Raw genomic sequence first — 144,179 nt, 5'->3', positions numbered from 1 at the left:
CCATGGTGATGAGCCAGAGGTCTCTGTCGCTGCACCCTGCGCTGCCCGCAGTAGCCAGCAGCACTGCTCTGCCTTTTGTAGGGCTCCCACCTACATGTCTGCAATCCAGCAGATTTCTTCTCCCAGTCTTAGAAAAATATACACATCATTATTTCAGTTATTGATTTTTTTCTATTTGGTAATGACATGTTTAAGTTTTAAATCCTCTGTGCTTCTCACTGTCTAAATAAGCTGCTCCTGTCTCCCCCTCTCTGCAGGCTTTAGGGACACAGTCAATACCTATAAACTCTAAAGATGTGAAGGGAGGTTTCATCTCATTAAAGTGTTCCGTGAGTGGAGATTTCTTTATTCCTTCTTGTGATTTGTGTTCACAATTTCTGACCTTTCCTATGCGTGTTGTCTCACTCATACATTGTGTGCCCCTAGGGAATGTACTCAAGTGTGTCACGGATTTTTGCTTTATGTTGTACACCTTCCTTCTCCCCCGTCAGAGTATTCTCATCTGTTTATAGATTGTGCAATAGCTCAATGAGTAAAATCATTCTTCTAGAAGATCAGGTTCTGGGAAAATTACTTATATTGCTTTCAGATATTGCTTCTCTACCAGATTCTTCACTTCACTTACGTCAATAATGCAATTTTTTACTCTTTAATGCTACAATTCCTCAGTAAAAACCAATTATCTTTAGGAATATCATAGCTGTCAGGGTTTTTTTTTCCCACTATGCTTATCATACCTGAGGTTCTGACTGTGTTATGTTGCTAAGGTTTCTGGAAACTGGGTTATGACTCAATCTCTTTCTCCCTCTTAGAGCACCTCCAAAAGGCTTGAAGTGAGTCACAAAATTAAAAAATACAAGTGAAGGAAGAGTTACTCAGCTTTCTACCCCTACACAGAGTCCACATACTTAAATGTCCAGGATTGTGGGAATGTGATGACAATAATTTCCCAGGGTATCCCATTGCTTTGCAAACCAGCAGTGTTGGCTTCAGAAGTCTCCCATGGATCCCCTGCTTCTAAATATTCAAGTTGGTAGAACAGCCTCCCTCAGTTCATGAATGCAGCCCCAGCATAACAAATTACACTTGAACAGCTTGAGAGCTGTAGGTGGCTAAAGAGTCCCCAAATACCACCCACAATCTAAGCAGCCAGCAGTTTCCAAATTTGTTGTAAATCCTTGAAGCTAGTAACTACAAACATTCCTCTTTATCTAAAGAAATTGGGCTGCTGCCTCATCCTAGAAATGTGGGGAGAGCTAGTCAGAGGAAGGGCGTGTGGTTGAGGGAGCCTCACAAACACAAATGGGGCCAGAGGAAGTTGTACTCAAAGAAATGTAACTCTAAACTATTCTCCATTCTCTGTGTTGCTAAAATTTCATTTTACAGAGAGAAGTGTCTGATTAGGATTCTGATCCTTACCAGAAATTTGATGAAGCCACCAACAGCTTTACTAAAATCCTAATCTTTGAGTGGCAGTGCACACTCTCGCATAAAAATGCTCCTTCTATCAATATCCAGTTTGAATATATGCATAATGGGCTCTACATGACTTGGGAATGATCAAGATCTTGGAACAAAAATCAAGAAATGCCTTTAAGCAAGGTGCCATGGGAATGACAATGTTGTGTGTATTTATGAAAATTTTCCATCGGGAAGAGTAGTCAAACATCAAGCAATCCTAGTCTGCTTTTCCATAGGATTTGCACAGCACAAGAGTATGCATGAAAACACATAACATCTAGATGAAACAGAAAAGGGATTTCCAACCCTTTGATTGGTATCAATCCATAAAGGGATTGCTCTACCCCTTTGGGGGCAGAACTGATGGATATGGTCTGAGCAGAACTGATCAGCCAGTGCTTGAACCCTTGGCTGAAAAGGCTCATGTTTTGTTTTTTTGGTAATCATTCCAGAGAAACAATGGATCCAGTGAGCTGAAAAAGTTATTACTTTTCAGCTCATTCAATCCAGTTCAGCTCACTCAGGTGACATTAAATAAAGAGATGTCTCCGTTAAATAAGTGCACTTTAAAACATTTATGTGTTGTATCAATCAGAGAATCAAAATGACGAAGTTGATGGAAAACTGCTGATTAATTGTGAAAGTCAGTGCTGATGCAGAAAAGAGAAGAAAGGGATAAACTCCCAGCCTTCCATGGGGAAGTGACTCCCTGGATGAGCCTCTGAATCCATGGGATTCATAGGGTCACCATTTTGTTCAGCAAGAGCATTTGGGTCCATTGCCTTCCCTGCTTTCCAGTGCTCAGGAAGTGATTTTTCTGTGCAAATAAGGGAGCAGAGATAAATCCAAAACCTTTCCCAAGATACTCCCTGCATATTAAACACTTAGGCATATTAAGCTGTCTCTGTGCTTGTTTCTGGGATGGTTTCTGGGATGGACCAGCTACAAAACCTGGGTTCAGAATCAAAGGTTTGTTGCCATTAAATTTATCCAGGAGACATTGGTTCAAAATTCTTGTTGAAATTTCTGAATACAACAAAATAAACTGTCTCTAATGCCAGAATAGCCTCCTAACTAATATGAATTTGGTATGAATTCCTTTAAAAAAGCTGAGTGCCACAGAAATAGTAACCATGTCTAATTGTGCCAACACTATGTGTAGCTCAATTGTATGTTACAGCTAGGAAGTCATATCAGATTTGCTTTAATGGATTTTCCAGAAAGCATTTTCTCAAACTGGTGCACAACTTAACAACCAGAGCTTGTGTAATTCTTCTCTTGGCTGTTTTACAATATCATTTTTTGGTCTTCTAAACATGAGACTCCAACTAAAGTAACAGAGCAAGCAATGTTGGCAATAGAAGCAGGTAATGTGAAATTCATACCTCACACCTGCTTTTCTATGCCACTTTGTCTGTGCCAAAATGCTACTCTCTTGTTGGAAGCTAAGCAAATATCAGATGCCTTTCATTTCCCAGACGTGTGTGCCACATGCCACAATGTGCTCCAAGGCTTATTTGCATTTGAAGAAGAAAGAATCAGTCTTTTGTGTGCTTGTATTGCAGTCATTTCAGTTGTAAGGGTATCTTTTTTTCTGGCAGGTATAGATTGCTTAATTGGTCCTGTCTGTCCAAGTCTCTGCTTTTTTTCTACACTCTCATCCTGTTTGTAAGAGTTGGGCTACCCTGATTTCTGTTCCTCCTCTCCTAAGCATGAGAGGGTGAGGCAGTGATGAGAAAATGTAAGTTGAAAGGACCCCACAGTCTGTTTCTTTGCAATATTTCTTTCTTCTTCTACTGTGTGCTGGCTGTTTTGCTTTGGGGAACACTGGCCTGCACAACTCCAGAAAGTCTTCTATGACTTAAACTACTGCCAGTGCTGTGTGTTATAAGGATGCAGGACTTCCCTGCTGCCTCTTAGCTTCCCTGTTTCTTACAGACACAGGCAGCCTGGAATCATCCTTGACTAACTGTTGTCTTTGGATTTCTTTGGTGAAAAATGAATGATGGCAGGAGAAAACTCGCTGATCACAGTGACATCTCTCTCTCTGCCTTCATTTATATGAATGGGTTCATTTTTCTTCCTGCTGAACTCATACAGAGTTTCAAAAGGATCCAAGTGAATAAAAACCTGATAGATTTGTGCACTCCTGGACAGGACTCAGCTGTCTTTCCATGTGTGCTTAATGTTATTTAAGAGAGTAGGTGCATCCTGCCTGTTCTCCTGCTGCCCACCTTGTGGGAAGGTCCAGCTTTTCTCCTAAACCCAATGCCATATCTGCTAGCCCATGCAAATGACTTGGATATCCCAAAGTACTTCCAAAGAATGTCTTAAAAAGTGCATTTATATCCTAGCAAGTATTTTTATTTAATTAATTGGATGTGGGAACAAGTTTGGACTGATATCACAAAAGTCATGGCTCTCTTCAGTAAGGTTTTCAAGATTCTGGTATTAGGAAACCAATCAGAATTCGGTCTCATTAAACATCTATCTGCCAAGATCTGCAAAACAGGAAATGAAAGAATATTTTCCTTTTTTTAAATGTATTTTTCACTTTTTTCTTTGGAGTGTGGGGCTTTTTTTGTGAGTAGTGATTAGCATACTCAATAAAAAAGAATAATAATAATAAAGGATAATAAAAGGATAGAATATGTTTTAATGTCATTTTCTGTAGTCAGAAGATAATTGATAGTTTGCTTTAAAAATCTTTTATATGGGAAAAAGAAAGATCAGCATTAAGTAATTTTAATTGAGGAATGCAACTAGATTTGGTGGATTTTCTGGCAATATGATTTACTTTCTCCTGCTCCAACCTAAGGAGCAGAACAAAAGTAAACAAATGGCATCAGCCCATGAGTCAGATTTTAGTCAAGTCATGATTTGGTTGACAAATCATCCTAACAGTATTGCCAGTATTTAACTGCTGGGTGATGTCAGAATGGCTGAACTTGCTGTCCAATTACCTCAGTTTGCCATTTGCCTACTGTGCCTCCCCAGATAGACATAAAATCTATTAATTCCTTCTTGCCTGCCAGGGTGAATTTCATATTCTGGTACGATAAAGTAAGATCTCTCCAGCTCCAACAGGAGCCCATCTTTAACCTGTTTTGGTTTTTTCTCCATGAGCTGGCCCAGTTGGCCATTGTGGCCATTGCTATGCAAAGTAACTCCCTAAGGTACGAGTTGTGTGAAGCTCTGGAGCAGCGTGGGCTTCACCTGCAAGACAACTCCCAGCCAAAGGCTCTCTTGGGACATGCCCAGAGAGTTACTGCAGGGCCTTACTGTGCCAGGTATGGTTTGTCCTGCTGACTGATATTGAATATTATTGAATATTAAATGAATATTTCAATACAAGCCAGTTTAAGATTTTTCAGAGGCAAACTTCAACCGCATGATGTTTCATTATAATGTGGCGTCAAAAAGCAAAGTTGGGAGATACAAAACAACTACACATGGGCGTTCGAAAAGGAGCAGTCAAAATACAGATTCAACAGAAAGAATAATGGTATTTAACTACCCCATCATAAGAAACACACTTCAGACTCCTTTGACTTTTCCAGATCTGGCAACAAAACAGATTCAATGACATGGGAGCAGTGAATAGGCTTTAAGGGCACAGAGAGAAGAGACACATCTTTCCTCATTGGACTACTTCCAAAAAGATCTCAGTGTTGTTGGTTGCCACCATGAGAATTTATCTTGGGGCAAAGGTGCAGAAATGTCCTGATGTGCCTGGCAAGTGCTGCCCTGCCCTGGGATAGCAGTCCTTAACCAGAGTGAGGCAGCTCCTGTCCTAAAATGTGTCCACATTCACAGCTTCACAGTTCACAGCCTTCTTCATTCAGCTCTTATCCAGCAGGTTTTTGTTGTTGTTATAACAAAGGGCTTTTGTACTCTTTGGACTTAGCTAAACAATCAGATAATTTGATGAAGCACGGTAGGTGGAAACAACATGGGATTTTTTCCACTGCACAGTGCTTAATACTAATATTTGATAATAATAATAATAATAATATCTGATAATAATATCTGATAATTTTTCTTTCTTCCTTTAATTTCCTCTAATGAATGTTCCTTAGATAATTAGACTCCCAGGCTACTTAAATGTGGATCACTCCAGTGGCTACTTCAGCCATTTGGAAGAAGCACACAGCAGCTTCACACATAGAAGGAAATAGTACCAGCTTTGCTATCCCCCAGGAAACAAACACAGATGTTCTCCACTTGAAACTAGAGCAATTTATCATTTCCTGCACACTACAAGACTGCTAGGTAAGAAAAGGTAAAGGTGGAACACTGAAACAAAAAGGTAAAAGTGGAACACTGAAATAGATCTGGAGGACCTCAGATGATACAAAACAGAAATTTGTGCTGCAAGGCACACACAGAACAGGAGTAGTGTTTATTTGTTCCATGTCAGCATTTAAAACCAGAATGACAGTGGCAGTGTACTGGTACTGTCTGGAGGGGGAAGTTTCTGTAGACAAAGGTAAAAATTCATGGTTTAAATCTTTCCAGCTCCCACAAGAAACAGTTCAAAAGATTGATCCATGTTTGGATGGAGCACATCTAAAGAAACTCATGTGACTAGCTGAATGTAATTGGCTATTTTCTGTTCATGGATTGTTCACATTTCCTTAAATTTATGTGACAAGTTCTTTAGAGGTGGATTGTTGAAATTTGAGTGATAAGATTTTGTTATAATTGATCAGATTTTTCCCAAGGTATTCTCCAGCTGGGTGATGTAGCTCTGAATGCAATACTTCAATTACATAGATGCTTGTGAAACAACAGTTTTGAAATACACTCTCCAAATTTCTCTGCAGGCAGGTAGAAAAGTGTGGGGCTCTTTTCAAGTTTCACAGGAAGGAGCCATAAAAATGAGCTCAAAATTATAAACTACTTAAAACAGGATTAGGAAAAAGTAAGAATAGGTTTATCAGGGACTGTTAAATACAGCAGCTCTTCTCCCTTAACCCTTGACTCCTGGAATGAACAAGTGCACAAGAGGGATCCCTCACTATTTGTGGCTTTCTTGTATTTCATAAACTCATAGAATACCATGTTATGATATGTCCATGGAAAGGACCTCAAGGATCATCTTATCCAGCCTTTCTTGGCAAAAGCATGGTCTAGCCAAGATGGTCCTGCTGGATCTTAAAAGTGTCCAGTGTTGAGGAATCCACAGCTTCCCCATGGAGATTATGCCAATGGCTGATTGCTCTCATTGGGAAAAAAATTATTTCCTGTCAAAAGCTCTCTAGTAGTAACTTGTACCCATCACACCTCATCTTTTGCATGTGACTCATTGTAAAAGAATGGAGTCTCTATCTTTTTTGTAACCACCTTTTAATTACTGGATGATAGTGATAAGGTGTCCCCTATGTGGTCTTTTCTCAAGGCTGAGCAAACCCAATTCTGATTTTCCTCATATGACAGACTTCCCAATCCTTTGCCTGGTGTGGCTGCCTGGCCACAGCTGAATTTGGAACTCGCTGGAATCACAGCAGGGATGTACTGGGAAGAACTCACCTGGGATCTGGATATTAACAAAGCATTAATGGGCATTTAGTGCATAAATTCAAGATGATTTTGTTGCTCCTCTGTGCAGCCACACCAGTCTGTTGTGCATATGAAATACGTTCTTTGTGATTTACAGTCATGACAGCTACAGCAAAATCTGCACTTATTTTTTCCCTCTAGTTACCTATATGCATTTTGATGAGAGGTTTCTAGTGAGGTGCTTACTGCTGGAGAAAAGCTGTGTCCTTCTCTGAGATGCAGCAAAACTTTCCCTGGCCTGAGCTGTGAAAATCAGGTCTCACACTGACCCTTGAAGGGCCTGGGTTCAGAGCTAGATCTTTGCTTGGTGTGTTCCATCCATCTGCCTCAGCCACTCAGTCACAGGCGGATCTTTGGTATTAAGCACAACTAAGCAAACAGTTCTTTGAGCAGCAGAGCTAAAGGTATTAACTTCTTCATGTCTAAGAAGATATAAAAGTAGCTACCCAAATATTTTCTGCACTTGAGGCAGATATAACATTTCTTTGTGTGGGCTCTCTAAATTACTAATACAGTTACACTCTCCATGGTCAAGGCATTCCTGTAGTAAGGCTAGGAGCAGCTTGTACCTCCCGTCCTGCTGCTTATCTTCATTAAACTTATATGGATTTAAATAATTATCTGTACCATGTGCTTCCAACTGGGCACTGCATTCAATATAAAAAGATGGGGGATTACAGGCAGACAGGCCCCCCATGAAGAGGAACATCAGAACCTCATTTCTAAGTGAAAGTGAGTTTAAAATGTCACATAAGAGCTATGTTTTGACTGTTATATGTAAGCATCAGAACTGCCCCAAAAATTCAGGATCTTGCTATTTTGATGTTAACATGAGATAGCACAAATCTCTGTGCCTGCAGAACCTTTTCCTTCCTTATCTGCTTTAAACAACTGTGATTAAGTGTGTGGTAATTTATCTCTGAATAAAGATGAAAAGTTGAAGTCAACTCCTTTTAACTGGAATGTTTTTAAGTGTACAGCAACTAGCACATGCTACAGCTCTAACTGGTGCTTGAGTTGCAGTCAGGAAAATACTCTTTGATTGAAATTTAGATTCTTAAGTATTTGATGTCAACTAGGACTTGAAAATGCAGCTCAATGAGCCATTACAGACCTGCTAATTAGGCTCCTGGTTACTCCAGAGAACCCTCTGGAGGGTTAAAAATTAACTGACAGCATAATATGAGTAAAATAAAGCTATTGCTAGAAAAGAAAAAAAAAAAGGAAATGTGATTTATTTATACACATAATTGAAACATATTTTTGTATGATTTTAGCTTCAACTGATCATTTGCAATCTACATATGGAGTGAGATAAGTAATTTACATAGTCATCTGTTGTATGGAGCATTGTGTGGCATAGGTCCACACATTAATAAAAAGACTACCACAGAGAGTCAGGAACTCCTCTGCTTTTCCTTATATATCCTTACAGTGTCTCAATGGCCTCTCTTACAGCAATTAAAAATATCCAGTGTCACAAATATTTTTAACATCAGCAGTAAGAAGAGACTTCATTTATTGGAATGAATATATTTCACATTCACAAAGGTCAGGCTCCACTAGAATCACTGGGATGTATCCTGTATCCCAGGATGCAGACCAATACTCTGCTGTACTGAGGCAGGTCATTCAACCCCTGTCCTCCCAAACACCCTGAGTAAATTATGCTTTGTACAACAAAAGCCCTCTCACAAGGAAAAGCCATTGGGATCACACAATAGGCCCTTGACAAGAGTTCCTTCTATGGTTTTTCAAAGTCAGGCACAACCCAGCTGTTACCATCTGCTGGGAGGGGTTTTTGGCAGGAGACACCTTACAAACACCAGTCAAACACAGCTCCTCAGTGTTGGAGACATCTTTTATGAAAAATCCTTTCCTTAGGATTTTCCTTCTGAGAAGCTGGAGGCCTCAGGAACAAAATGTAAACAATGGTTACCTGCTGCTGTGGAATGCAACAGGTGCATCTGTGACTGGCTCATGTTGGTTGTTTGTAATCAATGGCCAATCACAGCCCAGCTGGCTCGGACTCTCTGTCCGAGATAGAAGCTTTTGCTATTCATTCTTTCCTATTCTATTCTTAGCTAGCCTTGTGATTAAATCCTTTCTTCTATTCTTTTAGTATAGTTTTAATGTAATATATATCATGAAATAATAAATCAAGCCTTCTGAAACATGGAATCAGATCCTTGTCTCTTCCCTCATCCTGAAAACCCCTGTGAATGCCGTCACAACTCAACAAAATGGAGCAGCCTCGTTCTCTGAGGCTGAATCCCTCTGGAGCTGTGGGGTCTCACTGGCCTGGGCACAGGTGCTGGTGCTGCTTGCTGCCCACAGTTATGGACTGAATCCATAAAAGTGAAATAGTAATTTTTCATGGGTAATTAAGAAAAGCTCTTTCAAATTTTAAACACAGATAATGTCATCATTGCAAAAGCAACACCTTTTTTGGGACACATAATTTCCTCTAAGCCACTTTAATAATCATTATGTTTTATTAAATTTCTAACCCTAGTACTAACTGTTTGCATTGATTTAAAGAATAAATTACAGATTGAAATTTTTTTCCATCATGATTTCATCCCAGTCTCATTAAAATACTGGAAACTGTCAAGCTACCAGCATGAAAAATAGTTAATCTCAGTCTAAAAATAAGCAGTTTAATTTATTTGCATAAATATAAATTGACACCTTTAATCCCACAGAGAAAAGTCTGTATTCCCAATACCAGATCCTGTCATTTAGGACTGAATTAATGTTGAAGTATGGAGATCGTCTTAATGTATGATTTATTTTAATGCTTTCGCTGAAATTATAAAACTATAATTTCTCTTCTACTTCTCTTTCTACTAACATTTCTCTTCAATGGATTTAAGATTTTTTTCCTTTCCAGCTGCACATAAATGCTACACAAAGACTTAAAAATGTTAATGCATCACCTCTGGAGTAGTCTTCAAAAGAACAAATGATTGCTTAACTGGCACTCTAGGAATTTGCCTTGGAAACACCCAGATAACCCCATGTAAAATTCAAGAGAAGAGGAACAGATAGCTGTAAAAGTAAACAATGGCATAGTCCAAAATGAAAAGTTCACCACAGATTGATAGTTTACGCCCCCATAACTTGAATTGCTTTGGATTTGTTTGTTTTAAATGACAGCATTTAAGACACCAAGTTTTGAGGCTTTTTGGGGTATAACACCAGTTGTAAACTCTGTAACTGAAATCTTGATTTAAATTCTTCGTCATTTATATACATGTAACTCCTTTTTGCATGACAAGTGTACACACTGCTTTGATACTTGTATTTGTTCCAGCTCAATAAACCCAGCTGTTCTGTACCTTTGCTGTCTTCCCCTCGTTGTTCAGTGGTTAGCAAAACCATTCTTCCCAGGCCCAAAGTGAAAAGCAGAGAAAGCATTAGCTACAACCAGCCAGAAAAACACTATTACCACTTTTATTGATTTTCCATGCTTAAGTGTAAATCTATCAGGGAAATGCACTCATTGCACAGAAGCAGAGCTAGTTTTACTCAGGAATGCTAAGCTGTGCACAGAGATGTGCTGGCACACTTAACAGCATTGCAATGATGCATTCTGGCCAAAATGACAATGAAGAAGTTCTCCTAGACAAAGTGAGAAATTCTGGTCATATGCCAGCTTATATCCATTACTGACTGTACCACTGTACTGTCCATGCAGTGAAAGACAAGTCTGATTCTTGTGACAAGTCTGAACTTGTGAGTACAAGTTCCCACATGTACTAATGCAATCCTGTTTTTTCTCCCAAAGGATAGCTTCTTACCTAAGTTTAGGTAGGCAGAAAAGAATCAGACTCATCCCATCCATATGAGCAGTTATGTTCCCCCTCTGCTTTAATGAAAACTCATAAACCCAAGTGGTGTTACTGTGGCATTCCAAGGCTGCCCTTGGTGTCCTAGGGCAAAGCATGCCACATGGGCTGTGGTCAAATTGATGCTTATGTATCCTACAAGGAATTCTTATCAGTTCATGTTCCTTAAAACTGTCACTGCTCCCATGTCCCATTGAGAAATAGGTCTTTTTTCCTGTGGTCAGTGATTTAATTTTATATATATATATATATGTATGTATGTATATATATATGTATGTATGTATGTATATATGTATGTGTATATGTATATATATATATATATATATATATATATATATATATATATATATACACACATATATATATATAAATGTGTGACTAAGTAGGCACCTTGTTCCCCCCTCCCTGTGGTGGAAATAGCCTGTTGGACAGGAGGCATTTGTGCACATACATGATGTAAGGAATTCTGCAAAGTGTCCTTCACTCCCCACAAAAAAAGCCCTTTCCTTAGAGCCCTTGCACCTGAATGCACAGGTGTGGTAGGCCTAGAAAGGTGGCAAAGCAGAGAGATGCTGTATTGGAAAATAGACCTAAAATCTTGTGAAAGCATTTTGACTGAAGCTTCCCTGTCCACATTGGGTTATTTGTAGCGTTACCACGGGCTTTTGTTTGGCTTTTACCCACACTGCACTATACCATCTGTCCACAAACATAGACCTTGTTCCAGGCTGCTATCTCAGGCTGCCTGCAAGCTAAGACATCAGGGATAATTTCCCTAACAGAAGGTTGCCAAAGGCTACATCCAGCATGGGCCCCACAGCCATATTTGATGGCTGCTGCGGCCTACCTGCACTTCTAGCTGAGGATGAGACTGGCAGCAGTCTTAAAGCTCAGGCAGGTGAGGAAGTAGGATTGGATCCCAGGCTTTTGGACCATTTGGGTAAAATTTCAGAACAAAGCAGAGAAGGCAGGAACATTATCAGCACTGGAGTCACAGCTGATGCCAAGTTGATGCTGCCTGGAGAAATATTCCATGTAATCCCATGACCAGTGAGTGAAATTATTTCGGTAGCTTCTGTTTGCTATGGGATGGTTTTTATATCAAGGTCAAGGGAAGAAGTGATGTCTTCCTCTGCCATCACTAGCAAGAGTAATCACAGATGGAGAGCTATTATCCAAGCCTGCAGCTAGGGATTTTTTTTCTACTGTAGAAAACAGTAAGAAAATTTCTAATAGTCATTTTTCTACTGGTCTTTAATTTGATTAAAGGCACTGGCAAATGCTTGGGCCTCTTCCTATTCTGCCCACTGCAACAGTGAGGGGAAGAGCAGAAATAATGGTGACATGTAACCCCATCACTGGAGAGTGATGCACAGGGCTGGGATCCTCTCCACAGGCACCATCACAGGCATGTTGCTGGCATTTGCAAACTTTGCTTGCTGTCTATGTATTTCTTAACAAAGTTGTTTCATTCTTTTTAAATGTCTTTTACTTGCTTTAATGAAGACCACAGTTCCACACTCTGCAGATAAGTACATAAGGAAACACAAGAAACAGGCGGGCTCACCCACACTTTTAATAGATTTCAAAATTGCATAAAGCAGTTGCCAGTTGGCACGGATGTGACACAGTAATGCAGCATCACATTTCCTTACCCTGTCTCACTGTGCACTGCCTCTTGCCACACAGAGCTGCAGGTACACAAAGCCCTTTCAATGCCTACCTCTTCTGGACTGCTCCCAGTGATGACAGATGAGCTCTTCAGTTGCCTGTGCCAGGCCTGCAAACTGATGGTGCTCACAGCCTGTGCCAATGAAAGCTCTTTGCATTGCCCTTGTAAATATTGTGCCATTTACCTCCCACCCCACTACTCTGAAGAGCACCAGGCTTCCTGGCACCTCAGCTGGGTTACAGGTAGTGTCCATTTCGCTTTCATTTTGCCTGAAACTGGTTCTGCATCCATCAAGCAGCAGATCAGTGCACAGCTGAGCCATCTCCTGCCAGGTGCTCTCATAGCAGGGAATGGCCTCATCAGCCAGACTAGTAGAGGATACACTGACCACGCCCCCCTCCCCCCCATATATAATCAGGTACTCATATTTTTAAAGGCAAAAAGATGTTTTCATATTCAAATAGATCTGGGCCACATAGTACCATGCACACATCCAAGGTATCCCACAGTAGTATTCACAAAGTCTGTGCCTATAATAATAACTCAGATGTGCCTAGGAATGCTCCCAGGTGCAGGGGCCAGCTGGCACTGAGTGGCTTACATCCATGCTAATAAATTGCCTCATCCTCCCAGGCAGGGCTGCTGCAAGCAAACCACCCACACTGCTCTGACCATGCTCAGGCATTGCTCAGAGGTGTCACTGCCATGGCCAGGGACAGCTCTAAGGTTTACCAGAAAACATACTGGGAGCTGTGGGCATGCTGGGCATGCTTGGAACTGCTCACGCAGGAGCAGCTGATTTTGCCCATCTGGCCAAATAAGCATTTTCAGTGGCTTATTTGATTTGTCCACAGAGTCTATGTAGCACTGTGGTATTTGCTGGGTCCCCAGGACAAAGGAGGAATTGAGAATCTGACTCCAAGTTCTTAGAAGGCTAATTTATTATTTTATTATATTATATTGTATTGTATTGATTATATTATATTACTAAAGAATAGAGAAAGGATCCTTACAGAAGGCTTAACAAGGCACTAATGAAAAACCTGTAACCTCTTCCAGAGTCCCGACACAGCCGGATGGTGATGGGTAATTAAGTCAAAACAATTCAGATGTTGGATTAATAATCTCCAAACCACATTCCAAAGCAGCAAAACACAGGAGAAGCGGATCAGATAATTATAATTTTCATTTCTCTCTGAGGCTTCTCAGCTTCCCAGAAGAAGAAATCTTGGTGAAGGGATTTTTCAGAAAATATGACAGTGATGTAGCACAGCTGCTGTCCATATAGGAATGTTTGTAAATGCCATCACCAGCACCTGGTGAGGGGCACAGAGGGACTGTCCTCTCCTCAGGCTGGCTCTCACTGCAGGGCTGATAGGAACACCAAACATTCTGCAGCCACAACACTTTAGTAATCATCTCACAAGCTCCCACCACTACTCCCACTAATCAACTGTTCACTGGCTGCCATCAGAGGGACCTGATGCTGGCTTGTAATAAAGTCATTGCCTGCAGATCCCAATTGCAATCTGCCTGGAGCTGCATTTTGTGTGGTTCCATGAATTAGTGCTCTCTGTGCACAAGCTCTTCGGTCAGTTCTTGTGGAGTAAATGGAGGCACTGCAAAACATTAAATCAAGGAGAGGTTAGTAGTGAGAAATTCCTTAGGCTTCAGATCCATCTACTTTAATATTTCCATTAGTGATTTCAGCACAATAAATATGAGCAGTGTTGATGAGAATTCTCAAAGTCCTGAACACGTGTGGTGACATGAAAAGAGAGGAGGTTTGATATCGTATTGGAGAGATAACTTCAGTACTACAGTATTAGAGACAGGATGAATGTCAATAAAATGAAAGATCATACATTTGAGAGTAACATAGATCAAGGCCCTTACTGTTGCCATCCAGAGAGGAAGGCATGTGATTACAGATTGAAGAATGAACCACCACGAGAGGCAATCATGAGAAAAACATGTGGTTGCAGGACATGCCTGCAGCAACAGGGTGTTCCAAAGAGTCTGCTGGGCTGGTCACTGGCTGGGAGAGCAGTTTGTAGTGGCAGGAGGGGCAGGGCAAGGGGCTGTCTCTCCTGTGAGAGAAGGCTGGTGACTCTTAACTTGGCCATCCTAATGATAGGAGAGAGTAGGAGATGTAGCACACTTGTTGTTGTCCAAAACTGTACAATGGAGGTGAACCTTTTTCCTCTGGAAAAGGGACAGTCAGTGCAAGCCAATGTTTGCATGCTTGACATAAATATAGGTAGGCTGGGATTTAAAAGGTGCTCCTCTTCTCTAAACCAGTCTGCTGTGGAGTAGCTATTCAAGTAGAGCAAGGATGACATAAAGGAAGAGGGTTTTATGCAGTGTTCCTTGAGTTCAAAAGAACAGCACGACATACTCACCTGTGAGGGCAGAGAACAGGGCTGGCAATCCACATTCCCACTGCAATCCTTTTGTCCTACAACAGAGAAGCAGCAGTCTGTGCTTAAGTGTTCACTTGTTCCTGTGACCTGGGGAATGCAGAGGGCACCCAGAGAGGCTGCAGCTGGCGTCAGCAGTCTCCATGCATCCTCCTGAATGGCCTCTGTGTCATGGCATGCCCTACCTTCTGCTGCCCTCCAAGCATCTTTGCCAAGTTTCATATCCTTCATTTGCATCCATGTTTGCATAATTGAGAAGTTTTTCAGTTTACTGCTGCATATGATTAAATTCATTGGTGGAAAATGAGGAGAGCTCCCAGCTGGAGTTAGTTTGCCATGTCAGAAGGCTGAGATGTAACAGAGAAACTGCCCTGTGGGAGTAGGGACACCAGAATAGGACCCCCAAAATCTGACATGCCTGCCCTGCATTACAGCAGCAGTTTGGACCTGAGGGCTGGTTATGGTTGGGAATAGGGACTCCAGTAGGCAGTTTGGCTAATTTGGTTTCAGTGGGAGGGAAGATCCTACATGATAGCTGAAAGGAGACTCTGCTGGCAGTCAGGCTCACGCCAACATCATGTGGAATCACTACAAGCAAAGCAAGTGGGAAAAACACCTGCCCCAGTGGTCATCTCTCCCCATCAGAAAGGACCAAGTGTGTCTGAAGGCATAATTGAAAAACCATCAGCAAAGCCCTGAGGGTCATCAGTATGAAGATTTATTAATTGATACAAATTGGTTTTTAGGGAGTGACTCATTTGTCATGGCTTACACAGTGCCTTGGAGAAAAAACTCCTTAAAGACAGAATGAAACCATTTGCCATAGCTGTGGAGGAGTGTCTGGAACAAGCTGCACATTTGCTTTCTGGCTCTGGTTGATGCCTGCCAGAGCAAGGCTTTGCTGGTACCAGAATGGATGTGAAGTGAGTAAGCACCACAGCTGGTGACTGATGCCAGTTCTGGCAGGGAGGGATGCACAGAGTCCTAACAGCAGAATCAGGGGTGCATTGAGTGAAACCCCCTTTGCTGACACTGACAGCACCACAGACCCTTCTGGAGGACAGCACCCGCAGTGGTCCTGCAAGGAAAGGGAGGGAATGGCTCTGCCTGGAGCAGAGATCCCAGCTGGCCAGGCAGGGTTGCACTGCTGGGGCTCTGTTCCCTTGTGTCCAGCGAGGACAGTGGCACATGGCCAGTAATGGTGACAGGCTCAGTGCTGCCCATGGGCCACCAGAGATGTCTGTGCTGAGATGGCTGGGGCAAGGTGGGAAGTGACACCAGCTAGGGGGCTGAGCACAGGCTCACCTCAGCTCGGGAGTGAGGGTAGCATTTATGTGCTAAGTAAGAAGTGACAGACAGAAACTACTTCAAAAAATCATTCATTGCAATCCAGATGAAAACATGAAGGTTTTTAAGCTGTGAATTGAGCAGGCAGCCAGCCTTAGCCATAGGTGTCTGTTTCACAAGGGAGAAAGTACTACTGCAGCACCTAATTAATCCTGAGCTTCACTCTGAGAGGGAAGCCTGGAACTGAGGACAGCAAATTTTTTTTCATGCGCTCCTGCTTCAGCTTCCAGGTCTGACAATCAGATGTGCATCCTGGAGAACTCTACTAACCAGCAAGCTTTTATCATTTCAGTAACACACCTGACATTTTTTGCAGGTAACTCTTTCAGGTCTGTAACCCAGCTGCTTCACTAGCTTTTCTCTGAGAGGTGAAGCCTGTCTCAGATGGTGGTGGCTCTAGTCAGTCACTGCTTTCTGCAGAAGGCAGGCAATTTGACTTTGAAGACTGCTCCAAACACACAAAAAACGTTGAACTGGAAGTTTTAAAATTTCTGTTGGTGATACACTGGATGGAGGCAGATAGTAATGTAAATTTTGTTACTGATTAAGGCAGGTATTCACATGAGAGTCTGATCTGTTATCACCAGGTTGTCCCCATGATGAACTTGCACACATTTGTTATTAAACTGGAACATGCTGCTGCCCCTTTTAAAATGCAAAGATAGTTTCCAGAACAGCTCTCAATGCCTGTGAGAGATTGTGTCGCCATGATATTTTCTGAAAAATCCCTTTGCCAGGATTTTTCTCCTGAGAGGCTGAGAAGCCTCAGAGGAAAAGAAAAACATTAATCATCTGCTGCTGTGGAATGCAACAGGTGCATCTTTGATTGGTCCATGTGGTTGTTTTGAATTAATGGCCAATTACAGTTTGGCTGTCTTGGACTCTCTGGTCAGTCACAAGATTTTATTATCATTCCATTCCTTTCTTTTCAAGCCTTCTCATGAAATCCTTTCTTCTATTCTTTTAGTATAGTTTTAATATATAATTTTCTTTTAATACAATATATATCATAAAATAAAAAATCAGCCTTCTGAAACATGGAGTCAAGATTCTCATCTCTTCCCTGGTCCTGTTCCCTCCCCTGTGAACACCACCACAGGCTTTCTCTTTTCCAGCAGTATCAGCTGGGCCTGAAGAAGGAGGCTGGGGAAAAGCACAATGACTGAGGGTATGGGCTCCCAGAGTAATCCCTCCATGGTCAGGCTGGGGTGAGTAGTTCCCTCTTCTCCCTCTCAGTCTTAGAGATCCCCACCACCCCCTCAGCAGTGTCACCACAGGTGCCAGTGGGCCAGATGGACAGATGGACCAGGGAAACGATCAGCATTAAAATGTACCCTTTTCCCAGTGAGACCATTTCTGCCACGCCAGCTCAGAGTGTCCTAGCTGAGAGCATGACCAAGGCTGCCTTTACATCAGTGCACCTTCACAGGTGCCTGCCCTGCTGTCCCCCCAGCTGTGCCACCCTCCTCTGGCCCAGCCCTGCACCCTCAGCCCTTCTCTCCCTTCTCTGGCAGCAGGGGAGCCACAGTGGGCTCTGGGCTGAGCCAGCCCTGCTGCCACCAATGGAGAGGAGCAGGCAAGGTCCATCCCTACTCTCCATTCCTACAAAGAGGGATGGGAAGTCCTGAAGAGACCAGGAGTTACATGAAGGTTATGCTGATATTTGGTTTAGACCCCTCAAGTGAGCCAAATATTGCAGTTTTATGGCAGTTTAAGGTAAAAGGTGGGAGGGAAAAGATTTTATTTTCCCCTTGCTCACTGCCACTCCTGTGCTGTGGGTACCCACAGATCTGACAGGGGAAAATGGCTCTTTGGAGGTGGGAATTATGCAGAATATGTGTGACTGTGCAATAAATTACAGCTTCCTATCATACATCAGTTCTGGATAACATACAGCCCAGTGAAATGTTTCTCAGATTTCTACTTTGCTAATTTTAGGAAATCAGAGATAACATATCAGTGCTCAATATATTCACTCGATCTTGTGTGGGTGAGGTCAAGCTACCATTGCTGATCAGGAGCAATTACTACTGCAAAGGGAGAACCCTTTTCCACCTACAGAGCTGTGTGTTCTTGTAAGCTAAGATCAAGATCTGAACTTAAATTGAACTACCAGTGAGAAACGTGTTAATATAAATCAGTCCTCATAAGCCAAATACAAATTGTAACAGCAATCATTAAAGCAACACAGAGTACAAAAATATTACAGCTATGAAACTGCATGTTGTAATTACTGGTGTTATCTCAGTGCTTTATATTCAAAGTTCTCTGTTCTGAATACTATTAATGAATATTGATTTGGAGAACAGAAGAAGAACTTCTCAATATTGAAAATGGTTTAGCTGTATTTAAACTGAGACAGTTCCTTTTTTTTTCCTGCCTTGGCTGTATCTTTCAACCCCCATCTAACAGCAGCTGTGATTTATTTTTAGCTTCTTTTTTTGCATATTTAAAAGGGTGTTTCTGTATGGTGTGAAGCATAAGCTAGTGCAACAATTAGCTGGCAAAGAGACTGAGCTTTACAATTGCGAGTAAGTCAGAAAATAATTTTTGCTGTGAATCAAAGACATCTACACAAAGTGAACAGTATGCCTCGACTGTACACATACACTTCAGATCTCTTCATTCCATGGGCCCAGTGGAGTATACAAACTGAATTCAAAGGAGGACATCTAGCAGCAAGTTTAAATGCCTATAACACAAAAAATATTGGCTGTGTTCTAGAGCTGTCTTTTAATTCATAATATATAAATAAAATATTGCAGAAATCAGCAATAACCTTTCAGAAGTACTACTCTGTACATCTAATGGAACTTGATCCTAAGGCTCCATTTGCATCTAAACACAATGATCCATGCAGAAAATATCTGGCTTTTACTTATAAATTGCAATGAACATTTCTTTTTCTACTCAGAATGGTTGTCTTTAAAGAAAAGGAAGCTCTGTCTTCCAAGAGATGATGAACAACTGATTTCTTATTGTTTGGATAAGGTGCAGTGATCCTGTCAGTCAAGACAAGTTACACATGAGGGGTTGTAAGTCTGTGACTATATAAATGGCTTTGCCCTGCCATCTTCAACTAGGGAAGCAGCCTCCAGAAAATAAATTATGTGGGTACAGAGTAAACTCTTTTTACACTGCATCTTAATTAAGAATTAATTAACAAGTCCTCATAAAGAAATAATTAATTTCTGGATCTTATTTGCTTTTTTGTTGTATAATTCTAAACAAATGTCTAGAGTTTCAGCCCTAAAAGACAAAAAAAGCCTTTACAAGCAGGGAGCATTTTTATCTCTTATTGGTGTGCGTTAGAATTTTAAGAATATAAATCAGTGTTTGGGTTGGTTTTTTTTCCATAGATATAAAACCCCTCAGACTTCTCTGTCTGGTATTTCTCTTTCAGGCAGTTAGTTTCTGACTTCAGTGGCCTCATCAGCAGGGATGGGGAGGAAGGGCTTTGCTTCCCTATTCTGTTTTGCTTATTTATGGTGGTTTATTGGTTTAACCCGGCAGGCAGCCAGACCCCTCCCAGCTGCTCCCTCACTCCCCACCAGTGAGATGGGAGAGAGAAAAGGAAATAAAGGTAAAAGTCATGAGTTGAGATAAACAGTTTAATAGGACAGAAAAGTAAGGGAAAATAGTAACAATGATAAACGAATATAGAAAAGAAATTATGCATAATGCAATTGCTCACCACCCACTGAAACAATGCCCAGTGAGTCCCCAAGCAGGCCACCTCCAGCTGGCTCCCTCCAGTTTTATCACTCAGCAAGATGCCATATGGTGTGGAATGTCCTTCTGGCCAGCTGGGGTCATGTGTCCCAGCTCCTATTGCCCCCAGTCTCCTTGCTGTCAGGGCAGAATGAGAAGCTGTAAAGACCTTGACTTAGGGTAAGCACTGCTCAGCAGCAGCCCAAACATCACTGCGCTATCAACATTACTCTCATCCTAAATCCAAAACACAGCACTCTATCAGATGCTCAGAAGAAAATTAACTCTATCCCAGCCTAAACCAGGATAACCAGCACTTTAAAGGAGTTGAGCTTCAAGGCAGACCAAGATTATTTTAGATCATCCTCAACCCTTTCCAAACAGGACACCTTTTTACACAGCCAATTAATAAAACAGCAGTGGAGCCTGCAGAGACTCAGCCAGACCCAGAAACCTGCCTTCCACTCAAGCTCCCTGAGCCCTCAGCTATCACTTCTGCTTGGCCCCTCTCCAGGCTGGATGAGATGCACCCAGCAGGGACACACACCCTGCCAGAGCTCTGCACTGCTGTGTGGCTCAGACAGGGACAAAACAGCCAGCTGTCTTCAGTGTGTAAAAATGAGGAACCTTTTGGGGAAACACCTCAGAAAATACTGGGTGTTAAGCAATGAATTGCCTAGCATCATAGTAAATCCCTGGCATGTGGGATAGACTCAAACTCCTTCACTGTTTGCAGCCACTCCTCTTTTGCTGTCCTGAGTATGTCTGCATTGCAGTCACTGTTCACAGAAACACTGCCAGACTGGGTTAAGCTCACTCAACTCCTGCTAACTCCTGCTGCAGCAGCAAAAACCTCTGTTACAAATCCTGCTTCAGCAGATTTCTGCATGGCTTTGTGTGTTAAAGTATCCACAGTGCAATTAGTCAAAACTTTTAAGAGTGAAGGTCCATAATCCATCAGCTGGGCTGAAAGCCCAGGAATTCAGATGATCAGTCCTTAGATGCCGGTATTTTATTTGGGCATTGAATTAAAAGACCCAACCAAACCAAACACAAAAACTAAAACAACACCAGTACAATTTCATGAATTTCTGTCTTTGAAAAGGTAGCAATTATCTTTGGTAATTTCATTCCCATGGTACACACTGCCTTTCTGCTTATCTCTGCTGAAATGCGTTTTTCTAAACAAAACAAAGCTATTTTATACCTCATACTCAACAGTTTTCAATTTTGATCTTCAAGGCTAAAGGTGAATTTGCACACAGTGCTCTCCAAGTCTCTATCTCTGTCATTACAACTCCGTTTATCCCGGGCTCTTCTGGGACCTGTTCCCTATTTTACTCCCTGTAGTGCTTCTCTGACAGTGGCAGGAATGAGAGAAACTCAGGAGAAAGATTTGGGATTTTTCTACCCCAAATCCAGGGCAAGTTTTGATTAAGTTTAGACAATCCAGGGCCAAAGTTTCTGTACTCCAGCTGCAACGTTGAAGACCTCCCTTACTGCAGTGGGAGGACCCCTACACCCTTGTCAGATTTCTGCAGAGGATCAGGTTCCTACCTACTGCTTTGCATCTCTGGCAGATTTATTGCAGGCTGAAATTCCTCCCCTCACAGCACAGCACTGTGCTGCAGGTGTGCCACAGGACAGGCAGCACAACCTCCATCTCTGGCACATCATGTCCTGCCTTGTATGCATTAAACTTTAACGCATTTGCTGCCTTCCTGACATCAGCCCAAGGCACAAGTGTGTTGATCCTGCAAGCGTGAACCTTCAAGGTTCCAGAAGTAGAGACCTGCTCTGCATTCAGATTTCAGTTTGAATATTTCACCCTGCCTTTCTCACTCTGCATATTCTTGAGAGATGTCTTTTTATGGAGCAGGCACTGCACATAACAATCAAAAAAAGGACACTGCTTTCTTCATCTTTTTGTGAACACATGCAGCACTCGGGGCCAGGTGAGGACACAGAGGAGGAGGCTGCTGCTACATTGCATGAGACAGGGGCTGGCAGGGGACATGCCACCTTGTGAGTGGGGCCAAGTCAAGGGCACGTGCATCTTCATACAAGTGCATCCCAGTGGTACATGCACCTTGGCACATCAGCTACTTCAGCCATTCATGTCACCAAATAACAACAGCCTGGTGGATTGAAAACTTGTCTTTGTGCATATCTGGTAGCAGCTTGTGTTACATGATGTAACTCACCACTTTTGCTCCTTGATCAGACAGCTGAGCAGAGGAACCTATAGCTGTGTTGAGGAAAAGGGGAGCCATATTCTGCTCTGCTCCCCACCAACATCTCCCATGTAGTATCTGTGGCACTGGTACTGACCTGCTGTTTTTTGTACTGATGGGCTTGCTAAGGAAATGAAATCTCTGCACTGTTGAGAAAGTTTTCCTCATTCATTCCTGGGTGATTAATTGTTTACATGGTCATCAAATTGCCCTCTGAGTGTGTGACAGGAAAATAAGTCCTGATGATAAAGTACACTGTCAAAACTGTCCCCATGTAGTGTTAATTACTTTGGGTGTTAGAGCAGACAATTATTCCACATAGATTTTACTGTGGATCAAGACATACATATAAAACTAATTGATTCAAAATGGAATACACTGCTTTTGTTAAGGAGTGTGCTTTTATCATTAAAGGAGGGAATAGAGCTGAAGTAATTTATTGATGACAGCTGGAATATTGTATTTAATAGAAATGTGTAGAGCATGCTAGATATGGAAAATTAGAAAAATATTTTGATCATCTCTTTGCATCTAGGTAGTGGCTCTGTCAGGAGATATTCTTTCATCCTTGCAGTCACTTAATATGCAAAAACTGAATTAATGTCCTGTTATACAATTTCATCTGTGGGAGAACCATGCCTATGCTAATATAATAAGAAAAGCATACACTTCATCATTTCTATCCATTACTTAGTCTGGAAAGGTAAAAATGGCACTAGTTCTCTGTGTACTATGCCACCCACAAAAAAGAATTCCTAGCACAGAGATGCCAAAACCCCCCACCCTTGTCAGAACAGACATAACATCTTACCAACACTAGGGCACAGCTTCTCCTCATTGGGGTTGGGCTGGAGCCAAGACACTTCTTTGTTGGCTTTTTTTCATCTTTCAGCCTCGAAAAGAAGGCTGAAATACTTTGAAGGTAGTGTCTCCCAAATCAGCTTTGAAGGTAGTGTGTCCCAAACATCTCTCTAGACTCAAGACATGAACTTCTGATGTCATTATATAATCATATCATAAACTATGTAAAAATACAGCTTCTTCACCTGATATGGACACAGGATCTCCAGCCCAGCTGCTTTGCTGTACAAACCATTCTTACTGACTGATAGCACAGCCTCTAGCACATGGACAAGTCAGCAGCAAAACACTGAAATCTGCTGTGCTTGCATGTCTGAGAAGAGAAACAGAAATTTAGAAGAAATAACCCTTATCTTCAGAGTGAGAAAAACCACAAGCACCATGATCCACCCTCACCCCATCTGCAACCAAGCCTGCAGAAACCTCCAGCACAGGCTGCTTCTGCTCCCTCACTGGAGGCGTTTGCTGATGGTTTTACCCCTCTGTGGCCCTGCTGTGAGAGCCACACCGAAAGCATCAAAGGAAGGAAGACAGAAGTGACACTGCTTGAGTAAGGATTCTAGAAAGAGAGACCAGAAAATAGTGCTACAGTTAAATTTCACTGAAGGCTTCTCAGGATGAGGTAACCTACAAGGATTAGCCCAGAAAACACAGTGCTAAATGCATTTAGCTGTCAATCATTTACACTTACATGATGAAATTATTGGTATATTCCTCCTCATTGACCTGTGTTTTGATTATTATTACTTTGAATTCTTTTGCACCTAAATTTGTAAGAGCAAGTCAGAATGTTAGGCCTTTCTTATACAGTTTAGGATATTATCTGCCTATAACCAGAGACATTCAGTTCCCTTGCTGTCTACCCTCAAATTTAAAGTCTGCAAAAACTGCAGCCAGCGTAACTGCATTTTGAATTACACAGCTGTGTAATTCAACTACACAACATGTAAGCAAAAGGCACCTCTAAAATAGTTGAGTACATTTTAAAAATGTGTGCATCTTCCCTCAAGCTTTTCCTATTCCTCTCAAAAGTCCAACCTGCCAGAGCCATAGGAGAAATAAGGCTTAATGGATTAAGTAGAACCATCTTGATTTTTACTAGCTGAGTAGCCAAACTGGCAGCAGTGATGCTGAACTGCTCCCAGACAACTGCACGGGTTTCCTAAAGGTGTTGTGGGTGTCCCACCCCTGGAAGTGTTCAAGACTTGGCTGGACAAAGCTCTGAGCAACCTGGTCTAGTGAAAGGTGTCCTTGTCCAAATCAGGGGGGTTGGAACTTGATGATCTTAAATCCTTTCCAACCCAAACCATTTTACTATTCTATGCTATGCATTTTACTATCTGCTGCCAGAAGACAATCGTGGTGTTTGGTGTGGCAGTACAGCTTCCCTGTCCTGAATGCAAGGTTGCAGCAGTCCCTTAGAGTAAATGCAGGGTAGATGAGGTTTAGCAAAGATGATTTACCAGTGCTGCTGTGTAGAGCCTTACATTTGCAGACAGTGATCTGATGAAACTCTTAAAAAACAGGAAGATATGTGGTGTGGTGTAAAAGACTTTTTAAAACACACAGACAAGATAAAGATCACCTCAATCCCCTTCCTGGCAACAAAGTTAAACTCTAGGTGTTGATGGTCACCCCAGTGTTTGCTAATTGGGAAGAATTGTGGAGAACATCTCATGTGTGAAACATGTTTTGTCACTGAATTGCTGATCTTTGCTAATACACAGGGTTTCCTGCTTGATAACTGGAATTAGATGGATAAAAAACCAACAATGATAATGTTTACACACATTTATACACATGTTCAGGCTTCATAAGACTCCTGTATTATAACCTAAAGCCACTGATGCTTCATAACTGGTTGGATGCTTCTCCTGTGTGCTGCATCCACCAGCTGATGTTGTCCCTATTCAAACAAATCCTTCCCAAAACACAAAAACCCCCATTGTCTGATGCTATTCATTCTGGTTACCATTCCCAGTCAACCAGACAGGTGTCAATCAAACTAATGCCTCTCAACATAAAGCAAATCTGTCTAGGGTTGCAGGGTTTGAGCCAATTTAATTTAATTTATTAGAGTTGAAAGGAACCTTTGCCTCTGTGACAATGGGTAAGACAGTTTGTAATCATTCTCATTTAATTGATGAATGTAAATTTGGCACTTGACAATTAACCAGACACATTAAGACACTAGGGATGAAATCCCAAGAGGATTTCACAAGCATCAACATGCTCTAAGGTTTACTTTCCTATAGCAAATTCATCTGCAGCCTTTCTGTGTTGGCAGAGCTGGAGCCACTCAGCTGTGTCTCACAGAAACTGACAGCCTCCACTCAGAGAAAAAACCCTGCTGTGAAGGAGAAGGACCCAAGTCTCATCTCTGCTTCCAGTGTGTGACTGTGCTGAAAATGTACAGCCTGATGGCAATTCTGTAACCCCACACAGGCTTTTTGCAGTTGATGTACCTATGCACAAGTGAGGAACTTACAAGTATGCATCAGCCACAAAAAGCCCACAATAAATTAATTATCTTACACAGGGCTGGTTTGAAGGAGCAATATTCCTCACTGGAAACACTTTTCTGTCCCACATATTTTCTAGTGCTGAAAGTTAGCTTGTTTTTATAGTTTGTCCTTTATGGTTGCCTGATTTACCAACCCACTTTGATTAGCTTTTCAGTGTTAATTAATACACATTTGCAACCCTTCTAATCACATATTGCTCAAGGGTGGGTATTCTAAAGTCACAGATTAAGCCCAGGGTGCATCATTGCAGGCTTCAGCATAACTCTCTAGTAGTTTACTCTTTGCCATGGGAGCACAGTGCTGAACTGACTCTGCTGACTGAATGTGAGATTTTTTTTAAGGAAGGAAATCTAATCCTGATTTAAAGATTTAATGTGAGAGAGAAGCTAACCACATCCTGTCATAAGGTGTTTCACTGGTCAAGATCTACATTTTATTTTTAGCTTGAACTTACCCAGCTCCAGCTTCCACCCATAAAGCCATTGTTAGAACTTTGTTTTCTGAACAGTGTTATTTATAGCCTGTGACAGATCACTTCAGCTATCTCCTCATTTACAAGCTAATTAGATTTTTTATAGATATTTCTAGCTCCCTCACCCAAAGAAAAGCCCTGGAGGACAGCTGTGGTCCTCTCACTCATGCCTCTACCTCTCAGTGTCATCTGATCTGCACAGAAGCTGCTGCTCACCAGTGCAGCCCCCTCCTTATGGGGACAAAACCTTCAGGGCCACCAGACCGTCACAGCCCTGAGCACAGCCTGCTCTGCTGATCGTCCCAGCAGCACCAGAAGGGCTCTCTCACCTTTTCCCACCACCCTCCTGAGGTGCAGCCTTTGGATGTTATTTGAGCAGGGGGTTGGTTACTGCTATGTTTCTCCTGTCGTCCCCTGCTCCTTGCAGCCTGCTGTTAGTCCTCTGAAGCCACACATCCCACCAGGAGCTTGTGTTTACCCACCACCTGAGAGGCCACCCAAATCCTTTGTATAATCCCTCATCTCCCCATCAGTCCCCACCTGAGGCAACCTATAGTTACTTGGATATTTCTGGTTTTAAGTTATTGACACATAATTTGCCTTTTTTTCATCATGTTAGTCCAAGGGTTTATAGTTCAATGGGAACTGTTCTGGACGGGACTCCATGGAGTATATGTGAGTTTAGTGTGCTTACCCCTCTCTGTTCTCTGGTGTCAGTTCAACCTAAAAAGGCTTTAACATTGTATTTAAAGTGTTTACATGTTCCATTATGTAATGTTTGCATTCATTCTGACATACTTCAGATCTGCTCTCCCTCCTTCCCTCCTTTTCCCTTCCCATTTCCCTGCCTGCAGCCTACGCTTTCTGTCTGCCAGCTATAAAGAGATTTCAGAATTTTAAAAATAGCTATTTAAAAGCAACAAACCAAGGCTGAAATGAAATACAGCAGGCAAGAACTGCTCGAGGGAAACTCACTAAGTCAGAATACACCAGGGCTTTCCTGCAGGGTTTTAATGGTGACTTTGTGTAGCTGCTTAGACCTAAATCTACAAATTTAGCTGAACCATCACCATGAGAGGTTTGTCTTTATCTAAATAAAGCTAATTGCAGGTTTACTTTGGGAAGAGGAATTCCAGATATAAATTAATTTAAACAATGTTTTATTCTTCTTATTTATTACATATTCTTCTCACCATGAAATTTTATTTTCCCCTCATGAGAGTTTATGGGCTAAATCTGGATTTAGATGCCTCTGTTTGAACAAACGAGCTCAAGAGATTTGGCCCTGTGGTATTTAATGAAAAAGAAAATGTCATGAGGCCCTCCCCTTTGGAAATAACCAGTTGAGTAAAGATTAATCAAGATATATTCATGTCCACACTGTCTCCTGCAGAGAGTTTAGGAGGTATATTCATCATATACATCAGGATTAACTCAGTTTCTGCTGTGGCATTGCAATTCTCTTGAAACTGTATAGCTACTGACCTACTTTTCAGGTGGTTTGGTGGAAGTCACTACAAATCCTTCTCGCATTTCAGCACCAGCAGTCTATAATGTTTTACAGGGATAGAGCATCTTCTGAAATGGCAAAAACTGAGTCACAAAATAGAAATTGAATTCTCAATGCTGGGAAAAACAAGGATAGTTTTCATAACAAGCACACACAAGGAATGAGCTGACATGGAAATGCCCTACAGGAATTTCTCTCAAAGGGCAGTCTCTAAAATCCCAGATATGCTATAATCTTTGATGACCTTCTGCTGCTCTTCCTCTTTTTGCAACAAAGTTACTGGATGATTTCTTTCTTTCTTTCTTTCTTTCTTTCTTTCTTTCTTTCTTTCTTTCTTTCTTTCTTTCTTTCTTTCTTTCTTTCTTTCTTTCTTTCTTTCTTTCTTTCTTTCTTTCTTTCTTTCTTTCTTTCTTTCTTTCAGCAGCTCTACTAAACTCAGGCTTATGTGTATATAATATTACACCAGGTGAGTGTTGGACACCACAGTCTATCTCAGTTGAATATATGAATTCTTGAGGTTGAAATAACACCAGCTTTCTCCATAGCCCTTGCTCCCAGCTAAGGCAGCTTCTCAGGAAGGCAGTGTTGGAACATTTACCAGCCCAGGGGGGAGGTGGTAAAAGCCCAGGACAGACCCCTTTTGGCACCTTCCAGCCCTGTTTTCCCCTCAGGCTGTGCCCATGGTCAATGGATGCTGTCAAACAAGGTGGTGCAGGGCACCAGGGCTGGGGACACAAGCTGCTCACTCTGAAACGAAGACAAAGCAATACCCGACTCTGATCCAGCAGACACAGACATGTGAATTTATACAAAGCAAATCCTTAATCACTCTCTTAAACACAAGAAAGACTTCTCATAATTTAAACCCAACCAGATTATCATCTTAAGCTCTTTAAGGATTTGCTTCTGATTTCATAAAATCAGCCTCAAGAGGAAAGTGGAACAACATTTTCTGTACCTGCATTGGGAAGTCCTGAAGGATGTTATTTTACAGCAGAATCTTGGGCAGACACTGTAACTGCTCTATCACCACCTCTGTAACGGCAAAATGATCTCCTGCATTGCTTTAGTCCTTTGAGGACTTGGTGATTAGAGAGCTGTTTCTGCTCCCCTGCACTGGCTGTACAAGGGCTGCCCCAGAAAAGAGGACATGAACAAAACACCCAGGCAGCTCAAAGCCCACATTGATTTGTCTTGGCCAGAAATTACATTAACATCTCTGTGGTTTGGTTATACAGGGCAGCCAGTGGGGAAGGGAGGAAAAGGATCTAGTGAAGAAGAAAAGACACAACTCAGCAATTCAGCTGTTACACTGCAGCTTGACAGATACATAAAGAATTTGTTTCTTCATCATCTCTTAAGATCTGGTCACCAGTTTGAGGAATTGAGGACAATAAAACAGTCGCATTTTTAAAAATTATTATTTTGCCTCATTGATATAAATTCTGTGCTAAGTCAAAAAGTGGTGGCACCAGCACAGCACTGAATAAGGGAGCAGAGTTGTTTCAGCACTGCTGAGGCTTGCTGCACCTAGAGGGAAAGCCTCTGTTGCTGTGTCCCCATTGCTGTGCATAGGACCACTGGCTATGTGGAAGAAGGAAAATTTTGTCTCCCTCTGCCCCTCTTCCATTGTTTCCAGGCCATGTCCACACTATTGCTGCATGGAAATTCATCTGCTGGTATAGGAGAGGTGCTAAGCAGGAAAGACAGAAGGGAACAACCACTGTATATGGCAACTGGATTCCAGGGTTATAGGAGTTTCTCTGTGTTTTTCTTGTTACTCTACCTTGTAGTTAGAGATAGGGAAATCAGATTTTACTGTAGTTGAAACACCCAGACAACAGCCCACAAAAAGTGTCCCAGAGGGTACCCCATGGAGCAGTAAGGTAGCAAAGGCAGGAGCAGGCTATGCAGCCTGAAAGAAAACAGTGTCGGAAGATGTCAAAAAAGGGGTTGCACATCAGGATTGTTCCAGCCAACACAGGACAACAGATCCCCCTCTAACAGGTCCCTTGGAAGTGAGATAATATTAACCAAGAAAATAACTTGGCTTACTGTTTTTTATTTACCTTGTTACAAAAATAAGAATTACAGAAATAAGAAAAAAAACCCACAAAAAAATTTTACTAAAATAAGAAAAAAAAAAAAAAACACCAAAAAGAGGGTAGCAGACATTTTTGAGAGTGAATGTTGCATACTGATATAGGGTAGTATCTGACAGTAGAGACACTTCAGAAAACTGAGGATTAAACATCTTTCCTAACATTAACACTGTACTAAATCAAAAGCTTTACTCCTCCTCCTGTTTAGGTTTAGCTATATTACTGACCAGCTAGCCTTCAAGACAGAAAGACCCTTTTATCAAAAAGGAAATCATTCCAGAGTTTGCCTGAGGCATATGTCCTTCCACAAGATTTAGGAAGGTGGAAAAAGAAAGTAGGAAAAGAAATCATCTAACTTATTTTAAAATAAGATATATATTGCATTTTTGTATTTCAAATTATTACTTGTTTCAATTTTATTCTGTCTATGTAATGGATTTTGTTTGGTTGTCATTTTAAATACATCCTTGTCTTGGAGCACCTGAGGTATGCATTTAGTCCAAAATTAATTTCTCTAGTTTTAATTAATTATGGTTCCTGTATTAAAAATTAACTTCAAGGTTATTTTTTAAAATCTCTTTTTCTTATTTATAGGACATCAACAGAAACAGGAGATATACATACCTGTAAAAATCACGCTTGCTGTTCAAAAAATTTGTTGATATTTTTCAGGTCTTCCAGGTTCTACTTCTGATTGCTTGACAATTCAATGTCATTTGAGAAGTCCGAAAACAAAACAAAACAAAACAAAACAAAACAAAACAAAACAAAACAAAACAAAAAAAACCCCAAAAAAACCCAAAAATGAAAAAAAAAAAAAAAAATCCCACAAACTATTGCAGACTTCAAAAGTAGAAAGGCAGCATGGAGCTGGAGTCCATGGTATCCCAGTTGTGGAGCAAGCCTGGCTGAGCCCAGTTCTCTGGGGCTGCAGCTGCTCTCCATGAGCTGCTGGCCCTGTGGCCACTGCCCCTCCTGCCGCCCTTTGGATGGTGCTGCACAAGCCATGGAACAAACCCCAGCCCTGGAGTTCAGCTGCCTGGAACTCAGAACCTCCAATCTGACCTCCAGCTTCCTGGAAAGAGAGGTGGGAGAGGCCAACTGCTTCGGGCTGCAATCCTTCAAGCCTCTTCCTAAAGGCAGTCAGCTGTGGAAAGAAGTCACGGTGGTGAAACTTGTCATTCAAAGGGAGCATTTGCCTGGACTCCTTTCACTAACCCCTCTTCCCCCCAGGACCTGAGCCCTCACTTGCCCAGACCTTGAACCACACAGACAGACCCTGCCCTTTCCTATTTGGGGTGGGAAGGGGTTGCATTTCTCCTAATTTCTGGTCTCAGAGCAGGGCAGCATTCTCCTTGAGAAATGTAAATCTCTTCATGCACCACCACAGCTCTTGCTCTGGACTGAGACCTCAGCACTCCTTCCTGCTCTCCACATTTTTCTGGTGTCTTTGTGAGTAATAATTAATCATTCTTAGCCTAAAGACAAGTGTTCTAGCCTTTGAGAGAATCAACCTTTTACCTCAGTATGTGAGAGAGTGGCACTGGCATTGATTTGTCTTTCAACAATGTCTCAAGCTTGGTTTTGGGTTTTTTTTTTTTGACAAAAGGCTACATTAGAGCATTAATGATCACAATTTGTTCAGGTTTGTTACACTTAGCAGGTGGGCTATTAATTGAAATGAGTATTAGTGAATTTGAAAAATCTTTTTTTCTACTCAGTTTTGATTTGCTTCCAAATACCTGCCCTGTGGTCAGACCACATATTTGTAATGGGCTCCTCTGTGGTAATAAATTTCTTGACAGGGTTTTTTGTATGTTTTTAAAGATCACTTCAGCCTCTATACAGCAGCATTTCTGTTCATATTTAGCAATAGGAAATCAGTCCTTCATTTCCCAAGGCCAGCAGAATGTCCTGAACTTTGCTGCAGCAAACTAAAATTTATAGGTACATATACAAAGAGTGGGAACTCAGACAAACGAAATATTTTGATTCAAGCATGATGCTTGTGACTGTCATTAGAAACCAGTTTGCCATCCTAGTAATTACATTCAGATGGGTTTGGGTCAAACTCACTTTACTGTATTGTTTCTTTTGGAAAATGAGCTCTATGAGCCTACAAATTTCTGCCTAGCAGTTTAAATATATTGATGGAGGATTATATTACAGCAGCCTTAAAGATTTTATTTAAGGTAGTTATGAAAAAAATGAAATAATTTGTAACTGTGAATATAGATTGCAATTATTTTTAACACTAGCAACCAATTTTCTGACTGAATAATTTTTATGTATATTTCTAATACTTGTGGAGAAAAAAAAAAGCATGATTTTGATGTATTTTTCTGAACCAAAATATTTTCTCAGCCTGGTACAGTCATTAGTTTTAATTTCTTATTTTCGTTCTCTTTCCCAGCCATCATCTACAATCAGTACTACAGATGAATCATTAGTACCACTTCTCCAGTTTCCTAGTGGAAGTCTGATAGATCAAAGCCCATTCAAGGATGCAAATTTTTCCCTTTGTCTCATCCAGGCCATTCCTGAAGCTAAGAAGAGGTAAAATATTAAGAACAGCCATATTTTTCAGCAACAAATCAAGATACAAAGAACAACTAAATACTCCTGAATAGCAATTCTGCAGCAGTGTCAGCTAAAATGCTGCCATGGACACCTGCTCACTCCCTCTAAAAACACATTTCTGGATTGTGTCACCAGAATTAATGAGCCTAAAACATCTAATGTCTCATGACAATAGGATTCCTGGGTGGAAAGCCGTGTGTGGAAAAGTGCTGGGCAGACGTACAGCAGCCCTTGCTCTGCTGCCCTGCAGCTGTGCTGCTGAGCAGTAACCACAGCCAAGCCAAGGCACTCCAAGGCTGGCAAGGTGAGGGAAGCCACAGCTGGCTCCCAGGCTGGGAGGAGCATCATTTGCTGAGGCTGAACGTGGGTCCAGGTGCTGCTCAGCAGACTCAGCAACTTCTCTCCTTCCTCCTTGCTGGAAATCATGGAAGTGAGCTACCCCCAGGAGTGGCATCACCAGGAATGGCTTTGTCCATTTGTCACCGTCATATTTTCTGAAAAATCCCTTCACCAGGATTTCTTCTCCTGGGAAGTTGAGAAGCCTCAGAGAAAAATGAAAACAATAATTATCTGATCTGCTTCTCCTGTGTTTTGCTGCTTTGGAATGTGGTTTGGACATTGTTTACCAACTGGCCATTGTTTCATTGGTTTCATGTGAATTGTTTTGACTTAATGACCAATCACGCTCCAGCTGTGTTGGGACTCTGGAAGGAGTCATGAGTTTTTCATTGTTATCTTGTAGCTTTTGGTAAGTAGCCTTTCTCTATTCTTTAGTATAGTTTAGAATAGCATTCTTTAATTTAATATAGTAACATAAAATAATAAATTAGCCCTCTAAGAACATGGAGTCAGATTCATCTTTCCTCCCTGAAAATACCACATCCATTTGATACATTTCTCTCCTTTGGAGGAAGCCTTGGCCCAGCACTTGAGGCAGAAGAAAGTTTCCTTGCCCCCAAGGCCTCAGCACTAACCAGGCAGCAGCACTAACAATGCTTGGATCACTCAGTCAAATCAACCACACCAGGAGCCACTGCTTTGACAGAACTATTTTACACACCTCAACCATAATGTGATTTGTCATTGCTTTCAGAGATGTGGTGTGCAGCCATCCAGGCTTTCACAGGGATTTTTGGCCTGTAAGAAAGTTCTTTTAGATTATTTACTCTCTCCCCTTGGCTGTGGCAGCTTCTCCCTGATGTGCCCCTTGAATGGAAGCAATGCCTTCCCACAAGCCCCCATGCCTTCCTTCACATCCCCTTCTTGTCCCTAATGGCTTGATTTCCAGAGGTGAAGCTATCCTCAGGCCCTTTTGCTCCCTGAAGAAGTAGGACTGCCCAGGCCTCTTGAAAACCAGGCCAACAATGCAGAGAAGAGTAATTGCAGTCTTTGTGGGTAGCTCCAGGCCATGTCATAATACACTCTGTTAAGTGAGGACAAAGCCCATGCTGGAGGGATGAGCAGTTAGAAGTGATGCAGGCCTGGCACAAGGAAGGAAACACATCAGTCTATTTGAACTGTTTTACCAGTGTGTGGTGAGAGGGAGCTCAGCAAGGATGAACATCTTGCCTGTCTTAAGGCAGGTAGGGCATGCTTCATCCCAGGAACTGGCAGAGATGAGGGATACTGAAAATGCTGATTTAAACCAAGGTACTGGTCTGCATTAGGCACTCATATGAAATTTACACTTGTGTGGTTTGAAGTTGCATTCTCTTTATAATGAGTTTTGCTTATACTATGTACAAATGATAATTAGGCGACGTACCTCAATATATCTTCAAAAGGTACTTGTTTCCTCAAAGTGCAGAAGCCTGCAGGCTGAGAACTGATTTTTGTCCAATTTTATTTACTAAAACTTCTTTAATGAGTATTTATACCTGAATAAGAGATGTGGAACTAGGATCATGTTTATATAAAATAGGAGTGAATTTAGGGATTGCAGCAAACTGCAGCACTTCCAGCTCCTGCAGAGTTTGTGTATTTCTGGTTTAACACGTGTAAATTGACCTCTCAACTGCATCTGTGAGCACCTAAGCATATCCAGTGGCTTGGTCTTGCCATAAGGGGGAAGTCTTGTTCCTTCTTTTCCTTCTCCTCTAACTCAAACTTCTTCCCAGCCAAAGAGCCTGCCCCCTCATCTGTGGTGGCTCTGGAGTTTATTTGACTTGCCTGTGAGCTGATACAACTCAATGACACAGCAGAAAACCAGGCAGCTGTTTCATTCAGAATCACATTTTGTTTGGTTAGTGACCAACTCTGGTGACTGAAGGGTTTCATTCATTCACAGGTAGCAGGGCTGACAAAAGAGCGATGATGGGATTGCATGTCTGGAACAGGGCCTCCTCACTCTGGTGGAGGGGAACTGCTGGCTTAGGGATTGCCATCCTAGGAAGATGAAACCTAAGGTGTCCAGCTTGAGTACCAAACTCCATTTTAGGCATCTGAAAATGCAGTTTAGTTGTTTTACTTTGCTTTGCACAAGCACAGCTGAGGCCAGTCCTGTGCCCCTGGAGCGGAACATCTCCAGCAGCTTCTCCAAGCCCTGCTACCCCCCTGCCTGCCCCTGACACTCTTCCCATGCTGGCTGGCAGAAATTTGTGCACCTTTCCTGGAAACTGGTGCAGCTGAAAAGGCACTTGTGTGGCCAGCTCACTTGCAAAGAGCTGTGACAGTGCAATGCAGGGCAGAGCAAGGGACAGGGATGGGCTGTTCCAGGCTCAGACAGAGCAGAGCCTGTACACGTCCAGCTGCTCCTGACTGCTGCTCTCACAGAATGCTGCAAGTCAAAGGCTGTGACCCCTAGCAGGACATGCTGTGCTTCAGCTGTGCCTGTGTTTGCCTTCTGCCCTAACTACCACCACCAACAGGCCCTTGGACAAGAGGTTAAATGGGGTGCTTGGGATTTCCTCATTCTTGACTGGGAGAAAAAAGACAGTGGGAATGCCTGAAATGGAGGGTGGGTTGCTGCTGTGTGTGTACATTACTTGTATGTTACTTACTTCTGCTATAACCGTGACATTACAAAATGTAAAGTGCAATGTAGGCTCCCAAGGTTCCAGCTGTCCTTTCTCTTCCAGTCAGGTACAACATTTTGTTGCACTACTTTGCTGCATTTTGGGTCATGCTAAGCTGTAAGCTCCTTGTGGCAGAGAGGGTGTCACTGGTGTGAGGCACAATGCCTCAGATAATGGAGCTCTAGCAGCAGTGGGGGCCTCGGGGAGTGCCTGTCACAGAAATGACAGGAAGGAAGAGTTTCACTCTTGTTGAGTGCAGAATTAGTCATGTCTGAGACTGCTTGATTTTTGCCAGCCTTTTTGAAGGATTTCATCTTTGCCTGTTGCCTATGCAGCTCCTACCCCTCGATCTCCACCAGCTACCCATCACCTTTAGACCCCCCTCCTACTCCTCTGTTTTGATCCCATGCCTGATCCTTCCCTTTTGTCAAGAGATCACAAGCTCCTGTCCCTCATTCTCTGCATCTCTTCTTTCTGACCTCCCTGACCTTCCTGACCAGCCTGCCTGCTGACTAGGGCTGCAAATAAAGGTTAGGTAACGAGCAAACTCCACTTCCCGAGATTTAAAAGAGAAACATCCAATATTGTCTTCTTCTAAATGCAGAGGCAGATAAATTAAACCAAAAGGTATTTGGAGCTGGAGTGCAAAGGGGAGATGAGTGGTGGGAGAAGAGGCCAGCAAAAGCCACCCCTCTCCTTTGGAACTGTCTTTGCCTCTGTTTCTATTTTAGCAGGAGTACAGGTTAAGGTGAGTCCAGATTGCTTTGGTAATACCCTTTCATACCACATGTAGTGACTCTTGCTCAAAAGCAAGTATATGGACTTGATTAAGCTTATGATTGTTGAAAGGTTTTTTCCAACTAATTAAATTCAAATAAACTTACTATCTGGAGGAACCAGAAATGTCTACAGCAGGGTTAAAGAGATGGAGAGCTCCTCTGGGTTTCAGTGTACTGCCATGCTTTGTGCATCCCTTGTACAAGACTCAATGAAAATTGTATTTTGCTGATGACATCAAACTGTGCCAAAAGATACAGCTGAAGGGGAGTAGCTGCTAGAACATTAGTTTCCAGTCTTTTTGGACCTACAGCCTACTGCTGGCCTCCAAAATTTCCTACAAATCACAATTTCACAACTCATACTTTAAACTGAAAACACTACAGAGGCACCAAATGGCAATGACAGCCTACCACTCTCTATAGGACATCAACAAGGCTTGAGTAGAGCAGGAGAATCACTGGTCAAGAATGAAGGAATGCAGAGATGGAACAAAAGTGCTGATTCAAAACTCCACATGTGCAAATCTTCACTGACTACAAAACCAGTTGGAGGTGAAAGAGTCTCTGGGGTAGTTGGGTTCATTGCAGACTCACCATGTGGGATGTGGATACAGATGTCAGGGGTTTCACAAAGTCTTCTTTAGTCTAACTAAATGATTTGGTGGGAACTTTTGGCAAGAACTGCAGGTAAAAGAAACCAGAGAAAACAAAGTCTGAGAAAAACATCATTAGGTCAGCTACAGTGCCAGTATAGTGGCATGTCAAGAATGGAGAAGAAAGGCAACACCAGACTGGTAAAATGGCAACCATCAGCTGGATATTACAGGAACTGGCAGGTTACATGCTAGAATAATATGCATTTCGTGGCAGGGGCCACGTGGACACACTGGGATGGACTGGACTCTGCTAGTCATGGACTATGTCACCCAGTGCAGACAGAAGTTGTTGAATAAAGAGCTCAAAGAACGTTTAAAAATATTAAAAAAAAAAAGTTAACAAATCAACAGAGGAACCCAACAGCTGGCAATCATGAAAGGTGGGATGAGGAAAGGATCAGCTCTGAGGATTCATTGGATAGATACACATGGAGATAATACATTGAGCTGTAATCTTGCCAAAGATTAGGTGAAAATGAAAATGCTGGTGGTACTGCTGTTTTTGGATTTCAAAAAAAACCCCAAGCAACCAACTAAGCAACAAACCAGCACTTTCCTGGAAAGGCAAATCCTTGCTTGGAAAATACCAAGAGCAGATTTAGACTCAAACCTTGAAGGCATCTGACAGCACTGCTACTGCAGAATGGCATATGGGGTTTAAACTTATTCTCAGGAAGAAAGAGCTCACTGGGTGTTATGTCACTCCTTACATATGGGTGGAAACTCGTAGTAATTGTGCAATTTCCCTAAAAAAAATCCCCAGAGATCTTAGTTCAGTATTTTGCTTCTGCAGCCTTTCCTGCCTTTGCTGTTACAGCGCTTTTCACTTGCAGTCCTTGCGCTGCCCTACATCATGTAAAATATGATTATTTCTTTTGCTTAAAGACCTTGGTACAACACTAAAAAGCCACCAGTAACTACGCCGAGGTTCCTTTTGCCAAAATACTTGTCTTCTTTAGTCATGCTCACTTAACCAGGAAAAAAAACCCAAAAAACCAAAAAAACAAAAAAAAAAAAAAAAAAAAAAAAACCAAAACAAAAAAAACCCAAGACCAGGATGCTTCAATTCCTCCTTTTTTCCTCCTTTCCAGGCCGGCCACCGGAGCATCCTCCAGCCGCGCAGCCCCCGTGCAGCAATCGGGGCGGCGGCCGCAGCATCCTCCGCCGCAGCGCCGGCCAGGCCGCAGCTGCTCCCCGCTGCTCGGGGCGGCCAAGGCCCCCGGGGCCGGGCACTGCCGCAAGGTGGGCAGCGAGCGAGGTGCTGCGGCGGGAACCGTGCAACGCAGCCTCCGCAGGGCCGTGCCGTGCCGTGCCGAGCCGTGCCCGTGCCGTGCCGTGCCCGAGCCGAGCCGTGCCGTGCCCGTGCCGAGCCGTGCCCGAGCCGTGCCGCGCTCGCTGCCGGCCCGCGGCGCCGCCGCCGCCTCCCTGGCTCCGCCGCCGGGCGCGGGGACATGCGCAGTGCCCGCGCCGCGCTCCGCGGCCGCGCTCCGGCCCCTCCGCCGCCTCCCCCGACCCTCCCGCCGGGCGGAGGAGGGGGAGGGAGAGAGGGGGAGGAGGAGGAGGAGGCGGGTAGGGAGAGAAAAGGAGAGGAGAGAAGAAGAGACGAGAGACGCGCCGCAACTTGCTGCCTCTCCTCCCTCGGCTCCGTGGCCGCGCCGCTGCGGGCTGCGCTCCGCGGGAGGCGGCATCATCCAGGGACGCTCCGCTCCGCGGGGCCCGCGCCTCCCGGTGAGTTGGGGGCGGTGCGCGAAGTTGCCGTGTCCGTGTCCGTGTTTTGGGGTGCTGGTGCAGTCGCTGCGGGGCCGCTGCGGGGCTGTCCCTGCGCTCCGCGCTGCGGGCGCTGCGCACGGGCGGAGCTGCGGGCGGTGCGGGCGGCAGGAGCGGACACAGGTGCGGGGCACGGCCCCGGCCCCGGCCCCGGCCGGGTCAGCTGTGCGAATCTCCGCGGCGCGGGGTTACCGCGCCTCCCCGCTCCTGCCAGCCAGCCCCGTAACCCTATTTCCATTGCAATCCTATTAGGCAGTGGCAGGCTCTGGTTTGTGTCGCTGTGGCATCTGCTCTGGGCTCGGAAAGTCTCGTGGAGGACTGGGGCGAGCGGGGCTGCTCCTCCGACAGAGCTGCGAGCGCAGATTGTCCCTAACGCCGAGTGCTGCGCGGGGCTTGCGGCTCGCAGGGCTCCGGAGAGGGAAAACAGAAACTGACCCACGGGCACAGCAGAAAGTTGTGCAGCTTGAGATGCTACGGACGCTAATGGGGCAATTAGCTAGATAAACAAACGTAGTGATTTATAGGTGTCTGAACTATAGCACTTTGAAGATAGAGCTCTTTAACCTTTCATTCTCATCTATCCTTCAGAGATTTGGTTATAAGGAGAGTAACGTATCGTGTGTGGTGCTGAATGCACGAATTGATTACATTTGTGAAAGGAACGGCCTTTGAAATAATACTAAGCCATTAAGCAATAAATGCAGAAAAGGAGTGAGACAGAGGAAGAGCAAAGAAAAAATCTTGGCAGAAAATATTTCCCCCCGTCCTAGCAGCCTAGGAAGCCTTGCAGCTGTGCTTGATTAACTGTTATCCAGAGTTCTTATTTTATGAAATTAAACTTCAAAAAAACAAGCGCGCTGTGTGAAACCAGAGGCAAATCCTCCTTAGTCCTCTCAAAGTCTGTCTGTGTTGCAGATAAATGATGATTGGAGCAGCATCTGTTAAGAGAATTTGTAGAAGCAAACACTGCTAAAGAAAGATACCCAGTAGGTAAATGGAAGTACTTTGTTGTTGTGTTTGTTTCTCTTAGGTGATACAGAACAAGACATTTCAAATTCCACGGGGTTTTATTTTACATTTTTAAAAATTTTTCAGGTGCACAACTTCGTTATTGCAAAAGTGCCTCTCCTAATTGGAAAAGTGATTTATTCAGGTCTTAGTTTATTTAACAAAGGCCAAATTCTGCAGCCTGTGGGGCATCTCCTGTAAGGGGGTGAGTGTCTTTTGCACTCATTGAAAAAGAAAATAGGACAGAATGTGTGACACCATGCAGGCCTGAAGTACTAGAGCAATTTTATACTTAACCAGCGTTTCAACACAGATTTTTATTAACATAAAATCAATATTCAGGTCAGCAATTAGGATCTGCAACTTCCAAATGAGAACCGGACCTGGAGGCAACACATTGCTCAAATGAGTAAAAGTTGTGGGACATGACAGTCATCAAACTCCCCCATCTTTTGTTTGGTTCCTTTTATGAGATGTCATTTAATGAGGAAAAGAAACAGGTAATCCATTGTGTTTTAAGGCACAGTGCTCCTCATAGGCCTCATTGCCAGGCATTTGGAAGTGCATGTGGCTTTAGATCATGTATTGTGTACAAATTACTACTACCAGATAACTTTAGTTCTGAATTTATTCTACTATTACAGTTCTATTGATCAGAAAGTGGCAACTGGATTCCAAGTCCTAAACAAGGATGATCTGAGAGTTAATTTATATTTTAGGGAGCACTGAGGAGTCCACAAGAAAAGCCATTAAGTTTTTCTTGTTGGATGTGCAGTGGCATTTAGTTTAAGGAACTTTCTTTCTTGGGGCACTGACATTGACACACAAAGGAGTTAAATGAGTTTATCAGCTCATTGATGCCCATGGTGGAGTGCTGCAAAGTTCAATGGCTGGAACAGGATAGTTATTTTACTTCCAGTAAGGATGGAGATGGGGATAGAGAACTGAGGAGCTTTTTCAAAGTAGTTCCAAACTCATGGAGTTTGTAACTGTAAAATATAATGCAAGAATAAGATTAATAGACCAAGAGGACTCAAAATCGTGTGACAATTAAAACAATAAATCATTCAAATAACACTACCCATACCTCTACAGCAATGCTTCTGCTTCCAGGTGTTGAGAATGGGGCAGGTTTCAGGCAGAGGATGCAAGGGTAGCTCAGCCCTGGAGCAGCAGCGGGGAGGGCAGGTGTCCCAGAGTGTGGTGGTTGTGCTGGGGCTGGGAGGGAGCCCAGGCAGGGTGAAGGGGAGCAGAGGGCTGCCCCTCACCCTTATCCCCTGGTTGCTAAACTGAGATGGGGAGTGGCCCCTCCCATCATTTAGGGTTTGCTGAAGGTATGGCCCTGCATGGAGCCAGCAGGGAGAGGTGCTGGATGAGGCTCAGGTTGCACAGCCTGTGGCTTGCAGGCACGCTGCCCTGGCTGCTTGCTGCCCATCCAGCATCCCAGGGATGCCATCAGTACTGCTACTGCCTTATACTGTCTATAATAATGTCAAAAAAGTTCTGGTGAGGGGAGAAGCTCAAGTTTCTTCCAGGGGAAAATGGTCCATTTGTAAATGTTCATATGATAAGATACTGCTTGCATGGAGTGAAACATGGAAAGGCAAGCAGTGTACACTCATTTGTGCAATACTACAAGAAGTAAACTCCAAATTTTGAAATCACTATGCAGTCATGTGGGCCCATGGAGGACCTGTGAAAGCTGCAACACAGATGAGGAAGCTGAATCCTGATTTGGCTGCCAATTTACTGCAGGTAGTTGAGATGTCCTTGTTGCTGCTCCCCCATCTCCATCCTGGCACTCTTCATGCACTGAATTGCTGTGCTGTGCCAGAGGTTCTCCATCAGTCACTCCTCCCCCTGGTCCCTCACCTCACAAAATCCCCATGTGCCATGCCAGCAGTGGTGCCCTGCCTGTGAACTGGGGTGAATGGCAGCCTGCAGGTGTTCAGTGACTCCTTCAAGGCCCCAAACTGCAAACCCCTCTGCAGTTTCATTCTGCTTCTCTTCTGTGGTGAAGCAGGTTTTTTGGCAACACTGCTCCCTCAGTTACCTGGGCAGGGGTGGGCAGGCTGCAGGTGGTGGGACCTCCACAGCTTGCTCTGAGAAGGTGCACCCAGCACAGCTGTGAGGTGGATGACGAGTGACAGGAGGTGTGCCTGTGCTTCATGGATGTAATATAACCCATTTTTAATTAAAGCAGGCACAGCAGATTATTAGGGTAGATAAATACTGCCTTGTTACAGCCCTCTTGGGTCGTATGTAAGCAGTATTCGTTTAGAAAGGATGAATGAATAGTCAGTGTGAAGGATAAAGATCAGCATTGTTAATCACTCTGGAAGTCTTCCGTGGGAAAGTGTAAACTCATGAGGAAAGATAGTGCCCAAAAATGTCATTTAAATATTTAAATAAATTGAGGATAAAGTTTTGATAATAAAGGAATGCAAGAACCAAGTTATGTTTGGGTTCCTGTCCAAGATAATGGGACTTGTACAGTTGGCCTCAGTCATTGATAGGCTGTGCTTCTGCTTCATACTTTGCTAGCAGTAATGAAGAGCTCATCTTCAATGCCACCTGGGGGGGAACAAAACTCCTAATTTTTCTTGTCAAAGCACAGAGAAAAACTTCAGAAACTTGGGGGGGCTATGTTTGCTTAAGATCTTGAGCTTCAAGAGAGGTTAATGCTTCCCTCGTGGTGTTTGTGCCAGGTGCCTTTATGGGGGCTTGAGTCAGGGGCACTGAGCATCCAGCTGCAGCTTGTTGCTGTTGATACATCTGCAGGGTGGGAAGAATGAATCCAGGTGGGAAAGAGTGGGTTTCCACCTCCATTTATAAGCAGAAATTGTGCATCTACCGTTCCTTGATTTTGTAATTCTCACTAAAGTTTCTTTTGCCCTTTCATACCTCTCAGAACGCCTTACAACTGTTGGGAAAAAAAAAAATCTGTGTGCTTTCATGTAAATGCAATGAGGATGAGCCTTTGAAAATATATCTAGCTGATGTTGATGAATAAACAAACGTGGCCAGGGTAAATCTTTTCATCTAACTTCAAGAGCCACGCTGTAATGAAGTAAATATAGATGTACTTAATGGGCTTCTTTCATCCAAATATATAGCAAAACCTTTAAAGTAATGCAAACGAATCTAAAATGGATTTCTAAGTGGCTTTTTATTTTTTATTTTCTCAATATTGGAGCAGTTTAGTCTGGCTAGGCCAGGAGGGGAGCTTGCCCCTGGGGCTGTGCAGATATTGAGGTGAGTGCTGGCCTGAAGGGGAGAGGGCAGTGGGAATGTGAGAGACCCAGCTCTTCTCCTGGGGTGCTGTGCAGTAAAGGCAGGAAGTGCTCATTCCATGTGGAGTTTCAAATGTATTTACATGATGAGGGTCTCCCCAGACATTTCCCTTTGAAGGGCAGCTTTCAGACATGGCTCCAAGAGGCAGGGACCCTGCAGGGCCTGCTGTCTGCTGCCCCTTGGCTGTGCTCATTCCAGGCAGCACCAAGAGCTCCCCAAGCTCAGGATGACTGGCTGCCTTCCCCTGGGGCCACCTGGGCATGGCAGGCCACTGCTTGGCCAGGCACAAACCTGGCTCTGGGGCTGCTCTGCAGGACACGTCCTGGAGTGCCCAGGTGGGGTCCTGGCTCAGAGCACCTGAGCTGGGAGTGAAAGGTGGCCTTGGGGCCATCAGGACACTGCCACAAACAGTCATTGAAGTAGGACAGAGGAACCACTGGTGGTGGTGACTTTGGCAGCATCCTGTTGGCTGGAAGCTGTGGGAAGCTGGAGCTCAAAGCGTGGTTCTGCAGATCTGGGCATTCACTGCCTGCCAGTGGATTGGGTTTCATTTCAAGTCTTGCAGGATGACTGTTTCCAATGATAGCATTTGTAAACAGATTACTGACTTTTTGTGAAGAGCATTTCCTGCACATACAACTGTTCGGTTTCACTGCCCTTGCTTGTAAAGAGTGTGTAATGTTTGCCTTTCCCATATCACAGGACGAGTTTTCAGATCTTCTCTTTAAAAAGCACAGTTGTAAAACAGTTTTATTTTAGAAGGAAGTCTTTGTTTTATAAAAGATTAAACCCAGCTCGGAGAAGAAGGCCTTTACTTAATGAGAAAAAGGTCTTACCTTTTCTTAATAAGAAAACTTCAGATCCATTTAGTCCCATTGTTGAGTAAAATCCCATTCACAGCTGGGCAATATTAGAATTTGAGTATTAGACTATTTAGACAACTGCTTCAGCATAATTACAGAAATTCTTCAGGATGAGATTTTTCTTTGCTGAGATCTTGATGGATGGGAAATATTATAGAGAATAGTTTCTATGAGTCTTAGAGGACTTTTGTGAAAGATATTTAAATCTAGAAGACCACTGTACTTTGAAAAACATAAGGGTGATGTACTGATGTCGGACTGAACTCACTGTTTGACACCTCGGATAATCAGTCCAGTCCAGTTTAGCTCGCATCTCGTGTTGGGCTGTGTGTACAGAAGTGAAATGTATTAAAAACTGCTCAGCTTCGGATGTGTTCATCTGGGGATTTGCTCATAAATAATTGATAACCCTCTGAAACAAAATCTCTTCATTACCCCGAGGACTGCTCACCTCTTCCCTCCCGCGCTCATTGTTCTTGCAGGCGGGGAAGGAGGAGGCGCTGCTTTAATGAAGTTGCACGTCAGCCTCTGCTGCTCCTGCCAAAGGTCATCCAGCTGAACAGTGGCAGTGAAATGCTTGACAAAGATAAACATTTTATGGAGATAGGTGGCATTCCAGTGTTTTAGAGGAGCCACTAAGCTGCTGTATTTTAAGACTTCTTTGCATCCTAGCATAGTAGCAGCGTGTACGTTGAATTACTGACTCAATGAAATGTTTGCATCTCGTGTGCGACAGGACATCAAAGTAAGGACATCAGTTATAGCTGTAATATTTGGGCTTGATCTTCCATGATTTTACTGCTAAGGCGTAAGTAAGTATCCTTGCTCAGACTGTTTGCTGCAAATGGGACAAGGCTTGGTGAGCAGTGCTTTCTCATTGGAGCCAGAGTGAGTTCCTGTTTACCAGACATTGATGTGTAGTGATGAATTTCCTTTTCTGCAAAAAGAGAACCATTCTGTGTCCACTGACCTAAAGCCTGAGTTGATCTAACAAAATCTTGTTTTAATGGAAAAAGTGTCTTTAATGTAAGTTCAGTTCATCTTTTTGATGACTTGATTGCTTCAGAGTTATTAGCCAGATTCTGTAAGTCCTTAAAAGTGCTAATACTTGCTTGCATTTAATAGCCCTAACTATTACTAATGTACAGGAAATGATCGAATCACATCATTAAGAGAGAGCCCTGACAAATCTTAAAGCCATTTTCATGTGAGGTTTCAGATGTTACCCTTTTTAATTGAAAGGTGAATGCTGTAAAGGCTTTGTCAGACTGCTGTTTCTAGATGACAGCACTTTCTGTGGACTAACTGAAAGACCTAGGGTGCTGATCCCAGCTTTCAGCTTCAGGATTCATAGCTCAACTCTTCCTTTTTTACTTGGCAGAAGCATCTGTGGTGGTGTCTGGATTTATGTCTTCCAAAGAAATATTGGATCAATCAAAGAAAATGAAAATGATTTTCTGAAATGGTAATCACATTCTAGCTGGTACTGGAAAGAACAGAGCCTTTGCTCCTTCTCTAAACCACGAGATTAAGCTTGCTTATAAAGGATTAACAGAGCTCTCTTCTGTTAATTCGTAGTGGTGTAGTCGAAGTGCTCGATTCTACATCAGTGGAAAATCCATTATCAATCAATGGGAGTTTTGCAGCTGAAGCCAAAAGGATTAGAGGCTCATGGTTCAGAAGTGACTGAGGGAGAGAAAGCCCTGGATATGCTTGTTGCCACACAGCTGTGAGCCACTGCTGGGGTGTGCCCACGAAAAATGGCAAAGGAAGTGTTCAGCTGCCTCAGGTGGGCTCTCTCCAGATGTGAAGGGGCTGGTGCCATGGGGCAGGGCTGCAGAGGGAGCTTACCTAGGGTGGTGCCAATATTGGGCTGTTCCTCATGTCCAAGCAAGGTGGTTTCCAATGGAAAAGGCAGAGAAGGGTAACCTGAAGCTTGCCCCTAGGGCTTGTGCTGTGGCTGGGGGAGAGTTAATGAGGATGTCAGTGAGAGCATGAGTTAAGAGCATGGAAAAGGGGTTCAGCTTTGGGCATAAGGGGTGCAGAGGAGCACTGCTGCCTACACCACGCTCTGACACCTGCACTGCTCAGGCTGCCACCCAGGCACTGTGGTTTAGGAGACTGGGGTGTGAGGGAGAGACAGGAAGACATAGCTGAAGAGGTTGTAAAGAACTTGCTGCTGATGGTGTTGTGGGTGATTTCCCAACAAACTGCACTGTCTCCAGAAGTTTGTTCCTTCAATGAATAACAGCTACTTTTCCTTCTAGCAGAGTGCATAGACCAACATTCAGACTGTCAGAGCCTGCAAACTAGAATGCCTGTGGTTGCAGACTTACTTTAGTTTGGAATATTCACCAAGCACATTCCAAAATATAGTTTCGCTTTCTTTTGAAATGCTGTCAGAGAGGTTAGCCTAAAGATAGCTCTGATCCCGAAACTAGATGTGTGGAATAGCACAGTCTCCATGACCTCTACTGCAACATTTGGTAGTTACTTTTCCACAAATGGAAGCTAATGCTTCAAAAAAAAAAAAAAAGCTATTCAGAGTAAAAATTTCAGAGTAAAAATTACAGAGTAAAAAATTAGTTTTTACAACAACTTGGTAAATGTACGTGTATTGTTTTGATCTGTTATAATGGGCAAGGTTGTGTCACTTAGTTTGGCAATTACAGAGATTAAATTAGTTTTCCTTTACTCTTTTTAAATGCAAAATAATTGAACACACGCCATGGAAGGTTGGGGCTCACATGTTTGTAGCTTCATCATTTATTAATCTAACACATTAAATGAGAGGCTTTATAGATTTGCTTGCCTAAGGAAAAAGAAGAAGAAAATTCAGAAAGGCCAAAGTGGATGTGTCTGTATTCTGCCTCACACTTTGATGTGCTGTCAAATATTGCTTGATTTTTAGTACACTTGGTAAGAAAGGACACTGCTTTGCCACCAGAAAGGTAAATTGTGACCTCATGTTTAAATAGTCTGAGTAAGCTCATATTTGTGTAGGCAAAGTCACTTGTGCAGTTCCCTTCACACTTTACATATAGGAATGTAATGTTGTAATCAGACCAGCAAAATAAATTTCAAATGAGAACCTTGTAAAAAGGTGTATTTTGAAACTATCTTGGCCATCTTAATTGACTCCCCTAGTTACAGGAGGGGCTGTCCCTTCCCGCGGCTCAGCCTTTTCAGGAGATGGTGTTGGCAGCAGTGCAATAACAGCTCTGTGGGGGCAGATGTGCTCTTCTTTCTTACCTTCATGTAGCTGGAGGGGATTTGAAAATTGGTTATTTCTCTCTGTCTCTGCAGCTCCAAGTAGCCCTGACACTGCCAGTCATGGATTAGTGAAATAAATCCCACATGTTTGTACTGAAGTGGAAAGCATAAAGAGCATTTCCTGTCTTTTCCCCCCCTTTTTAATGTGTCATTTGCTGGCTGGCACAGTGACCTCCATTTCGTGCCTTGTGAAGGGACTTGTCACAGAGATTTCTCTGTGGGTGAATTAATCACTCAGGGGAGCAGCAGCATGTGGCATCATGCATGGGGACCTGAGGTAAACAGTTACCTATGGACCACCTGTACTGAATGTGTATTCAAATATTATCTGCTAATGCACTTGGACTTTTCTAATATGATTTTCTTTCCCTTCTGTTTTATCTGTTATCTTAACTATGCCCTTGGTAATCAAAAGGGATGCAAATATCTAGTCACCTTTTGGTGTTTATAAGTATGACTGTATTTGGAAGAAAATATTCCTGGCAATTTAGTACATGAAATCTGACAGTTCATTGGGGAATGGTTTTATGCTAATGTAGAGGTACAACAGTTTGGTTTTCCAGGGTATCTTGGACAGTTTGTCAAGTCTTTTAAATTGTTCCCATCGATTATATTGAAGGAAGTGCAAGAATGAATCATCAAGAATTGAAAAAAAGAAATTAATTATATTTCATACTTTTGATTTACATTTTTATATCAATTGTATATTTTAATTTGTGTGAGTGAGTCCTGAAGCTCTTACTCACTTGTGACTGCATATTTAATGTTGCTTGACAAGTCCATTTCATTCCTAGAAATCTAATACACAAGGAATTGATTAGCATTAACAGTCAGGTGAATGATAGGGGAGGTGGTGATATCTGGGTCTGGTGTGGGGTTATGATGATTTAATGGATGCTGCTTTCCAGGTGATCCTGTTATTGTTCTCCTCAGCAGGTTTGGCTAAAACCACCCCCGAAGAAGAGCTGGGGAAGGTAAACCAGAAGCAAAGGATTGGTTTCCCACCAAAACAGGAAGCCATTATTATGAGGCATAAATAGCTATATTATTTACTTGGCAAAGCAGGCAGGCAGCAAATAACTCAGCATTTCTGTGTTTCATGTTTACTCAGCACTCAGGCACAGCATGTACAAGAACATGATTTCTGGTTCTCAACAGGCACATCAAATCTGGTCTGGAGAAAGAAGCCCAGGCTGTGAAATGGGTGATGGAACTTCCAAATTCCTGTAGGGATGGCCCCAGGAGCTGGTCGTAGCTACCCTGGGACATCAAAGCCCTGGAGGTTTGGACCCCAGGTTGGCAGTCTGGGAAGCTGGAAACCCTTGGTTGATTTTTGTCATTTTTTGCTTCTCCCAGCTGTGGGAATTACTGAAATATTAGTTCTTGGACAGTGGTGAAATTAGCATAAGTTGTTAGTTTTAATCAGCAGTGAACGTTTTATTCAAGAAACACAGTAAACAAGAAAACTTGTTTTCCTTTGGTTTTCTGAGCTAGGCAGAAATTATACATTGCAGTGGTGTGATTCCCTGAGAAGCAGAATTTCCAAGTCTTGGCAGTTTCCATGTTCCAGCCAGCATGATACGTGCCTTACTCCACTGAGCCATTGTATTTCCTATGTTAAGTATTAGCTTGTATAATTAATACACTGGTGCTTAAAAACAGTCAACCACTTTAAACACCAAAGGCTTTCCTTCTTTAGATTCTAGAGAAATTAGAGAAAAACCCCAACCAACCAACCAATGAAAAAAACAAAATCCAAACCCCCAAAACCAACCAAAAAAGTGCACACAGAGAACCCTTGGGAATTTCTGGGCTTTAGCTATCTGTCCACAGGCAAGAGGAAATTGATTTTATGAAGTATAATGCTAATGTTTTAGTGTTCATCATTTAATAAAAATTATGCTCCCTGCGGTTCATCAGCAGCTGGCACTTAAAAAGACTGAATTCAGAAAAAATAAGTGTGAAGATTGCTGTGGGTAAATGCTCAGGACAAGAGCTGTGAGATTGATACCTTTTCAGCAGCTGGCTACCTGGTTTTATTTACACTACAATAACTGTGGTGTGTGTCTGCACCAGCCTGACTGCATGCAGAGGGGAGCAAGCTCTTACAAAAAAAAAAAAAAAGTCAGTTGTATAGTAAAGAGTGAGGTTTTGGTGTCAGGGAGAAGAGCAATGCTGCTTTCTCTTCTTTCCTGTATCTGGTGTTTCAGTTTAGCACAAGAAAAGTGCTGGGGCTGAAACTTAAACTTGTATTTTCTCACCCCCCTGCTTGATCTTCTCCAAAGGATTGTTGTCCCTCAGCTCTGGGAGTGATGGTGTTTGGTACAGGAAAGGGTTAACTTCCAGAAGCACAGCCTGGCAATTCAGTGCCCCTGGAGCTGTGAATGAGGAGATGCTGATACAGTGCAGGCTGTAGGGTGGGCCCTGCTGGGGCACACCAGGACCGAGGATCACAGGCCCTGACCAGAGCCGGCCTTCCTGCCGTGGCTGGGCCCTGCTGAGCAGTGCTGCCTCCAGGGCATGGTGCCTTCTGCTCTGCTGCACACAGAGGAGCTTGGACTTATCCCACATCCACAGCTGAGCTCCTGAGTGGTGGTGCTGGGAGCAGGGGAGGAGCACCCCCCAGGCTCCGATATGTGCAGGGGGATGACTGTTCAGAAGGCAGAAAAGCTGCAGGCTTCTGGTGGATACCAAGTAGAACGTGAGCCAGCATTTGAGCCCTTGTGGCAAAGATAAAGTGTGTCCTGGGCTGCATTAGACAAAATCTTGACAGCTAGTGGAGGGAGGTGATCCTTCCCCTCTTCTAGGCACTTGTGAGGCCACACCAGTTCTGAGATCCCCAGTACCAAAGAGAAATGCACATATTGGTGGGAGTCCCACAAAGGACCATGAAGATGATTAAGTGGCTGGAGATCTCTCATATGAGAAGAGGCTGAGGGAACTGGGACTGTTCAGCCTGGAGAAGAGAAGGATCAGGGGAGAATGTTGTCATTTTGTAGAAATACCTGAAGGGTGGACACTAACAGGACAGAGCCAGGCTGTTTTCAGTGATGCCCAGTGACAAGACAGGGGCAATGGGTAAAACCAGAAACACAGGAGGCTCCTTCTATAAATGCTTTTTCTGACTGTGCAGGTGGCTGAGTACTGGCACAGGTTTTACTGGGAGGCTGTGGAGTCTGCGTCCTTGGAGGTATTCAAGACCCACCTGGACATAGTCCTGGGCAACCAGCTCTGGGAGGCCCTGGTTGAGCAGGGATGTTGGATCAAGTTACCTCCAAAGGTCCCTTCCCGCATCACTGTGATTCTGTGGCAGCACCAACTGCACTCTTTAGCAGCTGGGCTGGGTGGGTGGTAGGGACTACCTCCATACCTCCTTTGAAGGCACAGGTTTTTTAAGAGAGCCTATTCTAAAATAACAGTTCTCTTGTTTGTTTTTTAAAAATTTGAAAAAGGTCCTCCACTCTCACTGAAAAAAGGATAGCGAAACACTTCTCAGTTTGCTCCCACTTCTTCGTCTTTCGTTTTTAAAATATAAAATCTTTTCCATGTTCCCTGGATTGTAAAGCAGAGGAGCAGTATCTGCTGTCTCCTGTTCCTGCAGGATGCGTGCAAAACTTATCACTGTTTTGAATATGCAGGTGAAAAATAAGGGAAATCTCATTCTTTGCAGACACTTGAGCCTGTAAATGTTGGACAAATAATGCTTATTGTGCAAACTCCTTGTCTTGCTTTTTTGAAGTATGTCCTTTCCTTTAAAGCCTATTGCTTACTGTTTCCAAGCAATTTGTAGCTGGCATCATGTCCTCTGTGCCTCCACAGCATAGCAGATGAGATGCTGAGGTTAGCTGTCATTAATAGGCCCTTAGCAGTGTCCTACCCAGGACTCAAGGCAGGAGACTTGTATCAACGCAAGCCTTCTGTAAACCACAATGGTTGGGTGTGCCACTGCTTGTTCCCTCCTCCCGGTGAGTTGACACCCCTGGAAATGAACCCACCAAATGTGCTGCTTTTGATGCACAGGGGAGGAGTGGAGCTCTTATCAGTGACCTCAGCCTCCTCTCCTGGCCTTGCAAACTGATTTTATATTAATTACAGGCATAGCTTTAATCTTTGTTAACAGGATAGCAACTGTGGTGTTACCCTTGGACTGTTGATGTTCAAATTGTCTTTATCTCCTGATTCTGAAAAACTGGGACTGAAGTATTTTGCATATAAATTTATTTTGTATTCATGGTTTTTTAAATTTGCTGAGAGGCTGATCTTAGACATACACGTGCTGCCTTCTCAGTGTAAATATTATTGCCCTAATGCAATCCTTGGAGACTGTGGTGGCCTTTCCAGCTCAGGAATAGTTTTTTGAGGCAAAAGAGGAGCAGTCTTATAAGTTGTGTGGTTCTCCCAAAGGAGAAGGAGTCTTACTATTTTAGGATAGTATGAAATCCCAGCCTTTACATAGGTCTTCCTCAATTAAAGGCATTCTCAAGAGCTTATGTACTGTTTAGGATTTGAATATACTTGCAATAGCAAAGACTTCAAAAGAGAAACAGCTCCACGAGTGACAGAGTGGCTGAGATCTCAGTGAGCTGCAAATGGGTGACAACTTCTTTTTACATCTGAACCTAGGAAGTGGATGTAAACTTAGGTAGGAACAAGTTTAGCCAAGAGAAATATCCCTTCCTCCAGAAAGGAAATTTTGTTCTTTGGCTTTGGTACCTAAGTGTGTCATATAGTAAGAAAAATGCTTGGGAGGATTGGAGTTCATACAGTATTTTAGTTGATTTAAAAATACTTAGGAATGTTCAGAAACAGACTTTTTTGTTAACCACAAGGTTGCAAATGTTGACAGGCATAGGTGTATATGAGCAATAGCTACTGAGTAGATTTCCATGATAACTGAAAATGTGGATTTCATGTCACTTTTTAATTTGCATTTTATGCCCTGTGGTGGCTTTGGGGGGATTATATATATGAACCCATGGTGCAGAGAGATAACTGCATCGATGAAGTAACACTTGGTGCTACATTTGCTCTTTATTATACAAGTACATTTGTTTTTAGTTTTGGTCATGTAAAGATGCTGCAGTCCTAAAGCTGAGAAGAAATATTTTGGTATTTGTGTCTTTTAATTGAAACCAATTGATGCAAGTAAGACATGCTAATATCTGTAGCTAGTAAGAAAATAAATTGGTTTATTTTTCATTGTATGTTTTATTTGCCTTATGTGGCTGCACGTGACTCAAGCAGTGAACTCAAGAATAACACTGCTGTTGAATTTAGGCAAACCTCTAATACAAAGAAAATGCACTTCAAGACTTTGAAGAGTTTCAGAAAATTTCTGAATTAGTGTGTAAAAATGTATCTTTTAACCTCAAGGGCTTTTTATACACTGAAGTACTTGTCCCAGGCACAAGTAACAGCAGATCAGTTGAAAACAGGAGAAAGTCAGAAGAGAGAAAATCAGTATCCTCAGGCTCAGCATGGGAAGCTGCTTAAACACATTGTAAAAGTCACTTAAGGCATGTGTGTGTAAGCAAGCAGAAGCAGTGGTCTGCTGAAAGCACAAATGTTAGGAGTTACTCAGACTACAGAAATATCCTCGAGCAGATGGGTATCTGCCCCTAATGATTCCAACAAAAAAACCCCAGCCAGACTGTGTTGAATTGGATGCAAACTGAGCATGAAGATCTGAAAAAGACTTTGAAAAGTAAAGAGTTTGCAACATAAAAGAAAACGATGAACTGTGTATATATCTATGAAAAGGCTGATACCGGTAAGAGCACTGGAAGGCAAGCAGGGTCACCGGGCAGGACATCAGAAAAAATAACTCAGTTGAATTGGTCATTGCAGGAGAATTTGGGCAGGTGTTGTGTTGAGTAACAAAGATGAGAAGGTGTCAAACTGCTGAGGTCTCACCACAGAAGTGCTGAAGAAAGCTGGAGAACTGAAAATTGAATACAGAGGTGTGACCATGTGTTGTACAGAGCAAGGCCAATGCTCTGCAGAGGCATCACTGCTGACAGAAAACACAGCACACATGTGGATGCTGCAGCTGTGATTTGTGAATATGAGGAATGGATTGCATTTTCAAAACCCTGAAATATTTGATTAGGTGGTGATTTTGAGCAGGCTGGCAGTGGCAGTCCTGGGATGCCGTGGATAACCAGGTGGACAATTCTTTTCCTCAGCCCACTCATGCTCCCTCCTTTTGACTTCTGATGCTTCCCTTCCAGGCAGGTGAGCACAACAGCCCTGCTGCCTTCAGTTCTTGTTGTCTTGCCTGCAAGCCCCTGACTAACTCCACACTCCAAGTCCATCCTCCCCCAAACCTAGCTCATTCTTGGTAAGATATTCATCTTCAGTCTCGCTGTGATTTGTGGAAGTGCAGAAAAATAATGTGAAAAATAGGTGCTTGGCCTTCTGGATATTTCATGAGAAGGCTGTATTATTTGTAAATAATTTATGACTTTGAAGCCACACACTTTTTCCCAGGTTATATGTCTTGTATAACTGAACTGTGTGATTTACCTTAAATTGCCTATCTGCCATGCATCCTGAATCTCTGTAGAGTGCTGTTTCTCCTCTCCTGTACAGCCTTCACCCGTGGATGAGAGATTTGCATAAAGTGATTTCTTCATGTAAATGTGATCAGGCTGCAGCTCCAGCATCTTCTTGTGATGGATGTACCAATCCCCTTGAATTGGGTCAGTGTCTATCTTAGTAATTGAATCTATTTGTTTGTTGATGTAGTTTTGGGAATTGCATGTACTGACACACTTTTGCTGCAGCCTTCAAAGCCTTTCCTGATCATGAGGCTTCTTTGCAAAAAACAAGAAGCAAGGCTTGGGATGGGGGTTGGTCATGCTGCAGCTCAGGCAGGGGCTGGCACAAGAGCTGGGGTGCTCCCTGGGGACACCCTGGTTATCTGTGCTGGTTCTGAGCCAGGAAGCTGCCCCCCCCCGCCCTGCCCTGTGGGGACAGCCTGCCCAGGGCTGGGACAAGCAGTGTGATTGGAATGGTGCATAAGCCACAGAGATAAAGAGCTCTGCTGCTTTAGTTGGTGTCATTCAGGCTGTGACATGGGCCTGCTGCAGCCTCTGAGGTGCCAGACTGTGTCAAGCCTCTGCCTGAGAATAAAACTACCAAAGCATCTCACAGATTGTTCCTGCAGTCCTCTGCTCCCCGTGCACACTGTCCCCCCATTTGTTTGGTGTTTTCTACCCCTAATCACTGGTTTTGGCTGACTCTCTTCATTCATGGCCTCACGGTCTTGTTTCCCTTGCCTCACTTTCCTTGCTTTGATTCCTTTCTGTTCTTCCAGCTCCTTCTGTCCCAATCTTGTCCCAGCTTCTGTATTCTTTCTGGCACCCCTCTTTCCCCTCTGCCTGCACCATGAATAACTGAGAAAATGAGACACAGCACTTCCCAATTACTTTGTATATGTATGCATATGTATGGCCTCACCCACTGCCTTGTCTCTCATCCTTCTGCCCTTTTCTACAGCAGTCTCTTGAGGATGGGATTATCTGTGAGTGTGTATTTAGCATATTTTCACTGCCACAGTGTGCACAGCATTGAGTAATGGTATACATGCTTTGGACACCTAGAGCTGTTCTGTAGTGTTCATAATGCCTGACAAGTGACCGGGTAGCCTAGCTTGTCATCACCTTCAGTAAGATGTTTTCCTGCATTCAGGTTGTCATTGCATAGTTTTATATTTTTGAAGTTGGGAGGATAAATTAATAGTCTGTATTTTTCATGCTTTATCATGATTTTTATGCTAGTGTTAATGTGTTCTGAATAATGGTTTATGGGAAGTGTCTGTTAATTTAGGTAATGGGGATAGTATTTTGATCAGGTGTGTGGTAAATGCAGAAGTTGGAGGGTATTTTTTGAAGGCTTCTCCATCTTTCTGTAATTACCAGATAGATAATAGGAACTTGCCAGATTCAACATGCTAATGATTGCCTTCCAGCTTTGAGGGAGACAGAAATTATATGCTAGCAGTGTCTGAACGAGATGCTGCTGTGGCAGTGTAATAAAACATACCATACTGTGCTCTCCTGCCATTGTGTAAACATCCATGAATATGTCCTTGGTCTTTCAATACAGAGAGTAATGAAGATGAAGCTAAATTTACTTTGGGAGTACTCAAATGGCTATTGATGGCTTAGGAATGCTGGGTTATCAATAGTAGATGAACTGCTTTGTTGTTGTCTGTCACTTTGTGGGGCAGCCTCATGAATCATGTTTAGATAAAAGGTAAATGCTCTTACTGTCCCATTTTGCTGTTTTAAATTGCTACCTCTACAGCCTTGTCCATGGATTCCCTGAAGCCAGGGAGAGCTTGCTGCATCTCTGGGCCTGAGATGCAGGGTATTTTCTTACTGGTGCCTTTTTCCACTTGCTCTGGCCTGTGCTGCCTGATTAAAGGCAAGTCTGCTAAGATCCCAGCATGTGACAGTGATCTGCTGTGCTGGCTGTTCCACTGGCAGCTCAGCACTGCTCTGTGCTGGGCCTTCAGGAGCACAGGAAAGAAAACTGTGTGTGGGCACTATTCTTAAATATATCACATACCCTTGGTGCCTTGCAGCTGGGTCTAGACTGATGGGGAAGGGAGCACATTGGGTGTTTTGCCACCAGCGGCTCTATTAGTTGCCTCTTGCTGTATCTGACTTTTAAAGGAATGATTTGCAGCACATGAATCCCTCTGGGATGAAGAGAGTTCTATCCAGTATTTTCTTCTAAGTTTCAGTCAGTAGGGTGGATTATTACAGAAGAACATTGAGACCTTTAGTCTTTCATATTTATTACCATTGAATTGGGAGTGTGTAAGCAAAGGAGCAGTCTGTGGTAGCAGATAACCTTTGGGCAAAGGAAAAAATAACAGTAAATAGTATAAGAGGCAGCAACAGCATTTCTAAATCTGCAGGAAACAATCTAATCCTCAGTTAATATAAAGCATGTCTAAAATCACTGGCTTTTTTGAAGTTGGTGTCTTTGTTTCAGAAGTAAGCTGTGCAGCCCCAGGTGGTGGGAATTTACTGGGATGTTGCTACAGAAAGGTTTCTGGAGATACAGGACAGGAACCTTGCCTGTTTGCTCAGGAGCTGTGAACCAGATCACATGATGGTGTGTGGAGCTGATGTGTACTCTGCAGGAAAGGGAGGAAATTCTGGGAGAAAGCTTTTGTAAGCTTATCCTGATTTATTCTGAAAACCCCATCAGTTAGATACTGCTGTTAATGGTGTGTTATACTGGTCAGTGTTAGGAGCAAGGGGCAAGGCTCTTCCAATAAAGAAATAAATGTCACCATCATTTTTTCCAGGGCTCTACACATCAGTTCTGTGTATTAAAATGGACAAAGACTACAGCACAAGGGGGTGGTTGTGTGCCTACCAGTTGTAATAATTAAGGGCACACTTAGACCCGTGGGCCAGTACCAGATCTGGGTGTACAGTGAGTATGACCCACCAGAGTGAAACTGAGGAAGTGTCCCAGCACTCCTTGTCTCCCCATCCATTGCATCGTGGTTTCTGCAGGAATAGTGCCTGGATGAGGGGTTCCAAGGGAGCCCCCTACACCCCTGATCTGTAGTGACAACAGCACCTCAGTATTTCTGGCAAGTTTGGGGCATTTGTTTACTTAGGTGGGTGTTTTTCTCCTTCCATCACAAGCACTAAAAAGATCCTGCCACCCATCTCATGCAGTTTGCCAGCTGTGTCCCTGTCTTGTCTAGCAGAAGCTAAGGGCCATTTTTTTCCCCAGCCCTGTGGTAGTCCTTGGAAAGCATTAGCTATGCTGGAGGCACTTCAAGGCTGAGCTGTAGCTGGCTCCCCACAGCTCCTGCTGGCCCTGGGTATGAGAGATCACAGGGCAGGCCAGCCTGGTTTTCCAAGGACAGTCATGGCCCTGTGGCAGACCCTTGAGCCATTGGCATGTTTAAAGAAGTCAGTTTGAACAAAATCCATAACTCACGTAGAATGGTGTCACGTCCTCAACAGGGACAGAGTGTCACCATTTCATTTTAAAGAACTAGCCTGTAATTGTCTATTCATTTTATTGCTCCACTGCTTTGTGCTATTGGTGCCAGCAGAGATGAGGAATTAGGTAAGGAAAAAAAATATATTCTAGCCTGGTTGTCCCTAAAGTGCATGTGTTACTGTGGCTGGATTGCTGCACCCAGTCATGGGCCTGGCTCTGGGGAGGAATATGCTTCTGTGATACAGGCTCTTGTCTAGTTCTGCCAAAAGATGGTCTCTTCTGACCTGCTTTTGACTTATACCTGTTTCCTTTCTGCTTCTGCATTGCTTGTCTTTTCCTAAGCCTTATTCTTGAATGTTTTCCTCACACTTACCTCTCTCCAAAGTGTATTTCTCCCTGCAGCTGCTGTTCCCATCTTAACAATCTGTTGTACATTTTTCTTTTTGTCCCAAAGGACTTCTGTTACTTTCCTGCCATTCACTTGATGCCCCATTGCTGCCAGTCTCCCATGCAGGCTCCCAGGTCTGTGCTGCTGCCTCCTTAGCCCTGTGTCCTGTCTCTGCCCAGCCAGTGCCAGTGTCCCCTTGTACCAGCTGCATGTTGGATGGGTCTCGGCTCACCCTGTTCTCATCCAAGTTACTCCTGATTTCACTCTCCTTTTTCACCCATTTTTTTCTCCTTGGATTTTGCCTAGATTGACTGGCTCTCACCATCTTTCCTCCTTGCTCCCATGCCCTCTTTCTTCCTGCTTTTCTCCCAGACTCTCCAGCCAAACTTCCTTGCCTGTTCTTATCCATCATCTTGCCAACACCTCTCAATCCCAGTTTTCCCCCTTTTTCCTTACTTTTCTCCAAATTCCTTACTCTTGTTCCTGTTCTCACAGGAGTACATCTATCTCATTTCAGAAGGTAGTAAAAAGCATCTCTCTAACATAAAGCTTTTTCCTGGGTCTTGTCAAGTCCTTTCTTCAAAGAGTAGAGATACTTGGGCTTCTCAAAGAAAAAGACCTTTAACTTGTGAAAAGTGCTTTTCTTTGGCTTTTTTCCCAGAAACATATGCATTGTTTTAGTGGGGATACCCAAAACTTCATTTAGCATGAAGCCACATTTTTTAACAATTGAAATTTATCAAGAAAGGGGAAAGTGGCCAACAGCTGTAACAGGCAGCACCACTGCTAGCCTCACCTCCTCTAGTTATCATCACAAAATCATAGTTTGAGTGTCTTGAAAGTCCTTTTCACAATATATTGGCAAATAGGGAGTCTTGGAAAGAGTTCATATGATGCTGCAAGTTTTCCAAGGCTCCCAGTAGAGTGAGTTGCCCAAGGAGGAGGCAGCACATGAGCAGTAGCTGCTGCCTGCCTTGCTGCTTTGTGCCTGCCTTGCTGCTTTGGAAGTGTGAGAGTGAGTGCCCCTCTTAGGAGTTGGGCATGGTGTGTGAGTCCCTTGATGCTAGAATTGCATGTCTGTGTGTATCTCCTAATCATCCTTCTTCTAAGACTAGTTCTACAAATGTAAATAAAAAATAAATTTAAAAAAAGTCACCTCACAAATTACAGCAGCCTGTATCAGCATAGTCTCACTGTTTTATAGAAGGGCTAGACTAGGATGCTGATATCTGGAAGAGGATTTGTGATATGACAGAAAATACACAGCTGTTGAAATATCTATTAAAAATTCAAATATCTAAACTTGTATAGCAGCTCTACCAGCCTTATATTGTTCAAGGTCTGTCTCTGTCTGTCATGTGATTTTTCACAGAAGAGTGAAGACATGATCCCCAGGGAGTTAATAATAATTCTTTCATCCCAGGGAAAAAAGTGAAAGGAAAAATGAGCTACATAAGATTTGCCTGTGACATTTAAAGTCCAAATTGGAGTTTGTCTGAGTAATTTATCTTTGGGTATTTGTAGGAGGGAGTGTAGGAGAATATGAATGAGGGAATCTTAGTTATGTCTGAGCTTTCTGATCATTGAAGAGAATTTTTGGGTGCTCTGTGTGGCTGGAAGGTCTATCTTTGTGATCTCTTCTCCAGTAAATGCAGGATAACATTAGGAGGAGTACTTTAATTGTCAAAGCATGGGAATTACTCCAGTTCAGTATCACCCTGAGACACCATTTTCTTTCAGTGTGACAGGTGATGTGTTTCTGGGATGTTAGAGAGAGCTCATTTCCTGCTACTGCACTGAACATGTGTACACCACATTTTCTCTGGCAGTGTTAAACCTGTATGTATTGCTGGTGAGGAAAGAAATAAAAATACAGCATATCCTTGTAGAGAACATAACAAATACAAAGAAACTGAAGGAAGAGGGTGTGTTTTTCACTTTGACTTCTTTCACAATCTGCTTAGATTACTTGAGTTCCTGTGAATTACATGTAAAATATGATTAGACTGACACAAATTGAAATCTTTCTGCACAGAGAGATTATTTCTCAAAGCATGTAGCAATTTCTATTTCCCACTGCTGTTAGATTTCTGCTTGCACAGGTGTTTGTGCAACTTCATGTTTCTGTCAAGACTTCTCTTTGCAATGTGGTGTATGTGAACGTGCCAACAGTCCTGCATCCAGACCTCCCTTTAACTTCTAGGAATAGCATTCAGCATATTCTGGTGGGTATCAGCAGTTAACTAACAGAGGCACAGACAGACTTCTGTGAATTGCCTCCACCTTGGGCAAGACTGGAGCACTGTGTTTATTCTCCAGCCTCTGCTTGCTTCTCAGCTGCTTTTCCCCACAGTTGCATATCACAGAGTCACTTGAAAGACAGCTTTCAATGTCCAGTGAGGAGCAGCTAAGGACTTGGGGTTTGTCTAGTTTGGGAGAAAAGGAGGCTGTGGGACAACCTCACTGCTCCCTACAGCTTCCTGAGCAGGGGAAGTGGAAAAGGAGTTGTGGTTTCTTCTACCTGGTATTCAGTTATGGAGGGCATGGGAAATGGTTCAAAGCTGTGTCAGGGGAGGATCAGACTAGAAAATAGGAAGCATTTCTTTACCAGGAGGGTGGTCAAAGGCTGGAACAGGCTTCCTAGAGAGGTGGTGGAGATTCTGAATGTCAAACCCCAAGATTCTGCTACAAAGAAGTTAAGCCAGCAGATGGGTTATTCTGCAATATATGATTGAGATTAACATATTTATTACTTCCAAATTATTTTTGCTGTTTTGATATTTATGAAGCTTTTCCTGAATTAAGTAACTTTTCTATTAGTACCTGAATGTGGCTGTGTGTAATTGGCATGTGATTAATACATCTAATAGCGTTTCAGTCTTGAATGTGACTCCTTTTGACATGCTTTCTGACTTTTTTTCTGTTTGCTATTCATGTTGGCCACCTGAGACACTTGTTGGGTTTGGGTGGGTTTTTTTTGGCATAACATTAATTTTTGTTTCATAGTTGATAGCATTATTATTTTTTCAAATAACCTGATAAATTGGTACAGCACGACTGCAGCAGCAGCAGTCAAAGCACTGATGCTTTCTAATGGTGCACTTTACCTCTGCTCTATTATCGCTGCCCATTTCATTATTTGAGAGTTGATTACAGCTGCATTTCTCGGGGCCTATGAAATATTCAGCAGCCTGTACTATCCATGGGAGAATTGCAGTCCTTGCAGCTGAACACCTGCCCTCAAAGGCAAAGAAAAACCAAAAAAGTTCTTGTGTTTACAAGTGATGGGGAAAATCCTTCTTTTCTTTAGCTTTCCCACAGCACTGACTCTAGGTATGCCCTAATTAAAAATTGCCACTTTACTTATGCTTGTTATTGGATGGGAGGGAAGGATGAGAATAAATATACAATATAGATCTACTGCATTTCTGCCATATTTGCCTGGACACAGCAGAGAAGGAAAACAAATATTGGTATAATTGGTTGCCTGTGTGTCAGTGTGAGGTAGCTGATGTTCAGCGTGGGTTTGGGGAGAAAAAAAAACCCTCTCTGTTAAGGGCAAAAATGAACACTACCAGTTTTGTTTTCACACTGTGTCTCTCTGGGGGACTTGCCAGCAATGATTGACTGAAATGTGCAATATTTTACCAAGTAGGAAACAGATAAGATTTTTTATAAACAGGAAGGATACTTCATCATTAAAGTAAAGAAACAATTGCTTTGACCTTGTCACTGAATGGGTAAGGCCAGCATTGTGATAATTGAGAATGTAGCTAAGCAACAGTTCTCCAGGAGCATGCACTGCTTTATTTTTAGTTGAGTACACTAGTGCAGTGGGGGGATGTGGGACACACGCACATGGGTATGAATGAGCAAAACAACTGGGTAATTATTGCTAAAAAGGAAAAAAAATCTTTTTGCGTAAAATTTGAGTTGTAATGTTTTCTTATACTGATTTTAATTTGGGTTTACATCAAAAGCAAGTAATTGAATCAATATATCCTTCTGTGGTCTGAACAAGCAGATAGCCTGACAGTATCTCTGATTTCTTAAACTGCTTTAGTAACTTGAGTCTCCTCTGAAAATTAACAGTGTAGAAGAAATGGCATATTCCTTCAGAGAGAGTCTATTTTGTATCTGTTTCCTCTTACTTTGGTGTTAATTACATTTTCTAATCTTACAGGTTACTATTTCAGAGCTTAATTTATTTATTGCTTTAATTTTGGTTTAAACCAGTCTTAAATACTCTAGTGAGCTAGCCCCCTCCAAAGTAAACAGTATAAGATCCTTTAAATCTGAAATTAATGTCCAGGGAGGACATTTAACATTCCTCCAGCTAAGTCAATTTACAAACCAAGTTAGTTAATTTTTCATGTAAGCAATGGGGAAAAAACAAAGTGCAAAGTTAGTAATTTTTGTTATATAGGCATTGCAGGACAAATTGCCACCATGTGGCCCCTCTGTTTTCCCATAAACAAAAGTATGTGCTCCAAGGCTGGTTCAAAGGGAAAATTTGCATCCTTTTACCTTTTTCTGCTTCTGGTAAATATCTCATCACTGACCTAGATGCTTTTTCTTTAGATACTAAACCAGTACAATTTGCTAAATAACAGTGAATTTCTACATACCAAACTCAAGCAGTTACATAAATCTCTCTGAAGATATTGTCACTGCACGAGTATAAACCACCCTAACTTTACATATGGGAGCCTTTAATTCTGATTTGTTCTATGAAATTTGTATTATTGGCAACATTGCATAGGTGAGAGAATAAAAATGTCCTAATTCTCACCCTAATTTTATCAGATCTTTAAAAGCCAAAAGATAGTTTACAGGTGAAAATAATAAAAAGGAATTTAAAGATTGTATTAGTTACTCTTGGGTATTTTTAGTATAGTAAGAAAACCTTTTCATAAAGTGCTTTTCTCTGGATGTGATTTTAAACTTGATGAACCAGAGAATGTAATGTATATTTTCATATTCTTAAAGTGTGTCATAATTGAATTTGGACTTGTGAATTTTATTTTTTTTTTTGGCTAGGAGGAATCATTTGTCAATACTGTATCTCGCTTGAACGTCAAGCCCTACAGAGCCTACAAGGTAATTGTTTATACAACTGCTTTCTGTTTCCTGTGGTGTTCAGTTTGGCTTTGACTCATTTTCTGAAGACTCCTGTAATTTATGAAGGTGCCAGTGCTAAGCCACTAAAATGTTTGGCAGAAATGTTACAAGTAGCTTTTACAGAAACTGTTGCTTACAGCTTTGCCATCCATGGTGAGCTGGATGAGATTGCCAGTGGGTGTGCATAAAACAAAGACGTGCTATATTTTCAAAATGGACTTCTTGCATTTGTGTCCTAAGAAGGGGCAGTGCCAGTCCCAGCTGAAAGGTAAAATCTGCTGAATATTGTGTGGGTTTGTGTGTGGTCATTCAGAAAGTTGTTTCTCACCCCTCAGCATCCCAGCCTTTCAGCTGGTTTTCTTCCTGGGCTGTGTGAGGCATCCCGTGTCCTGCAGTGCTGACACAGGCTCTCCTGCCCAGGAAGGTGGCTTTGGTCAGTGCAAATGGCTTGATCAAGCAAAGCCATGACCATCTCATGGAAATCACAGTCCTGGCTCACTTTGCCAAGCTGATAAAAGCTGTTTCTGCTGTTGTAGTTGTGGGAGATGCTGCAGCTCTAAACATCAGCCTGCTCATCTCAAAGCCCATTTGGAAGCACAGCTAATGAGGTCTCCATGGGTGTGGACAGCAGCTGAACCAAATAGACTGCTGAGGTTCATATTTCATGGTCAAGTTACAAAGCTCTCCCCTGTGCTGGGTGCAGAAAAGGATATTGTGGTTAGGGAGTTGGGGTGCAGTCTGCAGAGCTGGAACCTCCTCATGGAGACCAACAACATCCAGCCTTCAGCCAGTGCTGCTTGCCCTCATTTACTGGAGGAACGATGAGATTTGAGCAATACCACATTTATGTTGGGTTGCCTCTTAAATAATGTCTCCCAGCACCTGGCAAAAGGTAAATTTCAAGGACTGGAGTTAATTTTAATTCCAAGTGTCCCAGCCTTTGCTGGGTGGCTGTTACTAGTAAGTGAAATGGTACCAGACTGGACTGGACTTGGTTGTGTGTAATGCACACAATTTGTGGCTGAGTTGAGAAATACTGGGAAGATTTCAAGTCTCTTTCTTAATGCAGTAAGAGCCTTGAAACTTTCTGAGGAATCAGTGCTTTGCTACTGCACACCAAGCAGGTGGTCTTCACTTACTGCACATTGATAGCATTGCAAACAAAATCTTTCAGGGTAACCCCACAGTGCTAACTGACCTGCTGCATGTTGTTAGCTTTTCCTGAAGGAAAGGTGGATTATTTAGACAAACTTAACTTTTTTAACCCTAGACAGGTTTAATTTTTCCTTTCCAAAGTGGAGTGCACTTCTCTGGTAACATATTTGGCTACCACAACTTCTCTGACCGGGTGCCTCCTAAGCTACAGTGACTGGTTGTATGAGTTTGTGTGAATACTCTGAGTCCCTCTTTGTCTCCTTTTGTTCTCTCTATGTAGGACAGAGATGCTTTTGAGCTCATGAGAGAGGCATAAATAAATACAACATAAATATGGTTCATAAAATTATTGCTTCTTGGGAATAGTTGTCTTTAAAAGGAATATAGAAATCCATGAGCTTGTACAGATACCTCAGAGATAAAATTAATGTAAAATCAATTTATTACCACTCATGCTTCTAGTGTCTTACCTTGTGGAAACTAGAGGTCTATGACAGTTGCCTTTAAATCTGTCAAAGATTAAGCATTTTACTTCTGAACTCTCATTTTTTGATGGAAGAAAGAAATTTTCTGTGAAAGATACTCAGATCAGGAAATGAAACACATCTGAAAGCTGAGGGTTTTCTCTCTCTTCTCTGTTTGTTATTGCAAATTCTGTTTGCAATAAAAGTGTGTTGATGACTGAAGCATGTCTGATGGACCTACATAATCTGGACTCTTACAGAGGAAATCAGAACCTGTGAACAGATATTATCAGGACATGTAATCCTCCATCAGCATTAGACAGCAACACAGTGCCATTTGAGGGCAACTGTAGGTCCAGAGCACTATAATTTCAGTTAAAAGCTGGGAACCTTGGAGCTGAGGAAAAAAAAAAGTTTTATTTGGGTTCTAGGGTCTTTCATAAATCAGGATGTGCCACTCTGATGCATAGTGCAGTCCAGAGGCAGCTGTCTGGCTGTGAGCAAGGCTGGAAGGTGGGACAGGATCCTCTCTCAACCAGCTGTGTGGTGCTGAAACAGTGTCAATGTTTAGCCTGGCAGATTTTGGGCTGTGTAGAAAAACCAAATGACCCTCCATGGGTCACTTGATGGGTGTGGTTTGGAGCACCTTCAGATGGAGGTGGAGAGGGGAGGTGTGAGAGGTGATAAAGGAGATTGCTGAACCAAGGACTTGTTCAGACAGGCAGGAACCACATCTGCAGGCGCTGCACGCACACACAGCTCTGGTGTTTCACTGAGAGGTTCCTCCCTGAGGTTCCTGTGGCTTTCAAAGGCAGAATAGAGAGGTTATAGCCAATGTCAGTTTTAGGAAGCTTAATTATTCATTTAAATTGCATCAAAAGGATAAGAATGTGCAAGTTGAGTGGTCATGAGTCAAGTGTCCAAGGCCAGGTGGTCCTGTCTCCTGGGGGCTGGCAGAAATATGTGTTGTACAGTCATTTTTTAGAAGCACAGGAGTGGCTTCTAACACAGATACACTGTGGTGGAGGGGTGAGGGATGCGTGAGGGGTGAAGAGCAGGGTGGAGTCTCTTGGGTAGGTCTCTACAGCAGGACAGCAGAGCTGTTGGCAGTCATCCCCTCATCCCCTGTGGCTTAGGTCTTGCAGAGAATGTGCTGGACTGGTTTGCTCCATGTTCGTGGTGGCTGTGATTGGGCATCACACTGCTCTGCCCATGTTCAGTGTCTCTGCTCTGGACTGTCTGGCCTGGTGTTGGCCTGGCAGAGGTGCAAGGCCACTGGCTGAAGGACAGTGTGTGAGCCAGGTGCCAGCTGGAGAGGGCTTGGTGGCATGGGAGCACTGCCAGGGGCCTGGAAATGGCCCTGACCAGAAAGGCAGTGAGAAGGGATGAAGTGCTGCTTCCATCAGAGAGACTTTGCACAGGATACATGGTTTGGTGCTGACAGCTTGCCTGTGGTGGAAATTACTGTTCTGCTTTCAGTTTCCTTTTTGGCTGTTTTGCACCAAGCACCCAGGGACTGGGGTTTGTAGGTATTTGGAATCAACAGGGATCCATACAAACACCAGCCTCTGGCTTCTTCTTTTTGCCTGTGTGGGTTTTGAGGATTGGGTGTGGGGCTTTTTTGTTTGTTAATGGACTTTTTTTAGGTTGAATTTGTTGGGGGGCTTTTGTTTGCTCCTTTTTGGTTTGTTTGTTATTAGAAGTTCCCTGTTGTCTTCATCATTTCACTTTCTTTGAGTTGGCAGAAGCATTTTCCATCAGTGTTGATGTTAATGGGCTCCACCATGCTGGCTGGTGTGAGCCTCAGGATAGCCCTGCCCCTATCAGTGGTAGCTTCTGCACGTCTGCAGGTTTCTTTGGCTGAGATGTCAGGCTTTCCCTCTGCTTCCTTTAGGCTGCTCTTCCAGATGGCTGGCTCTCCTGCAGGAGTGAGCACCCCCAGGCAAGGGCACTCAGCTGCAGCTCCTCAGCCTGAAAGGGTCATAAATACATGAAATTTGTGCTTTTCATTATACTGAGCGTAGCAGGAGGAGCCGCCTTGTCAGCAAGCTCCCATGGGGAGGATCTGCACTAAAAGGTTTGTATAACAGCAGGGGGGTGAAAAAACCCCCTTAGAGAGCAATGTCCATGAGCTGAATGTTGGTGACTTGGAGTCAGGGATCTCGGAGGTCATCCGTGGGTCTGCCTGCAGCTCGCTAGCTTGTCTTTGCCTCTCTGGTTTTGCTGTTTGTCTGGCCATGCTGCTGAACTTGGGCGCCTGTGGATCTCATGAGGGCTCCTAGGAGCACTGGCAGCTTGCCCCTTGTCCCAAAATAACTTATCCATCTCCTTGTTTTCCAGCATGAGATCTGTTTTCAAGGAGCATGGTGGGAAGGCAGCATTTTTGAGGAGGTGAGGCTGGGTGGGACTTCAGCCCCCAGGCCATCAGTGAGCTGGGAGGGGAGAGATGTGCTGTCCCCTCAGCAGGGGCTGTGCTGCTGCTGCCTGGTGCTGCCCAAGGTTTCCTGGTGAGGAAGGGCACGTGGGAGGAAGGAAGGAGCGTAGGAGTCAAGCTTGGCCACCTTCACTAAGGGTTCTGTCTCTGTGGGAGAGCAGTGGGCAGCAGTTCCTACTGTGCTGCTTCCTGCATGGTGCAGTTAACATAACCAACCCTTCTCGGGCATAATGCAGAGGAATTTCAGAACTGCCCCATCACAGGAGTTAAGCCTGTTTATTTAGGCAGGTCCTGTAAAAGTGGAGGGATTCAAATATTCCTGTGGCAGGTTGGCATCTGAGCGTGGTGGGGGACTGAACCAGGAACTGCACTGACTGCAAAAATAGGCTTGTGTTGCAGGAATGACTAAGACCATTACAGAGCTGCATGAATGATTAATTTACCCTGCTTTTGTTTCACGTTTGATCCTGGGTCCTCTGGAAAGAAAAAAAAAAAGGTGATTTTGGAAGATGTTTTTAGAATAACAAACAAGTCAGTTGTAACAACAGCCTTACTACACTACAGATGTGCACCAGCACCACTCCAAGAGGAAGAGAATAAAAAATCACTTGCTAACATTTTTCTGTAGCGTGAATATTTGAAATTTGTAGACAAATAATCACCAAATACTTTGCAATCAGAACATTTATTCACAGTTCAGGAGAACAGCATTATTAATCTTCAAATAGCATACAGAGTGATATAGTAGTAGTGCTTTCTTAATAGCTTTCTTTTAAGCTCAATATAGAAGGAATTTGTTTTGTTATTAAAATTACTCCACATATTTGAGACAGACTTCAGCTGAACAACTGCCTAATATGTGCTAGACACATATTGATTTTTTTGTCTTAGCCCAACGTTTCCCCTGGGCATCATATTATTTATTCATAAAGCAGAAATGATGTCTGACAGGCAGTTAGAGGGATGTAGAGCTGTAGGCCAGAAACAATGTGAAAAGCTTTGCAAGGACCTCAAGAAATCAATGTGCTGATGCTAAAGAGCAGCCTTTTAATTCTGAGCACACATTCTTGCAATCATTTAGTGTGGAGCAGGAAATTTAAATAACAAATAGTTACTATTAAAACTGCAGGCCTAAATTTTCATTCATCTTTATTCCAATTATCCGAGCCAAGGTGGAAGCAGGCACTGAAGGCAGCTAGCCAAGCTCAGCCACCTCTTAGCCATAACACAGGCTTGCTGCTCTGGCCCTGATTTGCACATTTGTATGGAAATTTCTGCTGGAAGGAAGATATTTCTATCAATAAAGATTTAGAACCCAAACATTGTTCAGAGAGCCAAGACATTCCTAAAATGTGCATGATTCATCACCACTTACTCTGATTGAGCGTTAGACTGATGTCTGTACAGCAGAGTAAAATAATAAATAGCTGGTATTTTTAGAATGCAATTTGAAATATTTTGATGAGTTAGTCATTGTGATAGACCTGTTTGAAAAAAAAATCAGGCCAAATGAGATTTGTTCTGGTTTTGTTCATTCAAAACTATACCACAGCATACTATCAAGCACTATTTGCTGGTGGAAGTTATATTTCCAATAATGTTTTTTCTACTGAAAAAAAAAAATCTAACTATCAGGTAATCTTAGGAAAATGTTAATCTGACCTTATGCTTCTTTCAATAAGATAAATAACTACTGAAGTATTAGATTTGAAATGCAATGAACATCTAAACATCTGGTCCAATCAGGCCACTATGGAATTTGTTTCTTGTTCTTTAAAGCACAGATAATGCAGTCGAAAAATAGCATGTCATCATGTAATTAAATATTTCATCTTAATGTATAAGCACAAGGGAGCTGAACTAAATTTGTTCTGGCATTTCTTGACTTTCTAGGATTTGACTTTGAACCTTTTTCTTCTTTGATATATATTGAATTGGGAATTTCAAAATTTGCTTTGCATATTTTGAGGAGGGAGGGGAAATGTAGGAAAATAATTCATTTCTACTCTATAGACATGAAAATTGTCTTTCTTGTGGTTAATAAGAAGGTTGTGTTACAGTGGAACCAAGACACACATTAACCTTGTGAAGATAAGAAGTTCACATGCACTCCTTAAACTGGCCTGCAGAACATCTTATAGTTGTTTTCCCTGAGGAAAGCTTTGACCTCTTCAATCATGAAGAATCACAATAAATCCAATTTTAAATCACTCAACTGGGACAGCATAATCTGAGTCCATCCACAACAAGTAAGACTGTCTGAAACATGCACACTTGTGTATTTTTCCCCAGGAAATGGTATGGTTTTGACAAGAAGGGAAAAGCAGTATCTGCTAGGAAATCAAATGTATGAACTTTCACGTGTAGTGTTCTGACATATGATGGCATTGGGACAGCATTGCAGTGTTTGACTCTGCCTGTCTCTCATGGATTTGAAAACCTCATTTCAGTTGACTCAATCTGAAGAAAGTGTAGCAAAGCCAGCATTTTTCTGGGCTATTGTGCACATTGCAATGGGCATATTTTTAATGCTTGCTATCTGATGAGGACATAAAATACCTAATTTCACCCAAATGGATGGATTTTTATTTGCTCTTGCCAGTACTTTTGAATGCAGCCAATAACTTGTGAGACTTGCTGTGTATTTGCAAGTAGGTTTTAAATTACAGATTTACAGCATAGCATTACAGGTGACAACGTTGTGTAGTGACTTTTAAATGTCACTTTTCCAAACTGGTAAACTACAGCTGTAATAATAATTCTTTTAATCTATTTGGATAGCTGATAGCCAGTCAGTTAATGAGGTTTGTTCATCAAAAGCTCATCTGAATTTCTCTGCCTCTCTGAAGTCTTTTCTTGATTTTGCCCTGTCCTTATTGTTGTCAGGAACATAACTCCTGGCTTTTGACAGCAGGGGAGTACCCAGCCCAGATAAGGCACTAAATGAATGAATACACACATTTTCTGCTTCACCAGCTTGGAGAGCTCTTCAGGACACTCAGACAGAGGATTTGTGCACCAGAGCTGTTTGCCCAAGATCCAGCAGGGAAGTGGCCGCTCTTAGGACATGGTTCTTTAAGATGCTTTGCAGGCTTATTTTATTGCATGGTGACTTGTGTTCTCATAAAAACTTTACAGGATGCAGTAGTCTGAGTGTAAGGACCCAGTTGTGGGGTGGAGTTCAGTTTCAGGCTGACACACACACACACACTGAGTTCCTCTCTGAGCAGCTGTGTGTCTGTGTGAGCAGAGCGTCTGCCTTGGAGTCAGTGGGAACGTCCTCCCTGTGTCCAGCAGAGCCTGGAAAGCACTGCTGGTCTCCCTGAGCCAGGCTGTGCTTGGTGGAATCCTTCACAAAGGGTGAAAGACTGGGCTGGACCCAGCATTGGTGTTAGCAGGGTGCTGGGACCCCAACTGGTGTGCTTTTCCAATCCATTTGTGACAGTGATACACAGCTAGCTGCTATGTTGCCTCCTGGCTTTTTTTCTGGTGCTGATTGCTAGTTTTTAAAGGACATGGTGAAGAGCACTACACAAAATAATCAAAGATAGTCCGTGTTTTTAACAGGCCTTTTGTTGTTAAGGTTTGTATGAATACAGTGCAGCACAGCAGAAAGGATTTTCTAAACTTTGTGATATTGTTGTGTTCCTAAAATTGCTTTCTTCTGAGGCTTTGCTGGAACTTTTGATGAAAGGTAGTTCAGCTGTAAACCACTCTTTAAAAGGCCTTGTATGGGAAGATGATGTCTGCTGCCATTTTCTATCTTTTACCTTCGTGTTTCAGTAATTTACCTAATGTGACAATAATTTACCAAATGTCAACATATCTCTGGTACAGCACCTAGCCTTACCAAACAAACAGGTGTTTTCAGAGGCTTGCTAAGAGGATGGCAAACACCAGTCCATCTCATGGATAAAAGGCTGCACTTCTATTGAGAGTACCATCTGCTGAGAGGCAAATGTGTTTTAAGACCAAGGTTTGTTGCTGAGCTCAAATGGGCCCCTTGGCCACTGCTCTTTCAACTTGGGAAGTGGCTGAGCTAAGGAGGTGACAGAAAAAGTCCTACCTTCAATATTTTCTAACAGAATTAAATAGCAAGTACATTTGCAAATCAGTTTATAAAAGATCAAATTAGTTATGGAATGCAGAAGTTTCCAGCTATTGCATACAGATATTTTAGGAGTCATTAGAAGATAGTAACTCCTTGTAACAACCAACATAGTTAAACATGTTTGGGAGCCAGCCCTAGGGATGCCTGTGGCCATGGAGCAATGCCATCCTTCAGTCCAGCATGGTCCACATATAGCTTATGTAACTTTTACCTTGTTCAAACCTGCTGTTAAAAGAAATTTGTTTTCTTGTGAATGTTTCTGTAATGTTCATATGTTTCTCTCATAGTAATGGTAGAAAGAAGCAGTCTGATTTCATATCCAAAGCTCTTCTGGCCACACAATCCTCCAGTTCATTTGCAATATCAGCTTTGTCACTGACCTGCTGTGTATTCAAAACAGCATCTGCAGGCTTTATTCACTGCTACACTGAAGTTAAGGATGAGCTGTGGACAGACATCAACACACTTAACCTCATTTTCTCCTTTTAAATCCCTTCTTAAGAGTCTCTTCTTCCATAATCCCTGGAAAAAAAAAAAAGAAGAGAGAGAGAGAGAAGTAGGTTAGTGAGGTGTTATAGCCACTGCCTCTTGTTTTGACTGATGTGGTCTCTTTGTTTTCTCCTACTTCCTTGTCAACAATCCATATCCTCTTACTGGACCTTTTGTTTTAATGTTTAAATGTGGCTTTCCAGGCAAGAATTATCTTTTTTTATTCTCACTGAGCACAGCTCTCAGTGTGCTTCTACCCTGCCTGGGACTGCTAGATGAGGTCCCCAGTGCAAGGGCCACTAAGCTGATGAGGGAGATGAAGCACCTTTCCTGGGAGGAGAAGCTGAGACAATTGGGATTGTTCAGCCTGGAAAAGAGAAGGCTTCAGGGTGACTTCATTGTGGCCTTCCAGTACCTAAAGTGACCCTGCAAAAATGATGCAGAGGGATTTTTTTTTACAAGAGCATGTAGTGGCAGGACAAAGGGGAATGGCTGCAAACTGGAAAAGAGTAGGTTTACATTAGATATCAAGAAAAAATTCTTTACTGTGAGGGTGAGACACTGAAACAGGTTGTCCAGAGAAGGATGCCCCATCCCTGGAAGTGTCCAAAGCCATTTTGGATGAGGCTCTGAGCAGCCTGGTGGAGTGAAAGTTGACCCGGCCCATTGCAGAGGGTTGGAACTAGATAATCTTCCCTTCCAACCCAAGCCATTCTGTCATTCCATGATTCCATGTAACCATAACACAGTGAAGAGAATGTAACTGTGATGGCTCAGTGCTTCACAACTGTCACAAACTTTTTAATAGCACCATATGTGGAAAACAAATATCACATGGTGATAAAAGGTGAAAAAAGAGGCATATGTCCTTAATAAGGGATGTTCTTAAAGATTTCTAATAATTATGAAATATCTAAGCTGAAATAGAAATCTCTTTTTTTAGCAACAGAAGGGCTTGTGGCATTCCTTAATATTTCAGATCACTTGGAGCTTCCATGTACAGATGTATGTTCAGCACTGCTGCACATCAGAAGCTTGGGAAATGGAGGTTTGAGTATGAATGGGACTTAGTGTTTTCCCAGGCATCCATAGGAGCTCTTTGCCAGAACCTATGTTCAAGTTTAATCCTCACACTTTCCCAGGTCTCCTGTGGTGATGACTTTTTGCCTTACAGATTATGGAAGAAAGGGAGCACAATCCTATGGGCTGGCAATACTCAGAAAATTAGTAATACAGAGCCTTCCCCTGCACCACTGTGTAGACCAGCAGCTTTCCTGTGAGGGCAGGGTGTGTGCCTGGCTCTGAGGCAGCACTGCAGGCATCAGGAGCTGTGTTTTCAGGGCAGTGTGGGCTTTGACATATTCAAGCACATGTTTGGCAGAGTCATGGGCTCTGTGTATTATCCCACCTCTTGGGAGAGCATCAGCCTGTACAGATTTTGGTGATTTTGCTCTGGAATCACAAAAAGTTCCTCCTCACCTGCAGCATTTACAGAGGATTTTACACCAGTGATATTGAAATATAAGTAGAAATATGTAAATACATTATTTTTTTTTACATAAAAAACCTTACCGCTGTTACTACTCGGTGATTTTCTTAAACATTTAGTTAAATTTTTGTATCTTTTTTTATTTCAATAAGGATTATGTTAATTGAAATAGTATATTTAGTCAGCAAGTATTTATTGAGGTTATAATAGCCTTCCTGTGTACTCTGTGGTGTGCTGTTAAAAGCATTTGCTTCCTTTTATTGAAATGTAAGGCCTACACACAATACATGCCAGTGTAGGGTAGGATAAAGTTTTGGCTGCCATTTGGGATAATATTGTAATTGCCATTGAATCAATTTTTTAATGCCTCTGTTAGTAAATCTGGGACTTGTGCTTCTATTATACAGGGCTTCCTTCCTGAAATCATCTTAAATCTCAATATGTGGCTTTTTTTATGTATATACAAGCATCATGATACAAGTACACTCAGGAGAAACTAGATTTCCTTCCCAGTGGTGTAAATCCTCTTTGTGATATCTCTGAGTGAGGTTTTATTCACTGTCAGTGAAGCAGGTACTGTTGGAAGCTTGTGTCTTTGGCATGGAGAATATCTCCATTTTTCATGGCAGACCAGAGGAATGCATCCATGGTGAGTGTCTGCTAAGGAAGGCAGGAGCCTTCCTTGAAATGGAAAACGCAAACCCCCTCTCTCCAAATTATTATAATTTTTATATTAAGGGGCTCTGAGGCAAAGATATGGGAATAGGAATAACAGTTCTTTATTAAGAAAATTAAAAATACAAATGCAATAGTACAAAAAAAGAAGACAAATCACAGTCAGAGTATGACCTGACACCCTGTCCCTGTGGGTCAGGGTGTTGATAGCCATCCCATTAAATGGTGGCTGCAGCCCTCCTGCAGTGTCAGGTGTGGTTCTGTTGGAGCTGTGATCCTGTAGAAGGGGGCAGTTCTCCTCTGAAGGTCCAGGGGTGGTGTAGATGGGTCTGGTCTTCCTCTGGGAATCCAGTGGAGGAGACAGCTGCTCCTCTGGGAATCCAGTGGGAAAAGGCTGTTGCTGTTGTGGTGTTCCAATTCTCAGATTATATCCAGGTAGGAATGCTTGGCTCCTCCCCCTGGGCAGAGCATCTCACAGTGGGATGATGTAATTTCATCAGTCATGCAGTGACTCAACGGCCCATTCACAGAAGAGTTCTCCCCAGAGGGAGAATTGGTTGTGGAAGAGATAAAATAAACTGCGCCATTAACAGAAGATGACTGCCCCACCTCTAACTGATGGGAAATAGAATGCACACCCCCAGCCACACCTTTCAACCTAAGACAGTGAGTTATCACATTTGATGATGGTAGATTGAGGTTGCTGGCTAATGCTGCCAGGAAAGCTGTTGAATGAGAGGAGTGCATAAACATTATTTTTCTGTCTTTATGGGGTGTTTGTCAGTATGTGCACCCATACTGCATTTCTAATTGGTGCTTGAACAAGCATGGAACGGGCTACGCTATGATGCTTTGTACAGGTGTGAAAGGGGCTGTAGAATGAAAAGTTAAAGTACACAAAGCTCAGTCTTTAAAAATGGATTAAATAATACATTTCTTCCTTTTGAGGAAGAAATAAAATTGATCTGGAAATGGAAATAATTTCAACCCACAAAATAAGAAGAGGTCAAGCTTTGCCAAACTGAATTAAAACATATTTGAAAGGAAGATCTCTAAAATGCAACAAATTTCATTTATTTTTGTTTCTCTGGAGAGTCGGAACTGGGCATCCATGTTCAGGGTTGAAGAGGAGTTCAGTACCTGTGGGGCTCCAGCTGCAGAGGCTCACTTCCCTGCAGACACTGTCAGCAGGGCTGCCCATCACGATGGCACTTTCTGTAGTGCTCACACTGGGCACTCTCTGCCCGGCTCAGAGCCTCTGTTCCATTTAAGCAAACATCAAGTCACAGCAGCTTGGGTCAGCAGTGATTTGACCCCTCAGTTATGTTCAGTGCTGTGACTAAAGCCTACTGTATTCTCTTTGAGCTATTTTATACATGGCATCATTGCCACTTGGGAATCTAGAGTGACTGTTGTTTATCAGTTTAATCAGTTAAATATCCACATGATATTTACCTAGTGCTTCTAAATAAAGTATTGAGCACTCTGTCTCTGCCTTGGTACCACCAGGAATGGGTGTAGGCTTAGCTTTCAGCCTTACCTCTGCATGTTCTTATATCTGCATATTAAGAGACTATCTTGTCTGAAGCCATCAAAACCTTTTAACTTTCTAACTGTATGACCCTCCATTGAACAGAGAAAGTTGCAAGCATCCATTGAATGTAAACTTTCTTCAGAGCTAACAATGGACGTTTTTCAGAGCTACTGAAGCTGTAGTCTGCAACTTGCTTTGAGCTAACAGGAAAAGAGAATAGTAAGAAGCAGAATAGTAAGAAGCAGACCTATCAATATGCCATTGCTGTATTTCTGTTGAGAGGCCTTGTGACTATGCCTTTGCAAATAATTGCCTTGAAGCTTTTAATGTTCTTGCGCTGCAAGAAGCTAAGCAATATTTTCAGTGCTTATTCACAGTATATACTTCTGCAGTCCACAACAGGCAGAAATCCCCCTCAAATTAAATGGGCTTTTGCCCAATACAGTCTCTCTAACTGAATTAGCAGTAACAGACTTAATTATAAATTATTTTTTACTCTGGGCACATTCTCTAATAATTACCCTCCACTAGTAAATACTTCACTGTACCAGGGAGATACAAAAGCTTTGAATTTTTTTAATTCAGCAACTGCCTTTAACTTCAGGATTGGCTCTGTTGGAAGAGGAGTTAGGTTTGTTTTTATGGTGAGAAAGATCACTTTAAAAACAAACCTGAGGGTATAATTAGGACACTGCTTTATGAAATTACTACCTTATAATATGTGAAATTTGAAGTTCTTCCCCATTGAACACCTTCTGCTTTAGAGATTGGGGTGGCCAGGTCTAGGAAGGCTACGTTTGTGGTGTTTTTTAATGCTTTTTGTTTTCCAGGTATGCGTTGGTATTGAGAAGAGGCTGATTCATGCTAGACTTCATTTTCAGTATGGATTTAATTCCTTCTGGAATCAGAGTAGTGAAACGTGCTGCATGGCAGCTGGCACAACAACATTTTTAATCAAATAATAGATTCCAGCTGGTGGGGAGTCACCTGAGTTCTGAAGCAGACATGACTTAATGCAGATCTTCCTTATTTCTGTAATAAAATGCCTTACCTTTGCATATGAAATAAGTGGAAGAGGAGAAGTGAGGGAAAGCAGGTTTGTAGGTTTGCTAGAAACAAAACTAGCCATTATAACCTCGTAAGTTGACTTCAACAAGGGACTGTATGGGGTTCTGAGGTCAGAGTGACAAATTAACATGGGCTCTTCTCACATACCATGAAATGGTTTCTGGTTTGCAGGTGAGCTTCCAACTGCAAGGGTCATTTCCTGGGCTCTGTCCTTGAATATTGCATTTTTTGCTCTTTCGCTACCTACTGTTGTCACTGTCATGAGGAATCATCCTCACGTTAGTTGTCAGCCTCTTCCCCCTACTTACCTGGCCAGCTTACACTGCAATGGTGTCAACAGTCAACCCCAGCAGCTGAGTTGGGGTCTTTCTGGTGTCACTGAACTGAATATTGTTTCAGACAGACATTTTTCTCTGCTCTCTTGAGAAGGGTAAAGATTTTGATAGAATTCAGATAATGAGGATCTTATCGATAAGTGGAGCTGAAACTGTAATTGTGCTGCAAAGCCGAGTGTAATGGTACTGGAAAGGTCAGTGCATGCTGGAAAATGTCAACAGATGCTGCATTTTCAATGATTTTTCTTGTTAGCATCTATCCCACTATCTAAGCTCAGTGGTTAGCCAGGACAAGCAACTCATTCTTCACTTGATGCTTACTGGGTCTTAGTTCATGCTATTGAAAGAAAAGTCAAAATCCCCATACATTGGCCGGGGCTTTTTCTGCTGGTTTTGTCCCTGACTGAGAGCTGAGAGTGATCCATGCTGGCTGCTTGGCTTTCCGTTATTTCGCTGTTGGGTGTTGTGCAGAGGTGAAGCTGAGCAGCACCCACCAGACTCAGCAGGTGTCAGGGGGAGCAGGTGTCCTGCTGTCCTGTCCCCAGCTGAGAAGTGTGAACCTTTGAGGAGCTGGTACCTCCCATCCCATCAGCTGGAGCTGCAGAGATTTGATACTTCACGCAGTCCAGCCTGGAAGTAAACTGAGTATGAGGAGACTGTTTCTAAGATGAGTGATGCCCATCCCCTCAGAGCCTCCCCGAGGTCACTTGGTTCAGTCAGGAGCTGCTGTGTGATAGCAAGATCAAAGCCTTTGGAAGCAATCAGACCTTTTCGTGACATTTGCTGAAAATGTGCTACAAAATAAGTTTTCCCTTTAAAAAAAATAAAGGGAAAACTTTATTTTTTTACTTCATTTGTGTGGTCAGAATTTCATACTTCCTATGGAAGAGGAATGCTAAGAGGTGTTTTTATGTAGATGTCTGCAATTAACATAAATCTACTAATCCAGGCTAGCAGGAGAGAATATCGACTCCAGTGTTTTTACACTTCCTTCTGACAAGTCTGAAAAGTGATGAGAGGAAAACAAGGCCAAATTGATCTCATAATTTCAGTTGTCTTGAAAATAAAAGTAAATATTCACATAGCTTCAATTTATTGCCTGTATTATTTCCATGATGTTTCTGTAGTTACTGTCTGTTGGTGACAACATTACAATATATTTTAGAGGAGACCTTTTGTGGTACATTTTGGTTTTGTCTGTCTCATTCCTCATGTAGCTTATTGATGCCATAAAAAACCCTAAAATCATAAAAATGTTTCTGAATGTGGAAAATGCACAGAAAAAACAAAAATAATCAATGTATGGCAGATACTAATCACAGTTTGGAGAAGATATTTAAGTAAGTTTTTTTATTCAATGTTATGAAAAGTTCATATTAAGTTTCTGTTGTGCCCTGATAGTTCAGGGGATGCACTGGAAGTCTGGTTGTCTGTGCTGTGACTGGTCAAACCCCGCAGTTTATTTTGGTGCAAAGTGAGAGAGCTGAAATTTGCAGGGTTGGGGTTTTTTCATACAAAAGCAAAACTGGACCTTTTGGAAACATTAACAAAACAATATGGAGAGAAACACTTGCCAGAGCAGCCAAGTGTATTTTGGCCAGGCACTTTGCTGTAGCAACAGGAACCCAGCCTCAGGTCTCTTGTCTGACACATCCTGGGCAAATACTGTTTAATGCAGACTGTCAGTGGCTTTTGGTCAGGAGCCTGCATCTCCCTGCTCTCTCTATTCATCTGGAAATCTTAACCCACATCTGGGAAATATTTCTACATCAGCTTTCTTAGGAAGTGACATAGTAATGCAAAACATTCCAGTCACCTTCAGTTTCAAGCTGTATTTGATAAATTTGGAATCAGCTTTTAAATGAAGCAGTGTGAGCAGTGGTTGTGTTCACATTTTCAGAAGGACCCTACGAGCTAACAGGCTTTACATTTTCTAGGTGTGTGCTGATGCACATCACACAGTTGAGGTTGTGATGACCAAGACAGAGGTACTAGTTTGCTCTCAGCCTTTTTGTCAGCAGTGGACTGGTTTTCATTTGGATGTGTTGAGTTCCATGTGCAAAGATTGGTGTGACATTTGTCGGTTTTAATGAAGAAGGGTCAGATTCATGAGATGTATTTAAATGAAAACTGATAAATGGAGGTTATCAGATTGCATATTGGCCATGTAGATTAAGAAAGCAGCTATTTCAGAAGTAATCAGCCTGTTTATGAAATGAACTAATAATATTGAATGAATTGTTTGATTCTTACAAATAGTATTTGTGCGTGTGGATGATAATTACATGAGAAGACCTCTGTACTTTGCACAGGCAGAGTTATGTTTTTGTTGAGGTGTTTGTTGTATTCATGCCAAAAACAACCAGAAAACCTCATTAGGTTCTGATCCTTCAAACGTGCCTGCGCTTAACACAACTGCTCAAATGATGTTGCTTTGGCAGGGTTGATTTCAATACTTTGATCATGAAATAGCTTGTGTAAGGTGGTGGTGGTGGTGGGGAATTTATCCAGCAGAAGTGTTGATCTGAATAAACAGTTGTTAATGAGTACACGTTGCACCCTTCCCTGGAGGCAGAAAACCATGTTTCTGCTGAGTTGATGAGGAAAATTAATTTGCTTACTAAAGATACTTACTGTCTTGAGATTCGGTTTGCTGCTGCTCTCTCAGCCCAAGCTCAGACATCAGAGTGGCTGTTTCTGTTCTTTGCTGGGCAGAGATTTCTCTGGTGTTCAGGCATTTACTCCTGCCTGCCGTGTGTCAGCTGCACCACCTTCGCTCAGTTCCCTGGGCTGGGCTGGGGGTAGCACAAAGACATTTATAAAGGTAAACAAGGGTATTGTTTGAGCGTCTTTACAAACAACAGAAGATAATTTGTTTGCCCACTGGAAGGGGAATGTTTACTATTTAGCAAGGAAGGAAAAGTACTATCCCTTCAGGCTTTACAGAGTAGAAAAAATTACTGCAGCTTAAAGCTGACTGGAGCCCCTGAACCTCTAATGTTAGATACCAGCAAGTTCTCAGCTGAGATTTTGGGATACCAAAGAAAAACCTGGGAGCCTAGCAGGGAATGAGCTCAGGTAAGACTAAGAGAGAGATGTGGGAATAACTAAAAAGCCACATAAAATGCATAAATTAAGCGTGGGGAAAGAGGATCAAGAAGGAGGTAACAGAGGTAGATTTCTGTGGTTGCTGCTTGGAAGAGTGGCTGGCAGACAATCCACCTGACAGCATTTCATATAGATTTTGCACGGCCAAAATTTAATTTATAATTATAACTAGATATTTGAATTTCTTTACTACTACTGTGTGAAGTTGTTCCTGCATTGTTTTTCATGTATTTTCTCAAAGGAGAAAAAAATTTGCAGGCTCCCCAAATATTCTGAGAAGAAAAGCCAGCTGTTTATTTAAGCTGGCTCTCAATACACAGTAAGTTGCCTCCAGAAGAAAATGCTAATATTTGGCTTTGGACTTGCCTGGGAACACAAATAAACTGTTGTTTATTTTTTGTCTTTGGAGGTTTTGTAGGTGTTTTTATTTCTTCCTTGTTCTTTTAAGTCTTTCTACTTATCTAGCATCTTGCATAACTTTGATATTTATCTTTGCAGTACAGTAATTTACATGAAGATATGCAGGATTTTGAGGGTTTTTTTACCGGTAGACAGAATAGGAGGCTAAAAATCATCTCTTTTCCATTCAGTATCTATTTTGCAGTACATGCTGAAAGAGACATATGCTGCTGCATGTCTGATGAGGCTAATTCTGTCTTTGCCTTGGTGGAGTTGTTCACACTGCACTTGCATTCTGATGCATTGAATGAGAAATTCAGTGTTTAGGTTCACAGTGGGCTCTCAGGATGCTGCTTTGTTAGAGCACTGACTTGGCTCAAAGCTCTGCAAAACTCACCCAGTCTCAGGTCTCTCCCCAGCCTTCTGCTGCCACTGTGTTCTCTTTCCTGAGGCCATCCAAGGGAAGCTAGGGGTGGCTGAAGGCTTCAGGAGGCTCCAGCATGGCTTTGGGCATGGCCTTGCTGTGAAATTAAAATTGAGTTGTGGTACAAGTTCTCTTGTAGGCAAGTCTATCGTATCACTCTGTGCATCAGAGACTCATGAAACTAGAACACCTGTAAAGGTGAGAGGTTTTGAGTGGGAAGTTCTTCCTTGGCTCCAGAGCATTTACAGATTGTCAAAGTCAGGGATATTGCTGCGGGTGGGCTGTGGCCATGACCACATGGTCATTTGACTCCCTGCATCTGAGCCTCAGTGAATGGCATTGAAGGATTTCCTTTTAATGGGCATGTTAAACATGGGACAAATTCAATTTTAGCATTGTCATTTAAAGTAATTTCTGATACAGATGATTTGCTGGCAAATGAGACATTAGGTCTGCCATAATTTGGGGCTCATCCAAGTTTCTGTTCCTCTAAATGCAAGTGATCTAAGTGATGGCTCAGCTGTGCACACTGCTCTTCAGAACTTCAATGCAGATGAGCTGTTCTGACCATGATGATGAGTGCAGTAGCTAAAACTCCTATGCAGTAATAACAGAATATGCCTGCCATCACCTCCTTAAAAAAAACTCTGAAATCCCAGCGTGGTTGGCTGTTACTTTCATCCACTGCAAGTGGAAACTGCTTAAAACAGACACACATCTCAGAGTTTCCCGTGGGCATTTTTAATGCAGAATTGAGTACTGAATGTCTGAAAAATCACCAAAAATTTATTTGAAAGAATAATGAAAAATTCACCAAAAAAATCTAAGTTGTTATCAAACAACTAAGGGTTGAATAAACCCTGCTATAGTGAGGCATATAATATTTTATACAGTAATCACAGTGTATAAAATATTCTGACAAAATTTTCCAGTTCACTGTGGGCTGGTATGTTAACAAAGATACTCGTCCCAGCTTTACTAAAGTAGGGATAGTAAAATTCTTGTAGAACCTAAATGTGTTGTGCATGTAGAGTAGAAATGTCTATCACGAGACTACACTGCACTTAGCTTCATGATGACCTGTCTTTTCTCTTTACTTTGATTTTCCCCTGACTTGTAGCTACTGAAGTCCCCAAGGATTACAGGGGCAGAATGCCTAAAAGTGCTCTTTAATGCTTGACAGCATGGCTCTGACAGTGTTAGACACACATTTTAAGCACGCTAACAATTGAAGGATAATGCTGTACAGAGTGTAGCGGGTTTACAGAAGAGGCAAACAGGGATTTTGCAGCTTATAATAGAGAGAGTCTTTGATATAACTGTTTCAAATATTAGATTAGCATGTATATAATTTAAAACTCCTTTCCAGTTGTGCTGTAAATTTAATGGCAGGATTTGGTTGAAATGAGCTCTTGTGGTCTGCAAGGAAGAAAATCAATCATCAGGATGCACCTTATCATTTTTGCCTTATCGTTGGTAGGGATGCAATTAAATTCAGTCTGAAAGGTCACAGTGTGGGGTGTGCATTAACCTCACCCTAACCAGGTGCCTGATGCTGCCACTGAGAAGGAGTTAATAATGATAGCAGTTGGAGCTGCACATTTGTTCTCTCTTTTTTTCAAACCTATCTGTGTTCACACACACTTCTAATTACGTCTTTGTGCATAATATTAGCAGATATCTAGAATATTTGCAGGGCTGTTAATTAGGTTGTAGACTAGTGTACAGTGGAATGTACAGCAGAGTTCCACAGCTGGTGGCCAAACCCGCTTAAACTCACTTGTTGGAGTTCATGTTAATGCAGGAATATGTCAGTGAGACAGGGCTTTGTTTTGTTTCCAGACTCTGATGATATTTAAAGCAGCAGCTGCAAAAAGTGGGTTCAGTAGACTTTTCAGAGAGTTTTCAAAGTGCAGTAGAGTTTCTGAATGCCATTTGCATTATACACATTTGCTCCAGATGACAGAAATTAAATTTCCTATTGAGAATTGGACAAGTACTTTGGTGGTGAAGAGACTCTTGACCTTTTTAACCTAATAAATTAAGTTATGGGGAGGTATTTGATTTTAGGTTTGATTTGGGAAGCCTCTTTAAAAGGAATCAGGTTTCCCATATTAGCTATTGAAGAAAACCAGTGTTGTGCAACATTAAAACAGAAGTGGAGTTTCAGGGAGAAGGCAGAGAAACCATATCCATCCCTTCTTTTCCAGAGGCTTGCACTGAGAGGTCATCAGATTTCTACTTCTAAAAAGCATTTTTGGTCCTCCCTGGAAAGCCATTTTTTGTTACATGAGACTGCAGACTTTTTTATTGAATATATTGAACACTGGGGCATGAGAATGAGAAATATAAAATGTAAACTTCAGATTTTGAGATGGTTCCAGGGGAAGTGGATTTGGCAAAATAACAGCCTGTTAAGCCAACTTCTAAAATACATAATATTTTAGAACAAATGCTGATCAACAAATTAAAGTCAGGGAAGCTAATGGAAAAAGGGATAAAATAAAAAATTATTAATAAATATTTTTGTGCAAGGGTTAGCTGTTTCATCTTCTTCAGTTCTGTTGCTAAATAAAAGCAATAGATGCAATTCATCTCCATCTTGATAAAGAATTTGAATGTGGTACCCACATGGAGATCTATCAATGTGGCAAGAGAAAAAGAAGATTCATAGAAGAAATGTTAAATATGTAGAGAATTGAATAAAGAGGAGAGGTCAGTATTACCTTAAAATGGTGAGAGTGTTGGGCCAAAGGGAATCTGCTAATTAAATTCCTCAAAGGAGATGAAACATGTTTAGTATTTTTCTATCCTTGTCATAAATAAGCAGCAGTATGCTTATGAATTTGACAGGTGACAGAATTCTTATGAATTTATAGATGACTCAAAGGTAAGAGTCACTGGCATTTCAGAAGAGGATCATAGCATCATACAAGGATTGTGTTTTCTTCTGAGGTGTGTGATAGATATGGCATAAAATGTCATGGTGCAAGGCCATGCTTTTTGCTCTGGGTAAAGTGAGGCCAGGCAATAAAAACCAGTCCCTGATTATCTCTGAGGTTTGTTAACAGAGTATTCCAGGTGCAGCAGAGGTAAAAATAAAGAGCAGCTTTAGGATGGAGCATCACGGAGTTCATAGAAGGGACTCGAGAGTTTCCTTGCAGTCCTGTGCTCCTGTATTTATTTGAGGTGTTTCTCTTGAGGAATGGGATGCGCATGTGCCTCTCTGTGTGTGGATGTTTTAATTAAATTGCTAGCTGCTTCCATGTGTCTGAAGCATTCCCCAGTGGTGTCTGTGTCTGTGCACTGGAGCAGTGGGAAGGATGATGTGTTCTTGTGCACGCAGCTGCAGCCCAGCCGGAAAGGGGGAGACTTCAGAGAGAGCAAACTCTGCAGCTCCTGGAGGGATCTTGTCAGCCACATCTGCCTATCCCAGGCCCTTTGCTGCTGGGGGAATGTGCTGAGTTTCTGCTCCTCTTTGGATCATCAGCCATCACTGCTCATAAGCACAACCTAAATATTGGCCTGCCTGCAGAGAAATAGAAAAAAATCCCTTTTTACAGCACATAAGTTTTGCTCTTGGAAGACAAGAAAGAGCCGTGTCCTGATGGTGAGGTAAGTGCCACGTCCCACATTTTTGCAGTTCCCAGAGGCAGGCTGGAACAGTTAAATTGATTGTTTGGTCAAATTGACTTTCTGTGCCGGGCACGCTGTGGGTAAGTAAGGGCAGGCATATACAGGTACCCTTGGGTACAGTCACTGTGCTCTGGCCAAAGCCTGGTTTCTCTGCTGCTTGGATACTGCCATGGGGAGCAGACCTTGAGTGTCAGAGGAGGATGTGGTGGGTGGTCTGCTGGGCCCCAGGACCAGCCTGTGCTGAGCTTGTGATGCTTGTCTTGGGTTGGAGCAAGTGCTGCTTCTTCCCCACTCTTGTGGCTGCTCCTCGTCCCTCCTTGCACGAGTTCCTTTGAGGTTTGTTGGGCTCTGTGGATTTCAGGAGGAAGCATGTGTCACTACTTCTGTTGTCACTAATCTTGAAAAGGCAGAATTTAGGATTTCACCAAAAAAATCCAGCCATTAGCTTCATCTATTTGTATGCTAATGCTCATTTTGCCTTAACTGTCACAGAGTGGAGATGATTTACTCCACTTAAGGCATACTGGTTTTTGGTTTAGCCATGACAATGGTTATCAATAGTGGGATTGTATCCTGCAGCATCTGCTTCTTTTTTTTTTTTTTCTCTTTTCATATTATTCTCACCCATTTTCCATGCTTGCATTGTTTACCCTTGACATGAATGATTATTTCTTCCAAATATATTAAACACATTAATCAAGTTTTCATGGCTGAAGCAGATTTAATATGCATTTTTAGGAAAGTATTGGACAGATTTCAGTGTTGTTATTCCAAGAATCTTACTTGCTGATTTACTGTGCTTTGAGAGTAAGATTGTCTTTTGTGTCAGACGTGCAGCATGGCAAGCCAACAAACACGAGAACCAAGAGTGACTCGATGCTACAGACGAGAATGTGTGATTCTCTTTCTGCCATCTAGTTCTGTTTAATACCAACAGAAATGGCACATCTCCCGCTTCCCTGTGAGTACATCTTCTGCATTTCTGCAGTGAATCCAGAACAGTTTGATCAGGGCTTTCCCCAAGGGGTCAGAGGAAGCTGTGGCACTGCCCACTGTCCACCACTTCTCTGAGAAAAAGCTTCACAGTCCAAGTGAGTGAAAGGGTTTTATTTTTCATGGCATAAAGACCTATGAATGTGCTCAGAAGCCACACATTTCACTCTATAATTTTCTACTTGATTATGCTTTTAAATTGCAGAGCAGTTGTATTATTTTTATATAGCAGAATCATGAGGGTTCAAGAATACTTCTTAACTGGTGTTGAACTTTAACCTGAACACTGAGATTCATGGGTTTATTCTGTTCATATCCCTTGATAATCACTCTCTGCCTTATCACTGTCTCTTCTTGAGGAAGGCAGAAAAAATACAAACCAGTTTGTTCAAACTCATGAGATGAAGTGATGAAGGTCCTTATAATCTTACTGGATAAAAGGAAGAAAATTGGACCAGAAGTTCACATCCTAATTATTGCTGAAGTTCCAATGTAGTGTGGGAACTGTTCTGTTCTAGGCAATAAGGAAACACATGCTATTTGAGTCAGAGGCATTATTATTTTTGCATTATTTCTATCAGCATCACAATTCTGCCAAGTGAAAATACGTATCCAGACATTACATGGTCTTCTTGCTTTTCACAGTTAATTTTTTCTGTCTGTTGATGTGTGCAAGTTCTTTCACCATGATTTGAAACTTCTTAATGGTGTCGACAAACAATTGTGTATTCCCACACTGTCAAACAAAAAATTTGTGGTTCTTTTTAAGCCTTGGAGTAGGCAAGGACCTAAGAAGATTACATTACATTACAGAAGATTGATTTCTGTTCTTCATGTAAAAAGAAAATCTATTTCTAATCTGGTTTGGGATGGGAATTCATAGTGACCATCTGTGTGTATATTTTACCCATAGTAATTTAATTTTAAAAAACAATCTGCCTCAAAAGTCAGTGCTTTTTTTGCTTTTATTTTTCTCTCCCTGAGTAAGGTTTCCTAGTCTGGCATCTCAGGGAAGAGCGTCTGCTTCAAAGGATGTCTTTGGAGGTTCTGAGTTCAAAGATGTCTTTGGAGATTCTCCTTATCTTTTTAACAAATATTTCCATCATGCTGCCTCATACAGACAGTAAGAAGTCTCCAGCTGTTATGGGCAAGGTCTATAGTATAAACATTCATCTCACTTCATCAGAGATACAGTCTTACTTCACTCCTTAATATGAATGTTCATCTTACTCCTTAAAAAAATTAATTTGACATCGTGATTTACATTAATAATTCACAATTTTGACAGAATCTTTTTATTAAAAGAGATCATGCCTCACATTTCGGCCTATTAAAAACAAAATTACAATGGATTTAGACAGAAGGCTAATAATACTTAGGAAGCCCAGTCTGCACATGCATTTTTCATTATGATTGACAACCTGTTTAGAAATTCTATGTTTGTAAGTTCCAGCCCAGATTTTCACTAGGTCTCAGTGAATATTTATTGGAATTTGCAAACACCTCATAGTTAGGCTGCATTCTGTCCCCATGGGAACATTTTTCCATGGGACATTCAGATAGTTATCCTTTATTCACATAAATACTTCAACAAATATTCAGCATTCACATTACATGAAATAATGTACTTACATTCATGTGCTGTGTTGATATTAATGTCACTACAAATGTAAAATGTTGATTGTGCTTGAACATTCTCACTGCAGCACTCTATTAGGTTAAGGATGCTACTGGGTATCAGAGGGGAGTGCTGCTCCCAAAACTCATTGACCTGGTTCACTGCAAGAAAGCAGTTAAAAGCCAACATGGAGACGAAAATATCTTTCACAGCTGTGACAGCACAACATGTGTTAGTACTTTGTGTGAAAATGAGCAGAGACAATTTAAGCTCTGCGTTTGGCCGATTAGTCCTATGGCGTCTTTTCTTTGAAAATAAAGATGCCGTTGGCAAAGCCGAGCCAGAAAGGACAGAGTGGGTATTCCTGCAGAGACTGCCTAGTAGATTGGGATGCTTCTGGCATACAGATACTTGTAGCAGATGTTTCCAATTAACTGTAATAATTCTGGAAAATAAATGAATTTTCTTCAGGATCTCCTTGATGAATATTGATGTGGTGGCAGTCTCCTCAGCCTGGAAGTGCTCACGGTGACAGTGCTTGGTGTGGAAAGGATAAGAAATTGAAAGGTGATGATTTGCCTTAAAAGGTGAAGTTTCAGATCCTTACACAGGGTAGAATTAGGAAAGAGCTTTTGTCTTAGTTTCTCTCTCTGTTCTGGCATTTCCCCTCCAGCCAGCCCTCCCAGGCAGTCAGCCCCACGAGGCAGGCCTGTCCATGAGACACCACGCCGTGGGCTCACACCCAAGGGGACATCCATTGCTGCAGGACAGAGTGGATGGGTTTGTTGGGGCCCTAGGTGAGCTTAGTGCCTGGAGTGCTGGGATTTGTGAGGAGCACAGTGCTGGTGGAGACATGTGAGCTCTTCAGGGACCCCACGGCGCTCCATGCCGAGCCGCTGGGCTTGGCTGGAAACACTTGCAGTGTACGGAGAGCTGAGCTTGGTGTGGCTGTGCTGTGGGATACCAGAGTGAGCATGAAGGCTTCTGGTAAAGATTTTTTCAGCACTTCAGGACTCTTGTTGTGTGCTGTCCATAAACAGATGGCAAGCTCTACTGTTTAATAAAAAAAAAAAAAAGAAAGGCAAAGAATCTTTCACAACTTGCTGAGAATTTAATATGGCTTTATTTTAGCTCATTTCTTGTTCAGTCCATTTTCCTTTATTTTCTTCCTTGTTGGTGTATTTTTTTTCATACCTATAGCTAGCCTAAGTAGTTTTAATTTGAATTTGATGATTTATATAGTTTTATTTTTTTGAATGTACCAGTATTTTTACCAGTCCTATTTTTTACTGTCTTCATAACTTCGTTGCAAGACACGGTTTTGTGGTGATTTCACGTAATACTTTCTGCACTCCTAAACTCTTGTATTTATAGTTTCTTAGATTATTTAGTAGCTTCCATGTCTTGAGAGTGATGGCAAGCATTGCTAGTGTCATATCTTTGCATTTATTTTTTGTTTGTTTCAAAAGCCAAAGCTGTGAATTGGGTTATTTGAACGAGGCATGCTGTGTTGTATGTTTTTCACATTAGCTCTCCGAAGCCTCCTCATCTGTAGCGCTCACAGGGTGTCCTGTTTGTGATGTCACGGAGTCAAGGTCTGGTTTGGAGTGGTGGCCAAGCTAGCCATCAGGAACAAAACTTTCTGGCTGGTGCTGCTGCCCTAAATATATGCCTCTTAGCTGTAAAACCCACTGGGAATTAATCTTTTCTTTAATTCCTATGTATTCCTCCTACTCTTTTATGCAGCAATGGTATTAGTGTGTTTGTAATGCAGTCCCATTGTGTGGGGTCCTGCCTGCTGCTGTCCTTTGACACAAGCCTTCAGCTACTTCACTGCTTCTTTTGGCTTCTAGAAGTTCAGCTTCACAAGCTGTAAAGGGTCTGTGTAATGTTTCTTTAGAAAAAGCCCAACTGACTGTGTATAATCCTATGCCACTTCATTTTCCAGTACTTTACTTAACATTATCTGCTTTCCATAGAGAATTCCATGTTTAAGAGACAAAAACTTAAACGGTATTAAGCAGTTCATTGCAAGGCTTTTTTAAAGGGAATTGTTTGCAAAGCAAATTTCCTTGCCCATTGTCACCATTTGGAAGTGTCTCTAGTTTACTGCCAGTCAGGAAAGTGCAGAAGATGGGCTCTTAGCAGTGATAGGAACCCTTCCCCTCTCACATGTGCAGCTCTGTTTTGTTTTCACACATTTATCCACCCTTCAGACACTATTAGCGAGAAAATAAAATTATATGGAGGGGTAGGGCTGTTTCTTTTGTCTTTTTTATGTTAAGGCAAATTGAGGATAGGAGGATGATGCTGAGTCAAAATGATCATCTCCATAACTCTTGTAGGGCTAGCACTAAAATAAGAATGAGATGGGACAAGAGGTCTCAAGCAAATGGAAATGGTAAAGCTGAAAACACAAATGTGAAAGACAAATGGTTCCTGTGAGCTCCCATCTGTATTGAAAAAGACTGTCAAGAGCAGGGTTTAAACTTTTTTGGCTGCATGCTTGTGTGGGACAGAATGTATTTAAAACAATTCCTGTCAAGTTTTTTCCTAAGCAGGAGTGTCTGGAGAAATAAAGGACTGATGGAGCACCGCAGGCTCATGGTGGGTGAAGAGGTGTTGCTCCTGCACACAGGATCAGGTTCCAGCCTTTTCCACCTGCAGAAAGCCAGAGAAAGCTTAATGATTTCAACAGAGCAACTGCACAAAGACTTCATAGGAAAAAATAGGGTTGGAAGTGGCAAACATGATGGGAATACAGTCTTTCAGATTATTTGCTGTGATTTTTCACCTTTGTTTTAACCACCTCCTGGCTGGAGTGCTGCAAGAACAAAACCATGGTCTTCTAAAACAATTTTGTAGGCATTTTAAGAGATGCTGTTGCAGCATAGATGAAGTATTAATGTAGCAGTGCTTTGGTGTGCCTGGGGGATTTATGTTGTGTTGATTCAGTGACGAATCAAGTAGGCCATGTGCAGTGCTGGGAGATGCTCTGCTAATGCTGTTAGAGGAGAGGCAGGGAAGGACAGGGATGCAGCTGCAGCGAAGGGGTGGCTGAGCAACAGGAGCACAGAGCAGAATTCAGAGAGGTCACAGGTAGCAGCAGACCTTGACTGGTCTTGTCTTTGTACCCATGAACAGTGGGTTTGCACATAGCTCATAGTGGGTGGTAAATATGAACTTTGTCTGGAGGCGTGACTTCAGGCCCCTATCCTTTTATGTTCTCCCCTCTGTTAAATATTGTTGTAAAACCCCCAAACAGCACAGTGAGTGTTTTTTTTTGTTGTGTTTTTCTTTTTTTTTTGTAAAGGATCTATTGGCAATTATTATTATATCAGTAAGGAGCAACATAAAAGCCAAAGCATTAAATTACTGCAAAGAGTGCCCCTTGTTTAAATGAGCAAATATGTAAATTTTATGTAAACTGCTTAACTTATTCACATTTTTGCATTAAGCTCTTCTTGTGTTTTATGAGCTTATGACCAAGCAACAAAAGTTTTATTTTATCAGGATTTGGAATTAATGGAAGACTGAAGTTAAAAAAATAACTAACTAAACAGTAAAAGCTGCTTGATGGAGAGAGGCAAGGAGATTTCTTTGTGTGTACAAGACTTGTAATTTTTGAAAGTGTATCTGCCAGCCCACTTATATCTCTGTCCTAATAGGATCACTTGGAGAATATCTGAATGTCTGGTATTTCACATTCTTAACATCTGAATTTTAGTTTTGAAGTGGCTGGACATCTGAAATAGCAGACATGCACATGTGAAAGACCCTTATTTGAGTGTACAAAGTAAAATAGTGGAGACATCCACATTAGTTGGGATTATTGACTGAGATGCTTCCCATGTCAGGAAGAACTGATTTGTTTCCCAGGGCATGCTTTCCAGGCTGATGTTCCTAGGAGATTTGTCCAAGCAAAGATATTCAGGCTTTGACTCATGATGAATTCTGGTAACTGGTAATGCAGAGAGGATGCTAACAGCCATCCAAGAATTGGATTTTAAAAATTATGGAGAAAAAAAATGAATGTTTTGTTTTTCGCTTCCTCAGTTATTAAAGGCAAAGGTGGAGAGGGTACAGTTACCATTTGCTGAACATTATTCCTGAAGCACTTCAGAGGGGGTGAGGCTTTCCTAAACATTCTGCATGGTGAATTTGTTTCTTCTGCCCCACAGAATTCAGATGAGTGCTTTTCCTTGTTGCAGTGTGTGAGGCACCCTCGCGTTGTCCCTGCCTGGAGCACGAGCAGCGCTTTGCTGCCCGCATTCCCACGCAGCAGCAAGCAATCTTGTCTGCAGTTAAGGTCTCTCCATCCCCGTGGCTCTGTCCCTGGTGTCTCAGAGGCAGCACTCAGGGTCCCACGGGGGAGCTCACAGCTGGCTGCAGCTGCTCCCCTGCTTTCTTCATGGAGCGAGGAATGTACGTGAAAAAGCGGGAAAGCTGTAATGAAATCCATTAACAACTGCTAGGAAGGAAGCAAGCTCGTGCAGATGAATTTTAGGGGAACAAAAGCTATTGATACAAAGCCACTTTATGTGTTGCAATAACTGATGGCTATGCCATGGGCTGACCCCTCTTCCCAGGGCCTTGCTGGATAGCAGGGTGGAGGTGGGGACCCCCAGACTCCTTCCTGCACCCCAGGTGCATTTCCCAGCTGTGGCTGAGGTGCTGGCAGGAGCACTGCCCTGGCTGCCAGGCCACTGCTTTCTCCATGGCCAAAGGAAAGGATCTCTGTGAAAAGAAGGTTCACAGTATGGAGGGGTGGGATGTATGCACTGGACTTGGGGAGAAGCATGTGGGGGCTTCTTTTCTTGTTCATCTCCCCTCAGGCTTAGCAGAAAATATTTTTCTCACATCCCTGGCTGTCCATCTGGCTGCTTTGGTGTGGGAGAAAACACATGCTGAAGCCCATACAATTTGCATGGATTTCATGCAAATATCAAAGGAGAATTTCAGGAGTTGGTTAAGTGTGGGTTTTTTTCTAAAAGGCTAATGTAATCTTCTGTGGTGTGTGATTACATCTTCTGGCAAAGCTCACTTGATTAAGCAAATCCCATTTCTGGGATCTAGAGTTTTATGCTAGCATCTCTCCCAGTTCAATGAGTTGGCAGAGGAAATTCTGTTTACTGTCCTCTCTGGTGCATTTGGTCCAGCATGGAGTCTGGAGGTGGTGAACATGCACATTAACACTCTGGCTGTCTCAGCCACTCATGTAAATGAAAAAGTCACATTCAAAGAATAAAAAAAAAAATAAAAATCTTATCATCCACAAGTTACTGCAGGTTTCCTTTAAACATCCTAGTCAGTTCTTGCTGGCAGAGTGATTTTAAAGGTCATTTTCAAAAGAGAAAGAGACATACAAATGTTCTGGGGAGTCCTCCTTGTTGGGGCACTGGTCAGAGCAGCGATGCTCTGCACTCTCCAGCCACCAGTCCAGTGCACTTGTCACCTCCCAGGAGGTGCCCAGGAGGAGGATGGTGGATGGTGGCACCCAAAAGACCGCTATCTGCAAAAGTCCCTGCTGAAATGGAGGGGAAGGCTGCCCAGGGGTGCTCTGCCTCTGCTCCCTCCTTGTAGCAGCTCCTGCTTTACTGAGCCACGCTCCTGTAGAGCCTGGATGTTCCGGGGTCAGGTCTCCCTTGCAGGTGGCTTTTGTGTGCCAAAGGCTGGTGGAGCAGGGACGTGCCACAGGCTGGGCCTCTGCCTGCCAGCTGGAATGTATTCCCCATGCCCAAGATAGCTTTCATTATGTTGATATTAGTTATTTAAAAAAACAAAGCCAATCAGCTTCTGTCACAGCCTTGCTGTGTGACCAGGGCAAAGCCTTTATTAGCAGATACTTTGAGAGCTTTTGTGGAACTCCCCTGGTGGACAGACACCTCTGACTTACTGAGCCACTCCACTCCCAGCAGTGATTGTTTAAAGTAAACTTTAAAGTCAGGGCAGGGCCCAGTTTCTCAGCGCCCTTGCGTAAGACTCGCTATATCAGACACTTGAAAGATTTGCTCTTTTGAATTCCTTTTTAATTAGTCTATAAATTCTTTCACTTCAATCTTGTGAACCAAGCTGGGGTGAGGCTTTCAGGTATGTGTCAATGCATCCATGACAGATATCTCCAAAGGAGAACAAAGTATTGAAGGACAATATGAGAGACAAAACCAGGTCTCATCTCTCACAGGTGGTGTGGAGGGCAGGCAAAACAACAATAGCAGAGAGAGTGTGAAAACACCAGCTCTTACTGATCTGTTGTTCAGCTTCAAAAGCTGTTTGAACCTGAGGGCTCAGCAGGTCCTTTAGGATATTATTTTTTCTTTTATGTCAGAAGCATAGGTCAGACTGTGGGCAGCACTGACAGATTTCAGTCGAGTGTCACATGAAGCAGGTGCAGGGGCAGCCAGCTCACTGTTCTGTCCTGTGGGTACTTGGGAGGACAGCACAAAGAGCTTTAGCTGCATTAAGAAATTTTTGATGTAATTAACCAGATTTTTGTTTGGATTGGGTCTAAGGTTGTACATCTTGTTTTTCCTGATTTTTAAACCAGTTTTCACTCTGAAAGATATAGTGATAATCAAAGAGAACAAGAACGGTTAGCTGACAGTCTACATCCCATCCTGCTTTTCCTGAAGTTAAACTTTGAATATTAACAATGTCTCAATTCACTGTTGTTAAACAAAGGTTTCTAAGAGTGGGGGGGATTTTTGTTTGTTTGTTTGTTTTTGTGGGTTGGGGTGGGTTTTTTTTGTTGTTTTTATGTTCCTTGTTTTATGAATAAATAATTGCTGTGGACACTTTTGTCACTGATGCAATACTTAAATGTGATTCCACAGTTTCTATGTGGCAGTGGCTGTGGTAAGAGGACTTGTACAATTTGTGCAAATGCTTACACAGAGAAAATCACATCTTAATAATTACTTTTAATATAATGCAATTTCCTGAGCACGAACAGTTTTATGTAATATGCTTTTGTTGAGTAAGATGCCAGCGTTCATGACAGAAAAACAGGGATAATTCTAACAGGTCTGAAGGCATCAGGACTCAGGAATGCAAGGCAGCCACTGGAGGTGAGATGCAGAGCAGTCATGGATGGTGATGAAGTACTGACAAAGTTTCTCTCTGTCACAGCCTGTCAACAAATGACAGGAGGATGACATTTTTTCTCTCTTGCGCTTGTAATCTCAAAGTTAAGCCCTTTATTTATTTATAAATATATAAATATCTCATGGCTGTTTTCCTGATTAGAGTGGTGTCATTTCCATTTCCAGAACCTATGCCCGCTAGGATCTTACAGTCTGATCAATTATTTTGAGGATACTCTAATCATATTTTACATTTTAAAAAATAATTATATTCCCTTGTGCATGTGAGTTAGCAATTTGATTTATATAATCAGATCTTGTCCATATATTCAAATAATTCATGAGAGTTTCTCCTTGTTGGATATAATGATATAGGATAATGGATTTCCACAATTTTTTAGCCAAATCTGAAAACATTTGGATATCTTGAGTCAGAAAGATCTTTGACCTGAAATTTAATTAAGGAATGGAAAATAGGAAAAGTGAGTGGATGCAGGAGAGGATTAAACAAACCAAAAAAAAAAAATCTCTGTTCCTTCAAGATTTTGGTTCTGTTAAATGGTGTAAAAAAGTTTTTTCATAGAATAGTTGAGGCTTATAAATGGCATAAATTTGAAAATTAGGAAGAGTGGAAAATGGAAATTTAGTCATTTGATTCCTTTCTTAATTTTTAACAAAAATGAGCAAGCTACAGGGGAGAATAAAAGGCAGCTGAAGTTGAAGGAAGCACATTTGTAGCATCTATGTCCTAATGAGTAACATTAGGAAGCCATATGTGAGTATTTAGTCTTGACTGTAATGGATTGAATACATTTGGTCTTGTCTGAAGGAAAAAAGCCCAAATCACTCAAGTACATGGGTGAAAAAACAATTGGAAATTCTGGTTACTACAAATGGAAACCAAAGAGCCATGCTCAAATTCTTTCACCTCAGATGAGGTGAAAGTTTCACTTCCACTATCAGTGTTTATTAGACAGGTGAGAAATAAATTTTTAAATTACATCAATTATTCTTAAATACTTTACTGGATGTATAGTATTTCATAAGTACTGTAATGTTGCAAACCAGCTTCCATAAGAAAAAATATTTAAGAAAATTATTTGCATCCTTTTAGTACAGAAGATTAGACTTATATTGGTAGATGTCAGATCTTTGTAAGGCTTTGACGTGACAGCTCTGAGAAGGGGCTGTGGCCACATGCAAGTTATGCCAAGCTAAAAATCCACATGACCTGAGTTAGTCAAGAGTTAAAGAGCTTTTAACAGAGAACAGTGTAGACCCAAATGATCTGTGCCCAAGTGAAATACTTCAGTTTGATCAATAGCTCAAAATGAAATACAGATCTTTCAGCAGTGGGGGCAGCCTGCTGTGTATTTGTCTTCCTTTGTGTAGGAGATTTGCACTTCCCAGCTCTGCCAAGCTCCCAGCCAGAGGCAGAGGTGATGCTTGAGTAAGTGTAATTTTGTGTTTGGTCTCCCATAGATGGAGAGGACCTGCTATGATCCAGCATTTGTCTCAGGCAAGTAGAAGGAGCTGATGAGGTTCAGGTACCGATGCCACGTAACACTACAAATAAAACAGCCACAAAAGTAATGCTCTTGGAAAGAAGGAATAGCAGTGACAAGTTTGACTGGAAAAACTGTAATTGAGGCAAGTCTAGAATAAGCAGTGTTATCAAGTTGGTTTTCATCAACAGCTAATCCAAATTTAACTAGGATCTCTCGGGTTCAGGCTTCATTATCACCTAATGCAGGCTGAACACGTCTATCTGGACCCATTGGAGATTTGATATAACACCTATTTAGAGAAGTAATTTACAAGTGTTAGTCTTATCTGTATGGCCAGAGATGTTCATAATTTGTTTAAAGATGTTTGCTTTGTATTTGTAAAGACTGATTTTGCTGTCAGGGAATTAGAGTGGCAGTGACTAAGTCTTGGCGTACGTCTTTGGAGAAAGAATCTCTTGGCCTTGTGTTTTCAGAAAACTGAATATTGAGTCCCTCTTCCTCTTAGTTGTAGATGGAAAGTGGCAGTCTGAACATGTGTGTGTTTTAAAATCCTGTAAGCAAACCAGAATTTTTAGAATAGCATCATACTAAGAAATCTCATAGTTTTTCTACATCTCCAAAGACACAGATGGCACCTTCCTGTCCCTGGCAGTGAATGTGTGTAGTGCTCCTTCCTCTTGCATGATTTTATGGAGAAGTTCTTCTCTGAAACTACTATTTTGTGGTTCCTTAATCCATGACAGAAGTCTTCTGCCACCTAGGCTGCCCTGGGTAATATCCTTGTGTTTTTATACACCTGGAGAGCTAAACAGGTGTGAGATAGAGGTGAGGGCTATCTCAGATTGATGGGGTATGTCCAAAGATACTGCAAGTTAATGGAATTGCTGGGAAATTACACCAGTGAAATTCAGGTCTTCTTCTGTACTTCTGCAATAATTGTGAGAATAGTCTGAAAGTATTCATTTTTTTCATGGGGCCCTGGCAAATAATATCTGCATCTTTACTTGCCATAGATGTGGCAAAAAAAGACAGTAAGATCTTTTAAGAATGAAAATCAAGTAGGGTCACAAAGATTCAGAAGCAGAAGTATCTCCAAATAAAAATTCAATAAACTATGTCATATAAACAACTTACATGTAAGTGATAAATCTCTCTACATCTGTTGACCAGTGTAAAGACTGAGTTTTGTCTTTCACATTGGAGTTTATGTAGACTAAGTACATGAAATGTAAAGGTACAACTTGGGATGAAATGAGATGGCACAGGCAGGCTCCTCCACTCCAGACTCAAGATTTCCAAGAGAAATAACCATCTTCAGTGTTCTTCACTACCTCCAAGCCAAAATACACCATTTTTAGGCAGCTATTTATGTTATGTTGTGGTTTCTAAGTGTTGTGCAGTAAAAGACGAAAGTGATATGAGAAGAGTAACACTGAGGACCACTGATTTATGTGGACTGGAAACTTAGGAGAAGCAGAAAAAGGGGAAGCAGAAAAAGGAGAAGGAATAAAGCTGGCCTGGTGCTCTTGATTATACTTGACCTGTTTTAGTTGAAGCAGTTCTGCTTGCCTCTGGCCACAAGAATTTCCTAATGTATTTTACCATTAGATGTTGCATCCTTTACTAGGACTTGAGTGGTGTTTGTAGGCTGACCCCTGCACAATTCTCCTTTCAGACATCCTTTTGACTCTGAATAACCACCTCAGCACTAGTTTTTAAAGTTTTGACATTACTTATGTCATTCTGCAAAAAGCGATTTGTACTGTGAAAATGCCCCTGGAAGCTACTCTGAAATATGTTCTAGATGTTTACAGTGTTCAGTCAAAGAACATCTGATTTTGTTTATTGCTGTGGAGTTGTGGGGCTCTGCTGAAATAAAGCACTCTTGAACCTGCTTAAGTCCATTTGACAAGATGCCTAAGACAAATTTTATCTTATTAATTTATAAAAGGAAATCCTTAAGAATTGTTATTAAATAACAAAATTAGAAGAGATGATTGCTCATTCACAGCTGTCCTGTATCAGCTTAATTTTGAGTGCAAGATGCAGAGTTTTACAGGTCTGTTTCTATGCAGGCACTGAACTGAGCACTACTGCTCAGTTCTCCTGAAGATTATTTTGGAGTTTAGCTTCAGTGAAATGCTTTAAAAGAACATAATTTTTTAAAGTGCTTATAAATTCCCTCTAGAAGTCACCCTCTTACTTTGCTGTCTCATGTTACAAACTCGAATATTTTAATTTGTAAGAGGTGTGTCTTTGATTGTTCATTACTCAAGACAACCCTTGCCAGAGTGCCCAGAAATACAAGAGCAAGAAAGAGCGCTGAGAGGTGGGGCAGCAGGGTGGCTGCCTAGCCCTGATCATCATCTCAAGGCTGATCTGGTAGGACTGGCTAAAAGGGTGACATAGGCCCCTGGGAGATTGCCAGCAAGTCACCAATTAATACTAATTGCATGGGAAAATACTGTGAGGGTGGTTCATCAGGGACTGGAATGAGTTTATAGCTGTGCTGCACCCAAGGGCTGTGTGTCCCTTGGTGTTTACTTCAAGAAGAAAACACAGTGTTGCTTGCTGCTCTATTCACTTGCAATGTTTCTAGATCTGGACTACAATTCATGTGGAGGAGCGTGAAACATCTCACATCTATCACAGAGCTTGGCTTGTGAATATTTGAGTTAAAGTGCAATATTCTAATTGGTTTCAGCAGGAATCATCACTGTCATCTTGAGCCAGACATTGCTTTTCATTTTCTCACAGGAAGGAAAACAAAGCTGAAGTTGCATGAACTATATGCACATGATAGTCCTTTCAAAACAAGAAAACTATGGAAAACTATGATTTTAAAAGGGCTTTTGGCTTTGCCTCTCTGATTTCCAAGGAAAGCTTTGCAGAAAACTGGGATTTAAGCTGCTGCTGTCTCCTCCTCTGCCTGGTGACAGCTGTAAACATCTGCTGAGGATGCCATTTATTGTTTCATCCTCTCGTTGCTCATGGGGATCATGAAGCATCGTGCCTCCTTGAAAATGGAGCTGGATATGCTGTGGGGCAGGAGCGGACAGGCAGCGTGCTCAGGGGCTCTGGAGTGTGGTTAGCGGGGCCGAGAGCAGCTGCTGTGCGTGTGCTGTCCCGGGGATCAGGCACAGGGAGAGGGGCAGAGCCGCTTTATTTCCCGGCAGGTTTGGAGAAGCAGGTGGCAGCAGCCGGGCTGGGAAGGGCACGTTGCCCCGTCGGGCACTGCGATTTCGCCTCTTCTTCCTCCTCTCGAAAAGGCAGACGAGGCTTCCAAGTCCTAAATTGCATTTTGTCTAACTCCTCCCCTATTCCGGCTGCTTGCTCATGCAACCACCCACGGATCCGAAACAAAAATGTGTGAAGCGAGGCAGGGAGGGCTCTTGCCAGCGCAGATCCCGGCTCCTCTCTGGGCCCCGTCGTGCGCTGCCACTGCCTCGCTCCTGGGCACGGCGGAGCTGTGCCTGACCATAAACACATCGGCATTTCTCTCCCATCCCTCCTCATCACCCTGTGCTCCAAGAGGAAGAATAAGAAGCAAAAGAGGTGCGGGGCTGCGGATGAGCGTGTCTTTGTGGCGGGCTGACAGAGGCGGCATTGTTCGCGGGCTGTGCCCGCCTGGCAGCCGGGAAAGTGGGATCTGAGCCCTGCAGGCGGGATCGGTGAGGCTGTGCCCGCCTGGCAGCCAGGAGAGGTGGGATCTGTGCCCTGCATTCGGGATCGGTGAGGCTGTGCCCGAAGGTGGGATCTGTGCCCTGCATTCGGGATGGGTGAGGCTGTGCCCGAAGGTGGGATCCGAGCCCTGCATACGGGATGGGTGAGGCTGTGCCCGAAGGTGGGATCCACTCCCTGCATTCGGGATCGGTGAGGCTGTGCCCGAAGGTGGGATCCGAGCCCTGCATTCGGGATGGGTGAGGCTGTGCCCGAAGGTGGGATCCACTCCCTGCATTCGGGATCGGTGAGGCTGTGCCCGAAGGTGGGATCCGAGCCCTGCATACGGGATGGGTGAGCGGCCGGGACAGGGTGAGCAGCTCCGAGAGCTGCGTTAATGCCCGGAGGGAGTGTCAGAGCTCAAACAGCTTCTCTTGGTATCTTCTTCTGCACAATGCAAAGAGGGTCTAAGATGAGGAGTCCTTGTTAACCAAAGGTAATATTTTTGTCTGTAGAGTAGCATAAGTTAGTGGCCATTGCTGCTATTTGGTTGTTTATTAAAATAAGAGTGATACAACAGGGAGGAAAGTTATGAAGTGCCCTGTGCTCTGCAGGAGAGTAAAGCTTCATTGTGCTGAGGGTTATTGAAGTTTGGCTATTGCCCTTTATGTGGGCTTAGTTTGTGTTACCAGTAATAAGAAGATCTGTATGTGTTCCCATCAGAGGAAGAAAGGACTATTTAGTTTCCTTCTCCATCTTACTTTTTAAGCCAAAAGTTACTATTTATATGCAATATTAAATTAATTATGCTAATAGAAATACATTGATATATAGACAAGGTAAATACTTCTTATTACCAGAGAAAGTTCCTCACCTCTCAAGGTACTCCCTGGAGTACAATGCATCCTGTACAGTCGTAAAAACATTAACATTTGTTGCACATACCTCAGCAGAAAGAAAAATCATTGTTGCATTTATTTTTCCAGCCACCTTGCAATAACTATGATTACACACTGTGCCAAGCAGATTTTTCATTGTTGTGCCAGTATTTCTCATGTGCTCTTAGTACATCAATCCTATTTTAGTGGGTTTTAAATGACTATTTTTTTAGTTTCTAAGATATATTTTGTCCAAGTGTCGGCTGTTCATATTGCTGTCTGTTCTTTGTGGTTGACAAGTCTGTTTTTGAGAGTGTGTACTGCTATTTGGGATGATAACAAGTATGGTCTTAAAAGCACGAACCTTGTGGCTGTTGCTCATCTTTTGTGTCCAGGCTGACATGCTTTTGGGGTGAACGGGCTCAGCTGCATTGAAGACTCCCCACACAACTCTAAATCTGGAGCTCTTAACAACACAAGTGGTGTTTGGAAGGTCTTTTCCTAAGAAGGGGTTAAAATGAGGCGAGTGTGGTTTGTGCACTGAGGAACGTGACTGGGTCCTGCCAGTGCAGCGCCGTTTGTTCTGTGCAATTTGGGAGAACACAGCTTGTACCTCCTGTTTGCCTGATGGCACAGAGCGGCCCCAGAGGACACACGCTGCTTTTGTGCTTCTGCTCAGTTTTAATCTTTAGGGAGCAACTGTTTCAAAGAATAAACACATTGCCTTGTAGGAGAAACTCCAGAAAACATCCTGCTGGTGACAGCGGCAGCCGCTGCCCATCATCCCGACGCTGCTCTGCCAAAAGCGGCGGGGCTCTGTGAGCTGGCCTGCCAAAGGCTGGGAGCTGCAAACTCTGTGTTCCCGAGGATGGCCAGAGGAAAGCAGCTTTCAAAGAGCTGAATTAAAACTGTGAGGCTGCTAGCTGCTGGCTCAAAATGCAGAATCTGTGTTTATCCTGGCCCCCTCAGCCCAGGGATTTCTGGCATCCCCTTTCTGCTGCAGTGTCTTGCCCACTAATCCCTACACACCCCTCAGGCTACTTGGTGGTGGGGCTGGTTGGGCACCAGGCAGGCAGGTGATGAGCCTGCTCACTCCCTCCATGCAGGCTTTTAGGTTAAATCAAAATTAGTTGTTTATTATTTTGAATACACTGCCTCATACTGGTGTAGAGCCTCTTACTTTTCTTCTACTGATTGGTTTTAACGGGCAAACAAAGTTTCATTTGCTGTTAGTTTTAAAAAGTGGAGTAAATACATGTCCCACACAAAATAATCCCACCAAATAATATTTGTTTGCTAGATGTTGCATGCCTCACTTATACACAGACTTTAATAACACATTTCCTTCAGAGTATATGACACTAAGTGGGCAGGGTCAATTTAAAATAAATAGCTTTTGCTTACGAAGTTGACTTCAGTCTATTGTATATGTTTCTGTAAACAAAAAGATGCAGCAGAGTTTGGGATGGACATAAGCACAGACAGGGGTTTTGAGATAATGTCTTAACCAGTGTTTCATCGGTTTTTCAGCCCAGAAGCTTTTGCTTCCTCACTGGGAGAGCCTGTATGAAAACCTGTGTGGATGATGTTATAAGGTAAGGAGTACACCTTAGGTGTGCTCTTTAACTTCTTAATTTTGCATTGCTACAGAGTCTGTGTGAGAAGTTGCTGCACTCTATCTAATTTTTTCTCAGAGAGACTCTGTTGTTTGGTAGTAACAAATAAATGAGCAAGACTGTTTATGGTGTAGATGATGATATGTCTTAAATGCTGTTGAATTTCAGCTTTTCTGCTACGAGCCTCAAACTGTCCCTGTGGGGAGAGGCTCTTGCTGTGTGTCTGGGGTCTTGCTCTCTTGCTGAGGTCTGGAGGACCTCCTGGTGCAGCATCACTCGCAGTGTTATCTCCAACTTGGTAATGTTGCATTAAAACAGGAGTGTGCAGTGTGTTTTCTGATTCCCCGAAATATTGTCACTTTGTGGCATTCCCCTGCTGACGTTAGTGTCACCTTTCCTTCTACACTGGTCCCTGTCTGGGTAGCAGTCCCCATCACCTCTCTTGCCCTGCAGACATGGTGCACTCCAGGCTTTTTTCCTCAGGCAGACTGATGATCAGTGAACAGCACCATTCTCACCTCCTCTCTCAGGTCCTCATGCACTGAGTCACCAAATCATTTGTCAATAAATGAAGAATCTGTTTGAAATAAATTGATGAGGAAATGTGGAAGTCTTCTGTTCTGGGGTCCTAAAAGGCAGGCTTTCCTGCTAGGCAGTTCACAAGCCTGCATGCATATTGCAAAGTCTTAGCAGTGTTAGTATAGTACAGCTGTGCTGCATATTTCCTTCATCTGCTTGTTTAGAGACACCCAGAATATTCATCTTAATCATTTCCGCTGCATAGTAGGTACAGGAGGAAATACCAGGGAGAGCCCTGTCACTGGGAAAATGCATCATTTGAATGTGTAATGTAAATATTTTAGCTAAGCAAATGTAAACACTGTTTTGCCTTTAGGATGGGAAAAGGCTGTCGCAGTCAGAAACGAGCTGACATAAGAGTGACCCTGTATAGATGAGATACAAAATTGTGTTCACACATTTTGGTAATCAAAACAGAGCCCTTAATGAATTGCCTAGTGTGAAAGGAATTACAAACACAAATGTGCCTGACACAAGGCATTAGGAAGTTGCTGCTGTATTAATGCTAGAATGAAGGACTTTTCAGGATTCATGGGGATCCAAGGTCTATGGGGAGGATGATGGGAGATAAGAGAGGTAAGATGATGAGAGATGTGCTATGGTGAGGGCTAAACAAAGGCTGGAGACTCTCTGGAGGGAAAACTAAACTTCTAAGTGTGCTCTGAATGTCCATGCTTCTCTATGTCACTGACTATGAGTTGTTGAGTGAGTTGTGTTCATCATGCCAGGACAGTAAATTCAGAAGTTTTCAAGGGTTAGAAGATGGTAGAAGCAACAAATATGCTAGATTCTGTAAGAAGCCCCTTATTGCATTCACAGCCATGCTGTGGTTTTTCAGCCAGTGGATTCAAAGGAAAGCAGAGTTCTTAGGGAGTTCAGAGTGGTTGCTCATCAGTTCTGCCTCAACTGGCTTTGTAAGTGTGTGAAGACTTATGTTCGAGTGGTAGTGCTTGATGGAAACCAAACATGTGGTTTAACTTTTGGTACTGAAGTTGGTCTTGAAAAACAGCATGGGATCCAGAATCCTCCCAGATACCACTTGACTTCATTGTGCAGTAAGTGGTCTTTGGGCATTCATCAGATTGCTAAGCCGAAGAAACATGTGGAGATGATTTTGTTGGCTGTATGTTCTAGCCCTTGAATTGTTAATGTCAGAGGAGGAAGAAACGACACAGAGGATTTGTCTAGACTCCATAGATTGCAAGAAACTAGATAGATCTTATTCCTGAAGGCACAGGTTCATGTAAACACCCAAGTGAGTGAGCTTTCATTACTGGAATAGCTGGGAGATTTTTTAAGGTTGATTTTTGCTTGTATTACCAACAATGGATAATATATTAATGTCTGCCTCACATTTGCTATTCCTTTGTTGTAACAGCTGGAAATTTACATTTACACATAGGCCTCAGAGCTAAAAAATGTCATTCCCTAGGTTAAAAACCCATAATGATTTTTGTTGTTCTCCTTGATAGGGAGAACTGAAAACAAGGAAAAGACAAACAGGAAGGGTAGCCCCAGACGATAAAGGCTCTCAGTTGGAGCAAAGATTAATCATGTAGAGTGTGGCCTTGAAAGTGTCATTGTCTGCCACTACTACAGCAATTTAGCTATAGCCAAATGAGCAAATCTATCTATTTAATTATCTAAAGAAAGTAGAAGAAATCAAATAATAAACATCATCAGTGAAAATACAATGGCTTTTTTTTTTCAGTACAGAGAAAATTAAAAGCCCCTCTTGTGTGGATGAAAAGTGTTTGGCATTGATGAGAGTAACTTCAACATTATCACAGAATCAAACTTGTGTTGCTAGAAAATCTAATCATTTTGTGCAATAACTTCTTTTAATTATTCTCTTGAATACAGATAATCCAAATCTCCTTTTTCTCCCATACAGATGTATCAATTTGAATGGGAAAGCATTAATACAGTCAAGAGCAAGAACTTCATTTTTTTCCTTTATGGGCAGGAAGTTCATATACGTTTCCTAAAGGGCTGTATTATGCCTTTTTAAAAAATAATTTTTAAAAAGGATTTAAAATTAGATGCTGTGTTTTAGCACAGGGAAAAAGGTAGGAACAGATTGGTCTGTAGCGCTAAATTCACAGCATCATTTTTCTAAAATAAAGTTATATTATTTGAAAGCTGATGAGAGAGAGGGAATTTAAGAGATGGGAACTGCAATTGAAAAATTTTTGGAAGGAGATTGTAAACTTCAGGGCGGAAGGGAGTTAGATAAAAGAATCTGTGAGAGTGGGAATAATAATGTGAAGAGGAACAGACTGTGCTGGTGATGTCTTTTGGCCAAGGTTTTGAAAAGAATTCAGAATATGATCTGTAATCCCTGTCTTTGAGGGGGGGAATGGGAATTTTTCCATTTACAGTAAAGTTGAGTGAGAATGTCATTGCTCCAGCTGTTAAAATATTTTGAATTCTACTTCAAACTGATTATTTATTGCAGTGTTAAAGTATAGACTATTGTGGACAAAAGAAAAAGAGAAATTGGAATCTATCCCAAAAGGTGGGTTGAAAGTATAATTTATGCTTCCCTGAGAGGGAATGGGACTGCTTGTCCAGTTCAGCTCATTCCAACCTAGTTCTCTGAGAGACTGCTTTTTAGGAAGCCTCTTTGGATAGATACAGCTGGAGGTGAACAAATCTCAAGGTTCAAATTTGCAAGGGAAACTTGGAAGCCTCTGTGAAAGCCAGGGATAAATAGGATGCATATTTTGAGGCTGGAAGTGCCCTCTGAGTGTGACTTTACAAAGCACGTGAGGACCACGGCATCCCAGGCATCTCTGGCACACGCTTGAGAACAGAGCTGTGCAAGGCAGAGTTTCTGCAGGAGGTGGATGGGCTACTTGGGCTGCTCCTGTGCCTGCAGCCTTTTCAGCAGCCTCTCTTTCCTCATGGTACTGAGCAGTACACCATCTTTGCCTGCTCAGTCATTTCTATGTAACACAGTCTTCACATTCATATCTACATAGAACCAGCTCCGGATGAATAGCAGTAACTTCCACCATTAGGTAAATATGTCTGTGAAATGAATTTATCCTTCTGCTGTTTGGACTGTCAATAGCCTTGGACAATCTGCTGTCATCAGACTGACTTGGGTTCTTAGTTTTGCTTCTGTGGCACAGCCAATTCCATTTCAGTGTATGTGAATTAAAGAGAGTGTGCTCTAATAATATTTTATATTTACATGGCACATCTCATCCCAGAGGACTTTATAAATCATGTATATTCAACACCTCTGACCTTTCACAGTCCCTTCAGAGCTGGAGAACAAGCATTTTACAAAAGCAATAAAACCATAGGAATTTTTTCTCTGTAATACTGGGGGCAACTCATTAATTACAGAATGAATTTTATGTTCCCCCAGCTACAGCTCCACTTTGTAAAGACCTTTATTGAAAATTTCTTCAAGATAAGATGCATGATCTTGCATTTTGTGTACACCACGAACAAAGGGCTAATCCATCCTTTTAAAACTGGACCCCTGGAAATATTTCACTCTTGCGTCTAAATGAACATAAAAGTGTCACTGCCTCTATACCTTGGCTGTCATTTTACCAGTAAATTGTCACCTCTTCCTGAAGGATCTGCCCAAAATGCCATAGTCTGCCTTCCCCCTCAGCTGCTACACATCCTCCCATCTCAGTGTGAGAAATACAACAAAATAGATGCATCAAAAAAACTATTTACTTGCTTTTGAGGAAGTCAAATGTGACTGATCCTCTGAGGTATCAAGCTGAAGAAATTCAGCATGTCTGTGCATTTGGTCAGCATATGCAGAGGAGGGATGAGCAGGGCCAAAGATACAAGGCAGATGAGGAGGAGGATGGTGATGAATTCATTGTCCTGGCACTTGGTGCCTCTTCCTGTAACATTAGGAGGATGACCCAAAGCCTGTGGCTATCAGTGTCTGTGCCTGCAGCACTGGGTCAGTGAGGGACAGTGTGGGGCCCTTTGTCTTCCCAGAGCATCCTCCTTGTGGTGCACAGAGGCTCAGCTTATGTGCAGGACTACCTCAGTGGGATCAGATTCCCTCTACTTGGAGAAAAAACTCCAGAGGAGCTGCTTTCCTGAATTTTAAAGAAGAAAATGGACATGCAGCCTGTCTACATACAGTCTTTGCTTGGCCATTTTGTGGGTTGATTTGGGTCTTATTTAGTCTGTTGTTTTAAACAGAAGGACAACAACATTTCTATTCTAGTTGTACAATTCAGCAAACAGATTACAAAACCACAGTTAAGTGTGACTGTCATGGATAGTAACTCAGTTAATAATAGATTAAAGAATCTTTAAGTTTTCTGTGTATTGTTTTGCCATTTGTCTCTCTTTGTAGCTTGTCTGGATTTAATATAGTTTATTCCATTTAGGAGCATTACTGAGACAAACCCCATTAAAGCAGGCATTATAGTCCTTGTTTTGATTAGCACTCAAGGCCACTAGATAATGATGCTTAAAAAAAAATCTCGTCTTTCTCCCATGGTCATTAGCACTGTGATCATTGCCAGCCTTCATACAACAGTGTAAGTTGTTTTTTTTCCTAAATCTCAGAGCCAATTGTGAATGTCTGTAATATAGTCTGTGACATTTGAACTGTAACATTTATCTCAAAAATAGCAGTTCTTGCTCTTTCAGTGCTCATACTTGCAAGAAATTGGATCTTTATATGTAAGACAGTCAAAAAATATCACTTAACTAGCCAATATTTTTCAAAGCTATTTTATTGGGGCGATTTTTGGTTTTTTAGTTTCATGTTGTGGTGAGGCTTTCTGGACATTCAGGTATGCACATGTTCTTCTCAAACAACACCCTGACCAGGGAAAGACATTTGCACCACTCCTAACAATACCAGACCATTTCAGCCCTGGACTAATATGGGCAATTAAAATAATTTCCACACATCATGTTTAAACCAGTGACATGTAATTCTAGGACAAAGCCTCTCAGCACCTCTTTCCAATATTCATCTGCACTCAGAGGATAAGCAGCTGCTATTACATGCTAATGTCTTTTTGAGGGTGAATGGCCATTTTAGGGCATGTTATTAACTCTGTGCAAATCAGTGCATTTTCCATCTTAGTGTACAGACCTGACTTCACATGCTGTTCCTTTTACAGATTTTAGTTCTGTTAGCCAAAAAGAAAAATGAGAAAAATGAGGCATTTGATGAGTTTGGGTTGGCATCTTGAAGGATGGGGCAGGTCCATCTGCAATTACATGTTCAGGCTGTGGGGACCAGACCTCTCACCTCACAGGCTTGTCAAGTTGCAGGTCTTAGGGCAAAAGGCCAGCCAGAACAACTATAATTTTTAATAACACAGCTGACTTATTTTACTTTATTGCTGTGTTTTACCTTATGTAGATGTACACTGGGAACCTGGAAAGAGGCACTCACTCTAGTGTTTGTTTTTATCTTTTCAGACCCAAGTCACCCTATGTTCCCACTAACTTGCCAGATCCAGGTGCAGGAGCCCAGCAGACTCCTGAGATCCTTTGAGCTGCTCATTAAATCCTCAGAGCAAGCTAGATTCTTCTTTGCATGAGCAAACTTCTTTATTGAGATAAAAATTCTTGCTTTTCTCCCCCTTCTCTTCTTCCTGAAAAGGAAAAAAATGAGTGCCCACACACGCATACATACACACACACACACACACACACACACAAAAGTGGTGTAGCATACAAAGCTTTAGCATAGACTTGCTTTGGCTTAAGACTGGCTTGTTACTACCAAGAGTTTGTTTCTTGCTGTGGCCATGATCCCCTAGCCTCTGCTCCAGCATTTAGGGGACTCATGTGGGATGAGTGGCAAGGAGTGCCAAATATTAATTTTGTTGAACTGTTCCAGGATTCTCCAAACCTTCTCAGCACAGAAACCTTTTTTATCATATTGCAGCCCAAGCCACCTAATCTGTACTCTTCTGGTTTGGACATTTAAATGAATTTTGCTCACTAAGGCATCCAGTTCTGTTCTATTCCTACTATTTGTTTTGTCTAGCCTTGCTCAGAGTAGATAATTAATGCAGTAGTTAAAATGCCGTCATCTTAATGCTCTTTCCCATGGATGAAAACCTGCTTGTCTCAGAAGCTGTTATGCATGAACCATGTAGAAGAATTAGCTTCAGAGTGGAATAACCCTGGATTTATTATTCAACCAGTCACCACACTAACCTGGGTTTTTTTCCTGTTATTATTCTTACCTAAGTAGTTGCTACAGTTGAAAGGCATCTCCCAAAACAGAGGACAGAAGCAGATCACTGGAAGATCTTTTAAAAAATCCATTTTAAAAAAATGTAAATCCTCACTTGTGAATTCCTGATAAATGCTGACTAAATTCCCACAGTTCATAATTTCTCATTATTTATTTAATTTATACACCATTATAACTGTGAATGAGGCTTTACAAAACCACAGGGACACAATCTTTGCCCTGAAGAGATTGTAGCTGAAATTAGACACAACATATGACCAATTATTTCAATAGACAAAGCAGGATTACACCAAATAAAAATGGTTCTTGTTGCATATCTTGTGTATATTGTAAGCTTGTAATAATACAGTTATTTGGAAAAGACCTGTTTGTGCCCCTGAATGTGGTGATTTGTAACAAAGCTCTAGAATAAAACCATCATTAGTGTTTGCTGGTTTAAACCAGAAAACCTGAGACACTAATGACTAATGGTTGCTTTCCTACAGGCAATTTAATTAAAGAACTGGATTTAACAGAGGATGTATTCAGTATTCATTTCTAGCTGCTGTGGCCTCCAAGGATCTTCAATTTTAGGCCCATTTTGAAGATATTGTTTGCCTGGTGCATTTTATTGCATGGTGAAGGCAGAGCCTCTTGGAGGCTCTAACAGGACTCCACACTTGCTTCAGCCTAATCTTGGGCACACAGTGAATAATAAGATTTTTCTGAATTTTAAGTGAAGTGTCTTATTCCATACATATAGAGCTCTTTTCCTACTATTTAGTTACAAATACCAGTGTAATATTTTATATCCAGGAAAAAGCCATAATTGTGCAGTACATCATTGTTTAAGTGTTCCTCAGCAGAAGAGGCTACCATCCTCTTATAAATATGGCATGTACTTGTATCAAATCCTCAGGCTTTATTTTGACTTTGAATATTCAGACCTTTTTCTTGACAGGACTTTAGCTAATGAACTGAGGTTTGGCCACTATTTCCAGAGCTCTGCCAGTGCAGAGCTCGTCTGATCCCCTCTCTAGACGAGGAAAAAGGTCCATGGTGGGAGCAGGTCAGGGCTGGGTGAAGGGAATGGGGCTGGAAACCTCCCCACCTTCTCCTCCCCTGCAGCAGGTCAGGGCTGGGGTTTTATTCCCCAGCAATTAGCTCAGATAAAAAGAGGATTAGGGTACCTGCTTGCCTACCCCACAGGATTCTGGTGTGGCTAATTAGTCAATATTTGCGCAGCTCTGAGAAGATGCTTTAAAGTGCCAATTATGAATAATAATTATCTTCTGAAGATGATTGGGAGTCCACGTTTGCATGTTGATTCAGGCCACAGGAGTCAGTCTTTCAAATAACAGCTCTTATTTAAATGCCTTGCTGCTTCCCTATCTCATGTTGTGTGTTGTTTTTTTAAGGATGATGAGAAACATTAGTTTACCCTCAGGAAAGGCCAGGTCTGACTGTTTTTAATAATGAGTTATGTACTTAGTCACAGTAGGTAAATTTACAAACCAAGCAGGACACACTCGGAGATCGATTCTGTGTGTTGGGCAGATGGTTTTACACAAAACGTTCAGCAGGACAAGCCTGCTGAGACTTTAAAACAAACACTGCTAAGTAACATTGCCATAAGCCTCTTAATATGGTGGCAATGCCTGATTTACACTCTGCAGAGCTCCTACTGTATTTATATCTCATCTATTTACTGGCGTGTAATAGATTTGCTCTGGGAAGAGCTCGATCTGGGCAGGTTTGCTTTGAAGGCTGACATTTCCAGTTGGAACTTATTCCAGAAAACAGTAACTAGTCCTCAGCACCAACTGCAGGGCACTAAGCTATTTTATTAGTAACAGCACACCAGTATTAAAGACAAAGCAAGAACAGCCTATAAAAGAAGTCCGTGACTGGACTTCAAATTTTTGAGATTCCTGGAAACTTTCTATTGCAGCAGAAATATTTTTTTATTTTTCTTAACATCTCTGCATTTTCTTGTCATTTTAGAAATGTTGCTCGTCTCTTTAACTGGATAGTAAGAGGCTTAATTATTTATTCTACTTTTATATGAGCTAATTAGAGAAGTGTTGCCTGTAATTTAGTTTTAATATTTGAGTTTGTATATCTGTATGTTAATGTTGCATTAAATAAAAGGAAATCAACAGTTGTACTTAATTCTACAGAGAGAACAAAATCTTGCCTCCAGTTACTATACAAGAGCAATTGGGAACAAAATTGGGCCAGAAGTTCCTTGCCTTCTATCTCTTTGCAGTAACATAAAATTTTAATGGAGAAAAATTACACAAAAAAGAACACTTTGTTTAAAAATGTTCATAAAGGGAAAAGAACTTTTATTTTTTTGCCTGAATAGAGGTCTTTTGATAGTTGTTTGCTAATTTTATGCTTATACATGTGTTCAGTAGCTGCATAGGGACATTAAACACAATGTTGATATGAGCCCACACATTGATGCTCCAGCAGAGGGGTCTTAAATATTCGTATGATGACTGGATTTGTGTTGCTTTATTTGCTTCTTTTTTTTTCTACCCAAAGTCCTAAGCACCATCAGATAATTAAACATTACAGGGTCTGTGATAGTGAACATTTCTGAAAGTCTGGACATTAATTTTGTGTCCTGCCAGCTGGAAGGAGTGTGATGCTCTGGCATTGTTTCACTTGGAGAAAAGTGTTTTTCTGATATTAGACTCAAATGTTTCATCCCTGAATAAATCTTTATGGCTTTTGGAGAAGGATTTAAGTGCTAAGAGCATTCAGCTTTGTATAGGAAAGTACTTTAGAGGAAGATGTTTGTGCCTGTGCAGTAGTAAAGCATACCATTGCTGGTGTGAGATTCAAGTGCAACTGAAAATTCCTAAATTTAGGCAAGTATCTGCAGGGCACCTTCAGGCCCCTTCAGCTGCTCATGCAGAAGCAGCTGGTGCCATTTGATGTGCCCTGGTACATTTTTCATCGTTTCTTAATAGCTGTTTGAGAAGTGTGAGAATTGGCCCTGTGCCATGTCTGCTGACCTCATCCAGGTGCAGATTTCATCTGCCTAAAGAGAGGGCAGTGAATGGTGTTTGAAATGCCATAAACTGTGCCCTTTGGCCTCCATCTGCTGCTCCAGAAGGACACACATATCCTGCAGCTCATGCATCAAGTTGTTCTCATGCCTTGTGGAGGCTGACCTAGAACAGAGACTTTAACTAGACAGAGTTAAAGTAGGTATTTACTAAAAGACCTCAATGGACATGCTTTGGGCAGTACAAGAACCCAGCCAGGGCTACACCCAAGATGAACCCAAAATGGTCACAAAATGGGCAGCTGGTCACAGGGTCTCATAAGTTGTCCATTTGCATATTGGAGTTAATTGTCCAGTTATAGCTTTAGCTTATGAAGTCTCATCCTTCTTGTTTTTCTGTCTTCAGAAAAAGAAATTGTTTATGCTCCTGGGCCTGAAACTTGGATCATTTGTCCTTGGTCCCCTGCTAGAGAAAGAATTGTTTTGTCTACCTACTCTGTGAAGAGAGCTTACTATCCCTAATATGAAGCTCAGAACTACACACTAAAGCAGTGCAGAATCTGAAAAACATAAAAGCTAAAACCTGAGGTGTCGCAGACATTTCTCCACAGAAATCCTTTCTTTCCAGAGGCCTCCGAAGACAAGGTAAACAATTATTATCAGCTGCTGGGGAATGCAACAGGGGCACCTATTTTGATTGGTGATTGGTTCATGTTTTATGTTTATAATTAAGGGCCAATCACCAGTGCAAGCCAGGGGACTGAGTCCTTGGCCACAGCTTTGTTGTGGTTTTCTTTTCTATCTCTTCCTAGCTAGCCTAGCTGCTCTGCAAAACCTCTCTCTATATTCTATCTAGTATAGTCATAATGTATTATATCATATATTAATAAATCAAGCCTTCTGATTCAAGAAACAAGATTCACCGTCTCTCTCTCACCAGCCGCGCCCACTCAGGCGCGGTAATACTGAGGCATCAGTTCATCTCTGTGGACACATCTGCATGAACATCCAGACATCCTGGATGCCTTTAGGCAGCTCAGGCAGTTCTAGCTGCCAGTGTTTAGGCAACTAAATGGCCCCCTGGGCTGCATCCTGCATCTTTTGTGAGGCTCCATTGCCTGGTACCCCTGGAAGCCCAGGAGGCTCAGACACGTCACTCGTACACAGACACACTTGGGCACCTCACACACCTCACGATGGGTGGCTGACTGCCACACATCATGTCACAAGTGTGACACCTCCCTGAGCCTGCAGAGCTGCCTGGGACTTGGCTGGGACAAAACAAAAAAACTATGGAAGGGCTGAGGAAGGAAGAAGAGAAAACTGTAGTTCTGCACGTGTGACTGCTTGCTGTGCTCTGTAACTCAGCACTGTGGGTTTGATCTGTAGTCTCCCAGTTGTCCTGCCTTATCAGCATAGCCACAAAACAGCCACTGGGCAACCCAGCCAAGTCAGAAAGCTGCACCAGAGGGATGTCAGTGGCCCTGAGTCTTGATCACTGGGCAGCCCCAGCCCAGTGGAATAAATTGTGCATCCTGAAATGGCTGAAATGCCTGTCCTTCTGAGACAGCAGTGGGTACCCTGTGGTGACTGGCTTGTTTTCTCCATCTCTTTGGGCTGCCATCATTTCCCAACATCATTTTGCCTTTTCCTTTCCTTCGCTTCACCTGCGTTTGTCAGCAGTGCTGTCTTTGCCTATTAGCAGTTGTGTACCAGCTGCTGTGCTTTTCCTTTTTTTGGCAGTTTCCATGCAGATTGTGCTTGCTTTTTTTTGCCCCAAACCTTTTTGGTGCATGTCAGCATTTTATCTGTTCACATGCACTAGGGAATGATAGGAGCCATGATCTATTTGGGTCAGTGCATGCCTGTAACAATTCCAAAGGAGGGATTTTCTAAGAATAAATTCTCCAACGCCAATCTAGTTCTCATTCTTACCCACATAATATCTGTTAGCACCTTCTGCTATTTTTATACTTGTGAAACTGGGGTAGCGTGATGAGTCTGTTGTTTTTGCTTTCTTCCAGATGAACTAAGTCTTGCAATTCTTCTGTTGGTTGAATAACTCATGGAAATACATAGCAAAGCATGTAGTTTAGCAGCTGCCCCAAACTAATGTCTGCAGTCATACATTTCAAGTCAGTTGAAAATCGAAAAGGACTCTCTAAAAGGATGGCATGGTTGTTTTTTCTGAAAGTAGCACAAATTTGGTATTGAATCAAAGTAAATGCAGAGCTAGATGACCTTTGTTCATCAGGCAGTTAGCCAGGTGTTCATTGCAGTCAAGAAAAATTTTCAACAAAAGGAAAAATTAATTTACTGTCACGGCCATCAAATCAACCTGTAAATGTTTCAGCTTTCAATAACTAATGGTCACTCTCTTGACTTACAAGTGGTTTCTTTGAAAACTGTTTCCTTCTGCAGAATTGGATTGCTTTGCAATAAAACTATGTCCCAAAGTGATGAAAAGGGATGAAAAAGCTTTTTTCACCATATAGCGTTAGGTTATCCTTTCAAATGAACCATGTTCAGGATGTATTACAAGAGGCCTGAGCATGGCACATTTCTCAAAGAATAAAGCAGATGAAATCCAGATTCCTTGGTTCAGGAAAATGGAACCTGAACAGGGTGTTATAACAGTGGTGTAATGATAAATTGTAAAAAATAAGTAGTTGTTGAAATTCCTGGGTGGGATGTGGTGTATTGTAGCTGTATATGTTCTTCAGCTGACTACTCATTATTGTGTATGTTTGTGTCTGGTATAGTGCTTAAGGCCATTTAGCATATTTTAGGTGAGCTCTTCTACTGCCTAACTCCTATCATTCCATTCTCTCTCTCAGAGAATGCTTTCTCAGCATCTGCTCTTTGTGTTTCTGACATGTGCTTTCTTCACCACTTGGGCATCCTGATACCAATAGGCCATAACCAAAGTAATCAATACATGTTGTTATCAGTGTTGGTAGTTTTTTTAAGTCTTTTTAAAAGCGTTTGTATGGGTGTTTGATGGGCACATTATTGCAGAAAAATAATCCAAAGGAGGAGTGATAAACCAAAAAGGCTGCCCAGGGTGGGAAACACTCAGTGAATAGTCAGGGTGGCTGTGCTCTCTGCTAGAAGCACTGAGCTCATGGAGCTATGGCACTGTGGCAGCACTGGTGTGGCCTTTGGAAAAGAGGAGGGGGCAGCTGTGGAAGGAAGAACAAGGTTGGGTGGGCTGCAGAGGGTGGGTGAAGGTGCCAAGAGGAGGCAGGATAACAGAGGTGGAGGCTTCCTGGCCATGCAGGAGCAGAGGCAGGACCTGCTTTTGTGGGCCCAGGCCTGCTGTCCCTGCTGTGGTCACACCCACACAGCTGGAGACTCCTCAGCTGCTGGGGGAATGACACCTGCTTATGTGATCAGTCCTACAAAGGTTTTGAGCTTGTTATCTGGTGAAAGATAACATACATCACTGGTGAAAGACTGTTCTTACCTGGTCTGTCTTGACTGTCTCTCCTGTCTCTGGAGAGCAGTTATCCTGTATCCTGACAGGCTTTCATCAAATCTGAGTCTTCTCTTTCAAAACCTTAACAGGACTACATTCTGTGGGGGAAAAGTAATGATTTGGGTCAGCACAGCAGAGAAACCTGGGAGAAGCAAAGCCCAGCTGGTTATTGATTGCGTGAAGTGATGCAACACTCTGCTTATCCTGCCTACCTGCCACTGCTTCTCTGTTATCATGCTTTGGCAGCTCATAACTCAAGGTAGCAGCAAAACTTTTTGCAGGAGGCTTGATGTATTTATCCTTCTCTCTGCAGTGCTGCCCATCTTGTAGAGCCTCCTGTCACAGTAATGCTGATGATGACACAGGAAAGCACAGAGGCAGGGGAAGTCTCGAAGCAATAGTGATGCTTAAACTGCAGAAAAACCCAATGCCAACAGGCAACAAGAAGAACACACAGGAGAAAGGGGGGAAAAGCGATTTTCTTTAGTCATTTGTTATTCAACAAATTTGAGTTTACCAGCTACAGGCCAAATTCTGTCTTCTGATTCTTGCTTTAATGCAGGAGGAGGGTATTTTTACTAGGGATCATGATTTATTCATGTTAAGGAAATGCTTTTTTAAGCCAAGTTCAGGCTACAAAGGGACAGTTAGTAGATGACATTCAGACTGGAGATTTCCCTTGAAACAACGTGAGAAAGTATTTATTTTCTGAAGTCCACTTCCCTTCACAGACAGGTTCCTACCATGTAATATCCAACAGCCCGGAAAAAGAGCCCAATACTGTGACAGGCTGGATATGCAAATGCAATATTCATACAAAGCTTTATGGAGGGTTTCTTTTCCACGGTGTATGAACAACCAAACATCTCAATTAAATCAAGAAGGGGAAGACCTGGTTTTCGTTAGCTGTGAAGACTTTCAGAATTACATTAGTTGCAGTTGATTAGATCTCATAATTGCATTTGCTGTGTGTCAGGATGAAGCAGTAAGGGGTTTGGCTGTGTTGAGGGGGGTGGTACCCAGCTCGTAGATCACTCCTGCAGGACTCATGATTAGTTTCTGCTGCCTAGGTGTGTTGGGGTCAAGCCCAAGGTTTTATATTTCACTCTCCAGAGCAGGAGAGAAGGTGGATGAAATGCACCATGTGTCACAACGTTGGTGTGGGGGGCAGGACAGGATTTTGCCTCCCTGCTCCATGCTGCTGCAGGTGCCAGGCAGGATGCTGGTGAATCCACAGGATATTCTGGACTGTCAAAAGCAAGTGATGCTTTCATTTACCCCAGCTCTGCTTCCAATTGAAAGGGCAGAACAATGTCATTATGCTGGTCTCAGGGAGAAATTGCAATGAAATTGTGCCACAGAGTGAGGCTGTGAAAAGGTGTGGTCTGTCAGGGCTGCTCCTGCCGCCCAAAGGTTTAGTTATCCGCATTGTCTGGTGTGATGGGTCAGCCAAGGAGGCCAGCTCAGAGGAGTGCATCTGAGGCCCTTCCCCGTGGGTCAGCACATTAACCTCCCCTGGTTTTGTCCATGATTTATAGATATCTCCTCTCCTAATTCTAGGTCTCTGAAAGGTCAGTTGTCTGTCAGAGATGAGGAATGACCTTCACAGCTCCCTTTGAAGATACCCCTCTCTCCACAGGAAGAAGTGAGTCTTTACTGATCATGCAGAGCATGGAGGCAGCCATCTTAGATGATTTTTACAAGATTGAATTAAGGTGGCACCTTCCCTCAGGGAACACACAGCTGTGTTTCCAACTCAGAGAAAACAAAGATCACGGAGAGGCAGCACTGAGTGGGGACACCAGGTATCTGGATAAGTTGCAAGAACTCTTCAAAACCCACCAAATCCTTCTTTGTCTTGGACATTTTCTCATGAAAATGAAGTTATCGAGACAGGGATTCTCTCATGTGCTGTCTTGGTTTTATCTTGATGAACAGTAAACTCTTCAAGACAGGGACCATCTCCAGCAATGACAAAGGCTCTGCATGTATGCACCAAATGCTTAAGAAAAACTGACATTCCTAATGAGATACAAATGCTAAAAAGTTAAAATTATTTTATTGAATCAATTAAAGTGAAATGAAATTTGGGCTTGAAATAAACACTACACCTACACAAAGCACATTGTAAGGTGAACTCTGTTTTCTTCAAATAGATTTGTTACCAAGTTCAATCACAGCTGCGTCTCTTGTTGTGGGATATCACAAAGCTCAATTCTCACTAATTCCTTTTGTTTCAAGATTACTTAATCATAAATACAACAGGCCATTCTGATTTAATTTGTATTCTACCTCCAAGGACCATCACTTAGCTTCCCTGGAACACTCCTGTCTTCCAGACATTTATATCCACAGATTTTATGATAGCATTGGCACTCAGTAATCTGGGATGTTTGCATTTAAAATTATTTGGATTAAATTTTTAAAAAATTGGGATGATCTTAATGTGCTTCATTTTGGAGGTGCATCTCACTCAAGGCACTTTAAAAGGCTGTAACGTCCTGACTGTTGGATACATTTTTTTAAATTTCTCATTTTAGGTAGAGTTATTCTCACTATATACAATTTGAGCAATCTGAAAGTTTGGTATTAGTAGAAGTCGTTTAGTCTTCCCCTGTGATGGGAACAGGGGTGAGATCTCGCAGGTGGGACTCTGTAGATAGCATCTGAGTAAACCAAAGACTGGTTTTAGAAATGTAAATAAGTGGAATCTCATTCTAAGTAGGAGTCTTTTTTTTTTCTTTTTTTTTTGGGGGGGGGTGGTGGGGGATGAAAAAGAGCAATATTTCATTGGGAACAATCAAAGCGTTGTGTTTTGCTGCTGCATATTTTGCAATTTATACAGTTGGGGTCCTTTGGAAACTGGAAGTAGCATCTGGAAAAGTACCATCTATTTGTTGTATTGTTTCATGGGCCTGATTCAAACAGCAGTTTGAGAACAAGTACAATTGCCATGGATTTTAGAGGTCTTTTAGGTCAGATGACTGAGACGAACTCTGTGTGTGCCTACTTCCCAAGCTAGGGGGAATTTCTCAGTTTCCATTATTATTACCTGAGATGGCAAAAGGGTTGCTTGAAATGTGGTTGCACTGCAAAAACTGAAAGGGGACTTGGCATGGTAGAATTACATAAACAAAGTGAGATTATAAACAGGCCTTGTTTAATATGAAAGAGCATCTAGTTCCAGGAAAAGCAAAGCTATCAGGAGTAGTTGTGTCAGAGCTGGAAAACACAAAGACAGCTTTCATTTCTATATGCTCTAAAGTATGCAGTAATCGTGGTCTAATTGCCTCACTGCAGCCAGAAAGCAATATGGGATATTGTGGGGGTGTGGGAAAGAGCACAATAATGCTACAATTAAGCTGTAATCTTTGGCATGGTCACTCAGCAGATAAAGCTTTTCTGCTGTCACATTTGAGACAGTCATTATTTGGCTGCTAAAGCCCGGGGAAAACATGTGGTGCTGTTCCTAGGAGCTGTTTCACAGAGGCTTCATTATGGGTTTCTTCCTCAGCAGCTGGCCAAGCTCAGCCAGTGCTCTGCATTTGAGAGCTGTGCCTCAGCACTCCCCTTCTCCCTGTTTGTGCTGGGGGAGGTTTGTACTGCTGGTAGTGGAATGGGGGGAGCCTTATTAGCCACTGTGGAATAAATTTGTGAGCTTTAACGTTTGTTACAAACCTCTTTGCTCAGGGCCTGATTTATAATGGAAACTGCATTTGGCAGAGATTTCTGTGTATGGCTTATACACAGAAAAACCTTGTGAATGTGGGAAATAAATGTGATAGCTCTGTGACAGGTTAGGTGCCATAATTATGCATGTATATTAACCCCAGGATGCAGACTGTGTTTCACAGGGACATAATCACATTCACGTGCAATTATGCTCACCTTCATTTGAAAATTTAGTTTTACAGCCTGCTATGAAACCTTGATAGTGACATCTCTTATTTTCTGAAATCCTCCGTCATTTTAGGAAAACTATTCCACTGTCTTGAAGTGAGCCCTTGAATTCACACACTTAATTGTTCATACAACTTTCCAGACTCTTTCCACTTTCCCAAATTTCTTTCTTTCTGAGGAGAGGCTGCCTGCACTGCAGGCTTGTGTGCACTTACTAGAATTCTGGTAGGAATAGAAAGGAGAGAGTGGCAGGAGGTCAGGTCAAGTTTGAATACATTAACCTTGAGGTGACGTGGTCTGACAAGGCATGAATGAGTTGCTTGGAGTATGAATGCAGATTGTGGCATAGATCAGCCTTTACTCCTGCAAGAGGCTTTTTAATTTTTCTGCAGTGCCACAGATAGATGGGTACAGGGAGATGTGGTTTCTCTCTAGAAGATGTTAAGGCTTAGAAGGGGTTAAAAGTGACCGTGGTTTGGGACTGTTCTGTTTTGTCTTAGATCTGGTTTTGCATTATAGAGTGCACACATCCTTTGATAAACCAGCCATGATTTCTGAAGAGGTAGGTACAGGTACATTACATCAGAACCTCATTATTCTGCTGCCTTGCAAAGCAGAATCATGAACTGTTTTGAAAGCTTATGGCATGCACAGTCTCTGCAAGGCTCATCTGACAGCCTGCAAGAGCAGCTCAGTCCATGTCAGTAATTCCTTCCAGCATCAGGCTTTCAGGACCAGGCCTTAATTATGTGCACATCTGGTCTTCACAGCTTGGAATAAGATGTGTCTGTCTTGAAGGGTTCTCATAAATGGGTGCTGCCAAGCCAAGCATCTCCAAAACACAACTGCACCATCAGAAGAGCTTTAGTATTTGTCCTGATTTAGTGCATAGGAACGCTAAAAGCAACATGCACTAGGTACTGCATGAGAAAGGGGATCTTAGTCTTAAGGTTTGTGTAGCTCAGTACTGGATCTACATTTAGAACACTAGAAGCCAAAAGAAGCCATTGCAGATGCAGAAACAGCAATTTGACCAATTACAAATATGTTTTATAATGTTTTTTAAGTGCCTGTGAAGAAACTTCACTATCTTGACTCCAGTAACACTGTGGTGCTAGGAGACATTCTGCCAGGCAGCACCTCAGTCCAAACAGCAATCCTGTCAGCTACTGTCTCCAGAAGCATTTAATTGCAATTGCTCTTATTCACTTAATACCAATGTAAAGCAAGGAACACATTTGTGTATTCAGGCTGTTCCACAGTATCATCTATTTTAATGTGGCAGTGCCTGAGAATTATCTGAAATATCTCTTTTTGATAAAATTTTGATATCTTTGTATTTATTTTATTAGGCTGTCATGCACACTTATTCCTATTTTGATATCTTAATTAGTCTTTGTCACCTGTAGCAGAGGTGGTTGCCTGAGGCAGCAAACAGGACTGGGAACTGAGAGAGGAAGAGGAGCTGGAGTCGATAGAGAGCTGGGCATGTCCTGTGTGGAGAAGTACTGAGAGAAGAGAAGGATCTCTAGTACAGGGGGATTAAGGTCCAAAGGACCCCCTGTTATCAGATGCCCAGCATGAAACACGGAAGATGTGGGTTTACCAAGTTAGAACAGCCTGAAGCATAATTTTGGCTGCAGTAAAAAGGCTCTTTCCCAAAGCCAATCCCATGCATAACTGAGGAGTTAGCTCTGGTCAGGGACCACTCCTGGAAGATGATACAATCCCCATTCTGTGGAGAATAAGAGAGTATGAGATTGTGGGCTTGGGCTGTACAAGACAGTTATCTCCAACATGCTTCATTTACTGCAATGGACCCAACCTTAATGTTCATTAAAGCACAACTCCCACCAGCTTCTGCAGACAGGCTCCAAAGCAGGACTTGCAGTAGGGAGATACCTATGAAGAGTTTGACCCAGGTATTTTGCCCACACAAGAAGAAATGCAGCCCTGATGATGTCATTAAGCATGTGTGTAATGTCTTATTGAGTTATACTGTCAGGAATCCACCAACTGTGGCAAGTCACAGAAAGGAGACACTCAGGAGCTGCCTCCAGCTACTCTGCGCTTAAAGCCTGGTTAGGCCACATAGTAGAAAAGGTCAGAAAAGACATTCAACTTAAAATCAAGAGGTTTAAAGGAAGGTTGTTTAGGAGAAGGAAGGGTGCTTTGATTTCATTTTAACACAGGTCAGCACAGTGCTACACTTCAGGGCTGTTTCAGGAGCACAAATGGCATTTCCTGCCAGCACCATCGTATTTGCATGCGGAGAACAGTCCTGACATGGAAATGGTTATGGATTGAGCAAAGTGCATTTCCATGTCCTCCCCCTTCTCCAAATGAGCTGTGTAGTTTGGTGTGAGCTGCTCTGGGTACAGGAGTTGGGGATTGCCTGCCTTCAGGTGTTTTCTTTAGGGTGGCCCTCATACAAGGGGTGTGCTCTGTCTTTGGGCCCTTGGAGACGTACTCTGCCTGCTGGTGCCTGAGCTGGGTCGGAAGTTGCAGAGAGAATTTTCTATAGTGAGAGTAAGGTAAATCCTCTGGTCTCCTGCAGGATGCTATCTTCATAGAGAAAGTGTATTTTCAGGATTTGGAGGAACAGAAGATGAAAGGCTCTTACATTGAGAGGTGTTAGTCACATGTTCAGAAAAACTTCTGCTGTTGCCTGTTTGTTTCAGCCCATGTTTCTGGTTTTGTGGTTGAATGACAGCATTTGCAGCTGGATGTCGACAAGACATTGCTTCATACTTCTCAGCTCCTGTCTCAGTTTGTGGGTCCACACATCTTGTACTTCCCCATTTTCTGGTTTAATACAGCTCTCTGGGGGATTGCTACCAGAGTAATAAAAATCTCATATAAAAATTCCAACCTTCTCTCCCACTCTCCCTGCTCCTTGCCAGGCCTGCTGTGGGGTGGAGGGGATCTTCCAAACCGTCTCATTGCCCTGATCTGTTTTGCAGTGTAACAGTGGATAACTGAGAGCCCTGGGAGCCAGAGGGGTGGCAGGGCAAAGAGAGCAGTAGGAGCCTGAGCAGTTCCCAAGGCAGTCCCTAAAAGAGCTTGGGGATGAGCACATGAGGCACCTGGGCAGTGCCCCCGTTCGCTGAGCACAGCCTGGCAGCCCCAGTCCCGCAGCCTCCGTGAATCCCTCCCGTCCTCTCGCATTTGCCTTCTCGCATTCTAAGTCGCTCACTTGTCAGAACAATTCAGTCTCTTGCCTGTGCTCCATCTATAATTCATTAAGAAACCCAGAGAGGTGAAGCTGTTGACATTTCCCACTCTTTTCCCTTTGGAAGGCATGGGCTGAGTGTTCTTTGCAGCAGGCGGTGAATGAAGCTGCTCTAAACCCAGAAGCCAAGGGAGAGGGACACACTGCCATCTCCTGCTGGGACACCAAAGCATGGCATCTGCCTGTCACAAGCACATCCTTTGCATGTGCCACCATCAACTCAGGCAGGACTTTGCTCAGAAAATCCTGGCCAGACCCTGGACCTGAAGTGCACTGGGTCTTTTGGATGCACCTGTCTTTGAAGGAACATCTTCAAAGGTGTTTGGGTCTCACCCCAGAGTTTTGCAGCAGCTTCCCCACCAGTTAAAATTTATGCTTCATGTGCTTCCCAGAGTTGCAGCCTATCTGCTTCACTCCAGATACAGGTCTTTTGGAACCAAAATTGCATTCTCCTCATTATCACTTCATCCTGAACTGCATCAGCTCTACTTTATGCCTGCAACAGCCGCAAGCAAAAATAACACATTATTCACCATAAAAGCGTGGGTTATGCAACAAAATATCTGTCATTTTGAAACCACAAATATAATTGGGCATTTAAGTGCAATTTTGAGGAATGGCTACAGGCATCATCTATCATAGAGATTTCAATAATGGCAAATATTGATGTCTAAAAAGCAAGAAGTTCCCACAAGCAGAAGAAATTTTATCTACATTTTATATAGTGTAAAGATTCGTTTTCTGAACTGGTAGTGACTTTGACATGTGAATGCAGACTATTGTTTAGATTTTGCCATAGATGAAATAACCAGGTTTCTTACCCTCATGTAAGGGCCTTTCTCTGTTATTCTCTTTAAGAGTTCAGCATCCCCAACAACTTGTGTGCAGAGTTCTGTGGAAAGGGTACAGTGGAAGAAATCTTTATCTTTAAATGGTTGTCACACCAGAAAATCATTTTAAAAACCCCAAACAGTTCCATTGACCACTGTTCTGTCTCAGCAGTGTCTGTCTGCAAGGTTGAACTATTTGACAGACTTCCAGGGGTGGATGCAGGACTATTTTGAGCCTGACAGATGAAGGGCCCCACTGAACTCAAGAGTTTGCACCAAGCTCTGAAGCACCTCATAGGAGCCACAAATCCCAGACCCCAAACAGAGAGATTCACCAGAGGGCAGCACAATATCACTTTCCATTGTAAGAGCAGGAGTTAATCCTTTCAGCTGTCAGAAAGCTCTTAAAAATTAGCTGCTTGTTGTTCCATCATTATGATTTGAAATAAGTTTCTCTTTAAAGCTAGCCTCAGGAACATCTCCTAAATCCAAGGCATTGATGTTTTAAGTGTCCAGGCATTCACATAGTGGAAGCAGAGGGAGTTCAGGCAGTTGTGTTTTCAGTCTGTCTTTGCCAGGTTTCTGTTCAGGGCTGGTTGGGGCAGCTGATGGGTGCTGGTCCAGCTTCAAGCATTCCAGGAGCTCTCCTGGAATATTCCCCAGCCTGGGTGAATATTATTTCAGCCTCATTTTTTGGGAGGCATTGAACAGAAAGAGCAAGCTCTCTGATGTCACTGCATGGTAAGGGTTCACAGAGGGTGAATGTAGAACCACAGAATCATAGAATGGCCTGGGTTGGAAGGGACATTAAAGGTCATCCAGTTCCAACTCACCTGCCAGGGCAGGGACTCTTTTCACTAGACACGGCTGCTCAGAGCTCCATCCAAGCTGGTGTTTAACACTTCCAGGGATGGTGCATCCTCAACTTCTCTGGGCAACCTGTTCCAATGCCTCACCACCCTTGCTGTAAAAAAATTTCCTTTGAGATCTAGTCTAAACCCACTCTCAGTTTAAATTCACTCCCCCTTGTTCCATCACTACATGCCCTTTAAAAAAAGTCCCTCAGTAGTTTTCTTCTGAGTCCCCTTTAGGTACTGGCAGGCTGAGATGTTTTTATGTTATAATTGTATTTGCTTCTGGTTGTCATGTGTGCTGAGCAGATTCTAGGCCCTTTAGAACTTATGCTAAACTCCTGCTGTTCAAGGAGCTGAGAGGAATCACTTGTCACATTTTGCCCGCTCAGCTTCCTTCATTCAGGGCTTCACCTGCCATCAGTCTGTTCCTGTTATTTCTCTGTTCTGCTGCACAGGTGTCTGCAGCAGTCACCTCCCCTGGTTCAAGTGCCACTGTGCTTTTCCGTCCTGTTCTGACCTCTTTCTCTCAGCATATAGTCAAGGCATTTCATGCTGCTTTCCTGTAAATTAACTACATCTTCTGGCCTTGGTCATTTCCTTTGCTGCTTTGACTTCTGCCTGGTGGGATGCCTCATGTCTTGTGCTTCACTCCTGACATCACTCAGAGAGGTCTTCCTTGACTGACTCTTTCTGATCTCACTCCTTTTGAAGTTCAGTCTGAGCTCCATCTGCTCTGGCTCAGACCAGCCCTTCTAACTCTGTACTGAAGCCTTCAAAGACAGAGCTTTTCCATGGGGCTGCTCCCCATGTAGCCTGAGCTTTCCTTAGCTTAAATGTTATCTTTATTTAAAGTCCTGGAAACTTAAGAATATATATTTAGAATTTTAAAAACCCACTTTCCTTACAGTATTAGTTTAAGTTACATTACTTAGTCTTTTGAGAGTATAGTATCCTTCTTTGGAGTAGATACAAAATTATGAACTTAGTAGTAGAAATAATTTAAGTATCTTTCAAGACAGGTCTGTGTCTGCTCTAAAAGAAAATAAAAATTTGCTTCTGTTTTAAGAAAAGTACTTTAAATTCCTATTCTCTTTCTTTCTTTCTTTCTTTCTTTCTTTCTTTCTTTCTTTCTTTCTTTCTTTCTTTCTCTTTCTTTCTTTCTTTCTTTCTTTCTTTCTTTCTTTCTTTCTTTCTTTCTTTCTTTCTTTCTTTCTTTCTTTCTTTCTTTCTTTCTTTCTTTCTTTCTTTCTTTCTTTCTTTCTTTCTTTCTTTCTTTCTTTCTTTCTTTCTTTCTTTCTTTCTTTCTTTCTTTCTTTCTTTCTTTCTTTCTTTCTTTCTTTCTTTCTTTCTTTTTCTTTCTGCCACTTCCTTCCGCCACTTCCTTCTTTATTTCAATAATTTAAAAAAAATCGTTTCTTGTTTTCATTTGCATTCTTTTTATTTCTTGGGAAAACTAAGGAAAAAAGATAACAAAAATGCTGAAGACTTATTTTGCTCAGTTTCCTTTGTCTTTACCTTCCATTTTCATTTAATCTTTTTTTTTCCAAGGAAAAAAGAAAATTAGGGGGTTTTGAAGGCAAAAGGATTGGACGAAAGAAATGAAAATATTTTTTATGAATTTTTTCTAAGTTTTAGCAGGGCAGAAAATGTCTTTGAAAATTCACAAAAAAGATAAACTTAGAAGGGAAGTACTTTCTATTCAACCATCTTAACAAGGGTTTGGAGCTAGTTAAGGCAGCCAGCACAGTGTGCTTGGTAATGTTTTCTGGATGAGGACAGTCCATCACCTTTGCAGGAATCCATTCCAATGCACAGTGCCCTTGCATGACATAACAGAGGTATTTGTGGGCATTACACCAGGTTTTCTCCTGACTAAACCTGATTCAGTTTCCCTTAAGGTCTCTCCATTTCACAGTCAGTGACTGTGACTCACAGTAGAAATAACCCAACCTGGGCTTTAAAATAGGGATGAGGCAGAGCTGTGTCATCTGCTGTATACACAACTTTTAGAGTGATCTGCCACTGCTTTTAAATGTTTGATTTTCCAGGCTCTGCCCAGATAAGCAGAGAGGCACATTGCTTGGCAGTGGTCATCGCTGAGGAGCGGTGGCTCTTGGCTGTCAGTGCCCAAGACTACCAGTGAGATGTTTGTGCTTTGCCAAGGTGTGTGGCACCTGTTTTTCCTGTGCATTTAGGGGTTTGGAGAAGTTACGCAATGTCTGGCTTTCTTCTTTCTTGCCCAAACCGAAAATATTTAACTACACCTTGAAATTGGTCTTTTCAGGATCAGCAATTTTTCCCATCTTTTGTTTGTTTCTTCCCATATCAATTAACATCCAATGCCATTATTACCTAAAGGGAATTTTTTTTTTAAAAAACCATTTATCCACTGTGGATAAATTAGTAAGATTCTTGTTGGAAGGTGTTCAGAAGTCTGATCCTGCATGGTTGAAATGAATGAGTTCATTTTATGCAGGAACAGAAATGTTACTTGTAAGAGCTACCCAAGCTACCCAATCACCTAACTTAGTTGTTATGTGAAGCTACTATCTTCTCTGATTCACCAGATTTACTTTGATGTGAGTGGCTTTTTCTGGAGATAAATCTTCTTTTCGTGTAAGATTTTAATAACAAAATGGTGATATGTTTTTGTATGCAAGTATGATATTGGCACCTAGTTGAATTTGTTTTTACAAAGGATGCTTCTGCTGCAAAGAAATAAACATATCTACATACAAATTTCCTATACCAAAAAAGAAATTCTATGAAAATGTATGCGTTAAAGTAAGTCATTAGTGGCTTTACAAATTGTCAACCTTATATTTGTGCTACTTTTTCATTCCCAAAATATATCTGCTCATTTTTTAGCCATTGTATTCTATTTCAGTTTTTATCAATCAAGTCAGGCTGAAAGCCTGTAAATAGGCTTTGCATAACCTGTTCCCAAATTATGGAGGAATTGTTACCTTCAGCAGTGAAGAATTAATAACTTATTTTTAATTTTGCCATGTCAACAGTATATTGCACTAAATGTACGTACAGAATTTTAGAATGTATTGTATGCCAAAACTTGTATGTCATAAATAGGATTTACCTAGCAGTCTTCCCCATGGACTGCTGTGCTGTAGCAAAAGTTGTGTTTATTCAAGTTCTTAAAAAAGACCCTGTTTACTTTGCTCTATTGTTTTCTCACACTCGTGTGTGGAGAAGCTAAAAAAGAAAGTTCAGTATTGTTACTCTCCAGACACACTATTAAGGAAATAAGCATGTCACACAGAAATAAGACAGGATCTTATCTGCTGTGGTGTTTGTGGTATTCCTTTCAAAGGCTTACCTAGTTTATTTGTCACTGCACTTTAAGCCTCCAATCACAGGCAGGCAGGAGAGACTGAGAGAGGAGGAGGTGAATGTTTGCTGCAGCTCTTTTGGCTTGTTATCTTTGCAGAAGTTGTAGCTGGTTTCAAAAGCTCATTTTTCAATAAAATTTGCAAATATAACCACAAAATAGATTACTCTGGCCCTCAAAGCAGATTTATAAGTCTTTTACTGAAGATACAAGTACAGAGATGCTGTACTACCTTTTATTCATATTGAGATTGTAGATAGGTAACAGCTTGTGTTAATATTTGACAGATCTGTTCTATGTTACTGTCAGAAATGTAGCAGAAAATCTCTTTGGCTGGCTGGCTTGTACTTGAAACTGGTTTTCATAAGATCTGGATTTGAAAATCTCTCCTGCCAGACTTGTAGCTGTCAGATTCATTATCTTCAAAACTTCTCTTAACCTCTGATGGTGTTTTTTTTTCCTTCTGCAGAAACAGAAGGTGCATGCAGCACAGATGTTAGTCTTCTTCAAGGAGTAACTTCTTCAACCCCAAGTGATACCAGCTCCTGCTAGTACCATGGGGCTGGAGGGTGTTTTTTTAGGCACTGGACAGATCCACGTAATCCTGTGGGGAAGTTTGGCAGCCATGACAACACTCTTGTTCCTCACCTTCCTCATCTTCCTTTGCTCCAGCTGCAATGGGTAAGGCTCCAGGGCTTAATGGTTCACTTTGGACATAGCTTACGTATAAATAGTTAGCAGGAAACGCTGAGGACTGAGGTACAGAAATTAAAAAAGAAAGGTACAGTTTTAAGAGCAAACTTCAGTTTGAACAGTTCTATTCATTCTAAAATCTAATTTTTTTTTTTATTTTTTTTTTTTTTTGCTGTGAATGAAGTACACAATTGTGTTTATTTGGTGGTTTCTCCTAAGCAGAAGGCTGAAGCACAGGTAGACACTGAGTGTTAGCAAATCACACCCTTAAGCTGAAACTGAGAACATTAGGTGGGCTAAACAGGACCAAAAAAAAGTCTAGGTAAAAAGGAAAGGGAAGTGATTATGTACTTCAGCTTTGCTGTGGCCATTCCTGAAGTATTGGGAATATAGTATTGATCCTGCCTTTCATGCAAAAACGAGTAAGGATCAAACAGTGGTACTAATCAATGCCTTATGCCCTATCCTTATTTTCTTCTCCATAAGAGGATTCAATTTCACCAATACAGGCACTATAAATGGCTTTGTTTATGCATCTTTCAAGGCTCCTTGCTGACACGCACTCTGAGGCCTGCAGGCCGCACAGGGAGGGGGCAGCCTGCGCTCTGCCCATGGTGCCCTCCACAGGCCGGAGCAGGCTGACCCCTCACTGTCACGAGTGGCACTGCTTGGTCCATACTGCTCTGTTTTGTAAGCACAGCTGAACCAGCCAAGTCTATGGGAGAAAAATCCAGTACAGCAGCAAAATCTGCAGTTTGGGTGCATGTGCTTGTAAGGAGCATGTGCTTTCACCCCTTCAGCTTTGAGAACATTGAGGAAATTGTGCAGCCGTAAAATGCACTGTATTGGCACAAGATGTGTCTACAGTGGAAGACTTTGTTTTTCAGCAGGATTTATCTAATGCCCACCATGCAAAAAACAGTTGTGGGCAAAACCAGGTCCCAGAGTTGGTTGAAACCCTAAAAAGCCTAAGTTAGAACATGTAATTTCATGTGATTCAGGAGAAACACTTTTGTAAACTGTGAGTTGACACTTCAGTATCTTCTTATTGTCACAGTTTCCTGTGATATCTGTGTAAAAAATAGTAGAATTTTTTTTTAATTATTTAAAAGTAGGAACCCTATTTTAAATACTCTTCAGCCCACAGACATTGCATTTAGGTACTGTGTATCATCTTTAAGGCCTTTTCCAACCCAAATGATTCTATAATTCTGTGTTTTGTTTTGTAACATACCAATCCTTGAACCTTTTCTAGAAAGATGGGTCAAACCACTGAGTGATCTTTGCAGTTACAGAGATACATTGCCTGAAATATTCTGGTGGTGTTTTTTAATAAATTCTTGTGTTGCTAGTTTGGACATAATATCTGTTGTTTCAGGTCATTCTGTAGGGCAGGTTGTTTATGCATAAATGCAGTTGTGCAGAATTTCTTCCTGGCTTCCTCTTGAAAAATGGATGAGGACATAGAAAACTGAATAAAGTTTGTTCTTTCTAAAATATCAGAGTCAGAAAAATTTCCAGAGAGGAAATTCAGCTTTTAACTTTCTCTGTTCTGCATTGGTGCATGCTCACTTGCTGTTTTGGTATTTCCCAATTAGGTGGAATTTTAACAGTTGCTAATGTGGAAGTACAGTTCACTGCAGACTTTAGAAGAAGCAAAAGTTTCATCTTGTCAATATTTTCTCAATTTTTGTTTGACTTTTTATCTAGGGGAAGGACTAACATTATTTTAAGCTCATACTTTATTGCAGTATTTCTGAATAAGAGCTATATTTCCCAAATGGTAAAAATGGAAATGTGATCCATACTTGGACTCCTTTGAAGGACCCAGGGAAGCAGGATTCCTTTAAAAATGTAGGCCCCTGCTGCTGTGAAATTTGTACACCTTTTTGAACTGCTTATGCTTATTATCAATTTGACTGGCATTTTTAGTTATCTGGATTTTTTTGGCCTTTTCCAATTCCTCATAGGATACACACTTTTTTCTGACACAGTTTAAGGGACTTCCTAAGTAGTCTGTAACCAGAATGTGTATCTGAGAATTTCAGATATGATTAAAGAATAATATTTTTATTATCATAGAATCATGGAATGGCCTGGGTTGGAAGGGACTTTAGAAATCATCTAGTTCCCTGTCATAGGCAGGGACACGTTTCACTAGACCAGATTGCTCAGAGCCCCATCCAGCCTGGCCTTGAGCACTGCCAGGGATGGGCCATCCACCAGTAGATACTTGTTGGAGCAATTTGTTCCAGTGCCTCACTACCCTCACAGTAAAGAATGTTTTCCTAATATTTAATCTAAACCTACTCCCTTTCACTTTGAAGCCATTCCCCCATGTCCTGTCTCTGCATAATTATTTTATTACATTGTAATAACCATCAGTCACTTCTCACGGTGATCTCACATTGACTGAGAAGAAGGTTTTGTGTGTTTGTTGTACCTCTTCAGTTATGTCTGTCACCATTCTGCCTCAGTGGTGTTTTTACACAGAGGTCATACCAATTGCTGTAATAATTTTCAGTTATTCCATGTTCAATATTGTTGTGAATCATAGTTCTGTTCCCTGTAGGAGTGTAAGGTCTATGAATGATTGGTATTTGTATATTAGCATAATTTGTAGTAAAAATTCATGTGTCTTTTTCATTAAGGGAAAAGAAGGCCAAAAATCAGAATGGAGATCATGAAAATCTGATGAATGTGGTAAGTATTTATTTCTGGCAGCTTTTGTCTGTCCTGTGGTTGGTTTGTACCAAGCTCCTTGCAAAATACAACAGATTAGAAAATAGCTCAGGAATTTCGAGATGGTTGAGCATGGGAAACTTTAAAAGTTGCAGAATGGGAAGCGGAGGAAAACTTGTGTAGATCCTGATAATCTGCATTTTCTCAGTGCCCTTTCTGCCACCACTGTACTCCAGCCTTCCCTTCACTCCATCTGCAGCCCAAGGCAGTGTACAGTGTACCCTTTGTCAGCTGCTGTCTTCTCAAGGGTTAAAGCCATAGCAATGTCTAGTACCGTAAAGCTTGAGAAGGACATCACTCTGGACATCTTGGCATTTATTTCTATTTAACATCTGCAAACACAGGCACTTAAATCTTTGAATCTAGCTGGCATGGTTTGCTTCTCCTGCCAGTAATACCTGTGGGTCAGAGCCCCAGAGATGGGAATGCAATTTGTTGTGTGTGTGTTCACGTGAGCGTTGATTGTGATCCAGCAGTCCCTGCTCTGTGTTGCAGCCTTCCGAGAAGGAGGTGTTCAGCCATTCCATCACCAGTTCTGTAACGGAGCCTCCCCCAAACAGCGAGCAGAACGGAGCCCTGAGCAACGGGGAGGGTGAGTCTGGGCAGCCCCTGCGGGTGTGATGAGCCAGCGCTGCTCACAGCTCCCTCCTCAGCTGAGCGCTGCCGATCCCTCGGGTTTCAGCTTGCCAGCAAGCAGCTTGCCAAGCACACAGGCAAGCCATTTGTCAGAGTACTCTGCACACCTCTGCAGGTCTGACACCAGATCACACACAACTTACAGCCAAGTTAAAAAATGCCATGGAGTTGTTTGCCTTGCTGGGAGGTCAGTGGGGGTGATCATCTCATGGAGATTTGGGAGGTTTAGGCTGCATCTCCACTCCTGTTACTCTCGTGTTGAGAACGACACAGGAACAGGTGAGAGGCAGTATTGCAGAAAGAGCAAAGAAGGCTTTATTCTAAAGAACCACGTGGTTTTTATAGAGTGATAACAAACAATAATAATATGGGGTGATAATAAACTATAATAATATAGAGTGATAATAAAACGATAATAAAATGATAAAAACCTATAATAAAATGGTAATAAATTATACATTCTGTTTGATTGGCTAGTTAACAAAAACACCTTTCTCATACACCATCTTTGAGAAGAACAGAAAGACAAAGTAGCAAAACACCACCTGCAGATTGTTTATACTAACAAGTTATTACATTCTTACAACTCCCTGAAAATTCTCACGAGCAGCTGTGAGAAACGCTTGCTGTTTCTCTCTCTGTGTCCCATGGCATCCGCACACTCCTGGGCGTGCTCTGGCACAGCCCCACGCTGCTGCTCCCAGCCCTCCACGCCAGCCAGCACTGGGAGCTGCTGAGGTCCTCTCCTGGGCCACCAGGTGTGTGTCACCAAGCCATACCTGCAGATTGACCAGGTCACCAGGCAGAGAATGGGACCTTCCCTAACCTTGGTAAGCTGTGGAACTGGGATAAAACCAGAAGATGAAGCTGCACCTTAGAGGTTCAAAAGTGCTCCAGGAACTTAGGGACATATTTCAAGTCCTCCTCCAGGGATTACAGCTTTGGATCACAGTCCTGTGCTGTGCTGTCACTTATATTTTTATATTTCAGAAAACAGGCAACATAAATAGGCTTCCTTTTTTTTCCTTAGTCTTTGCTTTGCTGAACACTCAAAATTATTCACCCTGAAGTATCACTGGAAAAATATTTTACTCAGCTGCACCTAAAAATAAACTCACTCTCAGCTCAGAGCCACTGGGAGCCAACTGTTGTCTTCACACTAACACCAACACCAGGGGCTGCACTCCAACTTACAGCTCTTTCCTCATCTTCTGCAACCAGAGGCTAAGCTAGCCAGACTTCACCCCTTAGAGACAAGCATCCAAAGTAATTTTTAAACTTTGTTTTTGCAGCTAATTGCTGTTCCCATCCATTGGCTTGTGTATGTAGGTGTGTGGTTCCCTGAGGACTTGATGTGCAGAGCAAAGCCCTGCAGAATGGAAGTATTTCTCTCTGCCATGAGTCACCACGTGTGCAGCTGTCAGAGCTGCTGCTAAAAGGTGTGCTGTCAACCAGCAGACAGTTTTCAGACAGACTGTCTGATATTATACTCAGCTTACACTCTGCATAACAGCCCTTCTGAATAACAGGAACCCCTGAGCTTTAATTTCTCACTTATAATTTATGCACTTTTTGTTAATACTTCTTTTTATTATTGTTTCTGCTAGCTTTTTGAGCAGGGGCAGGGCTATGGAAGAGGAACCATCAAATGCTATGTGTTTTTCCTTTACCCAACCTGCCAGCATTGTCTTATCTATGCCAACCCTTCAGCTACACCAACCCCTTCTGTGCTACCACCCATAACCACAAAAATACAGAAAACTAAGCTTTTGTTGCTTTTGATTATCCCCTCCAGCCTGTATGGAGTGTGTGGTTTCTGGGCTCTGTAAGGGTGCTCAGCACAGCATAGAAATCCCTGGAATCAAGGAGCAGAAAGGCAAAACTCCTACCTCCCATTCAGACAGTGATTATCATCTCACACCTCCAGTTCTGTCCTGAGTTTTGCAGTCAGGGTATGGCTCCCTGCAGGTGCTGACTGTGTCTGCATGCCCTGAACACAAGAGGAAGCAATGTCCATGGCAACCACCAAATCAAGGGCATCGATTGCTTTGGAAACGCTTCTGTCACCATGTCAAACACACTGAAGGACACAGAAGAATGGGTTGTTTTTGTAGAGATAGTGCCTTAGGAACTGTACTAGGAAAAGTAAAGCTGTTCAGAAGTGATTTTTTACAGAAATAGTGTGAGGTAAAGTTACCTGCCATGCTTCAAACATGCTTGTATATGCCCATGAATGCACACAGATGTCACACGTGTGCTGTAAGATGAGAAGCCCCATACATTTCAGTCCCTAATTCCTCTAGTGACAATGACATGTGGCCCACTTCTGGGACCTGAAACAACATGTTCTGCCTGACACTACCTCCTGAAGTCTAGTCTTGTCTCTTGTGCATATGGCCAGCTCGTTAGTAGGTTGTCAAGCAGCATTATGTGCTGCGAGACTAAGAAGGATGGCTCAGCCCTCGGTGGGGAGCTCCTGCTGGAGCCTGCAGGGAGGGCTGAGCAAATGCAGCTCCAGCCAGAACTGGGCCAGCTTGTTAAACAAGCTGAAGGATGGTGGAGAGGAAGAAGGAACGCTTTCCTTTTGATTCCAAAGAGTGGGGAAATGCAAAGAGGAAAATCTGACGAGGATTTTTTTAAGGCGCTTGGTTTGAGGCCTCCCACCTGTTTCCCATCTGAGACTACTGAGCACTCTGTAATCATTCAGTGAAACTGAGTACAAGGCAGCGGAATATCCCACCCCCTGTTCTGACAGTGAATGCTGTTGCCATATAATGTGACTTGGGGGCGTACAGACTATTTTAGATGTTGTGAGAAAGATATTTTACCAGTAGAGTGCAGAAATGTCTCTAACTGAAACCTTTTGATAAGCAAAAAGCATGCTAATCACTAGGCATTTCCAGGCATTAGCATCATTTATCCTTTCCAGCATGTCACAAAACCAAAGTGATGTAGAGAGTACCAAATCACACCTTTTAGTTATGCCTTTGTTTGTAATACTTCTCTGTAATTTTCTTTAGTTCTTTCTGAGGACAGTACAGCTGCCTGTATCCAGCCTTATGAAGAAGTACAGACATCTGATCTACTAGATCAACAGGATAGTCTTGGAAAGTCTATAAAATGTCACCAGAGCCGGGAGCTACCCAGTATTCCCCCTAACAACCCCATGGAAACAATAATCTCATCTAGAAATGCAGAAAATGATCAAGGTCTTGGAATGGAAGGGCCTTATGAAGTCTTGAAGGACAGCTCCTCTCAGGAGAACATAGTTGAAGACTGCTTGTATGAAACTGTGAAGGAAATTAAAGATGTTGGAGCAGTAGTCAGCATGGAAGGGAACTCTAGCAGCAAATCAAAGGCTTCACTGACAGTTTCTGAAGGTCAGAATCAGATTCCTGAGTGCAGAATTGAGTCAGCAGAATATGCATCTGTTGACCGAAATAAGAAGAGTCGCCAAAGTGCAAATTCAGAAAGTCCTCTTGACAACATTCCAGATGTAGAGGATGAGCTTCCCCCTCCAGTACCCATGAAACTTCTTGATGAAAATGAAAATGTGCAAGAAAAAGAAGTGGAAGAAGAAGTGACAGAAGGAGCGAGTAAACCAGAAAAGGTAAATACTGCAAATATTTGTCCTCATCAAACAGCCAAATAATGATTGGGAAATATGGGTGGGAGAGGATTTTATTTTTCAGTAATAAAAAATAGCAAGAAAGAAACCCCACTCAAGATGAAGCAAGACTGTAAATGGAAATATGATAATGTATAGTAGAATCCTTGCTTTAGAGGTATATGCTCATTCTGTTGCTGCCTGTATTTTTGATTGTTGCAGCTATGCAGTACAAAAGGCTTTTCCCAAATATTATCCAGGAATTGCATAGGAGGCTTCTGCTTCTTTGTTTGATGGTATTATACTTGTGGAAGCTATTACAAAGGACATCCAGTATCTCTGTCACCATCTATATATTGTTCTTTTTTGTTCTCATGAAACTGCAACTTACAAAAAGGAGAGGGGGGCATCCTTGGGGGATGTCCTTACTTTAGATGTGCCTCTTTCTTTGGGCCACCTTGACTTAGCTGTGCAAATGTTAGGCACTGACTTTGGCTGTAGGAGAGAGGGATAGAAAGAGAGAGAGACTGCAGCTCTACACTTTTATATTTGTCAAATCCTGCATGTCACGTATAAACAGAGTGTAAGGAATTTCTAAGTGCTGAAATCACAGCCAAAAGTGAAGTTTTCTCAGCAGCTTATGCTTCCTCCCTAGGAACGAGTTGTGGTGAATTCCTTGAAATACAGAATTATGACATTTTCAATAGTTTCTTTTCCCATTTGTAGATTTTTACAGGAAGTCATTTTAAGGATGCTTTCAGATCATAGCAGACTTTTCATAATCTGTTGAGTTTGCATTTTTGAGCATGTTTCAATATCTTCCTATTAATTGTGAATGAAAGGTTTAGGAGATTTTTGGTGTCTGAGTCATCAAATAATATTAGGTAGGTATTGATGAAAATTTCCAAAAAATTCTTAAGATGCAATGGGACTTTTTAATGTAAACATTTAAGTGAAAAATCACGGCAGAGCTGAGGTATTGTTACTTGGTTTTGTTTGTTCTCTTCTTTGAAGAATTTCAGTAATCCAGGAAGAAGGCAGAAGAGTATCTTGTTAAATAAATAACTAACCATGTAACTTGTAAAGCACAATATAGTCTAAATGAATAAACTGAAGACTTGCAGTATAAAAATTGTTTAGCTAGACTCTCCAGTGCACATTTTTACAACAATGAGCTCATTAAGCAAAAAATTAAGATGTGACTGTCAACAATAATCCAGAAACATTCCCCCCTCTCACATTCCAGCCATAAGTAATTTCTAATTAAACTTTTAGATAAACAGCTTAGTGTAAAAGTGATATTTTTCCTACCAGGTGTGAAAAGACTAGCAGAAAGCAATTGTACTTCCCAGGCACCAATACAAAGGAAAAGCCTTTGCTGCTCTGTAGCTCCCCAGCACACCGTGTATGCAGTGTCAGTAACTGCCAGGAGTGGGAATTGATTAAAATGGTTCAGGTTTTGAAGGATTAATCAAGAGATGACACATGCAGTCCCCTAAGTGCCAGAAAAAAAGGTGTTTGTCTAATTAAAATTTATTCAGAGCTGAAGGCACCCTGAGTTCAATCTTGGGCAGCATCAGATCATGGCTGTGCACGCTGCTGGGTACATGCATTATGCATCGGGTGTGCCTGTCCTGTCCTTGAGAGCTACAGCTGCAGCAGAGCTGGAGATCGTAATTGATGGAATATATAAATGTCATTATTGTTGGCATTGTGTGGGGAGGGGGCTGGGGGATTGTTTTTCTGTTGTGATGATGATAGCTTCTCCCTGTATTTTGCTGCTTCAAGCAAAGCAGAGCAATGCCTGGTTTTGTGATGTGGCGACCAGAACCAAGATGTTCATGGAAATGTATGTTACACTGATAACTCTTTTAGCTAGACCCCATAGGTGTTTCTGGTTTTGCTTCCTTTCTATGAGTCTACTCAGCTGCTTTGTTTAGCATGACGTCTGTATCCCAAACTCTTCAGCCTTCTGCCCTGGCCCTGATGAAGACAGATGTTGTGTGTATGTCATGTCCTGCAAGTCTCCCTCACTACGATGAGGGCACACGGAAGGGACAGGCAGGGAGGCTCCTGTGTAACCAAGGCTTGTACCTGCCAGCTGAGAGAACAGACTGTGTCCAAGCTGTCTCACTGTCTAAAAGAGGGCAGCCAGGGTGATCCCCAGCCCATGCCAGTCCCTGAAGCACTTCAGTCTGGGAGAGTACTAGGTAGACCAAGCCAGAGACCATTCCTGCATATAACAGCATGAAAACTACCAGGCATCCTTGTAAGAGCCAGGTGTGCAATAACAGATGAAAATTTACCTAAACAGGTTTTTGGCTGTGAGCCAGCCAAATCCTTTTGAAAGACTTGGGAAGAAAGGCACCTTTAACAGCACAAGGCCTCTTACAGGCCTCTGTCACCTGCAAAACCTTGAACATCATTCTTCTAATAAAACTGAAAAAAGCAGAATAGATTTCTTTAGTTCTTTCTTTTATTTAAAAAAGAAGTATGAATCTCCTTTTTCACCCAGGTCTTTCCAGAGTGAGCACTCTGGGTAGAAGTGCTATCTGTGTGTCCATTTGGCTGCTGCCATGTCATTTCAGCCTTGCACAGCCTGAGGATGAGCAAAGCATCTCTTACAAATGCATCAGAGGAGAATGTCCTTGTTCTTGTGCCCAAGTCAGGAGCAGCAGCTGAGCCAAACAGCAAAATATCAAGTGCTGTCAAGGAACAAAAGGAAAGTGGAAGGCAAATAAGGACACGTGTTGCTACTGTTGAGGTTTCAGCATAGTTTAAAATGTTGCTAGGTACAAAATGTTTAGGGGCAAGTGGGATTTAAGTTTCCAAGATAACAATATCCTCCAAAACGGATGTGTCACAAGCTTCACATTTAGAAGAAAGAATGCTGTATCGGGGGAACAGCACAGGATGGCAAACACCCTGGGGTATTTATCAGTACCTGAGTGGGAAAGTGTAGAAGGGGTCCTGACACCTGGTGCTTATAGACGCACTGATGAAAGAAAAATCACTGAAGAATTTTATGAGCACATGCTTGTTCTAATGTGTGAGGATGAAATTAGTAGCTTACTCCCCAGCAGAAATAGATGCAGATAGGAAAGACTAAACTAAGTTGCTGTAGTGAAGCAGATTTAATACAAGGCTAAAATATATTTGAACTTTTCCTTTTTCTTTTGTTTTTTGGGTTTTTTTTGGTTGGTTGGTTGGTTGGTTTTTTTAAGAGTAAACAAACCACAGGTTTAAGAGCACTGTTTTCCGGTCAGTGAGAAAGAAGTGAGGGAGCTTGTCAGTGTGAGGGAAGCTCTTCAGGTGCAGCAGGCAGAACTTCAGTGTGCTTTGGGCCAGGGTCTGTCAGAAGTGCCCAGGAATCTGAAGTTTGGTATTTACCAGAAGTAAAAACAACAAGAAAATGGAAGGAGGAAAGAATCTATCACAATGAGCCTCTGAGAAAAAATAAAAAAAAGGAAAAAGAAAACAAGTTGTGTGCCTGGAAGTAGTATTTTATTAACTGTGCTGAAAATAGCTCTAGTCCTCCGTGTTGGCTTGCACTGAAGGTGGTATGAAGTATTTTAGTTGGAGAAGTTGTGTGAAAGTCCAGAATACAGCTTTTTACACTGCTGGAAGGCTCCCTCTGAATCACTGTGGAGCAGGACTCTGGCAGAGCCGCCTTGGCCCAGGGAGGAGCCATCCATGTGCAGCAGCAGGGCTGTAAAAGTCTGAAGATGATTTTCATAAGAGCAAAATGCTTTTCCCCTGATGTTTCATGACCCGTTCTACACAGAACACTTTAGATGCTTGAAATTAGACTTGATAGCAAACCAAGCCCTCCATCCTTCAGTGACTCTGCTGTGTGACCTGGCTCCAGCTCAGGGTGGGCTGCAGCAGGTCTGAGTGGTTGTGAGGCCGGGCTGCTGAGCACCTCTGCACAGGAACTGCATTCCAGGGGTGGAGGACACAGCTCTCCCATGCAGCACGACCAGGATCTACAGAATGGAGGGTAACAATCCTCCAGAAGGTGTCAGCTGAGTATTGTTCTTCTGTCATCTAAAAGTGTATCTGAAAATCCTGTGAAAGGGCAACTGGTGTATCACAACAGCTGGCTTCTAATTGTTCAGAAGCCTCTGTAGATACTTCATAAGAGGTGTAAAGGCAAGGATACAGTGGTGCAGTGGTTTTTTTAACCATTGCATTATTTTTACCCTTTTCAGGTCAGGATAACAGCAGATACATTAAAAAAGCTTTACCAACCTCAGGGCTGTAATCTCCAGAGAAGTACTCTGAATAGTGGGGGTATTAGCTATGTATAATGGAACTTGAGAGCAAATGACCATAAAATATAACGTATTGATTAAAATGGGAGGGTTTTATTATAGATTTCACACTGCTGATGGGTAATGAGCCTTTTATTTTCTTTCTTTCTTCATTTTTTACAGAGGCTTAGTTCAGTGTCTTACAAGTCTCGAGAGGAAGATCCATCTCTAACAGAAGATGAGGTAGGTTTCTTGCATGAAATTCAGTAACTAACTAGAGACCAATTTTTAGGCACAAATTAGCATAAGCTCTGGTTGATTAAGCAGAATCCAAGAAAGGTGAAACTTGTGTGAAAGGAAAATGAAAGCCCAAGGTTCTCTGCACAGAGAACCATTCCTAAAATCAGAGGTATTCTAACATATGGCTGTATCAGGCCCATAGGTTAAAAATGGTGTCAGAAAACAATAGGAGGCCACAATTAGTTGATTGTTAGGGTAATTTCTTGATTTGGATGACAAAACCTTCTCAAGAAGAATAACCAGCAGCCTTTTGAAACATATGCTCCAGCTTCCCCATGCAAAGTGTTTGGGGCTCTGAGAAGTAAGCTGAAGCACAATAAAAGCACTGGAACATAAACTGTTCTTTATGGCCAACTGTCTGTTGGTCAGATAAATGGAGGAGAGTTAAACAAAGAGAAAAATTAAACATAAATAAGGCTGCTTGTGATCATCTCCAGTACACCCATGCCATTTATAAATATGTTTTCTGGGTATAAAACTAAACACAAACTTGGCAATGAGCTAGGTGAGCCAATGCCTTCTGCTGGGAGAAGCATTCCCAGCCATTAATGAATAACCTGACCTTGAAGTGGGTTAATGTAATCTGATACTGAGAAGAGTTGAAGTACAGATGAGCAGAAAAGCCATTTTTTGTTAGCTGAAATCAGTAAAAAGTAAAAAGTATTGCCATCTTCAAGATGATTTCCCTCTAAAACAAACAAACACTAACCAGCCCCAAAAACCCCAAAGCAAACCAAAACCAAAAAAACCCCAACCAACCAATCAACCAGCCAAACCTAGCCCCACACAAACACACACACACACACACAAAAGAAATCCCAGAATTATCAGAAGTGGTCTGGTTTGTCTGCTTCAGTCTGTGTTGCCTATTGGTAATGGACATTTTTATGCTAATCTACTCTTTTAACTGGATTGATGCAAACGCAGAATGGCTTTGCATGCTTGGGAAAGACTTCAAATGTAATGGAAGAGCTATGTTGCATTGTGATATTGGGTACCAGAGAAGCTGTGCAGGGAATTTCTGCCATCTCTCTTGTGCAAGGGCTAGGATCCATTTGTCCTGGGAGAGGGAATTAAGACTGATTCCTGTGCTTGGCAACAGCCCAGGTAATCCCTGAGCAGAGGGACATGTGTGGATGTGGGCTTCTCCTCACCTTTTCATGAAGGGCCACTTTCATGCACTTGTTGAAGTGTACCACCTCACCAGAGGAAACTTTTAGTTAGGAATGAAATGCTGGCTCCCTTTCTGCTGTTTACAGCTGAGAGGACTCAGTCTCCAGTCTCAAGTTCACATGCTTAATGCCTGAGAAGCAGCTCTTCTTTGTAGGCAAAGTGCAGTCAACAGAGCAGACCTTGCATATCAGTGTTGGCACTACTTGCTATTATCTGGTCTGAGTAATTTATCTCCAGATTTTTAATGTTGTCTTCACATGTGTTGGTGCCTATTTAGTCCTGCCTACAAAAACAATTAACTATTAATTATTAATTAACTCTTCTTCTATTGCAGTGTCTCTAAAAGCAGAAAAGTAGCCACTACCATTAAAAATAGTAACAGTAATAATTTTTAAAGCCCTAAGGATCAGACAGCATCCTTCATTACAGCAGTTCAATCTGATCCTCCCTTTGATGCCTCTCTCCCTGTTGAATCTAAATTGACTCCAGGACCATAATAAAACTTGCAAGAGCTCCTCTTACAAACCCTTTCCCTTTTGCCCAGTTCTAATTTTCTCACCAGGGTTTTATATTCAAGGAAGTTCTGCATTTATAAACTTATTTTATAAAGCAGTCTTTTTTTTTAAAGAAAACTGATCTGTAAATGCATGCCAGAAAAAGAAGGATTTGTAAGAAATAGTTGGGGTTTTTTTTCCAAGGAAAAAGTCATATCCTTTTAGAATGGATATCTTTGTATCAGAAGATCCTGTCTTTTCTTAAAAACCAACATCCTTGTAGTGCAAGGGTACAGACTGGTGCACAAGCTCTATGCCATGCTCCATACTCAGCAGGTGTCTCCTTTTCCTAGATCTCAGCCATGTACTCATCGGTGAGTAAGCCGGGACAGGCCATCAAGGCACTGGATTCTCCTTACACCTGCATTCAAGAAATTGCATCTCAGAGGTCCCCGTCCATTTGCAGTGGCCTCTATGCAAGTGTGAAGGACTTTGAAAACGCCCTCAATTCCACCACTGTGCCTCAGCCAGCGGACAGAGCAAACGGGGAGCTGGAGCCGGACTATGAAGCTATCCAGGCAGTGAGCCAGGAGGAGGACAGGACCTTGGTGGTGCCCAACACAAACCACACTGCTCTTTCAGGAGAGAGCGACTACGAGAGCATAGGGGACTTGCAGCACCACAGGGAATTCACCAGACTTTAACCACTCCTGCAGCAGATTTCCACGCTGTTATTTTCAAAGGACAATGAAACATGGAGAGGGAAGTGCTTTTCCTGTGGAACACAAGTTCTGAAGAAGCAATGTACGTTTCAGCCAGGGTGTGATACCTCCTGGTTTTTCTGGGTGGTGGATCAAGGCTCATGGGAAAGGGTCATCAGGTCAGAAAGATGACCAGGAAAATGTAAAGGTTTCTTTATTGCTGTTAGCTCCAAGGCAAACGTAATTTGGGAAGGAGTGCCATGCTTGTTGTCCTGATAGGATTACATACCAAAAAGACTACCTTTACACAAAACTAGCTTCTCATTTTAAGAGATTATTTTATGTAATTTTCTTCAAAGTGTTTTTCAAGCATAATTTTTCATTCAAGTTTTGGCATTTGCAATGTTGAGCAAACCACGGATAATCGTACCTCAACTCAGACTTACACTGCGGGGCTGGGGAAGATTCACTCACTTCTGTGTCTATTGGGGAGCTCTGGCCACCTTCACTGCAACTAAAGTGCAAACAACAGTAGTTCACAAGGGACTGACTCCAAATGTACTTGAAGTAATTCTGCTGGCTTTTTCTTTTTTCTTTTTTTTTTTTTATGTCAAGGGCTGTAGAATGTGATTTTCAGTATTTGAGATGTGTACTGGTATTTGTAGGGGTTTTGTTTGATTATTTGTGAAATATCCCTTTAAAATGGCAGCGGTCACCCTTAGCATTCTTGCACTGTTTCCCTCAAATGGACATAAAGATGTACACACACACCCCAGACCATTGTCATGTTGCAAAAATTGTGCAATTGAATGCATTGGCATAATGTGTAATCTAACCTTAGTAGTGCTGAGGAATTTTTTTGCAGAATTTTGCCCTTTTTAAAAACTTAACTATTTTAATGTTTGTCTAGTTTCTTATATAGAAAAAAATCTGTACTGTGTTCAGTGGGTAATACATTTTTTTTACAACATATTTTTCATCTTCAAAGTTTTTATAGATTAACTTACTAGGATTTGTAACAGGAGGAATCCCATTCTATATTTGGGCTTGATTTTTGGTTGGTTTTTTTTTTGTATTTCAAAAGTAGATAAATGAAAATTGCTTTGGGGTTGTTTTGTTGACTTTTTCTGTCTCCTTGAGCAGGGAAATGGAACATGCCTTGCTGTTTTTAAGCTAAAATTATGGAGTCTATGTAAAAGAACACTGCCAAAGGGCAAAAAAGACAAGAGACAGTGGGATTTAGTCAGGCATAGCCACTGGTCCTCCTTGTTCTTCTGCTAAAAGGAGCAGGAGGGCAACCAAGACCTACTTGGGCCTCTAAAAAACAGTTTGAAACTCACTGGCTTTTAAAAAATGCTGAATTATTCTGTTACTGTGAAAAATTAAGTACAGTGCTTGGATGAAATAAGCAGGTACTGGATTGGTACCTTTTTTCTTCAAGAATAATACAATAAATAGTACAATGGTACAGGAATAGTCCAAGGGTAAAGAACTAGCATTGTGTGACATGCATGTGCACATATCCCCATGTATATAAGCATACACTTGTAATTCGGACACAAGTGTAAGTTATAGTCCAAGCTGGCAACATTCACATACGTAATATCTGGCATGTGCTTGAAGAGCAGTTTATTTTTAATTCAAAATAAACAGTACATAAACTGAGGTTGGCTTATTCTGTAGTAAACGAAACAGGTTTACTTTCAGCTCAATTGGTACTGGGTTTTGAAGGTTGAACCCTTCTCGGATCCTTGGTCAGTTCTCAGCATGACTTGGTACTATAAAGAGCAAGCATAGACCTGGTTACACACATTTATTAGAAAGAGCTTCATAACTGAAAGAAGTGTGCTGATTTACAGGCTTTGCCTGCAAGTTTGCTCTGAGGAGCAGTGCAGTTGTGCAGTCAGCCTCTGCCCACGGGGTGGTTCAAACTTTGTGGATCCTGACCTTGTGTGACAGTGCAGCACACTCTGATCTATGACTCTTCCTTGAAGGAGAAGCAGTTCAGACCACTCCACATCCATCCTGTTCTTGACCATGCTGCCATGTTTTGACAGCTGCAGCAAACCCTTTGCTTCCACTTCAGTGCTTTTTAAGGATGACTGTGGTTCTGCTTTCTGGAGGTTTTCCCTTTATAAAAGTTTTTGTTGCTGTTTCCTTGAATGTGAATTCATGAAGTTCACCTTTGAATGTTCTCTCCTTCTACTTCACACTAAGGCCAAAGATAAGATGCACCATTTTTCAAAATATTTGTCATGCTAAGTCTGAAGAATTTCTTTAGTCTTTAACTATGTGTTTGCTGTCTGTTCCTTGCTCAGGGGTACCAGTTTATATATGTAGTCCTCAGTCTGACTCCTGCAGTTTAGAACTCAACTCCTGATATTCCCAAATGCATCTCAAGGTGTAGTTATCCTTCTACATGGATGAGTGCTTTGGAGAAACAGTAGGAACATGAGGTTTGCCAGGTTCACTAGATTAAATTTCAAGACCAATTCAATGATATCTTGAGATAATGTCAGTTGATAGCAAAGAATAGCACTGAATTCTTGACTGTAAAATTTTAAGGTGCAAAAGAAGAAAAGCAAACATCACTCTAGAAATACCCCCATTGAGACCAGCAGGTCAAAAGGTGGTGGAGGACTGTCCAGTCATTCTGATGTCTTTCACAGCCAGATCAGATATATTGCTTTGCAGGAAGGGACACGAGTCCTTCTGTCCTTTCTTTCCTCTGTTCTGACAACTGCTCCTGAGACCCCCAAGGCTTCCCTTTTACACAGTGAAAGAAAAATTTTCCTCCCCCTCTCGTCTTTCTTTGGTTTCTGTTTTTAACCTGTCTCCTACAGCCTGGCACTGGGAGCTGGTACCATGTCTGCAGTGCTGTGGCAGTGGCACATTCCTTCCTCTTTCAATTACTTTCAGACTGGTCACAACCTTTTAATGGTTCATCAGACCCCAGTCTCATGGAGAAGCAATTCACATTTTGGATTGCTGCTTTTGGCACATGTACCTGCCCTCAGC

At 42.1% G+C, this 144,179-nt stretch overlaps 1 protein-coding gene across 2 annotated transcripts; it reads left to right on the top strand.

Moving 5' to 3' along the window:
• The first annotated feature begins 62,418 nt into the window (after window positions 1-62,418).
• PAG1 (phosphoprotein membrane anchor with glycosphingolipid microdomains 1) lies at window positions 62,419-142,982 on the top strand. Of its 2 annotated transcripts, none has more exons than XM_058814709.1 (8): window positions 62,419-62,431; window positions 101,043-101,107; window positions 127,032-127,243; window positions 129,907-129,958; window positions 130,493-130,589; window positions 133,654-134,243; window positions 138,677-138,736; window positions 140,814-142,982. In XM_058814709.1, the coding sequence occupies exons 3-8, from the start codon at window positions 127,119-127,121 to the stop codon at window positions 141,162-141,164; spliced, it is 1,275 nt and encodes a 424-aa protein (XP_058670692.1). In that variant the 5' UTR covers window positions 62,419-62,431; window positions 101,043-101,107; window positions 127,032-127,118; the 3' UTR covers window positions 141,165-142,982. The 2 variants fall into 2 exon arrangements, with proteins under 2 accessions (XP_058670692.1, XP_058670683.1); XM_058814700.1 differs by lacking the exon at window positions 62,419-62,431 and adding an exon at window positions 98,496-98,529.
• Window positions 142,983-144,179: the final 1,197 nt, after the last annotated feature.

The sequence above is a fragment of the Ammospiza caudacuta genome, chromosome 1 (assembly GCF_027887145.1).
Source record: "Ammospiza caudacuta isolate bAmmCau1 chromosome 1, bAmmCau1.pri, whole genome shotgun sequence".
NCBI lineage: Eukaryota > Metazoa > Chordata > Aves > Passeriformes > Passerellidae > Ammospiza > Ammospiza caudacuta.
This window is presented reverse-complemented; position numbering and strand designations above follow the sequence as displayed.

Coding starts and splice junctions, on each gene's coding strand:
- PAG1 (XM_058814709.1), top strand. CDS start 127,119: ATGGGGCTGGAGGGTGTTTTTTTAGGCACTGGACAGATCCACGTAATC. Junction 130,590..133,653: donor AGCCCTGAGCAACGGGGAGG/GTGAGTCTGGGC, acceptor AATTTTCTTTAG/TTCTTTCTGAGGACAGTACA. Junction 138,737..140,813: donor CATCTCTAACAGAAGATGAG/GTAGGTTTCTTG, acceptor TCCTTTTCCTAG/ATCTCAGCCATGTACTCATC.